Below are 119470 nucleotides of genomic sequence, written 5' to 3'. Positions count from 1 at the left end.
AGTCTATTTTGTTATTTAACAAACTAAAGAGTTTAATCGGTAACTTTTACAAAACACAAGTCCAAAATGATATTTACCCTATAATAGTAATGTCGTACTCTGTTACACCTAACAGAAGCTTAATAGAATTATTGTTTTATTAATTTTAAGTATTTTTTTTTCCACTAAAAAAATTACTTGGTAACTGCTGATTTCAAAAATAAAATATTTACTAATTAATGTTTGTTTGTAACTTGATCATCACCACCATTGCAGTGATGTCTTCTAGCATAAATGAACACTTAGCAAAGGAAGCATTGGACAAAGGGGCAAGCCTTTTCTTAATGAAGCCACTTTCAATGGCAGTATTAAAGCAACTATGGCAAAGTGTTTGTTGGAAGAACACAAAATTAATTGTAGAAAATAAAAATAACAACAATATTAATGGAAAGAAACTTCATTTATCATCATCATCATCATCATCTCAAGTTAATAATAATAATAATAATAAGCAAAAAAGACCTACTACTAGTCTTAATAGTGACAACAATGATATTGAGCAACAAGAAGAAGGGTCAAAATCAAAGAGATCTTGTCTTGTGTGGACTCCTCAACTCCATAACAAGTTTACAAAAGCCCTCAGCTTGTTGGGAGATGAAAGTAAATACAATACACCTTTCTTTGATGTATTTTCATTTGATGTCTTATTTTGTTGAGTTAGTTACTAATGTATTTCTCTTTTGTATGCAGAAGCTCAACCGAAAATGATTCGAGAAGAGATGGGAGTTCCACATTTAACAAGACACCAAATCGCTAGCCATCTGCAGGTTCATTCCTTTTTTTTCTTTCTTGCAGTTAACAATTGCTTAAAGTACAACAATTTGACTAAGTGTAAAAATTGGCTAGTACAGTTGTTAGTTGTTTCATCTTTGTACTTTGGTTCGCCGAGAGAAGTTGAAGAATACCTTTTTTTTTATACATTGATTAAATTTATCTCTAAATAAAATTTAACTCAAATATACTTTTTTTATGAGTATTACTCAAATTATCCTCACACACTCACATAATTAAGACGTAATTTTAAACATAATAGATTTGTATTCTTTGATGAAAATGTAGATTTGTGGGAAATTTGGAACAAAATTCTAATTAGAGAATAATGAAAATTATTGTGAAGTAATAAAAGTAAAATTGGTAGAATGATTAAAAAAAAGGGTAACCGTAATAGATTTTAATAGAGAGTAAAAATTAAAAATATCAAATTAAAAGAGGTATATAATGTAATTTTCTCACTTATTTTTTAACTTTTGGAAATGCTCTTAGATGATGTATTGTTACTCCTCTATGATCTTTTCATCTAAGATCTTTTATCCTTTTCTTTTTAGAAATATAAAGCCGGAGTGAAGCGATTACAAGACAACGACACAAGTCTACTCTTGGGCAAATCAAGTTCTCATTCTACTACTTCTACACTAGAGAGGATGCAGAGTTCAATGACTTACAAGCTTCCAACAGAAGACTCAAACATGCGACCACGTTCACCGACTCATCCAAATTTAGATTTTAGCTTCAACTCCAATCATAAGAATAAGCCATTATCAGAGTATTTTGATCATGATATACTGAAAATTCTTGAAGAAGAAGATGTTGAGGAGCCTAAAAATTATGGTTTTGGACCAAATATTGAAGATGTTAATAGATATTGTGAATGGTTAAAAAAGTCTATATAGATAAAGAGAGTTAAATCTCACTATACAACCTTATTGTACATACAAGCTGTATAGAGTGTCCAAATGAAAATATAATAAGCAAAATTTACACGAACATATGATATGTAAGACAAAAGTTGGTGAATATATAAAAGAAAAAGACAATTCAAAATCTTTGATTTGATTAATAATTATAAATAAGTATATATATGTATGTAAGATGTAATTTACTGATCCATAGAATTGTTTATATCTTTTTTTTTGGTTCTCAATTTTCTTTTAGATTTTTTTTTTTTATTTTAATTAGTTTTAAATAGATATTTAATTTAGTATTTTTATATTAGTTTTGATTAATTTTTGTAATGTTTTACTTAACAAATTAAATTAGTCAATTCATTTCAACAAAAAGAATATATTTAATTCAAATTTTAAAGGAAAATATTTAAATTGTGAAATGCACATGTTTAAAATATATTTATGTATATTCTATACATGTGTATTGTAAATAGGGATGCACACGGGGTAGAAAATTAGCGGGGAGTGCTTCCCTGTCTCCATAAAATTTTTAAAATACAAAAATATTAAACTACATAAAAATTAAAATATTATACATTACTTATTATTCAATAAACTAATTATTATCTAAAACACAACTTAAAAATCATAGAAAAAAATACTAATATACTAAAAAATGCAAACATAAATTATAAATTATAAAATATTACTAAAAATATAAGATAAAATAATAAACGGATTCCTATCGAGGCGGAGAGTGTGATCCCCGTCCCTATCCCGTTTAACATTCGAGGACAAAAAATAATCACTGTCACCGCCTCGTTCCTCATTTAGACGGGAAATCCCCAGTCCATTAGGGGCGGGTCCCCACGGGACCCATCCCCGTGGGAGAAATATGCATCCCTAATTGTAAAAGAAAAACAAACTAAAAGAATTGATAAAAAGAAAGTACTAATAAAATAAAAATAATTAGTATTTTTGTCTCTTAAGTCTCAACTTATGAAACTACCAAATAATATTTACTTGCGACTTGTTAAAAATACACCTAAATATAATACATGTGTAGAAATTTACCTATTTTGTTAAGTGTTGTTACATTTAATTATTTAATTAGTGATTTGACATTTCAAGAAAAGATAATGAAGTAATTGACTCTAATTTAAGAAAAAAAATTGAATGATATTGAAATATATTTCCTTATATATATAATAAAGAGATTAATAAAAAAATTATTTTAGAAAATAAATAAATAAATAATTATTTATATTTATTTATAAAGACATTAATATAATGAATGAAAATTTGCATGGAGATTTGCATCAACTTGATGTTAATAATGCATGGAGATTTGCATGAAGAGATTTATATGACTACCTCCAGAGTATAGTCCTAAGGGGGAGACACCATTACCACAAAATACAATATGCAAAAACTCAAGAAATTACTATATAGGTTGAAACAAGCATCCAGGTAGTGGTTTGAAAATTTTTCTACTGCTCTGCTGGAAGAAGGGTTCTCTTATTCAGCAACAGATCCACTCTATGTTCATAAGACACTCTTCAACCAGTTTTATCATCCTATTAATTTATGTTGATGATATTATACTTGCAAGTAATAACATCACTGAGCTAAATGCTTTGAAAATTAGGCTGCATAACAAGTTCAAACTTAAAGATCTTAGGGATCTCAAGTACTTTCTTGGTTTGGAAGTGGAAAGGTCTAACAAAGGGATTTTTGTATCTCAAAGAGCTTATGCTCTTCAATTACTTGAGGACCTTGGTTACCTTGGAAGCAAACCAGTTAGTACACCTATATATGGAGCCAAATTTGAAATTGTCACAGATTGAGAATGACAAACTTGCTGACAAGCCAGTGGATCCTACATTGTAGAGGAAAATAATTGGGAAGCTTCAATATCTTACAATTACAAGGGCCTGACTTGGTTTACTCAGTTAATAAACTGAGTCGGTTTCTAGCCATGCCTAAAGCTAAATCTTACGAAACAGAGAAAAGAAGAAAAGAGCTTTATTGATTCAAATGAATTGAATGAATGAATACAGAGAATGTGCAAGAGCACATATTTATACTGGAGCTTACAACCGACTTAACCAAAAACAGAGAGATACAAAACAACTAATTAAGTACCAACTTATCTAACTACTAACTGATTTAACGGTAATAGACAAAAGCTAAATAAGTGGAAAATCAGTTAATTCTATTATCCCCCCTCAAGATGGGTTGTATATGTCATGTACAGACATCTTGTGGACATGTGTGGAAAGAGTCGTAGATGGAAGTGGTTTGGTAAAAGCGTCTGCCAGTTGAAGAGTAGTATTGACAGGTATGAGTCGAATAGTAGAGGCTTTGATTTTCTCTCTGATGAAGTGACAATCCAATTCAATATGTTTTGTGCGTTCGTGGAAAGTTGGATTGTTTGCAATATGTATGGCTGATTGGTTGTCACAATAGATAAAGGCTGGAGTGTCTTGTGAAATTTGGAAATCATGCAATAAGTATTGAATCCAGGTGATCTCGCTACTAGTGGCAGCAAGTGCCCTGTATTCTGCTTCTGCAGAACTGCGAGATATGGTGGTCTGTTTCTTGGTTTTCCAGGAAATTAGGCAATCTCCGAGGAAGATACAAAAACTCGAGGTGGATCGTCGTGTGGTAGGACATGAGGCCCAGTCAGAATCGGAGAATCCACGAAGGTGTAAGGAGGATACAGAGCTGTACAATAGTCCTTGGCCTGGACTTCCTTTGAGGTATCGAAGGAGATGGCTGATTGCTTGCATATGTGGAGTACGAGGGGACGACATAAATTGACTTAAAGTGTTCACGGCATAGGTGATATCAGGTCGAGAAAGTGTAAGGTATAGTAGGCGCCCAACCAGTTGTCTGTAGGAGGAAGGATCTTCGAGAGGAGTACCTTGAGTATCATCTAGTTTAGTCCTGGGGTCCATGGGGGTTTTAGCAGGCTTGCAGCCTGTAAAACCAGTATCTGTCAACAATTGGAGTGTGTATTTTCTTTGAGAAAGAAAAACACCTTCAGAGGAGCGAGCAATTTCAAAGCCTAGAAAATATTTCAATGGTCCAAGAGCCTTTAGCTGAAATTGATTATGTAAAGAAGTTTGCAATGAGTGTAGAAGGTGAATGTTGGGGCCGGTGATGATGATATCGTCGACATAGACTAATAGAGCAATGAAACTGTTGCCTGTTCCTTTGGTAAACAATGTGTAATCGGCTTGAGATTGTTTAAAGCCTTCCATGATGAGAGCATCCGAAAGCTTTTTGTACCATTGTCGAGAGGATTGTTTTAATCCATAAATGGATTTTTGTAACTTGCAGACGAGGGCAGAGTCGTTGGCATGTGTGCTTGGGAGAGATAGGCCTGGTGGAATGACCATATAAACTTCCTCATTAAGGTCTCCATTAAGGAACGCGTTGTTGATGTCGAGCTGAAGTGTAGGCCACTGTTTTATTGCAGAGACAGCAAGGAGAAGCTTGAATGTTACCATTTTTGCTACGGGAGAGAAAGTGTCGAAAAAATCTAATCCTTCTTGTTGGGAGAAACCTTGAGCGACCAGCCTTGCTTTGCATCTTTCAACAGAACCATCGCTGTTATACTTTATTTTATAAACCCAGCGACATCCTATAGCCTTTTTGTTTGGAGGGAGCTTTACATAGGTCCAAGTCTTGTTCTTTAAAAGGGCATATAGTTCACTATTCATGGCTTGATTCCACACCTTGTATTGGCTTGCTTGTTTGTAATTGCGAGGTTCAAATAAAGCTGTGACAGCAAGAATAAAAGTTTTATGAGAATCTGAAAGTTTATCATAAGAAAGAAATTTACCAAGTGGATGAGGTGTGGAGGATTGGTCTTGCAATATGGAATTGCATTCGTAGTCTCTTAAGTAAGCTGGGGTTTTGATCTGTCTTGATGTCCTTCGAAGAGGAACATTAGTGGCTACTGGTGGAACATTAGTGGCTGCTGGTGCCGTGACATCAGTATCTGGTGTGTTATCTGGTGTGTTAGACACTGGAGTTTGTATTCTTGTTGGTTGTTCCTGGTCAATTGGGGCAGTAGGAGTGACCTGTAATGTGGGCTGCTGTGTAGATGCATCTGTAGGGAAATCACTTACAGGTGTATTAGAAATATTAGTAGAAGGAAAAACCATATGAGAGAAAGGATCAATGTAATCCTTATTTGTATTTAAGTTGTGAAATGGATATATGTTTTCATGAAATATAACATTTCTAGATATGAAGATTTGTTTATTGTTGATGTCATAAAGTTTATACCCTTTAACACCTTGAGGGTAGCCTAGGAAGACACAAGGCTTGGCTCTAGGTTCAAATTTAGTGCGATGAGCCATAAGAGTAGAGGCAAACACAAGACAGCCAAAGTTTCTCAGATTGGAGTAATCTGGAGGTGTGTCAAATAATAGCTCATAAGGAGTTTTGTTTTTGAGCAAAGGAGTGGGGGTTCGGTTTATAAGAAAAGTTGCGGTCATAATGCATTCGGACCAGAATTTAATAGGCACATTAGCTTGAAAAAATAAAGCACGAGCAACATTTAAAAGGTGTTGATGCTTTCTTTCGGCTATGGCGTTTTGTTCTGGTGTTTCAATGCAGGTGAAGTCATGTAATATGCCAAGACGAGCAAAGAGATCTCTGAACACCAATTCTGGTGCATTGTCAGATCGAAACCGTTTGATTGTGCAATGGAATTGAGTTTGCACATAAGAAATAAATTGTGGCACAATGTGAGCAACATCAGACTTGTGTTGTAATAGATAAACCCAAGTGAATCTAGTATGGTCATCAACTAAAGTAAGAAAATATTTGTAATTTGAATGAGATGGAATATGGTAAGGTCCCCAAGTATCACAATGAATGAGATCGAATTTGTTTTTAGCAAAAGAAGTTTTATTAGGAAAAGGCAATTTCTTTTGTTTTGCCAAAGGACAAACATAGCAAGGAGAGTTTTTATGTAAAGTATCAACAGTACAATGCAATTTTTCACTTAAAAGAGCAAGTCTTTTATGGGAAAGATGTCCCAATCTTGAATGCCATAATTCTGCAGTAACAGAGAGAACACTTTCAGATTGAGGAGCATCCAAAATGTAGAGACCATTGTTGGTTTTACCTCTGCCAATCTCCCTCTTGTGGAGCTTGTCCTGTATATAAAAACTGTTAGAGAAAAATCTGACCTTAACAGTATCATGACAAGTTAGGCTGCTGACAGAAATTATATTATATTTGAAATGTGGAACATAAAGAACATCAGTGAGAATGAGGTCTTTATTGATAAAAACGGTACCACTTTGTTGAACATGGAGAAATTCATTATTGGGTAAAATCAATCTGACCTTTGGAATTGGACAAACGAATTGGAACATCTTAATATTATTGCATATGTGTCTTGTGGCTCCTGAATCTATTATCCAAGACTCATTATTAGGAGAGACACAATGACTAGATAAGATGATACCTGTTGTACCCGATGAAGAAGAAGGATATGTGGTTGTTATACCATTTTGTTGACTAGCAAGAAGGTTCAATAACTGTTGGTATTGAGTGGCATTGAGCTGTGGCAGCAGGGTGTGAGCCTCTTCTTTGTTGCAATTCGGTTCAGTGCTGGTTTGAACTTGGTTGGCTGCTGCATCCCTTTGTTTGTTGCTCTTAAATCCTGGTGGATATCCATGGATTTTGTAGCATTTCTCGATGGTGTGGCCATGTATATTACAATGTGTGCAAAAGGGTCTATTCCTTTTTGAAGGGTGATTCTTGGTTCCTTGAGAATCAGATCTTGCAGAAGTGTTCTTGTCTGATTGGAAAGCAAAGGCTAAGTTAGTATTAGAATTATTTCCAACATTCAAATTACCTTTTTGATTCTCTTCTTGTGTCACCAAGTGGAAAACGCGATTTGCTTCGGGTAAGGGATCCATCAATAGAATGCTGCTGCGAATTTGAGTAAAATTATCAGAGAGCCCCATCAAGAAGGACATGATGTATTCCATGTGATGATGTTCTTGCAGCTTCTTTACTCCTCCACAGGTGCATCCGTTGCAGCTGCAATTCGGCCTATAGTTGGATAATTCCTCCCATATAGTTTTGAGTTTAGTATAGTACATACTAATGGTTTGGTTCTCTTGTCGAAGGTTCATTAAACCTTTCCTGAGGTTGTATATGTGTGGCCCGTTCCTTTGATGAAAACGTATCTTAAGATCTGTCCAAATAGCTGCTGCAGACTCATCATATAACAGGCTTGAAGATATTTCTTTAGAGACAGAATTAAGTATCCAGGATATCACAATATTATTATTCCTAATCCATGCATTGTAAAGATTGAAATTAGTAGAAGGAGGTTTAGGAATAGAACCGTCTAAGAACCCAATCTTGTTTTTGACAGAAATGGCGAGCTGCATCGCACGGCTCCAAGAGATGTAGTTGTCCTGTCCTGTGAGTGGTTGAGAGACAAGAATGTTCCCAGGATTGTCTCCATGATGGAGATAATAAGGGTCAGATGGATCTTCAAGAGGATTTCTTGAACTTAAGGCCTGAATACTTTGATTGTTGTTATCTGTGATGTGCTGTGAACTAGGGGATGCGATTGGAGTGGAGATTTCAGTTTCCATTCTGGTTTCTTGATCATTGTTCGCCATTAAAGTGCATTGAAAGAATCAAGATGAGTCCTTTGGAGAAAAGAGACACGAAGAAGAGAAAGATGAGAAAACATGACAGTTTTCAATAGTTTTGGATAAGCGCCACCATTGCCGGAGAAGAAAACACAGCAAGGCAGGGAAAGCGGAAGCAGTCGAGATCAGATGTAGGAAAGCATACTTTCCTGCTATGATACCATCTTACGAAACAGAGAAAAGAAGAAAAGAGCTTTATTGATTCAAATGAATTGAATGAATGAATACAGAGAATGTGCAAGAGCACATATTTATACTGGAGCTTACAACCGACTTAACCAAAAACAGAGAGATACAAAACAACTAATTAAGTACCAACTTATCTAACTACTAACTGATTTAACGGTAATAGACAAAAGCTAAATAAGTGGAAAATCAGTTAATTCTATTAACTGATTGAGAATGACAAACTTGCTGACAAGCCAGTGGATCCTACATTGTAGAGGAAAATAATTGGGAAGCTTCAATATCTTACAATTACAAGGGCCTGACTTGGTTTACTCAGTTAATAAACTGAGTCGGTTTCTAGCCATGCCTAAAGCTAAACACCTTCAAGTTACTCAAAGGATTTTGCAGTATGTTAAGTCTACTTCTGGACAAGGCATATTCCTTTTTGCTGCATTAGAATACAACTAAGAGCCTACACTGATGCAGATTGGGCTACCTGTGTTAATACAAGGAGATCTACTAGTGGTTTCTGTATTTTCCTTGGCAGCTCAATCATATCTTGGAAGAGTAAAAAGCAACAAATAGTTTTTAGATCTTCAACTGAAGCTGAATACAAGACAATGGCCAACACTACAAGTGAACTGGTTTGGTTGTTATCTTTGCTCAAAGAATTGAACACAAGGGACCAGCTATCATGTACTGTGACAACAAAGCTGCACGACATATTGCAGCTATAATCCGGTTTTCCATGAGAGGACAAAACATATTGAAATAGATTGTCATTTGGTAAGAGAAAAAGTTTAGCAAGGAATTGTCAAAACAGATCATGTTTCATCGAGAGAACAACTTGCAGACATTCTAACTAAAGCTTTGTTTCCTAACCAATTCAAGGCACTTAAAGACAAGATGGGATTGGTAAATATATACCATCCATCTTGAGGGGGGGTATCAAGAAGTTAGTTGCTTAGCTGTCTTGAGTTAATTAGTACAAGTTAATAGAAGTTGTTAGAGTTAGTTAGATTCTGTTAATTTTGTTAGTCTCTCCATTGAGCATTGTAACTATAAAAGGTATTGTACTCTATTTTTCCTCGATTGATGAATACACAAAGATTTTCTTCTCTCTTTCTTTTTCTGTCTTTGCTAATAGATAGTGGGTAGATACTAATGCATGAATGGACTATTGTAATTGGGCTAGTGATTACATGTATGAAAGTTCAAGGAGTTATTTCGCTTATAGAGGCGTCTCTGCCAAGAATGCCAAAACATCGATCAAACGCCAAATTAGAGACAATGCTCTCTCTATTAGAGTATAGATACTTCTTATTCTGTTTTGGTGGTTGAGATTGTTGTTTTTTGATTTGGATTTGTTTGATTGATTCGAGATGTTCAGAGAGAGGAGAAGGGTGTAGAGAAAGCCATTAGAGAAGCTATCAAGAGAAATGACATGGGCTCAGCCAAGATATTGCTTATGAAAACTTCTAATTCCATGTTTTTTTAATTATATAACAATGCAATATTATGACTTACTGAAATGCTAATACATGGTTGAACTTTTGGATTAAGATTTGGGCTATCATAGTTTCAGTTATGATTGGGATCAGTAATTCAGTGTATCACTTTTGTTTACTTTAGGGTTTTGGTTCTTTTGCTTGTTAAAGTAGTGTTTAAATGTACATTCTTCAGCAACATTTCTCCATTGTAGAATTTCTTGAAGAGTAGTTGATTAATTTTCTGTGCTGTAAGGATATTATATGATTTTCTTTTTAATTTTTAACTATTTATTTAATATGCAATTTACATCTCCCATACAATTAATAATAGGATTTTCAAGTTGTAGAATATGAATGTATATTTTTTTTTTCATTTAAAGAGAGACATTATATATGCTCTGTCCTGTAGTTTACATTATACCAATAATTTATTGATTTTAGTAAGTTTATTATAATTGTAGTTTGAACATTATGCAACATTAATTTAGTTGCCTATAATATAATAATTTAAATATTTTAGTTTTTTTTCTATGAGTTTTAATTTAATATTTTAATGTAAATTAATTATTTTTAAAAATAAAAAATAAAAAATGTTAGAGGCGATATATATTGCCGGCGACAAATTGTCTTTAAAAGGTATAGGTTGACCATAATAGTACTACTTTAATGGTGAATTTGGGGTGTTTAGTTATTATTTATTCGCCCCCAAAACTCTCATTTCTTGAAGTACATTATTTAGTTATTCTCAGTTCAAATATATGATAAGTTTAGTAATAAGTAGTTTTATAAGTCATTAATTTGCTACTATTTTAGTATGTAATCTATATGGGAGTATTGACACTAACTATATATATTCATGTAACTAATTATACTACAACCATAACATTTTGTATTTATTTAAGATATAGTATTATAGTAAGAACGTGGCTCTTATTGTGAACTCAAATTTCAAATAAATGTGTTTTCATACTAAGCTTTTAGAGGTATTGCTTATGATACCCTCACAAATTAATTCTGGAAAATTGAAGAGCAATTAAATTAAAGAGTACACTGCACAAAGTGATCAAAAGGTTTCTTTCCTATCAAAGATCTTTCCAAAGAGAATAGAGTTTTGAGCTTTTTGTTATTATTTCATTGCAGCTTTTGTATCCTGAGATTGTTATTTGTTCATAATATAAGCAAAAGAAACCATGAGATTTTCCAAATGCTTTGCTGAATTTCATGTTCAACTTTTTTTTTTTTTTTTTTTTTTTTTTTTTTGAAAGAACAGAAGTTCATTAATAATTGAGAAAATTGGGGATCACAGGGGGATCACCCTCCCCTTGAACCAAACCTGCAGACTGTCTAGAAATCCTAGCAGATTTTGCTAAACTGTCAGCTAAAAGATTAACATCACGACTAATATAATGAAACTTACAAAGGATAAATCTATTACTAATATTCAAAATAGATAGAGACTTGTTGAGGGATCTCCAATCCTTGGGGCATTGATTAACAGCAAAAGCTTGGATTGCGGTTTGACAATCCGAAAATAACTGAATTTGTTGCTTTTTCTCTTCAATAGCCCACTTTAGCGCCATAAGAATAGCACTAAGTTCTGCATCAAAAGCAGAGATAGCTTTGGTAAAAACTGATTTTGAACTCCAACGTCCTGTAAGTCTGCTTACCATTACTGCTGCAATCCCTGCCTCCCCTCTGAGCCAGGACGCATCCGTAAACACCATCCAATCAACATCCATTGAGACCATTTGACAATCGAGAGATCTATTAACAAAGCATGGAGTTATCTCTGAATCATCACCATTTGAGTACCTTGAATATTCCTCGAATGCCTTCCCAACTCTTCTGCTTATCTCGTCAATCTTCACCACTTCTCCAAGACGACAAACATTGTTTCTTGTCATCCAAATTTGATCCATCACACAGCCAAGATAAGTTAAGATTTCCTTCCTTCCCACACCAGCAGCCTTTACTTCAAGAACCAAATTCTTAACAAAATCCACCATGTTGATCCCTGGAATATGTTCCACTCTCAGAGGAAAATTGCCTAAAAACCAGATAGATTTTGTGAAGCTGCAGTCCCTGAAGAGGTGTAAACAACTCTCTTGGTACCTACTACACAGAACGCACTCCTTGTCTTCAAGAAAAGGAAGACGATCCTTAACCGGGATAGCATTGCTAAGAACTCGCCAAAGTAAAATTGCAATTCTAGGATGAAGATCCGAATGCCACACCCAATTCCAAACTGGCTGCTGATCTTGAAACCTGAGGTTTTGATCCACCAAGTATGCTCCTTTAACTGAGAAACTGCCATCATGTTTCCCTTTCCAAATTAATCGATCCTTGTTAGGAAGAGGGAGTCTAGGAATTTCTAAGATCTTTTCTCCAACTTCCTTTCCAAAAAATTGTAGCACAATTTCCTCATTCCAATCATTACCCATCGAAACATCTGCTACAGTTCTCGCAGTAAAACCCCGAGCTCTAAGACTTCCCATCAAACTTTTAAAATCATTGAACTCCAACCAAGGAATCCACGGTTGGTTCCAGATGTCAATGGACTCCCCCCCAGCCGGTATAGCCAACGATCCCTTCAAAATAATGTTTCGAACTTCAAGAATACATTTCCATAAATATGAATCGCTATTCTTCTTTTTCACGGTCCAGAAGTTTTCATTCTTGCAATATTTGCCCAACAAACATACTATCCACGGCTTGTTGCTTCCCTCAGCAATACTCCAAGTCAGTTTTGCCATTAAGGCTCTATTTGCATCCTCAAAACGTCTAATCCCTAGACCACCTGAAGATTTCGGTTGACAAATTGAATCCCACGCCTTTAGAGCCATGAACCTTCCCTGAGTAACTTGCCCTTGCCACCAATACCTTCTTAACAAGGCATCCAATTCCCTACAAATTGAGATTGGAACTCTATTTGTAGACATCGCATATATTGGCATAGCAGACGCAACTGACTTGATTAAAGTCAATCTCCCAGCATAAGACAACAATCTCATTCTCCAACCTTCAAGCTTCTGTAGCATACTCTCTCTCAACTTCAAAAAGCTTTCCCTCTTCCTTCTCTTGAACACAAAGGGGTTACCTAAATGTCTCTCTTCACCATCCGATTGCTTGATTGTGAGTTTCTGCAAAATGTCCTTCCTCTTGTCTGAAGCCAGATTATTTGAGAAAAGCACACTGGATTTAGCTCTACTACAAACTTGACCAGACCATTTCTCATAAAGATTAAGACATCCCATTAAATTTGTTGCCTCTTCTGAATTTGCTCTCGCGAAAAGAATTGTATCATCTGCGAACATAAGGTGTGAAATTGGAATAGCATTTCTTGCTATTTTAATACCATGAATCTTCCCTCTGTTTTGTTGGCTGAGAATAATTTTTGAAAGGACTTCCTGGCAAAGAAGAAAGATATATGGGGACAAAGGATCTCCTTGACGGAGACCCCTTTGAGGCTTGAATTTCTTTAAAGGCGTACCATTCATCAAGACTGAATATGAGACTTCTGATATACACGACATCAAAAGCTTTACAGCATTCTCGTCAAAACCATTTGCCTGTAGTACCTTCCTTACAAATTCCCACTCCATTCTATCATATGCCTTGTGCATATCCAGTTTGATTGCCATTAATCCTCCCACACCCCTTTTCTTCCTGATAGTATGAACTAACTCCTGAGTTAGAATCGACGATTCAGCGATCCATCGGCCCGGAATAAATGCTGATTGAAGAGGGGATATCAAACTTTCCATATACGGTCTCAACCTATTAGCTAGAATCTTTGCAATGATCTTATAAGGAAAATTACAGAGACTGATTGGTCTGAATTGATCCATTCTTGAAGGATTATCAACTTTCGGAATAAGACAGATAAAGGTGAAGTTTAATCCTTGATGAACAATTCCTGACCTGAACACTTCTTGAACAGCCGCACTCACACTGTCTCCAACCAGATCCCAATACTTCCGGAAGAAACATCCCGGGAGACCATCCGGACCTGGAGACTTTAAAGGATGAATGCTGAAAACTGTATCCCGAATTTCTTCGATAGAAGGAATTTTGGTCAGCCCCTCATTGAGAGTCTCATCTATTTTCCTATCGAACAGATTCTCCAATTCCACAGGAATTTCAGGATTATCAGAAGCAAATAACTCCTTGAAGTAATCATTAATAATACCTGAAACTTCTCTGATGTTATCCTTCATATTCCCATACTTATCTTGGAGATGCCAAATTTGGTTTCTCCTCCTTCTGATCGAAGCCGCTGAATGAAAGAACTTTGTACTTCTATCCCCGAGTTTTAACCATAGTTCACGGGATTTTTGACGCCACATGGACTCCTTCTTTCTCCAAGTTTCTTGAAGTTGTTCTTGAATTAGAGATTCCTCCTTGCAAAAATCTTCAGTAATTTGTTGCCTTTGAATCCAATGCAGCCTACTTTCCAAGGCACTGATACGATGATCCATGTCTCCCATCTTCTCTTTTCTCCACTTCTGAAGCGCCCTTCTGATGTTATCAAAATTCTTCAAAAGACTTTTTATTCCTCCTCGAGGCACCTTCTGCCAAGCCTTGCAAATTTCATCTCGACAAGTATCTTCCCTTGACCACGCATCATAAAATCGAAAAGGAATGAAGCCCTTACTTTTAAGCATGAGAGTATCGAACAAAATAGGGGCGTGATCTGAAATCATGATTGGAAAGTTTAATATTCCTGCAGAAGGAAAAGTCGAGCTCCAATCATAAGACCCAATACATCTGTCCAATCTTTCTCTAATTAGACCTCCATTAAACCTCTTATTTTGCCAAGTGAATTGGCATCCTTTGAATCTCAAATCTACTCCTCCTGTATCTTGAAGAAAAGCTTCTAGCCATCGAGTATCTGAAGTTGTCACTTTTTTCCCTCCCATCTTTTCTTCCTTGTTGAGAATACAATTAAGATCCCCCATAACTACCCAAGGCCCGTCGCAAGCATTTACTTTGTGGGTCAACATCTCCCAAAAAATGGTTTTATCCCTCTCATAGGGAGGTCCATAGACCGCAAAGAGTCTCCAAGCAGGAAGTCCCTGAGACTCGTTAATTGCTACTTCAAACACATTGTTATCTTGCTCCAAAATTGTAAACTGTAATTCATGCTTCCAAAAGAGACAGAAACCACCTGCCAATCCTATGGCTGGGATAATTGCAGTCCTTTCATACCTCAAACTTCTTGCCATCCATTCCATCTTTCCTTTATCCACCTTAGTCTCCATGAGAAACACACACTCCGGCTTATGCTTTCTCACCCAAGCTCTTAAGGCTTGGCTTGTCGGGTCCCTCGCAAGGCCCCGACAATTCCATGAAAGGAACCTCATTTGGAGATTGGGGGCTTGATAAGGGCCGCCTCCTCGCCCGTAGCTAAGCTTTGATCACTTTCCACTGGAACTTCAATTAAATTCAGGGTATCCTCCAAGTTTTTAACTATATCACCGTTATGATTACTCTCCTTTTTGGCTTGTCTCCTTGTTCTTGGAGTAGACTTTGATCCTGCACCACGCCTTCTCTTTGTTACTCCACGAGATGTTGATGAAGTAGATGCTCCCGAACCCATTTTGAAAGGAGTTTCGATCGCTCCAGGTGCAAACTCAGGCATTTCAGGAAGTTCCTGAGAGAATTCTCTTGTATTGTATTCTGTACGTTGTACATACGGTACCAATGTCAGACCTGCTTTCCTCTTCCTCAGTTGTGTGCATTCGTGGACCAAGTTTGAAACATCAACAGGGTCATGGAACAGAGTTGGGGCCGGTTCAAATTTGTCTATTGGGGCAGGGCCCATAAGTTCTTCAGCAAGCCCAATTTCTTCAGCATATATGGGCCATGGGAAGTGAGTGGGCTCAGGATGCTTGTGTGGATTTCTGGACTTACACAGCTCTTTATGTTTTTTATCTATCATTTGTTCATAAGTAGGCCCCATATGGCCCATTATTGTAGTTATTACTCTCTCATCACGCTGAGTAGGAGGGGGTCTCGATGAATATTTCTTCAGGATCTCATTATCAGTTTCTTCAGCTGTTAACTTCCCTTTGTTGTGTATCCTCAAGGCCCTAGGCGAAACTGACCTTGTCCTCCTTCCTTGATTTAGCTCTTCAGGTATACCTTTATCTTTTGTCAATTCATGTATCTTGATACCTGCTGGTTTTTTGAGGATATTGTCGACAACTTTCAAATTCTTTCCAAAACCAGCCCCTGGAGATTTTGCCTGGACTCTGATTACCTTCCTTTTGAGTCTTCCATTCTCATTGGTTTGCTGTACTTGCCTTGGGATATCCTCCTTGAGCAGTCCCTTTCCTTTGTCCTTTCCCTTAACTTCCTTGGCCGGAGTTAGAGATCTGTTCACCGGCGGTTGAGTATGTCTCGCATCCTCTCGGAAAAAATTGAGTTGATTCCTTGTGTTAAAGCAACTTATGACTGACGACTCCGCCCTTATCCACGGTCCGAAGGCCGGAACTGCCGCACCCTCCGGAGGAAAAGCAAACACAGTTTCTCTAAAACAAGCATTCTTGTCATGACCTATATGCCCACAATTGTAGCAGAATTTTGGTAATCGGAAGTATTGAAACTGTATCCACTCTTTCCTTCCCCTGTAAATATCAAGGAAGAACCCAGGTGACACTTGATGCTTAGTTGATAATTCCACTTGGAATTTTAGAAAGCCTCTCCTTGCTAGAGCTCTTTGATCCACGATATCGCATCCTTTGTACTCCCCTGCCTTTGCAGCAATTCTCGGCGATCATGGCATTTAAGTATGGGGTTGGGAGTCCCGTAGCTTTAACCCAGAAAACCGCTTTGTTCATGTCCACATTTGACCAATCACCCTGTTCAGGCCATTCATGGATTATTAGGAGTTTCCCGTTTATCAGCCATGGCCGCTTCTCCAAGATAGACACACAGTCTTCCTCCTTCTCAAAGAAGATCCCCCATATTCCTGGTTGTAACGTTTTGAACCTCCAATGTCCATTAAGCCTCCATTTCTGCTCCAAAATTCCTTTCAGTCGAGATCTTGACACCCCTTTACCTTCGAAAAAACTTGCCAAAATCCCAGTTCTGGCAATCTCAGCATTTATTTCAAAATCTGGTTCTAACTCCAGTGTCATAGACTCAAGAAAATCCTGTCTTAAATGTTCTACCTCTTCATTCCTTAGTGCCTCAGAAGGTACTGCATTAACTTCAGGATTTGAGACTACATTTAATGCAACTCCCTCCTCAGGTACTTGGGAATGTTGTTGGTCACCCTGTACTGTAGGCTCATTCAATGTAGGGTCTTGGGGCAGTTGTTGGCCACCTTGTTGGATATTTTCCACCATATCTTCATTCATTGTGTCATTATTCGTTCCATCTTGTCTTACTCCTTGGCCCCCCGAGTTCTCCATCGCACTTTCAGAAAAAGAATCAAAAGAGAAAAACAAAAGTAACAAGGGAACTCCCACCTTAAAAACAACGTTAAAAAAACTCGAACAAAGAACTGACTGAAACACTCAACTAGAACAAAACTCTAGCTAGCCAAAGTCTTGTCAATTGGAAGCTCCAATCTTCTCATGAGAGAATCTCCTTAGTCTATTGATTGATTTACTTTTAGGGATTGATCAAATAAAGTTACAACGAGAAAATTACAACTAAATAGAAGAAAAACAACTCCATACTTGAAAATACAAATGAAAGATGAACATAAATATATAAATAACAAGAATAAAGAGAAAAGATGAAAAACCAAGCTCTACACAAAAACAAATTATACCTTCCTTGTCCAAATTTGCTACTTTTATTTGTATTTAGGTTAACATTAATTTGCTACTTGATTATTGTATGTTCAAACTATTAAGTTATAAAGTTACAATAATATAATTGACGTATCCTACCTATCTTTTTTTTTTTTTTTCTCTGTGTCACACATCTCTAATTAATTTTACGATATTTGTTATCTCAACCTTATAAATTCTTGTTACTTTATATCTAATTATATCATGTGGGTTGAAATAAGAGAAAACATACTAAGTAATATGATTTTTATAGATTTAGCATGAATTTTGAAATTGTAAGATACAATAAGTATAAAAATTTAAGTTTTGGATACTCAACACGCTCCGTTTGTGATTGAAAATAAAGTCTGAAACTTCAAGCCAATTTTGAACTATGATTCGTTCACTTCCAGGAAAAGCTTTTGAATGAAAGTTCTAGATCTTTCTAATAGTTTTTCAAAACATCTTTAATTGTCTAATTTTGAGCTATATCGATATAGTTATAACCAAAATACCATCGGTCGTCACGATAGGAAATCAAAAAAAACGAGAGAATTGCGACTCTCTATATATCCAATGTCGCAGCTCTTGCGAAAAAATAGAAAACTTTTCAAATTTTGTCTACAAAACGAGTTGGAGCTAGGTCTTGGGAATAATTTGAATTTCGAGAGCAATTTTGAGCATAGAAGGACGACTGAGAGCAGAATACACTATTGGAGGACTCCAAATAGTATTCTTTCTCATATCTATTTTTATCTTTTATGTTTTTAATTGAATCTTTATTGTTTAGAATGACTTTTATGAGCTAATTTACATTTTAGGGTTGTTATGTGAACCACCTAATTTATCTTTTATGTTTTTAATTGAATCTTTGTTGTTTAGAATGACTTTTATGATCGCTAATTTACATTTTAGGATTGTTATGTGAACCACTTAATTTTTTTTTTTTTTGGATTAATGTAGTTATTCAATTTTTTCTTCTTTTTCTTTTAATTCCATGCAATCTGATTTAATTTTGCAATCACTGATTGATCACCTATAATTGTTATTTATGAATTCAAATCAAAATTCTGAAAAGTCAGATTTGAATATGTTTTGATTGTTATGGATGCAAATTGATTTAGGACAAAAGTATCTAGATTATTTGCATAATTTTATGATTTTATTTGTTTAATGTTTTTTTTTTTTTTTTTTTGTGATTAAACTTTACTATAGGAATATATGGAATTTTCACATAGATTGGGTTTGTAAGTCTTTTTTTTTTTTTTTGTGATTAAACTTTACCATAGATTAAATAGAGTTTTCACATAGATTGGGTTTGTAAGTCCGAACCAGACTATGATAAGTGAAAACTCCCCTTACTTAATTCAACTTGTCAATTGAATAAAAATAAGAAAAATTGGTAATTACATTAAGAAGTAAAACAAAGGATAGTTGGGGTTCATAATAATCCTTGTTTTTCTTATTGTTTATTTCTCTAATTTTTTAATTATTTGCTTTGCTTTATTTATTTTTCTAAAAAAATTTAATTAATCAAATAGAAACAAAAAAGTTAATTGATTGGTAATTGATAATCAGTCTTCGTTTGGGACGAGTACTCTACTTTATCACTATATTACTTGATTCAATTACGTATACCTGCGTACTAAATTTATCGAACAAGTTTTTGGCGTTATTATCGATGATTAAAATTATTAATTATTTTATTTCTAATTTGATTATCATTTTATTTTGCTAATATTTTAATTGTATGAGTTTATTTTGCAAGGTACATAAAAAAAATGCTACATCAAGATTACCTTGTGAATTTTTTTCAACAACACAATGAGTCATTCTTCGTTGCTTGGGGGAGGTTTGATAAATTGGTAAAGAGATGTCATCACAACTTTTCAAGAGGTTGTCTCACTTTATTTATTCACAATGGAATGAATGATGAAACAAATATTTGGGTGAATTATGGAGCAGAGGTAACTGGAGAGCAGGGTCGGCCCTGAAACAAAGTGGGCCATAGGGAAAAAAAAAATTTGGGCCCTTATGTTAGAAAAAATATGGTATTTTTCAAAATCGGTAAAAAAAAATGTATAATTTTAAAAGAGGAAAAAAAATTTTGGGCCCCTGGGCTGGGTGGGCCCTAGGCACAGGCCTAGCCCGCCTATGCCCAGGGCCGGGCCTGCTGGAGAGTCATTGTTAAGAAGAAGTAGTCCTAATGACATAATGCATTTGTTGAATGATATGTCTGATTTTGATCACCACTGGCATTAGGATCCTTCACTTTAAGGTTGGAGTCACCAATACCCTCCATATTTCCCAAACTCATTCCAACCATTTGAGGAGGAATATCATACACCATCACTTGTAGAAAAAATAACTCAATTGGAGTGTATGGTAAGATCTCTATTTGAGAATTTAATTGTGCATAATATGGAGTGTTTTAAGGAAAAAGACTCAAATGACCAAGGTTATGAGTGTTGTTTGAATAAAGTAGAAGCATCATTAGTTGGGTCAATAGAAGAGATTGAACTTGTAATTGAATATCAAGACCCCTTTAAAGTGGTACTAGCTAAAAATTTGGCTAAATTAGATTTTTGTTTGGCAAATAATGAATATAGTATGGTGAATGAAATTAATTTTATTCATGATCATGAAATTATTGAATATCAAATCACAAACACGGTTATGGATAGTCAATTAGAGAGTGAGCAACAAAAAGAAGAGTTATTTGATGAAGGTGAAAAAAATGTGACATTGAAGGATGAGAAAGCTTCTGGTATCATTGATTTGAATTCATCAATGACATTTATTTATACACCACCAATGGATTCATATTTTCTATCAATACTACCCTCATCATGTTACATCCTTTATGAGCTACCAAAGATTTCTCTCCAAGCTCATCCTTTGAAATCTTGTGTTGTTGGTGCTAAACATGGTACAAACTCGTATCAAGCCAAACTTGAGGGCATTCATGATGACAACTTCCAAGTGGTATAGTATGACGCTTATTATAGGCGTCAACCCCTCATCGATGTAACATGTATTTGAGGTAAGTTCTCTCTCTTTGATTTTATTGTCACATTTGGGACAATATGCATCTTTAGTTTGGGGGAGGACTTATTAAAATTTTTACTTTTATTTGTTTTTTTTTTTCAATTTTTGCTGTCTTGTTTTTCTTAAAGTATTTGGTTAGTGTAAACTGTTAAGTCATGATTTTTGTATGTTGTTGCCTTGTCTTTGCTTGTGAAAAAGAAATTGTACTTAACTGTGTGCTTGGTTTAACCATTTTAGAATTTAATTGCAATATTTGTGGAAAATTTATAATATATTTTGTACATGCAATATTTTTGGATTCTATTTTTATATGCTTGACTATGGTTGGAGATTTGCTATTTTAAATTGGATAAAACTTGCATTATTTCGCCTTTGAGGCAAAATCCTTGATGACATGTGTTATTGAAAATAATGATCAATATCATTGAAAACCAAATAGTGTCGTACAAGCTAAAAGACTATACAATCCACAAGAAAAAAAATCATCTAGTCAAACAAGTTGTCTATTCATCCGAAGAACATGCATATCTAATCCATGTGTAGCTGTATTGACCGCCCGTCATACATGGATTAGGAACATTCTTGAAAATTTAAAAAATTAGCTTGCAATATCCTTTAACAGTTAATGAACCAAAGTCATTAAAGTAAGAATATCTATTATTATTATTAAATACCAGATACAACCATTAAGCAATCAGATTCAACAACGTTAGATTTCAAATCCTGAAGAGACAATGCAATCCACAACCACAACAATTGTGTTACATTCTGCTTCTATAACTGTAAAACTTCCAAACATAGGCTTTGAAAGCATGCTATAACATCTCCATTAGAGTTCCTAAGTATGGCTCCAATTCCAACAAATTACATAAATTTTCTATAAAAGAAAAAAGTTAAGAGCTCTATAAAACATCACAATTGGGATGAAAAATCTGCACGCATTAATCACATGTCTTTGAAATTAAAGTTTAGTACACAAAAAAGTTTATCGAAAAACATGCACACATTTATCAAATGATAGAAAGTGTATCTTTGCAAAGTTTATTATTACACATAAAAGTTTATTAAAAGACTGATTTAAATACACCAACTTCTCTTGGGTATGCAACCAAAGTTCCACATTGGCTAGAAATAAAAATGATCGTTTCACGATCCAACAATTTCATTATCTGAGACATCTCAGCAGAAGAATTTTACACCTGTGTTGTGCCAAAGGGAAGATGTGCACAATGCTATATGTAACAAAGAGATGGAGTATATTAGAGTATAATTGCAAACCCACAACTAATATTTACTCAATCAATAGTAAAATTACTTTGCAAGTATTAATAAATTTATAAATTAAAACTAGAAATATACTTACATCTTCCTTTTCTTGTCATCATGATCATAAATCCTAACCAATAGAAAGGTTGGGAACATGAGCAATCTTATGCCAATCTGGTCCTACTTCTCGTTTGCATCTTTCCTTCAATGCATTACAATCTTCAATAACCAAATGTGTGAGGGAGGTGAGGCCTTCCATCCCATCTGGAAGCGACAACAAATTTCGACAACAAATAATCTCAAGCTTCTCAAGTGAGATGAGTTTTGGCAACCACTCTGGCAATCTCGTTAACTTGGAACAATCTTCAATCCTTAAATTTCGCAAAGTCTTAGCAGCTTGTTCGAGCCATTGGGGAAGATCTGTTGTCTCTGGTAACGAAAAAATCACAAATGTTTGAAGGCTCAATTGAACATTTTTATTACTAAATTCACTTGCCAAATTGAGTTTTGCACAATCACCTATTGCCAGAGTACGTAATGTGGTGCAGTTTATCGAGTCATTCGACAACACTTTCAAGTTATCGCAACTATTAATGTACGAAAAACGAAGAGATTTCAAGCTTCCATAACACAAAAAGCTCTGTTTTGTGGTTAACATAAGAGTCCTTAGGCTTACTAAACTCCCTATGTCGTCGGGTATTTCCTCAAGCTCCACACATCCATCAAGAATCAAAGTTTGCAAACTTTGCAACTTGCAAATTGAATTAGGGAGTCTCTTAATCTTTTCGTTTTCCCTCAAGTTGAGATATCTCAACTGCTTCATGGTGCCAATTGAACTTGGCAACACCTCAACAGATAATTTTGACAAATCAAACACTCGCAAGTGTTTGAATGTTGAAATGCAGGTAGAAAGGAATAACTGCACAACTTCATCTTTCTCATCTTTGTCACTGTTAACATGAATACTCTTTAGTTTCTTTAGCTTGCTCAACTTTGTTAAGTTGATCTCATTGATAACAATTCTTAAATATCTTACTGTATCAGAAATCATTCTGTCATCATTGGAATTTACAATTGAGCACTCGTTTTGGGTGATTGAGCATGCGAGATTGTGAATTAAATCATGTACTCTAAACTCTTGGTTGAGTCCAAAATAATCTTCACCGTGATCAGCTTGAAAGAAAGATCGGTTACACAAATCTACGCAGCATGACTCGCCGATTTCTTCCAACTCCTCTTTGTTCTTAGGTGAAGGAAGGATTCTGAGAGCCATCCAAATTCTAATCAAATCAAATTTCCACATCAAACTATCCTCTTCAAAAGTTGAACAATAAGCAAAACATTGTTTTAAGGACGGAGACATTGCGTTGTAACTTAATCGCAATGCAGGTAAAATGTGACCTTGGTTTCGTTCTAGCTCCCAAATTTTGTTATCTCTCACAGTTTTCCACTTATGAGCTTCAGTTGTCTGTCGAAGCCGACTCCCCAAGGTCTTCAATGCCAAAGGAACCCCTCCACATTTTTTCACAATTTCTTCACCAATTTGTTTGAGCTGTGGATACTCAGCTACTGCTGCTTCACTTCCAAATGCACACTTGAAAAACAAAGACAAAGATTCCTTCTCAGGTAGCCCCTTCAATTCATAGGGTTTCGTTTCGCCCATGATCAAAGCAACTTCGCGATTACGTGTTGTCACAATAATTTTACTCTTCTTAGAACCCACTGATAACAACTCTGCCAAATCCCGCCACTTCGAAAAATCCTCATTCCATACATCATCCAAAACAAGTAAAAATGTTTTATCTTTCAAGGTGTTTGTTAAGGACTTTTGCAATTGGTTTAAATTAGACAAGTTACAATTACCAGTTGTATCTGTAAGAATATCTTTTACTATTTTAGACACATTGAAATCCAAAGACACACAAACCCAAATCTTCAAATCAAACTTTTCACCAATTTTATCATCATTGTATACTGATTTGATAAGTGTAGTTTTTCCTAAACCCCCAATCCCAATTACAGATATAACAAGGATTTGATTATCACTTTCTTGAGCTTGATCCTTTAATACCATATCTAGAATCTCGCCTTTTTCACAGTCTCTACCAATAACATCTAAAAGATTAACAAAGGAGTGAGTTTCTCTAACACTTTGATCCACATTCGGTGCAATTTTGATCAATTGAAACTTCTCCATATTCTTATCAATCTCATCTAACCTCTCCCTTATCTCTCGAATACGATGAGCAACACTAAAACAGTAAACAATTGGATTCGAATGCGAAAAGAAACGGTGTACCTTTCTACCAAAAGATGCATATTGCTTGACAACTTTTCGCCTCAGTAATTCACACTCAAATTCATCCAATACATCCACTGCATCATGGAAGGTGTCTTTAAGCTCGACGACCCAAGTTTTGAGCGTTGGCCTCTCTTCTTGCTTAGTTTCGGCATCTGGGAGCACTTCTTGGAGGGCCAATGTGATTAGCTTAAGCTTGTTGAGGTCATCTTTCATGCCCCATGCTAAGCTAACCTCTTCATAAGCAAGAGAACCCAGTTTGTCCAAGACATTTCCAGCTATGGTGTAAGCTAGATCTGCCATTTTGAATCTTGATGAACTGAGAAAAGTAGTGAAGATTGTTGAGACTTAGAGAGAGTGAGTGAATAATTAAGATAAGAGTAGTTGGCCTCATTATGATCGTTCTCATATATTCAACAACTCTTATAATATAATTAATGGACCCAATATTAATTGAGCAACACACTGTGTTAGGGGCATGTACGTAACTAATGTTATGGTATAATATTATTATAAGCATTATGCATGAACAAAATATATTTCTGTTTCCTGAACATATTCTTTCTATACATGAATAAAAAGTAAAAAAGAAAGAAAAGGAGAGTCTCATCCCTTGATATGTATATAATAATTTTTGTTATGGTGTCGTGTTTATGTTGATACGATTACAGCAAAATATACCATTAAAGTAAACACGCGTTACAAATTTTGTTTTACTTTTAGTCAAAATAAAATTTGTGACTTATAAGTAAAAAAGTTACGACTAATTATAAATTATTATTTTTATGGTGTGATTAAAAAGTATGTAGCTAAATGATTAGTTACAAAAGTCACAATTTATTGTGACTAAATGTGTTTTTAGTCACAATATTTGTTGTGACTAAAATTAAATTAGTGACAACTTGTATCTAAATAGTATGTTTTAGTCACAGGTAATTTTTTGTTGTGACTAAAAGTCAAATTTAGTCACAAAAAAATTGTATTATAACTAAAAGGTTGTCACTAAAAGTAGGATTTTTATGTAGTGATGGTTATGAATATGTTGATTATATAAAAAAAAAAAAATACTAATTATTTAAAAAAAGTATGAAATCTAGTAGTTAATTCGTGTTATTGTATCGATAACACCACATGATTATCAAACGTATTTATTTGTTCAACAAAATAATGTAATTAATCACTAAATATTCTTAAACAACCAAATAGAAGTTACAAATTTTCAAACTATCATATTCTTTGCTTTAATATTATATTAATCAGATTATTTAGGCTTGTGAAGCTTAAACAACTGCTTCATTAATAGCTAGACACACTAATAATAATAACACTACAAGAAATGTCACTTTTACCAGCACAGTTTGCTACTGCACTAGTAAAAGTAACTTTTGCCAGCACATTTCGCATACTGCGCTGGTAAAGAGGTCAAAGTTTTACCAGCGTACATTTGCAGTGACTAAAATCTAACTTTTACCAGCGCATTTACGCGTTGGGAAAAGTCATTTTTGCCAGCACTTTTCATTTTATGCTAGCAAAAGTTCTAATACTAACATTGATTTGCCAACCCATTTTGCCAACACATCACAAGTAAATTCTATTTTACCAGAGCAATATCAACTTTTAGTGCTGGCAAAAGTGACATTTCTTGTAGTGTGGCAAAACTTAATTAATAGTGCTTCAAAAGATACCAGTACTTCGGGGTGTTCATCCAATTTAATCCGCACTATTTTACTCATAGTGTATTCGATCAGCATTAAGTGCGAATTTTTTTTTTTAAATCGAATCCAATCCGCACAATAGCTCAAATTCAATCCAATCTACAAAAGTGTGGAATGGATCGGTTATATTAGATTAGTAACTTTATAATATTAAATTATTTAATATTTTTTAAAAAAATACATAACTAGCAACAAAATAAAACAAATTATTGTTATTTTATGTCACCAACAACAAATTAAAATAAATAAAATAACAAATTCAAAGGAAGAAAAAAATTGTATGTATAAAGAAATATTTAATTTTGTTTTAAATTGCATGTAGAAAAAAAATTATATATAAGAATAGAATATACATTTGATCGATTAAATTTTAAAATATAATTATATTGCGTGTAAAAATTGCCTAATACAATTGTTAGTTACATAAGGTTTCTTTTTTTTTTGAGTAAAAGTGAGAATTTCATTTAAACACTTTCAGCCATTACAATAGACTTAAAACCAGCAGAAACATTATGCTGATTAAAAACACAATCTGACGAAAAACAAGACTCTCTTGCAAGACAATGAGCAGCCCTATTTGCAGATCGTTTAACAAACTTTAAAGAAACATTATTTAAAGACGAGAGTAAGACTCGACAATCATCAACAAGTAAACCAAACTGAGAAGGCATTAAAACTGAACTATGAATAGCTTGAACCACCACCAAAGCATCAGTTTCAATGACTACATTGGGCCATTGCTTTCTTTTAAGCCAACTTAGTGCCTCCTTAATCCCAATGGTCTCAGCAATCTCAGGCTTAACAATCCCAAGTCGAGACTCATAAATTGCTTCAAGGAGAGAACCATTCGAATCACGAGCTACGCAACCATAACCAAACTTGTTTTGTTCTTGAAAAATAGCCCCATCAACATTAATCTTGACCATATTAGCAATTGGTTTCTTCCACCGCTCATCAACATTATTAATATCATGAATTAATAATGCCCCCGTCTTTTGAGATTGAGCAGTACAAAATTGATCAAGCACTATTCTAGCCGAACGGACCACATCAATAGCAGAACAACTTTTTTTATTCCATAAAAGCTCATTGCGGACAGCCCAAATCTTCCAACTAACACACGCAGCTTCCTTGACAATTGCTGCGGACTGGTGCGAAACCAGGTTAGACAACCAGTTGCTGAAGCCGTGACTGACCACACCAGCAGGGACGATCGAGACAGTCCAGCAGCTGCTCGCGAACCTGCATTCCAGGAGGACATGGCTGATAGTTTCCACTGCGTTATTGCAGAAAGGGCAGTACAGATCGACATTGATTTTCTTGGTGCTTAATTGGACTTTTGTTGGTAGACATCCAACTAAGACACGCCACAAAAAATGTTGCACCTTTGGAGGGACTTCAAGCTGCCATATCGCCTTAAAAAGCTTCTGATCTTCCACAGCAACACTCGCTTCAGGTACTTGCTGCAACATACGATAAGCACTCTTCACTGTGTAAAAACCATTTGCTTCTTCGCTCCAACACCATTTATCAGCCGATGCATTTTCACTCAACATAAGGTTTCTTTTAATTTCATCTTTTTACATTGATTCAACTAGAGTATCAACAACGGTAGCACTAAAAAAGAGAGACGAAATGGATTCACCATCATAAAACAACCAATCAAAACTATTTTTTGATAAGAAAAAATAAGTTGCCATTGGTGCTAACTTTTTGCACCTTTGCCATTAATAGAGATAAATTTCTAATGTCACTAACTTCAAAATGGGCACACACTAACACTTGAACTTGAGACCACTTTCACTGACTCATCCAAATTTAGATTTTGGCTTCAACTCCAATTATCAGAATAAGCTATTATCAGAGTATGTTGATTATGATATACTGAGAATTCTTGAAGAAGAAGATGCTGAGGAGCCTAAAAATTCTAGTTTTGGACCAAATATGAAAGATATTGATAGATATTGTGAATGGTTAAGGAAGTCTATATACAGATAAAAAAGAAAAAAGAAAAAAAAAAGAGTTAAATCCCATTATACTGGTGTATATTTTGATTAAATATAATAAAAAGATTAGAACAGTTGTGGTGCTTTACACTTTTGATAATTTCATATTATAAGTATGTGAACTTCGATGTAGTGCAAAATATAATTATTAATTATGTTTTGAATTTTTAATAAACTTATAGAGAGTGTACAAGGTTACCAAGAAATTTAAAATCATTTGTAGATGTGAGTTAAAATTTGATGATATACATATTGTTACTATGCCAAAAAAGTTACCAACAATATTTGTTACAACCATATTAATGAGGCTTAGTTAAATTTATGAAGACTGATTTGCCCTTCATGTATCATTAAATTGAAAAATTACCACTGGCCAAGTGATAATTTTGAGCCTGAGAAAGTTTACCAAAGTAAAAAATTGGACTACTGACTTTCTGGTAATATTATAAGCATTATGCATTGCATGAACTTGAATTCTGAGCAGAACTTTTCTATCACTTGATAGAAGAATAACATAGAATGATAGAGCAAGAAAATATTTAGGCTTGTGAAGCTTAAAGCAACTGCTGGAATCACTAGACAGTAAAATATAACTTCATTCACTACCAAAAATTTCTTCTAAAAAGTATACAAGAACAAGTAGTGAAGAAGGCACCTTAATCCTCATTTTGTTTTCCCTTCTTTGATTTCCCTCGATGGGACCGCTGCGATGATCCCGAATGAGTAACAGCGCTATGACCTCGACTTGAATTTTGAGCAGACTGATCAATAGACATGATGGATTCAGATGCACGACTTCTCTTTGGAGTTTGTGATGGCTCTCCGAGATCTGATAAAGAACTTTTCTGTTTGCTACTTCGACTGGAAGTTCCACGCCCAGTTGAAGTTCCAGTAGTGTTTCTTGGCCGACTACTTTGTGCAGGTGTTCCAACGTGATGGGAAGAATTGGTCATTGAAATGCTAGAAGACTTGTGATACATAGATTTGCTTGAACTAGCTTGTTTCAATTCATGAGGCTCTGGGTAGTGGACGAGTGATACTCGTCGTGAAATCTTCCCAGCTACCATTATAGTACAGAGATCAATTCATTGTTACACATTCATTAAATGATAGATAAATAAATGACAGTGACAAGAGAAAATGCTAGTTCAATACATATCTAGAATTTTAATGCTTACCAATTTTTGTGCCTGTTGAAGAAGATAAAAAAACGGTTGCATTTGATTCTTGAGAAGCAAAACTAACCATATCATATTCTTTGCCTGAGAAATGACAAAAGAACAGATAATGACACCGGAAATCATAAATTGCAAAATAGCTTCACTGAAGTTTAGCCTAGTGTCACTGCAGAAGAAATATAATTACCAGATGAACCCTTGAAGCTAGACAGGTTCCCGTCATGGTCAAGCTTGAGCGTCAGTTCTTGTCCATCAAAATCGGGGTCCTGAAAAACCAACAAAGTAATTTGTCAACTTACTTAATAGCTGGTGAAGGTGGCTTTACCAGAAGGTAATCCAATTCCCACTCCCTAGAAACTAGTTTTTTTATTGCAAAACTTGTAGTTACTAGTTTTCTTTATTATAGGGAAGAAAAAAAAATGAGAAGTTCTCACATTATTCTTAGGCCATTGAATGAGCCAAAGCTCAGTTGAATCGGTCCCACTAAGATCGACAAGTGGATCCTTAACATCTTGCAGAAATTCAGGCGCAGGAACGTAACATTCCTTTAAATCAGCAGATTCAGAAGCCATTCCCTTTGCTCCACAAAAGTCAGAAGCTTAATTATACATGTAAAAGAAAAAAAAACAATTTAGACGTTTTGTCAAACAATTTGAATAACTGAATCCAGCTGATTTGTTCAAAGATGAAAATGTAGATTACTATCAATCAAAACAAGAAAAACTCTGATTACTATATATCAACTAACAACGAAAGAACAAAATCAAATAAACAGAAGACAATGAAACTAGAAGGAGGAAAAGAAAACTTGAAAGAATTGAAGTCTGCATTCATATATAGATAATGATATTTCAACCATTTTCCAACAACAACATTCAAGATTTAGAGGAGTAACATGTTCAAATACTAAGAGCAACACCTGCAATTACATTCCAATGTTTCTATTCAGATAAAGCACAGAGTATCATATTATTTTCTATCTCTCCTCTCAAAATTTATTAGAATTAGAAATTCAAATGTAAAAGAATCCTAAAGCAACTACTAATAATAATAACAAATAGCACAAAAGCCAGATACAACAATCAAAAGAATCCCAAATATAAAACATACCCAAAATTCAAAAAAAGAGCTAAGGCAATAGAAAACAAACACCGAAATTCACTTCGGACTTTATTGGGGAGACTCGCTTATGGCAGCGGACGAAAATTGTGAAAACAAACAACTAACAACATTAAGAAAGCTACAAATTAAAACATAAAACATGAAACCATAGTCTATAATTCCAGTACAGCAAAACAAACACAAAAACACAGGTATTGAATCAGAGTAAGAGGAGGATCTCTCAGTGCTTTTTTCCAAGATATAATACAGTCAAAATATGCATTACAATAACAAAGATGAAAATGAATACATAAGTAAACTATTGCACAAGGAATTGAAGTTAAAAGCAATATGAATTATCCATTAGTACCTTTTTTAAGCTGAAGAATTCAAATATTGGTTGAAGGAAAACGATTTTCAGTCAATTACTATTTGAGATATTTAAATTTGAGATCAAAATAAGCTTTATATACTCAAAAACTTCTTGCAACTATATAACCCAAGAACTAAATAAAAAGCATATTGGATGATATAGACAGTTCTGTTTTCTATATATGAAAATCGAAGATGAGAAGCATGAAAATACTGACCTGCTGGGCTGGGCGTGGTGCTTGTAGCGGACAACCGGAGAAAGGGGAGGGACCGAGGTGCGTGCTGTCGGCGCCGATGCGTGGTGTTGTCGAGAGAGAAGAAGGGGAGACGAGAGAGAGCGCGCGGAATCGGAGAAGCAGCTTAGGGTTTTAGCTTTTATTTTTGAAATATAAATTAAGTATAAAAATGTTAATAAAAATATGTGAGTTTTATTTTTTTTGGGTGTTAAATTTAGGGGTCAGTATAAAATTCAGAAAATCGAAAAAACTGTTCAAACCGACCTACCGAATACTGTTAGAACCGAAACCAACGAAACCGAAAACCGAGAAAACCGCTAACGGTTAAAACCGCCATTAAACGGTCGGTTTTTTTTTTTGGTAATAAACCGACCGAAAAAACCGAAACCGACCATTATACATATATATATATATTAATTTATTTAAGTTTTTTTTCATGTATTATAGTTACTAATAATATAATGAAAATACTATATTATTTTTTTTATTAATATTAAAGTTAAAAGAATAAAATAATTACTTTTTGAACAATTAATTTGTATGTTTGTAGTTATAAAATGTAGAATAATATATTTATAGAATAAATTGGATTATTTAAAAAAAAAACAAAAAAGTTCGGTTTGAGCGATTTAAACCGACCAAACCGAGGTTCAAAACGATCGGTTTTAATATAGGTTCTGGATTGGTCGGTCGGTTTTCGGATTGCACCATTCCAAACCGAAAATCGAATTTTAGATTTTTATATAGAAAAAAACCGACCAAACTGATCGATGCTCACCCCTAGTTAAATCAATGAAACCCGAACTGAGTTTGGTGGGTAACTGGGTGTAACATGAACTCGGCCTATAATTTTTTAAACTCATTTTTTGTGTATTTTTGAGTGTAAATGTGACGTCTTGGTTATTATTTTGGACTCTGTGCTTTGAAAAAATTATTGATTGATCCTTTTGATTTATTAATTGATAAAATAGATCATGTATTTTCTAAAATAGTATAAATAAGTCTCTCAGCTCAATTTTTTAATATAACCAACTTAAAGACAATTCTTAACACGAACAAATACAATAAACGTAGCCAGATTTATTATAACACCTCTAGATCGAGTTATTATTAAATTTTATTTTGATTAAAAAAAAACAGTTCAAGGTACTATTTAGTACTATTTTAGAAAATACATGGTTCAATTTATCATTTACCAAAACAGAGAGTCAAGTTAGAAATTTTTACAAATCACGGGGTCCAAAATAATGTTTGAACCATCCCCAACACACCACTTGGGCTACAAATTACGCCACATGTAACTTTTGTTACAAAGGAAAATTTGATTTCCTATACTTACATATACCTAATATTTTATCCCTAAACTAATACATATCACTATTGAAAATATATGATCACTTTATCTAAAACTCAAAAATACCCCTCTCAAATTTCCCATACTTTTTTTTAGTACAAAAACATAAACAAAAAAATAAAAAAATTGATAGTCCGATGGGGTCCGATGGTGGTCCAATAGTCACCTGATGCTACTTTTGTATGTACATAAACATAAAAAAAAAAAAAAAAAAAAAAATGGTAGCAGATCTGGTCCGATGGTGATCCGATGGTCACCTGTTGCTATTTTTTTTTTATGTATAAAAACATAAAAAAAAAAAGAAAAATAGTAGCAGATATGGTCCGATGGGTGGTCCGATGGGCGGCCCAATGGGTTGTCCGATGGGTGGTTTGATGGGTGTCCGATGTGGGGTCCGATTGTGTAAATGGGGGTGATGTAAATGGGGGGTATTTTAGGGATATCATAAAAGTTATCATATCCTACAAATATTAGTTATTATTTGTTTAGGAAAAAAAAAATAACCAAATATAAGCATAAAAAATCAAATTTCCCTTACCAAATAGCTATTTTACATAATTTGGCACAAATAAGTATTTGAACAAATGGGTAAAGGATATTAGTGGTGTCTAATATTATATGGCTATTAGTGTAATTTAAAATTAAATATTATATATTTTAATTTAATAATAATTAAAAAAAAAATGTTAACTACTTATAAAGTGTCACTCTACTATGTTGGTGCTACTCTAGACAACACTAGTACCTAATAGCAACGATATTATTATTTTTTTATAGAAAAAGAGATTATTATTGTGGTCCTTTCATTATGGAAGTTCATTAACGTTCCTTTAGGAACATCTAATATAAGTTCATTACTAAATTTTTTTATCGAAAGAAAATGTAAAAAAGTTCATTACTAAGTTTAATTAAACTAATTAAAAAAGTAATATAAAGTAATAGTATATGTCTATATGATTTTCAATAGTAAAAAAAAAAAGGCCCTTGATTTGTTATAAACGAATTTGTAATGCCAAAACAATACAAAATTAACAAAAACATCTTCAATAAAATGTCAAATATGTATGAACAAAAATTCTTCTTTGAAGACATCACTATAAAAACATGTATATGCAAATTAACTTGTTCAAACAAAAAACTAATCTCAACACAAAAATATTAACTAAAACCTCAATAACTAAACTATTCTATGTATAACATGTTACATTATTTTGTAAAATTGTAGAGTTATCAAGTAAATCAACATCAAAGTACCATCTTTTATGTTCCCATGTTTTTCACTATCAAATTTTTCACTTTGTGATCCATGAACATGTTAGGATTAATCAAATGACTTGGCTTTTTTGTCCACATCAGTTCCTTTTCATGCCATATATGTTAGATCAGTTCTTCATATTTACAAATCAGGTGAAAAAATTCAACCAAATCTCACCAGTAGTCTCCACATGAGCAGATTCCATCAACAATTCGATGGAATCGAGTTTTATCCCTTAGAGACACTTCTCTTCCATAAACTTTCGAGAAAATCTTCGCAAAATTATGGCAATCAACACAAATTCGAAGATTTTTAATAACACGAATAGACGATCCTTCTGAAGTTGTAATCAAACCAAAAGCCAGTGCAAGTTTTTCACTATGGTTTAGGAGAATCTTCTCCTTTTGCTCCTCATCCACATCAAATAAGACACAGCTTAAGTCTGGAACATAACCAACTTCCTTAAACTTCACAAATAATTCCTTTAGCTTCGTTCTAACCTCTTCTCGTCTTGGATGGGAACGATCACTTGCATGAAACGTATGAAGAATTTGATCGATTTCAATCCAACTTCTTCCCGGTTCCTTTACCACAACCTTTTCTTTCATAAACTCCCTAATGGTTCTTACATCTTCCCATCTCCCAACAGAAGCATATAAATTAGAAAGAATGACATAATTCCCTGCATTTTCAGGCTCGATTTCTAGAAGCCGTTTCCCTGCGAATTCACCAACGTCAACATTGGAATGAACTCTACAAGCACCTAAAAGAGAACCCCATATAGCAGCTGTTGCCTTGAAAGGCATTTTATTTATGAAGTCAAAAGCCTCATCTACTCGGCCAGAACGACCGAGCAAATCAACAACGCAACCATAATGCACCATCTCGGGTTTAGTTCCATATTTTCCTTCTGTCATCTCATTAAAGATTTCAAGCCCTTTATCTTCCATCCCTCCATGGCTGCAACCCGATAAAACAGCCAAAAAAGTGACCGAATTAGGCTTCACCTTGTTTTCTAAGTTCATTAAGTCGAAAAGCTCTACTACTTCTCTTCCCATTCCATGTTTACTATATCCTACAATCATGGCATTCCAAGAGATGACAGTTCTCTCAATCATACTATCGAAAATCCTTCTCGAATAAGTGAGCTTTCCACATTTTGAATACATATCAATCAAAGAATTTTGAAGAACAACATATGAAGGCAGTTTAAACCGAAGGGTACGGTTATGAACTTGCTTACCGAGATCCAGTGCAGCAAGTCCAGATAACGCGGTTAACAGACTAGCATAAGTAACATAGTTGGGAACCATTCCTTCATTTTGTAACCGACGAAATAATTCCAATGCCTCTTCATCAAAACCCAGTTGTGCATAGCCAGAGAGTATTGCAGTACAAGAGACAACATCCCTTTCTGGCAAGCATTCGAAAACTCCTCGAGCTTCATGAATCCTACCAACTTTGGCATACATGTCGAGCAGCGAGCTTCCAACAAATATATGCGACTCGAAATTTCTTTTCAACACAAAAGAATGGATTTGCCTTCCTAAGTAAAATCCCTCAGGACCAATACATGAAGTTAGAACAGTTGCAAAAGTGAACTCATTTGGTTCTGTACCTGCAAAGTTTACATGGAAAAATGCAAAGGCTTAGTCCAAATAAAAACTAGAATGAATAGGATTAATAGACTTTTAACCCCCTGAATTAATTTTTGGTAAAAAAATTCCCCTATAACTAAGACAATAATGGCAAATTTTTCTATTCGGTTGCATTTCGTTCATTTTTGCAAACAATTTTCTAATGTAAGTAAGACTGATATAAGGCTAATTCTAGAATCCAGGCCAAAAATAATTGCATAGATATTACTCTAACAATAAAATATGGAATTGTGTATCTGAAATTTTAGAGTTAAAGTTTCAATGTTTAAGGTTATTGTACTTGGTTCGATAAATAATCTCGAAAATTGCAATTATTTCCATGTAATTCAGATGCAAAACCTACAAGTGTCATAGTTGGGGGAGTAAAAATTCAATTATTCTAATAATTAAATAAGCAAATAAATAAATAAACAATATAAAATAGTAAAAACTATACCTGATCTTAACATCTGAATGAAAAGATTCAATGCTTCAGAGGTATGACCCCTTTGAGAATAAGCAGAAATCATAGCAGTCCAAGACACCACATTTCTAAGAGTCATTTCATCGAGCACTTTCCGTGCATCAGCAAGAAAATCACATTTGGTGTAGAACACAATCAATCGAGTCCACAAGTAGAGTGGAGGATGATAACAAGTTTTGGTGATGTGGGCATGAACCCTTTGGCCTTCTCTAACAGCCCTTTGGCTTACACACTCATTCAATACGGTGTCGTATTCTTGGAACTCAACTTGAAGACCCTGAACCGCCATTTCCAACAGAGCTTCCTTCAGTCGACCGTTGGAGCATAATGTTTTCAAAAATGTTGAGTTTGGCGCCAATGATGATAGAAATGACCGTTGGTGTTGGTTAGTGCTCAACGGAAAATATCTCATGATTTTTCAGCAATATCAATTTTGAAAAATCACAAAGCAAAAACTATTTTACTAAATAACAATGTGGTTTAAGCTTTAATAATAAACTAGTATGTCAAATAAAATGTAGGATAAAATAAAAAAATAATAATAATAATAATGCATAAGTAAATATTATTTAAAAGAGCATGGTACTAATGGTGCTTAACACCTTCTAAACGTGTCATTTTGCGATTGTTTAGCAATACTCTCTAAAAGTTAATATGGAACTCAATACTTAATTACACCAATAGCAATATTAACACGTAAGAAGATGCTAGGCACTACTGGTGCCTTTTAGCATTTCTTTATTTAAGAAGAGAGCATTACTATTAGGCGCCAGTGATGTCTAATACTTCTAGATATTTCATTTTACGATTAGTTAGCAATACTCTTTAAAATTTATTTAATTGGATCAATAACGATATTAACACATAGGAGGGTGCTAAGCGATACTAGTACCTTTTAGCATCTCTTTAAAAAAAATATTACTATTAGACACCAGTATAAACTTGATACTTAATAGCACAAATAATAATATGACCATTTTAAGTGTTAAGCATATCTTTTAGTATTTCTTTAAGAATATCATATTAGTATAAATAAAAGCATTGTTTGTTTCAAGATCAAAAGTTAGTTCACTTTTTTTTTCCAATATTCTATAAGAAATTTTTAACTCATCAAATTTTATATTTTTATTTGTTGTTGAGACATTTCCAAAAGTCAATATTTGGATAGCTCATTTTTTTAGATACTAGAACCAACACTGGTCTTAGGTCTTACACCAATAACACTTTGTTTGTACCTATCATTTCTCTCTCACACTTTTTAGTTAAGAATTTTTTACGAGGCAATTGATTTTTGGGGATCAAGAGAAAAAATTATACTAAGTTGTAGAGTATTGCCATTAGACACCATAATAACCGCAGTGGCAATATAAGACCAAGGCAAAGTCAGAAATAAAATTTATGTGGGACGATTATCTATTTTTATATTTCAATAATCACATAAGGTGTAGACATAATTATATAAACCAAGAGACATTTCATTTTAATTAGTAGTATAACTTAACAGTGGTGAGTAGTAACAAACAATTCATTTCATTTCATATGTATTGTTTTAAATTCTGAAGACATTTTACAGAAAATGGTAGTTCAAGCCAACAAACAATCCAAATTTGATGCTGCAGAATCGAACTCGAAACATATTATCTTACAAAAGAAAAGAATAAAGCTCTATGCAAGTCCAGTTGATGCAAGAGTTGTGAGATGATAAGATCATGAAATATGAGAAAAGAATTCTTCCAACTGATTCTCACCAATAACCACTCCAAGTTTCTCAGTGAAAACAGCACCCACCGAATCAGCTTCAACAGTTTTCAACGCGTCGGAAAGGTGGATTTCCATGTATTCATTAAAATTGTTCACAGTTCCATCTGCACAAGCCAATATAATTTGAATCGAAAGCCATTTAAGTCAGAAAAGCTAACCTAAGAAAGAAGAACACTAATTTAGTATGGTTGTTGAAATCGGTTTTAGTTAACAATTCAATTGGGCATTCCATCCAAATCCATAATAAGAAAAGGTGCCTTCTAATTTCTGATTGAAGAAAGGAACAATTGGGTGGTAGAAGAATGATTCTCTCCAAGTTGAATGATGAAAATATATGTACATACATAGCAAATCAAGAAGATTATATGCTTCATTTTTCATTTTTTATCACATCATAATCAGCAAATATTAGGATTTAGTTTACAGTCTAGCTGAAGTGACTGCAACTATTTGCATTAACATTAATCAAGTGCTAAGGAGTTGCACATTATAATATACAACCAATTGGCATGTGATTAGAAATAAAGCTTTGCTTATGTGAAACATGAAAAAGAACAACTTTTAGCTGTTATGGGATTTACCTTGGGCAACAATGGGATCATAAGTAGGGGGATCAGCAGACCAGTTTCCAGCAGAATCTTTCATATGTCTTCTATCTGATGCAAAGTCACCAAGAAATATTGGAGCATGCACAATCCGGAAAAATCTGATGCAAATGGGACAAGCAATGTCTTGACAAAAGCTTTATCTAGTTTCGAATCAAAATGTACTTTTAAATCAATCTTAGAAGTGAAAGTGATGAAACCCCTCTTTCAACAAAGGAAACGGTGCAAAATTGTAAATAGCTACACAGCCATAAAGCGCGGTAATTTCAATAAACAAGGAGTGAAATAAAATACCTTTGATACTCCGAAAAGAGCGAAAATGATGGCCGAACAGTTTCTGAAACATAGGTTGCTAGAGGAGAAGGAGATGGAAGACTAGAGTCTAAATCCCACACTAAGGGAGCAGAATCACCTCCTTTTTTACTCTACTAAGACAAATGAAATTCCAAGATCTTTTAAGTAAACAATTAACAATGCGAAAATTTCAAATGAGATTTATCATGACAAAGTTACATGACTTCCCCAACTATCTAACAGAGGTAAATTATGATCCAACCTGTACACAGATGACATGATAGTCCCATAAAACAGCTCCATCTGCCCTGTTGCTGGCCTTTTGACCCCATAATGGAACCTAAAAAGAAAAAGAAAAGGAATCAACCAGCTTAATTACTACTACACTGTATCTGTTCTTATCAGTTAAATATCTGATATGTGGGCCAATGGTCCACACGATATTAAATTAATTTTTTAAGGGTGAGAGTCCACCACATTAGCTTGCTAATGGGACTCTCAAGCATCGCCCATTGGCTAGGCGCAACCGACTTAAAAAAAACAATTACTACACTATATCTACTCAGTTCTAGTCAAGTCCTGAAATAACACAAGGAACAATCCCAATTTCCCATCCACTTAATATGCACAAAAATTTACAGCTAGTTCATGTTTAGAGAGTGGAATTGGATTAAAACATATAAGAATAAATAAGTTGATCATTTCCAATAACAAATGAAGCAAAAACAAGTTGAGTGAGAAGTTGTGTAATTCATTGGATAAAAAAACAAAAGTAACCCAAATTTTTTCAAGAGAATTAAGATTTAGGTGGTTGAACTAATCTTTCCAATACTCACTAATTTCATAACAAAATAACATGATAAGCAAATGTCAGGAGAAATCTAAAACAGTTGTAATTGTTCATCACTTCTATGTGCATTTGACTACAAATAAACTCATGGATAATACTTCAATCCTTAAAGCAATGATAAAATCAAGATTCAGACTCAATCTTAACTTAGATAAAAATATGAAGAAGAAAATAAGATTACTTATCAATCAAAAATTAGAAATACATGCCTGTTTCTTCTCATTGGAGATGAAAACAACAAAAAGATCAGAGCCATCTGCCTCTGCTATCCCATCTTTACTCAATTTCTTGCAAAGCAAGTATACATTCTCCTCACTACAAACAAAAAATCAAAAAAACATAAGAAAAAGAACACCAGCCATAAATTGTAACAATAAAACAAATCTGATCAAATCAAACCAAATCCCATGAATTTAATTATTATTATTATTATTATTATTATTATTATTATTATTATTTCCCCCTTGACATATGAGAGAGAGTACATCATAAATGGCATAAAGGTTAATTTAGAGAAATACCCATTATCAGAATTCAGAAATGGCATAAAGGTTGATGGAAGTATGAATTGGTATGCATAAATGTAGAGATTTACAGTTAAAAATTGAAAGATGATGAGAGAGAGAATTAAAAGTACCAGTAAAAGGGTGTGTGTTGGCACTGAGAAATGTCGAAAGAAGCGTTTGATTCCAGAGCTGAAGTCGCCATCTTCTTCTTCTTCTTCTTCTTCTTCTTCTTCGTCAGAAACTTGAAAACCAAAAACCCATATATGTAAAGGCTTCTATTATACTCTGCCTTGTTTACTTAAAATAATGATCTCTTTTCTAATTTAATTTATTTTTATTTTTATTTTTATTTTGAGAAATTATGGTGGCGTTTAGTAACACTTTTTTAATCAGTTTTCTGTTTTTAAAAGTGAAAAAGTGAAAATATTTTTAAAAAATATATTCTATAAAACTGTTTTTACTTTTTAATTTTATAATTAGAAATCAAAATTTTAAAAATAAAAAAAATTACTTTCAATATTTTTTTAAACAGTTTTTTTCTTAATCAATCTTTTGGATTACAACCAGACCCGAACCAAAATCCCCTCCTCACGGCCTTGGCGCTGAACCCGGCTTCTGACCTGAATCCGAATCCAACCCCGGATCTTGACCTGACTTAAATAAAATCAAAAAATAAAAATAAAAATGAACTTTACAGAACATACTTTTGTTTTCTGTTTTTAAAATTGAAAAACAAAAGTAGTTACATAACGTATTTTTGTTTTTTAAAAATAATTTTTTTAAAAACAAAAATTTTACTTTTATTTTGTGATTAAAAAATTAAAAAACAAAAGTGTTACCAAACGGCATCTTTATTTATACCTCATAAATTATAATTTATAAATACACCTTAATTTTTTTTAGAAAAATTTAACTAATTTTTAAAAATCATTTTTAATAATTTTTTTCAATTCTTTTTCACATTATTTTCTCTAAATATCAATAGTTATTCTAATTTTATTTTCATATTTTTTTAAATCTATATATATATATATATTAAATAAAATTTCGTATAATACTTTAAATTAAATTTTTGTCTTAATTTTTATTCCACATTTTTTAATTTGTTTTCATATAATCTTTTTATTCTTAATTTTTCCTAAATTATGTTATAAGTATATTCTCTTTTTTTTTTTTTTTTTAAGAATAATCATTGTTATATAAATTGAAATCATTTACAACAACAGAGAAAATAGGATAGAAAATTTCTCCTATCCAACAAATGTCATCATCCAACCCTAAAGTAAATTTAGCAAGCCCATTACTGCTTGATTAGCAGTTCTTTTAACATGGGATACTAAAACACCAGGGAAAAAGGATAAAAGACAACGAACATCGAAAATAAAGTCTGAAAAACTAGATAAGTCACTTGTAGCAGAATTCAAAGCAGTGGAAACTCTCAATGCATCTGTCTCAATATGCGTTATAGATTGTTGTAATTGAGATGCCCAATTGAGAGCATGAAAAAGTGATTTTGCTTCCATCTCATCCGATCGAAAACTGCCTTGAACCACCTTTGAAAAAGCAGCCACAACCATGCCATCATGGTCTCGAATAATAGCTCCAATGCCTAATTTTTCTGTTCCAAATTTGTAGCTGCGTCAACATTAAGTTTGAAGCCATTCAGTGTAGGAGGAGACCATGGAATTTGATGTTGTTGGGCAGAATTAGTTGTTGATTGGTGAAGAATTATCGGGTCTGCAGCAGTTACTGGTTTGGGGGATGTTTTGGCTCAGCTGAAATCATTGTAGAACCCTGTGGTATAGGTTATTATGGAGGTGCTAAGTCGTGATGTCCCACCATGAAACACATTGTTTCTGTTAGTCCAAATACCCCATAACAAACATATGAAGAGCTCAAAGTCCTCTTGAGTATACACCCCTGCAAGATATAGCAGATAGTCTCCCTTATACATTGATTGAGCTTTGTGAAAGTCGATTACAAACTTAGACTCTTTCCAGACTGCCTTAGCATGTTGACACCCGAAAAGCGCATGTCCTATGGACTCCCAACTCGATGTGCAAAGAGAACAAGCAGCTGCATCAATGATTTTCTTCTTAAAAAGAGCAGCAGCAGTGGGAAGAATGTTTTGGAGAACTTTCCAAGCAAAGAGACTAATTTTTGGTGGCAATTTGAGACTCCAAAAATACTTCCACCAATCACGGTTAGCATCTGAAAGTGGAAGAAACGAGTTGATCTTCCAAGGAAGTGGCCAAGTGGAAACCTGATTTCACATTGTAAATTCCATTTGAGGAATGATGTCATATTAGTCTATCATTGTCAGCAAAGAAACTCAATGGGATTGTTAGAATTTTATCAACATCAATTGGCAGAAAAAACTCATTTAACAGATCCAAGTTCCATTCCCGATTGTCTGTGATGAGAGTCGAAACCAGCATGTTTGGAGGGCCACTAAAACTCACTGGTCTGAAGTTGGTTTGGCTGGGTATCCAAGGATCTAAACCAGAAGCAATATGAGAACCATTACCCACTTTAAAACGCAATCCCTTAATGAGCAATTCACGTCCCCAACATATACTTTGCCAAGTGTAGGAAGGAGAATGACCAATGTTAGCATCCAAAAAAAAGGCTGTAGAAAAATATCTATGCTTAAGCAAACGGCTCAACAATGAATCAGGCATATCAAAAATCCGCCAAGCTTGCTTAGCCAAGAGCGCTTGATTAAAATGTACAAATGAACGGAAACCCATACCTCCTTCATGCATAGACTTGCATAATGAGTTCCACCGTTTCCAATGAATTTTTGTACCATTTTGATTAGTGCCCCACCAAAAATTGGCCATCATACTCTCCAATTAGGTACAAAACTTCTTGGTGAGTTTGAAGCAACTCATAGCATAGGTTGGAATTGATTGTACCACTGCTTTAAGAAGCACTTCTTTCCCTCCAATTAAAAAAAAAAAATCATTCCAAGAGTGAAGGAGTTTCCAAACTTTTTCTTTGATACTACTAAACAACTCCTGTTTATCCCTTCCTGAATAAGAGGGCAACCCCAAATATCTCTCATGACAATCCGTGATGGGCATATGAAGTGTTTGAGCAAAAAAGTTTTGAGTGACAACAGATTTATTGGGAGAGAAAGACATCACCGATTTATCATTATTGAGAACTTGTCCCGAGGCTTTGTGATACACGTCAAGAGCTTGTTTGATGGCTAAAGCATATTGATTTGTGGCTTGACAAAATAAGAGACTATCGTCAGCGAAGAGAAAGTGTGAGACCGATGGAGCACTACGCGTGATACATAGCCCTTTCAAATTCCTTTCAGATTCTTCATTATAAGTATATTCTCTAACGATATGAGAATGAAGAATTAAAAAAAATAGTATAAATTAAAAATATAAATTTTATATAAAATGAAAATTATTAACAATTAAATTTACGAGATGGAAATAAAAGTTTCTTTTTATCAATTCGAAATAAAAAGATAAATATATCCTTAGTAAAAAATAATTTTATTATAATAATTTAATCAATTTGATTTTTTTTCCAATATATAAACAAAATAAAATAATTGTGATTTTTTTAAAATAAAAAAAAATAATATGTTGACTATATATTCTCTCATATTGGCTACTAGGATTGATTGAGTCCTTTTGTATCTCATTTCATATTGTGTAAAAGAGTTTTTTTTTCTTTTTTTTTTTTTTGTTTAGAGGTTAGATTGTTCAGCTATACCTCTGATGTTTTAATCTTTTTGTAATTGTCTTTAATCTTCAAACAATTCTACAAAGGAGGAGAACAAAGTGCAAGCCTACGGGAGAAAATAGTTCAATATTATTTCGGGAGGAAGCAAACACACTTCAAGCAGATCGAAAAAAGTTCATACTCTTGAAGATTCAACAAAGTTCATTTGTCAATGTGAAATACATCGAAGGAGTTTTGCCAAAAAGAAAAAGTCAAGTGTATAACAATTGAAACATACGAGATTTAGCCGCAAATTTTCTCATTATGAACATAATCACAATATCGTTACACTATCAAAACTAATACAATTCAAACTAAATTAACCATACAAAAACAAAACGAACTGTACTAGTCTTACAAAACCAAAATTGACCATACCGGCCACAGACACCAAGACGAAAATATACCATTAGGAACAAACTTCAGATTCTCACCTTGAGGTTAGCATCAAGTCATGCAGACCAAACAAAAAGTGTGAGTGAGTGACTATCTCAGGCAAGATGACTGAGAAGGCCATTTGCAATTATGTTTCTACTTTCATTGCACAGTACTTGTGGATCACTTCCTTCTATGGACTTATGAATAATGACTTTAACAGAGAATTAAAAGTACCAGTAAAAGGGTGTGTGTTGGCACTGAGAAATGTCGAAAGAAGCGTTTGATTCCAGAGTTGAAGTCGCCATCTTCTTCTTCTTCTTCTTCTTCTTCGTCAGAAACTTGAAAACCAAAAACCCATATATGTAATGTAAAGGCTTCTATTATACTCTGCCATGTTTACTTAAAATAATGATCTCTTTTCTAATTTAATTTATTTTTATTTTGAGAAATTTTATTAAAAAATTCTACAATGCACCTCTCTAAAATAATTTTTTAGTAAAATTTTTTCTCATGGTTATAGTTATTTAAGACATCCTGCAAAATTTTAAGAAATTTAGAAAAATTTAACAAGCTGAAAACTATGTTCAAACAGTGTGTTGCACGCGTGACTAATTTATTTTATACGCGTGTAAAATAGACTGTATGAACATTATTTTCTATATTGTAAATTATTCCGAATTTTTCAAAATTTTGTAGGATATCTTAAATAATTATAACGTACATGAATATGAAAAGAAATTAGATTAAAAAATTCTTCCGGATGCCGAAACAAGTTAAGGGTGCATCAGTACATCCCTTTTAAGGGGGTGCATTATAGAATCACCCAATTTTATTTTTACCTTATAAATTATAGGGTGATTCTACAATGCACCTCCTTAAAAGGGATGTATTGATATACCCTTGACTTGTTTCGGCATCCAGAAGAATTTTTTAGTCTAATTTTTTTCATATTCATGTACGTTATAGCTATTTAAGATAACCTACAAAATTTTGAGAAATTTTGAATAATTTACAATATAAAAAACAATGTTCAAACAGTATATTTTACACGCGTATAAAATAAAATAGTCACGCGTGCAACACACTGTTTGAACGTAGTTTTCGGCGTATTAAACTTTTCCAAATTTCTTAAAATTTTGTAGGATGTCTTAAATAACTATAACGTATACAGCCATGAGAAAAAATTTGACTAAAAAATTATTTCGGGTGCTAAAACAAACAAGGGTGCATCAATGTATCCATTTTAAGGGGGTGCATTGTAGAATTTCCCTAAATTATAATTTATAAATACACCTTAATTTTTTTTAGAAAAATTTAACTAATTTTTAAAAATCATTTTTAATAATTTTTTTCAATTCTTTTTCACATTATTTTCTCTAAATATCAATAGTTATTCTAATTTTATTTTCATATTTTTTTAAAATCTATATATATATTTTAAATAAAATTTCGTATAATACTTTAAATTAAATTTGTGTCTTAATTTTTATTCCACATTTTTTAATTTGTTTTCATATAATCTTTTTATTCTTAATTTTTATTAAATTATGTTATAAGTATATTCTCTAACGATATGAGAAGGAAGAATTTGAAAAAAAAAATAGTATAAAATTAAAAATATAAATTTTATATAAAATAAAAATTATTAATAATTAAATTTAGGGGTAAGTTGAAAAATACCCCTTTTATTAATCAATTAATCAAATTAATCTCTAATTTTATATTTATTTGAAACATACCTCTTTTTATATGTATTGTACCCAAAATACCCTAAAAGAGTCACTATCTTGAAATGACAGGAGCAAAATTGGTACAATATTTAAAAAAAGAGGTAAAAATGATAGACTTTAAAAAAGAAAGTAAAAATAAAAGAGAACAATATAAAAAGAGTACAGAGTGTAATTTCCTCTAAAATTTACGAGATGGAAATAAAACTTTTTTTTTTATCAATTCGAAATAAAAAGACAAATATATCCTTTAAAATATAGTAGTAAAAAATAATTTTATTATAATAATTTAATCAATTTGATTTTTTTTTCCATTATATAAACAAAATAAAATAATTGTGATTTTTTTAAAATAAAAAAAAAAATAATATGTTGACTATAAATTCTCATATTGGCTACTAGGATTGATTGAGTCCTTTTGTATCTCATTTCATATTGTGTAAAAGAGTTTTTTTTTTTGTTGTTGTTGTTGTTGTTTAGAGGTTAGATTGTTCAGCTATACCTCTGATGTTTTAATCTTTTTGTAATTGTCTTTAATCTTCAAAGAATTCTACAAAGGAGGAGAACAAAGTGCAAGCCTACGGGAGAAAATAGTTCAAGTATTATTTCGGGAGAAAGCAAACACACTTCAAGCAGATCGAAAAAAGTTCATATTCTTGAAGATTCAACAAAGTTCATTTGTCAATGTGAAATACATCGAAGGGGTTTTGCCAAAAAAAAAAAAAGAGTCAAATGTATAACAATTGAAACATACGAAGTTTAGCCGCAAATTTTCTCATTATGAACATAATCACAATATCGTTACACTATCAAAACTAATACAATTCAAACTAAATTAACCATACAAAAACAAAACGAACTGTACTAGTCTTACAAAACCAAAATTGACCATACCGGCCACAGACACCAAGACGAAAATATACCATTAGGAACTAACTTCAGATTCTCACCTTGAGGTTAGCATCAAGTCATGCAGACCAAACAAAAAGTGTGAGTGAGTGAGTATCTCAGGCAAGATGACTGAGAAGGCCATTTGCAATTATGTTTCTACTTTCATTGCACAGTACTTGTGGATCACTTCCTTCTATGGACTTATGAATAATGACTTTAACAGATCCAGTATTCAAAATACCCTCCATACCCGGAGGCATGAGTTTACCAGTTCCGATAAGGGTAATAGGCACTACTGGCACTTTGGTTTTCGCTGCAATGCTGAATGCGCCTTTCTGCATTTTCAACATAAATGGAAGAAAATAAATTCAGAAAAAATGGCAAGAATCTCTAAACCATTTTATCCTCTTCTATAAAGTTATGTGCAAAGAAGTATATCTTGCTCTGAAAATAATCAGTGACTCATAACAGCTAAATGTATTTCACAGATCATCAAAAGAAGTATATCTTGAATGTTTCTAAATTTCGAACAACCACAACCAGCAGAGATAATCTAACCTTAAAAGCACCTAACTTTCCATCCTTACTCCGTGTTCCCTCGGGGAAGAAAAATACAGAGGCCCCCTTCTTTACAAGATCAATGCAGCGCTTGAAACAGTCCTACATGTAAAAAAGAAAAGCACTCAGTTCGAAGAAACTCTAAATATCGGTTTAAAGAACAAATGATTTTCACACTTTTACTACATCATCAATTAGGATTAAAAGGGAAAGAAATACCAACTGACTTTTGCTGTCCATGCGCTTTAGAGGAATCACACCCAACAAAAACATGGCCCATCCAATAATTGGAAAGAGAAATATGCTAGTCTTGCTGATAAACTTAAAGGTTCTACCAAGAGTGAGAAGAGTATATATGTCTAGAAAGCTCTGATGGTTTGAGACGTAAACAGCTGGAGTATCCGGCGAAGGCAAATTCTCCAATCCCTCAACTTCAATCTTAAAAAATGGACTGACTGTTGAACTTGCCCACATTTTAGCAATAAAATAATGAGCTTTTCTTCGGTATCGATCCAGCAAGAGTACAAAAGGATGCTCCACCAGCATCACCACAAATAGGAAAATTGCGACTACAGAAGTAACAGCATAGAAGCAAATCCCTCGAACTTTGGAGCGCAAACTTATATCTGCATTTTACGAAAATATTAGTAAGAAAACATATGAGAATTGGAACTACAGATTGTAAAAAGGAAATGATAGACACCGTAGTTAGTAGGGAAGGGTATAACTGTCATCGTATTATGAATGTTATTGAGTGGAGAATAGAATGATATGCAAGGTATGAGTAGTCACTCTTTGCATCAAAGGAGCCTAAGTGCTCCCATCAATTGTAACTATCTCATACATTCAATATACAATTCCTAATTTTGCTACTGTTTTATTGGTTCTTGTTATTATTTTGCTACTGCTTGAGAAATTGGCAGCAGGTTCTTATCAGGAAATTGCGCCAAAACAAAGTTATCAGAAAAAAACCTGTTAATGGGGAAGCAGCCTCAGGAATGCCCGTGCCGGTAAGTTCAGATCTCATAATTACATGCCTGGGGATCTTATCTTGTTTTTTCATTGTCACATCAAAAAGTGGTATGTTAGGTTTCTCCTGTTTATCAGAATAACACCATGATACAATGTCATGCTTCCTTGGAATGGAATGATATCTATTGTGAGCGGCTGTATAAGAAATGGAGAATAATAATAGTATTGATAAGTACAAAATTGTTAAGAGGAGCAACACAGATAATTGTATTAAATCAAACTATTTAACTACATTACAGTATTTTCTTAAACTAAGCTTCCTCATATCCCTACAATATTTGAGAAGTAGTAAAAATGTAACAAGAACTTGAACACCAGACCTTGTGAGAGCAAACTACATCCCTAACCACACAGCAATATAGTATAATTTACTACTAAAGGGAAATAAAAAATCACAATGACACTTTGGTATGATTATGCAGTACAGAAGTAACAATATGGTTTCAAGCTATTAGTAAAGAACACATTAGAATTACTTTTTATAGCCTCCTAAGGAAGCCACCAAAAGAACAAAATGGGGGATTTGCTGACGAGTAGCATAAAATGTAACTTTTTTTAGTTGTGTCTGCAACTCAAATAGTATTAATCATTGGTAATTCAACTGATTTGCAGCCAGAGCAATCATCACAGCTATGATGAGAAATGAAACAGGTTGGCACATTAAACATGCTACTATCAAAAGAAACAAACAACCAAGGGTCATTGTTTTCGGCAAATGAAATTATAATTTCACACAATCTTTAATATGCTGTATGTTAATGTTTTGGTTTATAGTAGACAAGCAACTTAAAATTTTATAATAAATTGTGTTCTGAAGTGACAAAAGCAAAAATATCAACAGAACAGAGCAGTAGCACATGGAGCTGAAAAAAAAAAACAATGCTTAAATTGCATAATAAGGATGCCTTCACTTACAGCATTTTGAATAGCTTAAAGTGCACCTTTTATGTGAAGAGCCCCCAACATAGAGTTCCTTACAAGTCAAAACCTGCATGAAATTGGAAGTGGTCAATTCCATCAATGAGAAAATATTTACAGAACTAGTTGGGTAAAAATGAAACACTACTCACAAGTTCCACTTGAGAGTTGTTTTTTTAAAGAAAAAGTCTGAGCCAGGACTAAGACAAAAACTGGGTTGGTTGGTTTGTGAGGGTATGACTTGCACCCCAAATATGCTTTTAGATAAGTTGACCATTCAAGTCTGAATCAGCAAGCTTTTGTGAGTTTACACTTCATAATACCATATTAGAGCTTTCACTCTCCCAGCCAGGCTTTCTACATTTTCCTAGTAATCAAAAAGCAAAAATCATACTTAAATAACTAAAAACATTATAATTCCTGACATTGGTAAGGGTGACAGTATGACAACACTGGTAAAATGTGATCACAGACAAACAAAACCTTTATCTCTTTTGGTTGTTTGTTATGGTATAAAGGTATCATAGGCTTTACAGAATGGAAGGTTTTTTTCAGTTCAAAGCAGGAAAATCATATTCATTAAATCCCATTTCAGTTCATATATATATTTATGCTGAGACATTATCCTTGTTCACTTGGGGCTTCCTAAAGTTTTCTTTGTTTTTTTGGACAAAAGATTAGAGAGAAAGCATACTTTTGAAAAAGAGACAGAGGCCACATGTCCATGAGTGACCTCCTCCCAAGTATATTGAGAGGAGAACCCTCACTTATGGCGGAGGAAAACCGTGGTTACAAACACAAACACAATAATGTACAAGATTCCTCAAAGATAAAATTCTGATCTTCTTTCCTTACATACCTGAAAAGGCTGATGCGAAACAAGACCATGGCAAAGGTCAAACTTCATAGCTTCTGATTTTAGTTTAAAAGACATCTGTCTCGTTAATGTCTTGGAAAGCAAGCATGTCCCTTGACCACACAATATAGACATAGTGCCATTTGTGGGGAAACCACTTTCCATCCCTGAAAACAGAAACACATGCCCAAATGCTGTAAGAGAAAAGGTGGAAAATGGTTCTCACAAACTTTAATTGATGAAAGAGAAAGAAGATTAGATATACAACAGAAGCAAAATAAACACTCAAAAGCTTAAATAACAAGAAGAAATAAATCAAATAGTATTTAACCTATTAAATAAATGTCTATCTAACCTAACCTTCTTGTGTTTTTAACAAATTCTTGTATTTTAACAGAATATACCCAATGAAAAAGTTAAAAAAAAGTTGTCTACATTACTAAACACAATTTTAACAGGTGCATCCATTTCCAATGAATAGGCATCCACAGCACAAGGGTATAAAGAACTACACAGTTTACAACATATTCAAATGGTAGAAATCTGAAATTCAAATTAACCCAAAGTGTCCAATTCATATGAAGTTTCAAGCATAAAACTATGAAGAGTTAGAAGAACAAAAAAAGGTTAGTTTAGTTACTTTTACTTTAATTACACAATATAATAAACTTTAAGAGTATATAACCAAAACCAAAACAAAACAACAGTAACTAAAGGAGTGGAAAAAACACATCTGTATATACCACAAAACATAGCATTATTCTTAATAATAATCTTATCACCCCTTGTGATGTGTAATATCGTTATTGGTGTAACTTAATATCGAGTCTCACTTACTTTATATTATAAATCGATAGTTCATCGCGGTGATAGGCACCATGGGTTGGGTGCCTCATAGCAAAGCTCGATCACAGAACATAAATTACACAGTCTTTGAAATTCAGAATACATCATATTCAAACTAAGTAAGATAAATAGTACCACTCAAAATACAAAGCATATTCCTGATTGAAGCAATATCATATAATAATAACTGGGATAGAACAGTAGATTGATAATTCATTACAATTCAACAAATAAATACAACAAAACAGAATTCGAAGGAGATAAAATAAACCACAAAATTATGAAGAGGGAAAAATAAATCCTCGTTTCAAAATTCATACCTGTGACTGTGAGTAGTGAATTAATAATGATTGTTTATGAGTGAAATTCGACAACACCTTTGCTCACCAACCCCACAACCAAACTGAATTCCTCTTTAGAGATTTGAGTAACTGAGAAAGAAAGAAAGAAAGAGTTGAAATTTAGAAGACGGTAGGAGTATTTTAAGACCATCGGATCAAACTTAATCTAATGGTGGAAAGTGAAACAGCTGTTATTGTCTTACCTTAGCGATTGTTTAATCAAATCTTTCATCATGAATTGATGATGTCTTCACAAGATATTCCTTTGAAGGATCACTGTGGCCCACCGGTGACGGTACCGGCGGTAGGCAACGGGAATGGCAGCAACTGTTGTTGTTGGTGTGACTGTGAGCTAGAACAACTAATTTAGGTTTTTTTTTTATTATTTATTAAATGAATTTCACTTTTGATTCAAATGTGATGTGAAAAAGGGTTGTTTATAGAGGTTTGATGTGGGAGTTGTTTTAGTTACATTTTAAATGGATTTGGTTAGAAGTAATGAAAACATAATAATAGAAATGGAAATGAGAATGAAATGAAATAAAATTTAAAATGTATATAAAAAATTGATAAAATAATTATTAAATTTTTTTTTTCATCATGCATTGGAATGGTCTTTCCTTCCATTTTAAAATGGAATAATTATTCCACTAAAATGGTGAAAAGGACATTTCATTGGAATGATATTCCAACACTTTAATATGCAACCAAATAAAAGAATGGAATGAAGATTGTTTTCTTTCCTTTCCATTCCATTTCATTACCTCCAACCAAACGCCACAGGAAGGGAATCTTTTGAGTTTCATTATTGAGTTTAGAGTGAACGAAAATTTCAATTTTACTGGTACAGTACTTAAGTTTATACTAGTTATAGACTCACAACTTTAGTAACCTTTTAGAAGTTTACATTTTTTTAATAAAAAATTACACTTTATTAATTATTAACTTTAGTAAAGTAAGTAATAAATCTGAAACCACAATCAGAATATAAAATAGAAACTCTAATAAAATTATGAACTATCAAATTAATTGATAGTTTAACAAAAACATCATAAACACTTTGAAAAAGGAAAAGCAAAGCTTTAGGGCTCGTTTGGAACGCCGTATTAGGTCGTATTGTATTGTATTGTATTATATTGAATTGGATTATATATCATATTTTTATATAATACTATGTTAAATTTTAATTTATACTAAAATATTATATATATTTTTTTTGAATGGAAAATATTATATATTTAAGTGTCCATAAAAGTTAATACCACATATAGTTTAACATAAAAATATTGCATAAAATACAATTCAATATAATACAATATAATACAATACAATACGACCTAATACGTCGTTCCAAACGAGCCCTAAAATCTTGTATTACATGAGCAAACAATAAAATCAAGTTTACATTACTTTCCAAACAAATCCTACTAAATATATAAGAAAAAAAATTATTAGTAAAATAATTTCATTTAGTCACACAAATCATGAAATATGTTAGAGAGCTTATATTGAAAGAGTGAGAATTCAATACCATATGTAACCTCATTCATCATGTGATTATTTTACAAATTTTGTACTCTATTTGCCTTGTTTTTTTAAATGGACAAATTTTTTCTTAAAAACTGTAATAAATTTATAGATTTAATTTTCTAAAAAAACTAGGAATATAATACATTTCGTCCATAGATAATAGAACGGAAATTTTCTGTCTAAATAGGAAATATGGTAAGGACAGATATTATTTTTTGTCCCCGAATGTTAAACGAGTCAAGAACGGGAATCACACTCCCCACTCTCGACAGGGACCAATTTAATATTTTATTTTATATTTCTAATAATATTTTATAATTTATGTTTGTATTTTTGTAGTATATTAATATTCTAATTTTTAAGTTGTGTAATAATTAATTTATTGAATAATAATAATTATTATGTAATTTAATATTTTTACATATTTAAATTTTTATTTTATACATTTTATTAAGAGATTTCTCGTTCTGTCCCCATATTTATTATAAGATTCTCCCATCCATGTCCGCCCTCATTAGGAGATATCTCGCCCTATTTTCGATGAGGAATAAGCGGGGATAAAATTAAAACTTTTAATGGAGATAGGAACAAGGGAACACTCCTCGCCAATTCCCAACCCGTATGATTCCCTACTAAAAGATGTTGTTTGGAAACCTAAAAAAAAAAGTGAATTTTAATGTATGGGACATATGAAATCCAAAATTTGGATTGTGGGCAATTGGCTAAAAACCATATAAACTAAAATAAACGACTTTTATAAGACTTTAAGCCTCAAAAAGTTCCTACTTATAAGAGACAACTTCCACCACTCCCACATTCACTCTCTCCACTCCCACAAAATGGAGCAAGAGCAAGACCTCTTTCAAGTCTCACTCTCCACTACCTCCTCCTCCGCCGCTCCACAAACGGGCCGAAGGCCCATATGCGAGAACTGCACAAGGCCCAATCCAGTTTGCATCTGCCACAAACTTCCAGCCCAGCCCATTGAAATAACAACCCAAATCATAATCCTCCACCACCCACACGAGGCCCAACACAAGCTCTCCACCACACCAATCCTCACCAAATGCTTAACCAACACAACAGCCCTCGTCGGCCGCCGTCTCCGCCGCGGCAACTCACCGCTCCTCGACCAATCGCCACCTTCCGCCATCTACCTCTTCCCCTCGACCCAAACCTCGCCCGCCGTCAACTTATCCCAACTGAGGGACAAGGACACCCCTAAGGTCCTGATCGTGTTCGACGCCACGTGGAAGCACGCCAAGGAGATGGTCAGTGCCAGCGAAGGGTATTTGGGTAAATTTGCGAAGAGGGTTTGCTTGGATTTCGATGAGAATGAGATTGGTGGGAGTATTTACGATTCTGATCTGATTCTGAGGAAGGAGCCGTTTGGTGGGTGTGTGAGTACCATGGAAGCTGTGGCCAGGACTCTCAGGGTTCTTGAGCCCAATGGGCCTGAGATTGAAGCTGGGCTTATTGGGGTTTTGAGGGAAATGGTTAGATTACAGGCTAGTTTTCTTAAGCCCATGAAGCCCAGGCCCAAGTTGTTGAAGAAACAAAAGAAGAAAAAAGTAGAGAACGAGTGTGGAAGTTAGTCAATTTTTTTTTTATTTTTCACTCCTTGGATTACTATGTCACTTAAATTATAGTGAGCAACAATAAAATTCATTTTTCAAATAATATTGTTTTTTTGATGACCAAATTTGAGATGTAAAATTTTTCCAATTTACAAATAAATAGTTATATCTATATACACTAATTTGGTATTATATATTTTCAAAAAAAATAAAAATAAAAACAGATTCTCATTTGAGATCGATTCGAGACTAAACTTATTGAGGTTTTGAAGGAAATGGTGAGACTACAGCCTAGTTTTCATAAGCCCATGAAGCCCAGGCCCAAGTTGTTCCAGGGAGAGTGTGGAAGTTAGTCAATTTTGATTTTGGATTATGTAACTTGAACTTTTGCACTGTTGAAATTATTTTGCAAAGGTTTTTGAAAAGGTTTACAGTTTACACTGTTGAAAAGGTTTTTTTTTTTTTTTTTTGAAAAGCTTACAACATAGGTGAAAATAGCATAAGGAATTTCTTCTATCCGACAAATGTTTCATCCAACTCTAAAATATCAGGAAAAAAAATAAAAAACAATAAATATATAGGACTAAATTTGAGAAATAAGATAAGTCCGTTAATATTGAATTCAAAGCATCAAAGACTCTTAGTGCATCTATTTCAATATGTGTAATATGCTAAATGCTCCTGCAGCGCTCAATTGAAGCTATGAAAAAGGGCTTTATCTTCCGTTTTATCTGAACGGAAATATCGTTATACTAGCTTCGAGAGAGCAGCAATCACATGGCCTTGATGATCTCAAACAATAGCATCCACACCTAGATGGTTCTTGAAGCAGAGTCTAATTCAACATCTATATTAAGTTTCATTTTCAAATAATAGTGTTTAGAGTATATATTTTTTAATTCAATGAAATGTGAGATTTATATTTATTAAGTCTTTAATGCAATAATAGGATTTTTGTAAATGAATTAATGTTATATTAAAATCTTTTACAAAAATAATAAATTTCATTTTTCAAATAATAGTGTTTAGAGTATATGTACTTTTTTTTTTAATATTAGTTTAACTCTAAATTTTATTTAATTATAAATAAGATCTTTTATTTGTAAAATAATACCTTAATTCAACAATTTGAAATCTTCTTTTATGAATACAGTCAGAAAATACAAACTAATTTTGGGTATTTTGTTGATCAAATTTGAAATAAGGGTACAAACTTTTACCAATTTACAAATAAATAGTTATGTTTATAATTATTCAAAACTCAAAGTCCGAATTGTTATGTGGAGAAAATAAAGAAATCCAAATTTATATAAACCCTAGTTTTTCTTTCATAAGTTTATTTTTAATAATTATGTCCAAATATTTGTGATTTATTGCATTGAATGTTAATTTTCAACTATTGTTCAAAATAAAAAGGGATAAAAACTAAAGGAATTATCTTATATACTATTATTTTAACTTTATTTTTAAATTTACGGTTTGGGTTTCTAAAGTGGCTGCAGCGCTAGTTGCAATAGAGGTTTCTATACGATTTTTTGTTGCAATATAGGTTGCAGCGCTAGTTGCAATATGGGTTTCTATGCCTAATTTCGTAAAAATGCAAAAACAAACTGTTTTGAAGTGTAAAAAAGAAAAAGGCCCTAAAAACTATTTTGGACCTTGTGTTTTGTAAAAATTACCAATTAGATTATTAGTTTTGTTAAATAAAAAAAAAATAGACCCTATATTTTCTAAAATAGTAAAAATAAGACCCTGATTTAATATAAATAAAATCTTAAATACCGTAAAAATATTTAAAATTTACAACCATATCTTTATTTTTGTTGTTGATTCTTTACATTTTTTAAAAATAATTCCAAAATAAAATCCGGTTATAATTATTCCATATAACAAAAACATAAATGCTATAGGGATAAAAGTAACATTCCTGCTATTTTTCATTGAACTGTTAAGTTAAGGTAGACTAGTACTTTTTTCATTATGATTGAATCTCTTTATGGAAAATGGGCAAAGAAGTCCACTTATATATATATTCTTTCTTCTTCTTCTTCTTCTTTTATAAGGAACTACTTTTACATTACTATTATTACCACTCTGAGCTTGTTCATACTGCAATGACAAACACTTGTAAAGTATATAGGAATTAAATGAAGGAAAAGAAAATACATAATAAAATAGATATAAACTTTTTTATTATTATTATTATTATTTCTAATTGTTCTTTTTGGTCTTTTAAGGGTCAAAAGAGAAAAGAAGTCTTTTGCCACAATACAAAAGTGTGTTACTACTTACTACTATGACTATATATCTAGCTAGTATACCATTCATTGCAGCTAAACAAAGACTAGGTAAAGTGAAATTAATACCCTTTTTGCTCTTGGCTAATATAATTGTAGTGAAAGTGTAGTTTTACTCTTCAATTTATGTGAAGCCACCACTATATTTTAAGTGAAATTTTATTACCCCATAAAATATTGAAAATAATGAACTTAAATTAATTTTAAAAATCACTTTTAATATAATTTTTTTCGCATTTTTTATTTTAATATTTAAAATATATTTTATTTTATTTTTATTTTATAAGTATATTTTGTAAGAATAGACAAGAAGGAAAAAACTTTAAAAAAAAATAGTATAAATTAAAGATATATATTTTATATAAAATAAAAATTTACTACAAAAAAAAAAAATTACGTGACAACCTTTTAGTTACAACATAAATTTTTTGTGAATAAATGTGACTTTTAGTCACAATAAAAATTTACTTGTGACTAAAACATAACTTTTAGATACAAGTTGTCACTAATTTAGTTTTAGTCACAATACTTGTAATTTTTATTCACAACAAATTGTAATTTTTGTGACTAATACTTTTAGCTATACACATTTTAGTCACAAAATAAAAATGAAGATTTATAATTAGTCACACTTTTTTTTACTTTTAGTCATAAGTTTTGCCGTGGCTAAAAGTAAGATTTTTTGTAGTGATTATTAAAATGGAGTGTACTTATAGCTTTATGGGGTGCAAATGAAATCCCCCTATTTTTATGGGTTAATACCATTTTAGATCTTATATTTTAATAAAGTTATTGACTAGACTATTTATTTTGTTAAATAATAATTTAAACCCTGAATTTATAAACTAGTACAAAATAGATGTTGAGTCAATTTTTGTCAAATTAAAACTCAATAATAATCTGATCTGGAGATGTTACAAAAAGACTAGTTATTTTTTATGCACATATTCATGCTAGAAACTGGCTTTAGGTTGGTTATTTAAAAATTAACGAAAATTAAGTTCAGGGTCTATTTTGTACAATTTTAAAAAATACAAGGTCTGAATTTTCATATAATAAAATGAGGAGTTCAAACAGTAATTTTTATAAAATATAAGATCTAAAATAGTATTTACCCTATTTTCATTGAGAAATGCTAAAAGGCACTAGTGGTGCCTCACACCCTCCTATGTGTAATATCTCTATTAGTACAATTAAGTATCGAATCCCATATAATTTAATGTAATAACTTTAAGAGAATATCGCTAACCAATAGCAGAGCCCAACCTTTAGGCGGTGCTAGACATTACTAGTACACAATAACAATGTTCATTGTCATTAGCAAATAGCAATGCAGTCATTTGAAAAAGATGATGAAAAATGCAAGGGTATTATCATTGTTGACAATTATATATAGATGAGGTTGTAATTTGTATTGAACGGAAAATTAAGATCACTTAGGCATGAATAAAGCAGTGAGGAATATATTAAAATTATAGAATCTTTAACTAACGGTTGCTAGTATAATTCACTGATGCCCGTTATTCAGTTAAGCAATCTCGATTCAAATTGCTGATGTAGTATAACATCTAAATAAAGGTGTTGTATATAATAAATATTATATATGACATGTACCGATATGAAATTAAGTTGCCTTTATCAAACATGTTGTTTACTATAAATACATAATTCATGTCATAAAAATTATCAATAGTAGATCAACATGAATCTTGAGTAATCACAAACTCATGTTCATCTTATTAGTTTCTTTAATTCACTAGTTAAAGTTTCTCAGAGAAGATGATTCTTACAACTTATGTTTTGGGAATCTAGTAGTACAGATGATTGGGAACATGATATACAATTATAGAATCTTAATTTTCCTAATGGATCGAATATTTGTTCCCTTTAAATGTTAATTTTGGAACTAAAAAGTTGTGCACAAATTTAGATTAGATCTAAATTATACTTTTACTAGTGAATTAACAGTACTAAAGGATAAAAAAAAAGTAATTAGAAGGGTAAAACAGTAATATGACAAAAATTAATTACGAACTGACACAAGAATGGCTAATCACTAGAATTGATTATATTAATGGACACTGTAGTAAAACTCAGTAAATATAATTCTATAATTACTAAGAGTTCAATTCCATATTTATAGTGGAGTAATCATGGAATTAATAAACATGATTATATGGTTGATGAGATTCAATAAATAATCTAGTTTATTAGAGCTTAGAATTATAGGTCCATAGTCCCTGAATCTCCACCTTAATACATTGTCAAGGGTAAGGATAGAAGTTGTATATTGATGTTCAGAAAAATCTATTTTAATTTGTCAAAATAATAATTATTTATTTTAATAAATTTAGGAAATGACAAAAAATTTATAGATAAAAAACACCACCAATATCTGGTTAAGATAAAGGTGGCGCCACCTACACTGTGTTAAGACACATTAATAGGCTCCCCTAATGTAGGATGTCCCCATTGGATTTGTTTTTGTGTTAAATAATTAATTCAAAAGATAAATATTTATTCAAATTTGAATTTGAAATGTAGTTATAGATATTTAAGTTGGTCGAGATATTCCCTCAAAATTGTTAAAATATTCTCTCAAGTGGTTGAGAGATTCCTTCAATTGGTTATTAGATATTTAATTTAAACCTAAATATCTATAACAGATTCGGTTATAAATATTTATTCAAATAATTAAATATAATTTAATTTATTGTTTGAATTCAAATATTAATTTAAATAAAATCTTTATTGGTTTTATTTTATACATACCAAATAAACCTTAAAATATATACGCAATATTTTAAGGAACTCTAAGGGATTAATCTGATTAAATCTTTTTTCATTATCAACTCTTAGAGTTCTTGCTTGTGTATTGAGAATAACCAAGAACATTACATACAAACTATATCCTAATAGCCTACACTATTCCTTGTGTGTGGTTAAAGATTCTATTAATTACAGTGTGAGTTCTTCGTCATCCAAGGATACAATATACGAAAAGATTCAAGGATATCCTAATAAGCTTCCAGAGGTAAATTTTATTTTTGACTATTTATTTAAGATTTAATACATATACATATGCTGATCATAAGGATGTGGTACAATGATAATCAGAAATTATTATTCTGCTGCATACCTAATTTAGTACCACAAAACCATACACGAAAAGAAAGTGTACTAAATTTACAACATGATAAGAGTTGTGCTAAATTTGGCACAAATATAACATTGTGTCAAATTTACCCTACAATAAGTATCACTTTTTTATTTACTATTATGTCACTAATTATTATGATTCTTTGACTTTCACAAAATTTTACATACTTTATTCACCATATTACCATTATTTAAACAATAATAAAAAAATTGTATATTTTCAATAAAATATTAAATAACTATTTTACTTATTTACATCTTGTGCATTGAAGTACAATTGTAAATAGTTTTAGATCTTGTATTGAAAATGATCTAAAAGTAATAATTTTGTTAGAGCTTGGTGTGGAATAACAATCTATTATAATAATTATTAAATTAAAATATGTTAGATCCGTTATTAAATTACACAAATAACACTAGTTGTGATATCTCATTTAAGATTTGTGTTAGCTCTTTGAATTTTTGTGATTTGTAAAGCCAACCTAGCAAATTAAGAGGGGCGAAATTTGAGAAAAAAAATATAATTGGGCCAAAATAAAAATTTTAACAAAAATACATTTTTTTTTTCTAACTTCTTATCCATGGAGATGGGGAGATGGTTGCCTACTTGGTTTGTGTTAACATTAAATTATTGTATTTAAAAAGTGATTAGTGCTAATTCCAATTTGTCCAATATATAATAAGGCTTTATAAATTTTATGTGTGGAGTTTTATTTGTGTATTATTTATCATTTATTATAATAGTTCTCCAATATAAGTTGTGGTGTTTGTTATCATATTTGTATTGATTGGTTCACTTCTTACTAGCAAACTAAATTCTCTCCATACAAAAAAATGAATAGCCATTAGTGAATGGGATGATGAGAGAGGTTGAGTTTGTTTTAACCTTTTCTACTTTTAATCTTCAAGTAATTAAGTTAGTATTAAATTAAGATTGTGCATAGTACTTCAATTCTAAATTATATACATTTTTTAAAAGAGAAATGCTAAAGGGCACCAGTAGTGCCTAGCACTCTCCTACGTGTTAATATCGTTATTGGTCCAATTAATTATCGGATCTCATATAATTTAATATAATAATTTTTAGAGAGTATCGCTAGCCAATCACAATACGATATATCGAGAAGGTATTAGGCACCACTAGTGTCTAATAGTAATGTTCTTTTTAAAATGTTACTTAGAAATAAATATTAGAACCAAGTTTTTAATAAAGTGAAAGTGTGATTTCTTGTATCCAAAATACATAGTAAAAAGCAAAGTCATAAAAGAAAATAACCCACTAGCAAACTTAATCAAAGTCCAATTTATTAGTATATGTTTAATAATAAAAAAGAAAATCCCCATTCATTTATTTATTTTACAATAAATAAACCAATGCCAAGTTAACCCCCAACAAAAAAAATAATTATTAAAGGATTTTTCTTTCTCAAATAAAATTTTCAAACTCAAAAGGGTGTGTAAAATGAATAACAAAGATAAATTTCCTGATAAAATTTGATCAAAATGGATATCCTATTTATCTAAAGATATAGAGAAAGGCTTCATTATGACCCACCATGATATGAAACATCATTTTCCATAGAATGAAACATCAAATAAGTGATGTAGCTTTCAACTTTTTGGGTTTTTTTATCACTTTATTTATTTTCTTATTTCTCTTATCCTCTTCACAATCTTTTCCATTGTGGCATAGGAAACCAAGGCTTAAATAAATTAACCTTATTAAAAGAGTATTACTTCATGAATGTAATGTTTTACAAATAATTAGTAATTTTTTTTTTTTTTGTAATAATTCTTAAATTAAAATGTAGGTGTACTTTAGCAATTCTTTTATTAAAAAGAAAAATAATAAAGGACAGTTCAGTATTATTATAAGATATCATACTATTATTAATGTACTTAAATATCAGATTTTACAAATTTTAATTTAATTATAAAAAGATTATTATAAAGTGCCACCACCTCTAGATATTGTTGAACACTAATATTCAATAACAATGTCTTATTATAGATATAGGGATATGATTTTGTCCCGTGATTGTACTTTCACGGAATGCATTCCGTGATGTACGGCAGCCGTCAGATGAGGGACTTATTTGATCTGACGGCTGAGATTGATCTAGGGGTAATTAGGGTTAAAAAGTAGAAACGTACCATGATACTCATTTAATGTACCCCGAGACCCATCTAATGTACCACGGAATACATTCCGTGAAAGTACATCACGAGACAAAATCATGTCCCTATAAATATACATGTAGTTAGATAAATAATATATGTGTAACTTTAAAAAATGTATTTGTAATATAATTTTAGTAATTGTTTTAGCATTTAGAAGAATTTTTTAGTCTATTTTTTCATAATAATATACGCTATAGTTATAGTTATACGTTATATTTATTTAAGACATGTTTTAAAATTTTGAAAAATTTAAAATAATCTATAATATAGAATTTAATGTTCAAACTACATGTTTCACATGTATATAAAATAAAATATATATATATCACGCATGCAATAGATTTTTTGAACTCTATTTTTTGGCGTGTTAAATTTTTTTGATTAACTCAAAATTTTGCAGAATATTTTAAATAACTATAATGTACATGATTATAAAAAAAATAAATAAATTAAATGAAGGTTTATTTTAGTGTGATGGGGCCTTTGCCTTTAACAATACCACCGAAAAATGGGTTGGCATGTCATAGGAGATTTACATACCTAAATCACTCAAACCATGCTATAAGCCATAACATAACAAGTTAACAACAAAAGCAAATCTTATATATAAGAAATTGTTATGATGTCGTTTTCAATTTTTATATTTATTTCATTCAATTCTCCACCGTCCAAACCGTCCTTTTCCACCACTTTATCAAAACATTTCTTCAAACATGTTCATTCATTCTATGTTCTTGACGGCTTATTATATAATGCTACATCTATACTAAATATTATAATAATAATTTATTGAAGAAATGAAAAAAAAAATATAAAATAATCAATTGATGACTAGGGCGTTACATTTATACCTGAAAACCTGTTCACTCGAAAAACTCGATCGACTCGAAACAAAAAAAAAAAAATAGGTTTAATAAATTATAGGGTGAGTTTGGATTACACCCAGTTACCCGAGTTGGGTTCAAGTTACACCCAATTACCTATTGGGCTGGGCTTGGGTTGTACCCGATTACCCATTGGGCCTGATTTGGGTTTTGAAATTGTGACACCTGAAAACTCGGGTCAAACCCAAACCCACCTGAAAAGACCCGTTATATATATAATATACAAGAGCCCCCTTTTTAAAGACAAAAAGATGTATGTACTTTTATTAAAAAATGTAAAAAAAAAGTGATATTTTTCAAAACAAAAGGCCTACCCCAACCCGAAATCCAATCTCAATCCACCCAGACTCGTCCCAACCTGCACCCGACCCACTTGAGCCTGACACCCGAAAACTTGGTCCCTAACATGGGCGGGTTCAATACCTATAAAGCACAAACTCAAAACCCGAAAACCTGAACCTGAACCTGAAAACTCAAAACCCGAGAAACCAACCCGATATGTAGTGACACGTGCTCATTCACAAAGCAAAACACAAATCTACCAATATATTTTATATATGAGGATAAATCATGAAGAAAAAAAAAGGATTGAATTTTATTTTTTTGACCAAAAAATGCTAAGTTAGATATTTGTGGACTTTAAGATTTTCTAACCTATGTAATAAGTCCAAAGTCATAGAACGAACAGTAGTTGAGTGTAGTTAACAATCTGTAATTGGGGCCCTTGGAAGGGTGGGCCGTGGGCCGGTTCATTAGTTGTAAATGAGGGCCCATAATATAATCTTATATTAATTAGTAGTCCTTTCTAATTAATATCTTTCTTAATTGTAACCTCTCACATGGATGTGGACCAAAATAATCAACCAAATTATACACAATTACTATTTAGAACTATTACAACAACACATGATATGTTCACTTTAATAACAGTGAATGTTGTCACACGTGGGAAACCTAATATGATTTTTCTTCCTTATTATGATTAATTAAGAAAATTATGGACAACAATAATTTGATTTTGTATATTAGAATAAGTGTTTGTTTATGCATTAAGATATTATTATTACGTCACATGTTTAGAGTTCTTTTTTCCCTTTTTTTTTTTTTATAGAAAATTGTTAAAAGGTAGTGTACCTAGATGATAATGTTATTAGTGTAATTAAGTATGGGGTCCTATATAACTTAAAAAATAATATTTAAGCAATATCGTTAACCAATCGTGAAGCACTACTTATAAAGATACTGGACACTACTGGTACCTAATAGTAATACTCATGAGTGTAAATGTTGAATAAGTTGATATTTCGTGTAAATGTGTTATGTTTATGTATTGATACGTTATAATACTGTAAGATTAAAACAAATTCGAACATAATAAGAATACTAATTAATGTATCAAGAATCTAACACAAATACGATCTATTTAATTAGGAGATTAGATGAATATGAACCAACTCATCTTCATTTATAAATTAAAAGACTTGGAAGTTGGAAATGGAATTATGAAAGAATACTTGTGATTTTGTGCTCTCCCTAATATTTGACTAAAATAGTTTAGTTATGATTTTTTAAATAATTTATTGTAGACATTATAAATTTATGATATTCCATTTGTTCCCTTCTTGACTTAAAAAGTACTGAAATTCATGATCTAATTCACTCTATTGCACTAAATAAAACAAACATTAAATGTTGAGGACTCTAATGAATTGGGTGATTGGAAATGTGAATTGGACAAATGCCAATATCTTGTAATAGGGACATTAACTTTGCTTACTATTACAGAAAAATATATAAATACATATATATATATATATATATGTTTGCCTTCCAAGTACAAATTTCCCACTTTCTTAATGTTTTACAGAAATCAAATTGGTCTTTTGTCACTATTTATTACCATATTTTATACATACCAAATCTTGCTTACAAAATGAGCTTTTTATTATGTAGAAGAGAATAAACATTTACCTATGTATTAATGTATATTCTTTACCAACTTTTTAAATTTCCTAATCATGAACATGAACCATAGTTCACTAAATAAAAAAGTTGATTAGTTCATGAACACATTTGCCTAATAAAGGGTACCTTACTAAATAAACATATACATTTAATGTATATGATTTTATATAAAGTATTTGCTAGTCAATTTCAACACAATGCTTGTCCAAATAAAAAAGCATTATCTAAAATATCAAATGCTTAGAATACTAGACTATATTTGGTCCAAGAAAGTGACATTAATTTTTGTTATTGGTTGGCTTCACCTTTAAATATCATAATGTCTTTCATGAGCTGGCTTCTCATTTTCATTGCTTCTTTTTGGGGGGCATATCTGTCATTTTAGCATCTCCCTTTTTCTCTTCTTCATAGTTACCTCAATTTTTGGGAACTATTTGTTTTTTTAAAAATAAAAATAAATAATAATAATTGCTCTAGTGTATTATATTCAAAGATATGGGTTATGGTTTTTTCTTAATTATTAAGAAAAAAATATTTAGTTTTTTTAGTATTATTATTGGACACCAGTGGTATCCAGTACCTTTTATATGTGACGTCCCATAATCCGTTACTTAGTGATATTCCTTAAAATCTATTTTCTTAAATTATATGGAAGTTAATACTTAATTACACTAATAATAATAGAATACTGAATAGAATACAAGGCACTAATAATATTTTTTTTTAAAAAACAATTCTCTTATTTATAATTATTAATTTAGATATATTATTCGTTGGACATTCTCTTGTTTATAATTATTAAGTTTGTGGTGCCCCACCCTAAACCAATAATACCCTTTTTCCATTTTCCAATATAGACTATAGAGCACTTTCATGCTTGCCATACATGTTTGAAAGACATTGTACTAACAATTTCCAAAGCTTATCAACTAATTAATTACATTGCTAGTTACTTAATTTTGGATGGTAGCCAAGATAAAATAAAGAGCATTGTTATAAAATACTAATGATGTCTAGCATCTTCTTGACATATTACGTTACGATTGGTTAGTGATACTCTTTAAAAATTATTATATTAAATTATATGAGACCCGATACTTAGTTGGACCAATAACGATACTGACACATAAAATGATGCTAGACACCACTAATACTCTTTAGCATTTCTCTAAAACAAACTAGCAATTCATAATATTATTTATTTCTATGTGGGGAATATTATGTTAACATTTTTTATTATTACAAATACGAAACCATCTTATATTTAACACGTAAATTAGTTATAATATAATTTTATAATTATTGTATTTTGTATAAACTATTTTAAAAATAAAAATAATTTATTGTGCTAAAAATATAATTTCCATAAAAAATTTAAATTGTCTTATTGGTACTGTAAATAAATTTAGACTTGTTTTTACAGCAAAAATATATTATCACAAGAGCTCTGTTATAAGATTAAAAAAAAAAGTAATGTCATAACTTATTTACTTGTCTTTACGAGTAAAAAAGGATTAGCTTATCACAAATTCCTTGTATTTATGCACGAGGAGTGGTAATTACAATTTTCTATTACAATCTCTTAGTCAACCTTCACGTCTGAAATCACATACCGAAATATTTTTTTTCATATTTTTTTATAGCAGTATTCGTTCTAGTTACAATATCATCCCTGTAAATTTTTCAAAAATTCCGAATAATTTATAGTACCGAAAACAGAGTTCTCGATATTTCAGTTTACCAAGCGTGTTCAAAAAACCTCAAACATATTTTTGGTACTGTAAATTATTCGAAATTTTTCAAAAATTTACAGAGATGATATTTGTAAGCATAACGAACACCGACATAGAAAAAATTTGAAAAAAAAAAAATTCCAACGTGTGTTTTTGTGCGTGAAGGTTAACTAAGAGGTTGTAACAGAAAGTTGACAGCAGCACATATATGTATTATTACTTTTTAAAAAAAAAATTGAGGCAAATGCATTATTGTCCTCTAATTTATTAGCTGCCTTACAATACTAATTTGTGTGATTATAATTACCTAACATAGTAATTATATGTATAGAAGTGGAGCCTTTAGATAAAAGATATTTAATTGTAATGTGCGCATTAATTTGTGGGCAAAATCTATGAGTTAGGGGGTGTTTAGAAGTCATGTTTGGTAGGTCATATCATTTATTTACTCAGTAATTTGTCCAATAAATATTCAAACTAAAATTCGTCCAATTTCATATTTACACTCACAAAATTTATGTATCCACTCATATTAAAATTAAAAAAAATTAAAACTTAAAGTTACTCTCAATATTTTCTTTTTCTTCTTATAAATGGTTTAATAATTTGAAAGAGTTAACTTGATTAATTTAATTAATTAAAAGATACATATTTTTATATGTAATGAAATATCTACTTGTTTTAATGAAATTTGATCAATTTATTGTTTAATTTATAATTTTTTGATCATTCTGATTTGTTATAGATCTTAATTTTTTTTTTAGTCTTTAACTATATAGTATTAATCACATACTAAAAATATATAATATTTAGTCAAATTGTTATATTGGAGGGTTGGACAACTTGAAAAGTAATAAATTTGGTATTAAATATAATGTATTAATTAATAGGAATAAAAATTAATAATAAAATTTTGTTATTAATATGTATTTATTGTCTTGTTCATTATAACAATGTCAGTGTGAACAATCACTACACTAAAATATGTCTTTAGGCGTCGATTAACAGTATTAATCAACGCATTTGACTAAAATTTCAGTGGAGTGCCTCTTTACAGTTGACACTATTGTGTGCTCAATAACTTCAGTTATAATCCTAATATTAAGACGATTAATAATTGAGATTGAGTATGAAGTTAAATAATGTGTTTTATTACACTCAAATGTGCGAGCTATTAACCGTCTTAATATTAAACATGTTGGTTATGCATCGACACTAAAACCAAGTGTGTTAGCATTAATTTTTTCATATAATCAAAGGAGAGACCAACTCAGATAAAAACATGAGGCAACTAGGTGAAGGGTAATGCTCGTGATGGAATACTCTATTTGTTCCAAGCATGTAAGGACTCATTCAATGGTGAAGTTGAAACTTGTAAGATCAAATTTTGTAAATTACAAAACAAAATATGGCTATAAATAGTTAGTTTTTCATTTGTTGTAAATATTAAAAGCACGCCTATTTACCTATGTGACAATTGGTCAGCCCTTAGTTAATTTGGATCTTAGGAAAAATAATTTTTTGAGCCTTTTTATAACAATAAATGATATTTTTAAAAATTATTAAAAAAATATGTATATTTATTAAAAGTTTTTTTTTTTCATTTTGACTCTTAATAGGAGTGGGCTTTAGGCGTGGGTTTAACCTGCCTTAGTTTAGAACCGATCCTATATATTAATCAAAAGTTGAAAAATAATAAATTATAGTTTATACTAAAATTGTTGTAAATATTACTATTGCTAAATCACTATAAAATCTTTCCTTTATTTGAGTACACATATTTTATTTAAATTCTCCAAGTTTTATTCGAATGCTCGAAGTATTTTATTTTATTAAAAAAAACATCTCCAACAATAATATCATTTGACAATTTAAGAGAATCTCTATTTATCTTATAAAAAAATTAATGAATTATTAAAATGTTAAGTGTAGAAGACATAATAATTTTCTATGGCCAGTGTTGCATGTAAGAATCACATTATAAAACAATGCATTGTTCATTGAGTCTCTAACTAAGGATTATTGCCCCTTTGTTGGTGGAGCATTGCTATTATATTGTGGATAAATAAATAGATTAAACTTTGCATAGAAAACAACAACAAAAAGAGAAAGTAAAGAAGAAAAAAATTATTATTGAAAGCAAAAGACTGTTGTGTTGTTCCAACTTTTGGCAATAAATAAACATATAATTTTGTGTTAGTAAAATTAAAATGTAGAGGAGAACAATGCCCATTCCATTCCTATGCTATAAATTATGAATAAAGATATGTATTGTTTGTGATTAAAACAATAAAATATTTATGTTATGATGTTGTAGTGGGGACATAATTAGTACAATTGCCTACTTATTGTACCTATTTACCAAACACCCTCAACTCAAATCAAAATTATTACTTCAACCATTTCTTTTTAAAAAAATTGTTATATGGTAGATAGTTAATTAATAGTGTTGTAAATAAGGATGAGTTGTGCTTTTTGTCATAGGCACGAGTATGATTTTATAGCATAATATAGTACGATGTTGCAAATTAGATCGACATGATATGACACCAAAATATGACACAATATAACGAGCTCGAAAGTATAGCACGTAAATATAAATAGAAAACACAACAAATTATCAACTATATATTTAATCAAATGATTATGAAACTAAAATATAACACTAAATTATAATTAAAACTAAATATTGATTAGTTTTAGAGTTGTGAGTTAAAATTTGAGTATTTATTAGTAAAGATTTAATTTCTAAAATTATAAACTTTTTGTATATGATTGTGTGAAATATTTTTGAAAAATTATAAGAAAAATAATTAAAATTATAAAAAAAAAATACATAATTTAATTAGCTCATTCATTCTCTTAAAATATATAGATGATTATTCAATTGTTACATTAAAAATGTAACCATGATGATTACATTTCTTATAACCTATTATATTAAGTTACCAATAGATAAAAATTTTATTTTTAAATTTAAATTAATTATAATTAACTATATAATTAAAATAAATTAACTTTTAATTGATATATCTAATAAGATCTTTTTGATAATTAATATTATAAATATTTTTATTTTTTATTTATAAGGAAATAAAATAAAAGTATATTACTATCAGGTTACAAGTAATTTATTAATTATTTTTATTTAATCTAAATTAATCATAATTGCTTAATAATGATCCAACAACTAAAAGTAAATGCAACTATCATGATTACATATTTAATGTAACCATTGAAACCTTCTCTATTACAATATATAAAATCTGAGCCCATATGTGAAAAAATAGAGTACAAATTTGAGCTCATATAAAAAAATAATTAACCTATTTAAGAAAAATGGATCGTAAGGCACGACACAAAAATACTCGATATATAGATTGTGGTGGGTCTACCTTTCAAAAATATTAGGATGGTAAAATACAAAACAATTCATACTTTTTTATAGTATGACACAACATGACTCATTTGAAAAGTCTACAAAAGTATGGGCTGAGCTTGCCCGACACACATGTGTCTCTAATGTAAATAATAATAAAATTATATTATACTACCAACTTGGTTTGGTGACATTCTTTCAAAAAAAAAAAAAAAAACTTGGATTTGTGAAATAAAAAATATTAGTAGTTAATTATTATCAAACTCTATTTTTTTTCTTAATTTTTATTATTTGAAGACTTGAAAAATTATATCTTTTCATCTCTTACATATTTCATTTTCACATTTTCCCTCATATTTTTCCACCAATTAATTCCTTATTGTAAGTCTATATAAGACAACTCATAAGAATAATATCCAAAACCATAAAAAAAATGTTTTGGTTTAGTTATTTATTTCATTATATGTCTTCAAACTTAATATATATCCAAATTCATGTATCATATTCATGTCATTGTCACATAGATCAAACTATTTTAAAATTGATTTTTAAAAAAGTTTCAATTATGACTCCCATGGAAATTTCTAGATACTAATCCCATCATGGTCTTACTTTTTATTTATTTATTTTCTTACCTCCAACTTGTTGATATTTATATTGATATTATAAACTACCTTTGATAACACATCAAGTGCATCTTTTAAAAAAACTACATTAACATTCTTCATTTGGCATAACTTTGATCATATTGTCTTATTTATTGTGCCCAAATTTAGTATACAATAAACACAACATATCGCATGCTAATTTTTAACAGGCCTCAAAAAATTCATTTTATATAAAAAAGAAAAGAAAAAAAAAAAAGATGTATATAGTTCACAAATTATCATTATTGAAACACAATAAATTATAATTAATAATACAAGGGTTTATACGATTAATCCTTATTTCTTGCTCTATTTACTTTTACTTTTTTCAAAATTACTTTTTTTACTCTATATTTTGTTGAAAAGTGTAAATTGGAATCCTAAACTTAATTATTGATCAAAATAATTTTTAATTTAACTAAAATACTTCTCATACTATTAGTCAAGAATCTTTCTACCAAACAAGATCATGAATCAATACCTTCATCTTGCTCGTCTCCCTTCCCATACATTAATTTTCTCCATTTTACTTCCTTTGGCAAGTGTATTACGACTATTAAAGTAAGACGACATAGAGTGCACAAAATAAAAGCCACAAAAAAAAAAAGATTATTTTTTTAGAGAAAACAAAAATATCTATTAATAGGTAAATTGGACAAAGTCTATTACACGATGATAAAACTCATAGAGCAAATCGATAATAATAGACATACCAAGTCGTTAACAATAGTATGGAAGAAAACGCTAACAACAACCTCAACTAAGAGTCAAATAAACCACCAGCAGTCTACCTATCAATGGCTATCAGCCAATTGTCTTTTAATAAATATTAGAAAATATCAACCCCATTATTTAAATAATAAATAAAGAAAATAACACGACCAATCATGTTTTGACGCTCTATTACTAAGGAATAGAGCACGAAACACATGGCCAATAAGTAGATCTGAGCGACAAAGAGAAAAGTTATGATACGACAAAATACTGACTATAGAAAAGAGAACAAACTCCTTAACGGTCTTCATCAATAACAATCTCTACTAATCTAGTAAGGTCGTGCAAGAATACCATTATTAAAATAATAAAATAAACTAGAACAATGAAAACTATTGCAATAAAATTAAAAATACCCAACAACGACAACACATGATAAAATTGGGTACTAAACTATGACCAGACACCCTTTTTTGACAATGACTGATCCCTCTTCTCTGAAACAAGACAACTCGATCCCCCAAAGCATTGCCCCAAATCGTGTGAACCCCAATCAGGAGATAACCCCTAAACATCCATTGAAACCCAGCGGAGCACAAACCTCACCCCAACCCACATACATCGCAATTAAGAGATCAACGCAGATCTCTCGCTGACAAGCCTTTGAAGCACCATAACTGTCCCTGATTTTGACAGACAATCCCTAATTAAAGAGATCCCATCCAACCAAGAAGACTCAAATGATACCGCAAAGGCCCACAAGAACCACCGAGTGATGCCCTGTAAATCTTCCCTAAATCAGAACCACACCAGAATCACGAAGCCACCAAAAACATAAGAAAAAAGAATCAATTGTCAAAGGGAAATCCCAAGAATAATAAGAACTCAACCATAAAATCCTGTCTTAGATCATAAATCACTCCCGATCAATGCCACAAAGGAGTTTAAAGAAGGCTGGATAGTCCTGGTTGGAACAAAAAGATTATTCTTTATCCATTCTATGTATCACTTAATTTGACCCGTTCATTTGTTACTCAGAAAACACGTATAATAATAACTTATAAAAACGACTTAAAATATAAAATTTTAAACAAATCGTATATATGGATATTGGATAGTAGGTATGTACTCAGAGCCTTTAAATTTGGAACTTGTTGTAGCACCTAGGTGGAGGCAAAGTTCAAACTTTTATTTTTGGAAAAATTCCCAAAAGATGATTGGAGTTGTGTCAATTGTCCAATTTTGAAGTGCAGATATCATCTTCAATGCAATAAAACAAAAGATACGATTATATTAAAGACATAATCAACCAATACCATATTATAGTGTTACATTGAATTTTATTTATAGTTGTTTGTTAGCAAGGTTTTTCTTTATTTTTATTTTTAAAAACTTTGAAGAATGGCTATCAATCACATAAGTTGTCCAATTGGTGAGAAGTTATACTAGTAGGTTGCATTAACATGATCCATTTATTAGAAAGGGATAATAATTGGATTGGATATATAGCTACTTCATTTATTTGTTCTTAGAAATGTATTTATAATTTCATACATTATATTTCAGCATACTTTTTTCTAATTATATATTTTGTTAAGGATAATATATTTTTTTTTGGGCAAAGAGTGAAGGATAACATTTATTTAAATGTTTTCACACACACAAAAAAAAAAAGATAAATAAAGGTTATTTATTTATATTAATATATACAATATTAATATTGTATAAAGGCCGTACCAAAAGGGAAAAAAATCAAATATACCCTGTGGTTATATTTCATTTAGTTAAGAAGATAAGAGAAAAAAAAAATGAATTCATCCTATGCTAATAATAATTTATGAAAAAATAATTTAGATTTAAAGTAGGAATTATTACATGAAAAATATAAATTGACACTTTGTTTACAAAAATATCTTTATAATGTGTGGACAATATATATACCTTTTATGTACTTTTAATTACCAAAATACCTCTTACACTATCACTCACACAATCAGATGATGGTTGCTGAGTGGTTGCTGGGTAGTTGGCCGAAGGTTGCATAAGACGAAAGTTGCTGGGTGGTTGGCCGAATGTTGCATCAGACGAAGGTGAAGGTTGTTGGGTGGTTGATTGAAGATTGCATCAGACGAAGGTTGTCGGGTGGTTAACCGAAGGTTGCATTAGACGAAGGTTTTAATCCCAAGAAGCATAGATTGTGGGTTGCTGTTAAAACTGTAATGCAACATTTATATCTGTTGCGAGCCAACTAACGTGCAACTTAATTGCAACTAAGGGTGTTCATAAAATGGCCGATCCAATCCAATCCGCACCCGCATTTTACAGATTGGATTGGAAAATTTAAAACCCGCACTTTTTTTTTATTTGTATATTTTTTTTAGAAATTTTTGCGTCGAAACCCACTTAACATTTATTATTGTTACACATATGACCCCAATAAAAAAAGTGGTAGCAAAAGTATCTTATCTTACGGTTTTGTTGCAGTCGTACATTTTTTTGGTCATCAAGTGTCAACTCAGAAACACGTGGCAACATATTATTAGACCACGTATTAAATAAGCTAAAGAAATATGTCGCCACGTGTTTTTGAGCTAACACTTAATGTACGACTGCAACATAATCGTAAGATAAGTGCCGCTACTTTTTTTTTTATTAGGGTTATATGTGTAACAATTGCAAATGTCAAAAGGGTTACACTGTAAATATCCATATTTTTTATATTATTTTGATGCTATTTTTTTGTTACTTTCATGTAATTTTTTTTGTGTTTTTATAAAATACAGTGAAAAATATATATAAAAAATTGAATGTAAAAATGTAATTTTTTTACAAAAATTAATATTTTATGTAATTATACTTTCTTTTTTTATATATATATATATTTTGAGAATAAACACTATTATTATAAATTAAACTGATAATCACATACAACAACAGAGTAAATAGGTTGAGGGGTGATCCCAGACCAAAAACAAGTTTCTTCTAGCCCTAAAGCAAACTTAGCTAAGTTGTGAGCAGCTGAATTAACTGTACACTTAACATGTGATAAAGTCACTTTAGGAAAAAAAAGAAAAAAAACAAGAGACATCGAGAATTAAATCATCAAAAGAAAAAATTGCAGTAGAAGTGCGTAAAGCATTAACATATTTTTTAAGGTTAAACAAATTCTGTTGTCTACCTTCCTTAGAAAAAAATGTAATATAATATAATTTTCCTAAGGGTAAATTGCGGCATAAATATCTAATATTTCAGATTTTATACACTTAAATACCTAATGTTTATTTTTGGAGGCAAAAATACCTAATGTTATAATTTTCTTACATCGTTACCACCACTTCCGTTATTAACTCATAAATATGGACACGTGGAGGGCCAAAATGCATTACATTTATTTATTTTCTTTTAAAATTTAATTTTTTTAATATCAAAAACTAAATACTACATTTTTTTTTAAAAAAAAATAAGAGAAATGCAATATTAAATTACTATAACTGAGTGAACCAGTGTAGTATATGAAATATGATTATCGAATTGAAGTGCCAATATCATGTGAAAATTGTTATGGGAAAATTGTGATATTAAAAATATTAAGTTTTAAAATAAAATAAAAAATAAATATAATGTATCTGAACCCTCCATGTCTCCATATTTATGAGTTAACGGAAGTGGTAGTAACGGTGTAAGAGAATTGTAACATTAGGTATTTAAGTGTAAAAAATCTAAAACATTAGGTATTTATGCCGCAATTTACCCATTTTTCTAATAATAAAAGATTAATATTTTGTTATTATGGCAAATGACGATTCTCAATAAAAGCGCTTTCTTATTTTTTTTTTGGACAAATATTATTTTGGACACTGTGTTTTGTAAAAGTTATCGATTAGACCTTCTGTTTTGATAAATGATAAAATTGACCATATATTTTTTAAAATAGTAAAAATAGGACCCTAAACTTAATTTTTGACAACTTTTTTTTTTTTTGTATATATAATATAACCAACTTGAAGACAAACACTAATAGATACAAGAAAATATAAACAATTTTGTCATAACACCTTTAAATCGGATTATTATTAAATTTTATTTTAACAAAAATTCAGTTCATGGTTCTATTTGTACCATTTTAGAAAATACAAGTTTATTTTATCATTTAACAAAACAGAATGTCCAATTGATAACTTTTATACAGGATCCAAAATAATATTTACCTTTTTTTTTTCTTTTATTATTATAGCATAAATTATAAACAAACAAAAAAATGTTTAGAATCACCGATTAATGTGTTTACTACTGCATAGGGATTCTTATGAATAATTATAAAAGTATAACATTTTTTATAAAGATTGTTTCTTTTTTGTTCACAATTGTAATTTCCGTTTCTACATTGTCGATAGATCATGCCCTATTTGTGGAATGGAGGAGGCATGGAGCACCTCTTTCTTCTTTGCGACATGGCTTTCCACCTTTGGCGGTCCTCACCTTGGGGTTCTTCCCTGTCTCTGGATCAGGGATCCATATGTGGGACTGGGTTAAATTTTTATGGAACCTAAAGAGCAGAAACATAAATATTGATGAGGTGTTTCTTTATGCCTCTATTGTGACAGACACGATCTGGCGGGTTCGAAATGATAAGGTACATAACAAAAGGATAGATAATGTGAATCAATGTATTGACTCTATTTCTCACTCCTATGCGGACTACAGAGATTCTCTCATCCCACCTCCTGCACCGAACCAACTCGTTGTTGGGAGCCTCCCCCTCAGGACTGGATTAAACTAAATTGTGATGTTAGAGTGGGTGGGGAGCATTGATGTGTAGCAGTCATCGCAAGAGACTATCTGAGTAAGGTGATTTGGGTGTACACGACAAAACTGGACTTTTCAGACGCTCTTTGTGGTGAAGCAGCTGCAGTTTGTTTGGCGCTTGAAGTGGCAAAGGACAAAGGACATAATTTCATCCTAGTTGAAAGCGATTCTAAGGTAGTGATCAATTCACTCAATGGCTTCGACCCTAGATGGGAAATTGAGAACTATTCCTTATTTTGTAATAGAATCGTTTCATCTTTTGTTAGATGTTTACTATGTATTACTGCCAGAACCTGTAATTTTATGGCTCATAATTTGGCTAGATGGACGTTTTTCCATAACCGCTTTGGGTGCTTTGATGTGGCATCTATCCCTATGAATATTTTATGTAATGATCGATGGCTAATTTTATAATTAATGAATGTTAATTTTCAAAAAAAAAAAAAAACTATAAAAAAAATTAATTTTTTCTTACAATTGCACTTATAATAATTCTTATAAATAAAATTATAATATTTCCTATAAAAGAAAAGACAAATATTCTTATTTTAAAATAATACTAACTGATTTTGTGATTCTAACCTAAATAAACAAAAATAAAGTAACTGACGAAAAAAATTGAGAAAAAAATATAATTTCCAATTTTCTAATAATAAAAGATTAATTTCTTATTACTACAACACTTTAGGATTCTCAAGTATAATCTTTCCTACAAAATTGTAATCTCCACTTTTCTAACCATAAAAGATTAATTTCTTATTCGATTGCACTTGTGATGATTCTTAGGATGAAAATGTATATTTCCAAAAAAATTATATATTTTTTATAATAATTTTAATTGATTTTGTGATTCTAACATCAATCATAAACAAATAAGTAAGAATTAACAAAAAAAATTATAATCTCTGATTTTTTAAATATAAAAAAATAATTTATTATTACTACAACACTTAAGAATTCTTATGAATAAAAGTATAATTATTCCTGAAATATTGTTTTTTTTTTTAAAATAAAAATATAATCTCTGTTTCCCTAATCATAAAAGATTAATTTCTTCCTCCAGACAACACTTGTGATGATTCTTGATTTCTTAAGAATAAAATTATAATATTTCCAAAAAAAAAATAGACAAATAATTTTTTTTTGGAGATAATTCTAATTAATTTTGTGATTCTAACATAAATCATAAATTAAAATATAATAACTAACAAATAATATATATAATCTCCTATTTTCTAATTATAAACAAATAATTTCTTGTTACTACAACACTTAAGGATTCTTATGAATGAATGTAAAATCTTTCCTAAAACATTGTATTATTTTTTTTATTTAAATGAAAATGTAATCTCCGTTTCTCTAATTATAAAAGATAAATTTCTTCTTTCGACCTAATATTGATTCTTTAGAATAAAAATGTAATATTTTTTTTTTAAAAAAATGACGAATAATTTTCTTTTTTTCATTTTTTTTTTTGGGAAATAATTCTAAGTGATTTTGTGATTCTAACATAAAATGGATATACTCTGATGTTTTAATTATAAATATTAATTTCTTCCCTACAAGACTTTAAGAATTCTTATGAATAAAAGTATTATCTTTCCTAAAACATTTTTTTTAAAAAAATAAAAATGTAATCTCCGTTTCCCTAATCATAAAAGATAAATTTCTTTTTCGGATCACATTGTGATGATTCTTAGAAATAAAAATGTAATATTTTCAAAAACATTTTTTTTGGAAATAATTCTAATTAATTTTGTGATTCTAATTCCAACATGAATCATAAACAAAAATGTAATAATAACAAAATAATCTCAATTTTCTAATTATAAAAATAATTTCTACAATTTTCTTTATGTAAAAAAAAAATATAATCTTTTCTAAAACATTTTTTTTAAAAAAAAATAAAAATATAATCTCGGTTTCCCTAATCATAAAAGATTAATTTCTTCTTCTAGCGACTTGTAATAATTCTTAAAAAAAAAATCAAAATCTCGATTTCCTTAATTATAAAAGATTAATTTCTTATTACCCAAAAAAAAAAATTAATTTCTTCGGCACTTGTAATAATTCTTAAAAAAAAATAAAAAAATACAATATTTAAAAAAAAATCATAAATTTCCCTATTTATAAAAGATTAATTTCTTTTTCTAACAGCACTTATAATGATCCTTACAAAAAAAAAATATATAAAACTTCAATATTTCCAATAAAAAAAGAATTCATAATCTCAATTTCTCTAATTATAAAGATTAATTTCTTCTTCTAACCGAGTTGCAACAATTGATATAAATAAAAATACAATATTTAAAAAAAAAAAAAAAATTCACAAATAACTTTTTATAGAAATAATTCTAATTAATTTTGTGTTTCTAGCATACATCATAGACAAAAATATAATAACTAAAAAAACATAAGATCCATTTTTTTTTTTACTAAATCCATTATTTTTTTAAAAAAAGAAATAATAAATCCATATAAGTAGCCAACATGGCCGGTGCCCCCGTCACCGGATCTTCATTGGTCTTTTTAGCCTTAAATAACAACTTTCTCTCTCTTCTCTCTCTCTCTCTCATCATCATCATCTTCTTCTTCTCTTTATTTCCCTCTGCAAAAAAACACTTTCTCTCTCCAAATTTACAAATCTCAAAAGCCTAAAAAGCTACACACAGAAAAACCAACACACACTGCAATAATTCACTTTTCTTTCTTCCTTTCTTTATTGCCAGCTCTTTCTCTCTCTCTCTCTTTATCATTATCATCATCTCATATTCATACAGAGATCTATTTCAGGTACGTTTAATTTTCATTTCTCCATTTGATCAATCTGATTCGCGATCAGCTTGATTGAATTTTCCGGTTTTAATTTGTAAGCAGATCTTTTTGTTTTCAATTTGATTGATCTGCTGAGTTGAATATGGAAATTGTTTTCAGGTTTACTTTTGGCTGTTTTTGGTTTTGGATGTCTGATCTGATTTTTTTCTTTTTGTTTCTGTTTTTTAGTGTTTGATCGTGTGTGTTGTTTTTGTCTTCTTTTGATTGTTCTGTGATGATCTTGCTTTTTCGTTTTTACATTATGTTGTACAGTTTTGATTTTATTCAGAGGTTTTGAATAGTTTTGTAAATACTTGCGAGTATGATTGGTTCAGCAATACAATTAAGAAGATCTATTAGAAAAGATATGTAGAATGAGACCTTATCTGGTTTCTCTTTTTTCTGGTATTTTTCTGAAGAGTGCAGAACAACACAAATTTCAAAATATCTGAATACAGGTTCAAATTTTAATTGAGTTAAAATTGTTAATTTTGTGTTATTTTACACTCATTTGGATTGGAGAGGCTGAAAATGTAACAGACTTAAAACATTTTTCACTCTTCTAATTTAGTTTTTGTTGGTGTTTTGATGATCATTCTCCTGTGTTCTTGGTCGCTAAGTTAAAGGTTCACTGTTTGGTTAGATGGGGTATCCTTTTCTCATAGGAGCTGGGAAACTTGGGGATATGATATGATGATGGATTTTTATTGGATATTTGATTTACTAAGTTGGAGAGATTCTAGTTGTAAGGTAATCTGGAGCAGTGAGACATGCATGAACAGAGAGATTCTCGTTTTTACTGCAGAATAAGGATAGAGTTTGACATTGAATGCGATTACTCATGTTTATTCATTGTATGAATTTTGTAATAGAGGGAAGTCTTGCAAAACAAAGCATACAAATTTCTTTGTTTTTTAGTTGGCAAGTTTGTTAGTGGGACGAACAGGTGAGCTTTTTTCGTGGCATGCTTTTATGAGGTAGTATGAATTCTGTCAATAACACAGATACTGAAGGAGACTTCTCTTAAATACTGCTGACTATGCATGTTATTTGAGGGAATCATCTAAGAGGGGACTGTTTAGAATCATCATCATCAAGCTTTAAGCTAAGATGCAGATACATATATAGATTGGTGGATGACCAAGTTCTAACTTTATATTTTTCAAAGAAAAGAGGTGCTTCTTGATTAGATTTACATCCCCCCTGGTATCTAGCTGAGCCTGTATAGAAAGTAAAAGAGATTTCAAAGCAGGAATACTCTCAAGGATAATCAGCTTCATGTAAAGGCTACACTCAAATGCTTGACTGAAATAGTAAGATGGATAAGAAAGAAGATGGATATATTGTAGGATTATCTTGCGAATCTAAAGGGGTAGAGGTAGTTAGAAAAAAATAGGAAATAAGGAGTTGGTTGGGGTTTTTTTGTTGAGATTATTTTTTTCACATATTATATATCATGTGAAAGGAAGTCATCAGGAAAACAGCCACTGAGGTTAAAGAAGTTTTTTTTGGGGGTAAATACTGCTGGGAGGACTCTGTTTTCCATTACCGTGTGGAGTGGATTTTAGGAAAGATGGATTACATCAGAACAAAGTAATAATTTAGACATAGTATTCAATATAAGTATGCCGAAGAAACTTGATACCAAATTGAATAACTTTTAAAAATAGAGTCTCAGTTTAGTCTTCCCTTAGATTGACAGGATTCCAAACACACTGCTTGTAGTATATTTGCATGCATATGCATGAAAACTTTATTTACTTTCTACACAATTCTAGTTTGATCATGTGCTGTTACCAAAAAATATATTTGTGTTTGCTTGTTTTTAATTATAAAAGAAAAAAACATATTTATTGTGAATAATACAATGATTAATACACACGTTATACTAGAAACCCACTTCTAATTTCTGTTATTCTGTAGAAATTCAAAAATTCGAGTTTGCCTGATGAGTAAATATATATATATATATATATATATCAGAAAATAATATTTTAAAGATTTTTGGAACTGTGTAATCTTATTTTTCATTGAAAAAGTTTTTTTTAAGAAACTCCTAGTTTATTTTATTTTATTTTTTCTTGACATTTTGTGGAATGATTTTTGTTTTTTGCAGTTATATATTGAAGAACTTCCACAAAGAAAAACACAGGAAGTTAAAAGTATCTTTCTTTTTTCTTTGCTTACAAAGGATTTCATACAATGTCTAGCTCCACAAAAGCTTTGGATCCTGCATTTCAAGGAGTGGGTCAGAGAGTGTATCCTTTTAACATGAAACATGGCTTAAGAAATAAATACGTGAAAATATTTTCTTTTTCCAAAGAAAGAGAGAATCAAACTTTATGTAGTTGACTTTCATCACTGAAGAAAATAGACGTGTGTTTTGTCTGCTTTCAGTTGACTGCATGTTTTGTTATTATCACTTCATCTTTTTCTTTTTTCCAGGGAAGTTAAGTTGTCTCTTTCAAATTTTGATTTCATTTGTGTTAACCTTAACATCTCCTTAGTGGGACTGAGATTTGGCGGATTGAGAATTTTCAACCCGTTCCTCTACCAAAGTCTGATTATGGAAAATTCTACTCTGGGGATTCTTACATCGTATTGCAGGTATGTAGTTGGTCTATAATGTTGTATACCATACATGTTCTCTTGTGTGGACTAAAATCAGTCTAGATATTTCATTTGACATCACAAGAGAATATACCTAAAACATATATTTGATAAGTGGTTACTAATTAGTGTCGAAACGCATTAAGAATATGTTCTGCATTTCGAGATGCCAATTTTCTTGTGTTATTCTGGGCATAGTTTGAAACAGCTATCGTTTTTTTTTTTGAGGTCTTGTGAGAAGAATAATTAGTTTTGTATTGAAAAAATGTAAGATTATGGTGAACAATGTCTAGTAGTATGGTGGAAAAATTGCAATTATATGACTGCTTTAATTTTTCAGACATCACAAGGCAGAGGCGGTGCTTATGTATACGACATACACTTTTGGATTGGAAAAGATACCAGTCAGGTGTGTTTTACCTCTTGCCTCAAGTTTGTGTTAGTATCACTTTCAAATAAATCCTCAAAAAAGAGTTCATAGAAATGGTTTTACTTAACGTGAACTTCTTATACATGATTATGTTACTTTTATTGTAGGATGAATCTGGAACTGCAGCTATCAAGACTGTGGAACTCGATGCATCCCTTGGTGGACGGGCAGTGCAGCATAGAGAAATTCAAGGACATGAATCTGACAAGTTTTTATCATACTTCAAACCTTGTATCATACCTTTAGAGGGTGGTATTGCGTCTGGATTTACAAAACCTGAGGAGGAGGAATTTGAAACAAGGTTGTACATCTGCAAAGGAAAACGAGTGGTCAGAATGAAACAGGTTTGAATTCTTTCAACAATGAGATCTGTATATTAAGTTGAGAATTTTTAATTATTTATTTATGTGTGTGTATAAAATAAGCCTGCATGAATTCACAAAATACCACTCTACAATTTTGTTTCTTTTTTTTTTGGTGCAGGTTCCTTTTGCGCGTTCTTCACTGAACCATGATGATGTGTTCATCTTGGACACCCAGAACAAGATTTATCAGTTCAATGGTGCAAATTCAAATATCCAGGAAAGGGCCAAGGCTTTAGAAGTGATTCAGTTTTTGAAGGAAAAATATCATGGTGGGACTTCCGATGTTGCCATTGTTGGTGAGTACATATTCCTTGTCTGTATTTATATACACATCATAGTGATAAATAATATATGTGTCATGCATAATGGTTATAATTTGCTTTCTTCTCCTCATTATGATTGCATTTTCTGCTATGACTTTAAGCCTTTTAGTATATTTGTATTTTACAGTTTCTCCTTTTCATACATATACTTTGGTCTTAACACGTGTTCACCTTTCTAGATGATGGGAAGTTGGATACAGAGTCGGATTCAGGCGAGTTCTGGGTCCTCTTTGGTGGATTTGCTCCAATTGGCAAGAAGGTTGTCTCTGAAGATGATATTATTCCAGAGGCTACTCCTGCTAAACTTTATAGGTTCCTCCCCTCTCTCTCTCTGTGCATTTTAGAATTAGGAGCACGAGAGATATTTTGAACTCGTTATGCCATTTCTAATTTTCTTTTGAACATTAACCTGTCTATTATACTTCAATCTCTTATTGACATCTTTCTTCAGAAAGGTTATCCAGTGTGTAGATGTGGGTTGGGTGTATAAATCATGTACTCTAGTCATCTTTCTGTCAAGTGTTTATATGAACTTTGTTAGTATGTCCACTTTTTGCCATGTATTTATGGTAGTCAGACTTTCTGTTTGTGAGTAATTTAACTTGATTCCACATGCTGTCACTACGAATTTTTATTTTAGAGTTTGACAAGCCTTTGCATTTATGGTTTGCATCTGCTTTAGTGTATTCATTTTTCTAATTTGGATTTCATTTTGTGATATAATTTATATATGCCAAGAAACAATTTGTATTTCATGGTAGGGATGTCATATTCTAATATGTGCTTAGGAAAATCATGTCACTGTTAATCTTTATGCTATTGTCTTGTAGTGGGTTAAATAGTCAATGTGATGTCCTAACTTGGTCAACTAATTTTGTAGCATAACTGATGAAGTGAAGATAGTTGAAGGTGAACTATCGAAATCCAGTTTGGAAAACAACAAATGCTATCTGTTGGACTGCGGTGCTGAGATATTCGTCTGGGTTGGACGAGTTACACAGCTAGAGGAGAGAAAGGCTGCTATCCAAACAGCTGAGGTAGTAATATAAAATCTGTTTCTTCCCCTTGAACAAAATATGGGTTTCTGACCCACAATTTTGCCACCAGGAATTTGTTGCTAGTCAAAATAGACCAAAAGCAACACGTATAACCCGGCTTATTCAAGGTTATGAGACACATGCATTCAAATCAAACTTTGAGTCTTGGCCATCGGGATCTGTAGCTCCTGGTGCAGAGGAAGGAAGAGGGAAAGTTGCAGGTATTGAATCATTTTCATCAGCTGTGTGGACCGGATTTGTTCTGCTTAGCTCGATTAATGGTATTTTTTCTCTCTGTTAGCTTTGCTGAAGCAACAAGGTGTTGGTGTGAAGGGCATGACAAAAAGTGCCCCTGTCAGTGAGGAAGTCCCACCTTTGCTTGAAGGAGGTGGAAAGATGGAGGTATGGTTGGCACTTCATTGCCTTGAAAGAAAGTCTCATATCATAACAATAACTATGGCTGTTAATATCAATGTCTTTTGATTATTTTTTTAAAAAAAAAATTGCAAGGTATGGCGCATCAATGGCAGTGCCAAAACTCCATTGCCCAAAGAAGACATTGGTAAATTTTATAGAGGAGATTGCTACATCGTTCTTTATACTTATCACTCAGGTGATAGGAAAGAAGATTACTTTTTGTGCTGTTGGTTTGGAAAGGATAGCGTTGAGGTAAGCAACATACATACTTTCCTATTTTGAGAATTAAATATAAGGAAAGTTCCATTTCGGTATATTATTATACATAATTTCTGTGTACATAGAAACCAAGCTTAAACATTATCAACCCTGGGTTATGGTAATATTTGCTACAAAGCAAAGATCATTCACACAAAAATGGGCAACTAAGAGCTAGTTTTAAAATAACTTTAGGTATCTATGGGAATGTTTCACATTTTGGTATCTTTTAGAATGAGACTCAGGCGGTCAGCTCATTGCATAGCTACAGTTTCTGCAAACAATTCTAAACTATTATTTTCTATGACAATTTGGTTGGTTTGTTTTTATCTGGATTATCTTTTTCCATTGTTACTTGTACTATAACATGATGTTATTTTATTAGTTTTCAGAGCATTTGCTTGTCTTTTATTTTTTTTCTTTTCTTATATTGTTAGTATAAATCAATGTTTAGTTAAATTATGGTGCAGGAGTTTCATTTCATATATGTTTTGTTCGATTTGAATGTTAGATACTTTTGCAAATTTGAAACCGACCATAGCTTTAAATCTGTTAATAGTAATAAGCTTGCTTGAAAAAGTAAAGTTCTTGCCATATTTTTGTTGAAGACCATATGTTCTTGGCCATGTTTGATTGGTCAAAGCTTGTGTGTCTATTTCCACCAATTTAATAAAACAGAATTGTTTACTATTTGCAGGAAGATCGGAAAATGGCTTCTCGTTTGGCAAATACCATGTCCAACTCACTGAAAGGGAGACCTGTTCAGGTATCTATTATCTATTATCAAGTCAGGATTATGAATTTAAGACTTGAAAGTAACAGTATTTGTTGCAGGGTCGGATATTTCAAGATAAAGAGCCACCCCAGTTTATTGCTCTTTTTCAGCCTATGGTGGTGCTGAAGGTATTCTGCTTAAAATTTTACCTCATGTTGCATTTCAATTGTAAATTCCACAATAGGATACAATGCTCTTTTGTTTTTAGCATGAGAAAAAAGAAAAATGAAGTTATATATTTATACACATTTGGTTTTATTTAATTTGGTGATTTATATTTACCAATTATTTGCTTTATTTTGTTTTCAGGGTGGATTGAGCTCTGGTTATAAAAAAAATGTTGCAGAGAAAGGTTTGACAGATGAAACTTACACAGCAGACAGTATCGCTTTGATTAGGATTTCTGGAACTTCCATTCATAAAAATAAAGTGGTCCAAGTTGATGCGGTATGTTTTCTTTCCAGTAGAAGTTTCATGGTGTTGCCTATCCCTGTGATAATCTAGACTATTTTGTCTTTAGGATTTGATGATCCCATATCTATAGAGATTGTTGGCCTCAGGTGGGTTGTGAGAATTAACTTCCCAAAACTGTCATTTAGTTAGAATCCTTACTGAAAGTTTTCAATGACAGAGTACCATAAAATATTTTTCTGGTTTCTCAATAAGATAAGAAACTATAACCTTTATCAGTAGTGTATTGCATCGCAAGAGCCTATCCTTAATTGTACTATTCGGGATATTACATTTGATATGGATCTCTTCTTTCTCTTATCAAAGTGCACACAAATTCACTTCCATCTGCATATTTTCACAAAGTTCAGCTTACAGGAAGTCAAACCGAAAAGCTTAGAGAACAGAAGAGAAATGATACACTTACCTTTCAAAATTTAAGTTTCAGAAGTTCATGAAACCTACTGCTCTTTCATTTTGCAAAATATGTGGATATTTTCATCTATGTCCAGCAAGTAACTATAAATTGTGGTCTCTGCTTAATATATCTGTCATTTTTCTTTAGGTAGCAGCATCACTGAACTCTGCTGAGTGTTTCCTCCTACAATCTGGCTCTTCATTTTTCACTTGGCATGGAAACCAATGCACGTTTGAACAGCAACAGTTGGCCTCGAAAGTTGCAGAGTTTATGAAGGTATACTTCTAGGCAAATGTTAATGACATGAATTAAATAATTTAGCAGATATCTATTTGATTGGAGTCATACAATTGTAGGTCCTCTTAAAGCTTGAGCATTACTGAAACATAAGTTTCTAGAGTTTCTTCATATATTGATGATATATCAATTTAATTATTTGTTTATTCCTACTTATTCAGCCAGGAGTTACTTTAAAACATGCTAAAGAAGGAACTGAAAGCTCAGCTTTCTGGTTTGCGCTTGGAGGAAAACAAAGCTACACCAGTAAAAAAGTTTCTACAGAGACAGTCAGAGATCCACACTTATTCACATTCTCATTCAATAAAGGTAGTGATTCCCGTTCAATCCTGTCAAATCGTTAGCAGTGTTCTTCTTTCTTAAGATAATGAATTGATATCTTGGTTTACTAGTTTACCAGCTGAGTACTTTCTAACTTTCTTTTTTTCCATCACTTTCCTTGCCACATGGATCACCCAGGAAAGTTTCAGGTGAGTTTGAACATAAAAAACAACTCAAACTTCATTGTATTTTGATTCAAAGTGCTTGTGGTTATAATTAATTTTGTATGTAATTGGCAGGTGGAGGAAGTATACAACTTCTCACAAGATGATCTGTTAACAGAAGACATCTTGATACTTGACACACATGCTGAAGTGTTTATCTGGGTTGGTCAGTGTGTAGATTCTAAAGAAAAGCAAAGTGTTTTTGAAATTGGCGAGGTAATATGTAATCAATTGGCGTTTTCTCATATTTTCCCTATTACGAACTGCTTCATAAATGGTTAATACATTTGCAGAAATACATAGAGATGGCTGCATCTCTGGAGGGATTGTCTCCTAATGTGCCTCTGTACAAAGTTACTGAAGGAAATGAACCTTGCTTCTTCACTACCTACTTTTCATGGGATCTTGCAAAAGCCAGCGTATGTGCAAAATCTACAAAGTCAATTCTTGGTTTATGCTTTTTTGTTTTTGTTTTTATGGCTGCTAACTTGATGTCTATAATTAAGGGGAACAGAATACCTGAAATGGCTTCCCTACTTAATAGGGGAACACCATGCTATTTATATATATAAAAAAAAATAGTTTTCAAATTTCACAGGCATTATTACTTGTTGATGCAAGATGCCATAAAAAAGCACTGTTCTTTTTGTTCATTAAGCTTTTCTAAACTCATGTCACTTCTTCCACCTTATCTTAATTTAGTTGCACTTAATATTCAGTTAATTTTTATAAAATTTTGAATTCCTTGACTAGATCATGTGTGAACTATATCTCCAAGTTACATTGAAATCCTACAAGCAATTCCTTAAATTAAGTGGTTTTATATGTAAACTTAGAGCATCTGTAATCTTGAATGTCCCATAATATGTTGGTCAAATGATCACAAGGGTTCTTGTTCTTGAATTATCTTTTGCAAGTAACGAATGTAGCCAAATTTCTCTCTTTCATGTTTGTTGCATGTTCTAGGCTCTTTAAACACCATCTCTTATGCATGGTTTTTATGAAATGCAGATTCAGGGCAACTCATTCCAAAAGAAGGTGTCTATCTTCTTTGGGTTTGGTAGTACTGTGGAGGTGAGCAATACAAAATTTGCTTAATCTATTTGCAGAAGCATCTATTATTCAGGACATGTACCCATTGCAAAATCAGTTTTTCCCACTATAAATGTAACTGATTCTCTCTTTTTACGCTTAACCAGGAAAAGTCCAATGGGAATCAAGGAGGACCAACACAAAGGGCTTCAGCTTTAGCTGCTTTATCTTCTGCATTTAGTCCATCCTCTGGAAAATCACCCCCGGTAACTAAATATCCCCATTCTGGTTATGATGTTATCATGTCTTGATCTAATAAGTTTCAAATCGTTTTTTGCTCAGTGTTTTGTCTCATTAACTTGTTGTTAACTGCAACATCTTTGTCGTGCATGGCCTGATGACTTCCCTTAAATATTTCCTCATGAAAAACAATAACTTGTCCTATCAAGTTATTCCGGCGTGGCTCATTTGCCTTTTGTTTTTCGTTTTTCATGTTTGCATATGATGGTAGAGGATTTTGTATCTATTAATATTATTAATTTAATGCATGTGCTATAATCAGGGCCAGGATAAATCCAATGGTTCTGGTCAAGGACCAAGGCAAAGAGCTGAAGCTTTAGCTGCTTTATCATCTGCGTTCGGTTCATCATCAGGAAACAAATCTTCTGCTCCTAGGCCTGCTGGCCCCAGTCAAGGCTCACAAAGAGCAGCAGCAGTTGCTGCTCTTTCGCAAGTTCTTACAGCCGAAAAGAAAAAGAAGTCACCTGATGACTCTCCTACCCAAAGTCCTCCCTCAGAAACCAGTGCCCCTGGTAAGAGCCATTCACTTCTGAATTAAAAAAACCTATGTTTACTCTTGTAACTGAAATTATAGATCTCGACACATTTCAATTCTTCCAGCTGAAGCCAAAAGTGAAACTACCTATTCCGAAACAGAGGGCTCTCAGGATGGTGGGGAAGTCAAAGAAGCAGAGGAAGTAGCAGCTGTATCTGAAAACAGCAGTGAGTCACCAAAGAAAGAAACAGTGCAGTTTGAAAACGATGGTGAAAGTAACCTTAGTACATTCAGTTATGATCAACTGAAAGCCAAATCTGAAAATCCAGTTACTGGAATTGATTTCAAGCGAAGAGAGGTCAGTCTCATTCCCATTGCAAATGTTTCATTTCATTTCGGTACTTCAATTTAATGACATTTTCTATGTTTTTTCCCTTCAGGCCTATCTTTCAGATGAAGAGTTCCAAACTATATTTGGGAACACAAAGGCAGCCTTCTATAAACTGCCGAAATGGAAGCAAGACATGCAGAAGAAGAAGTTCGATCTCTTTTGAGACTGAATTTACTAAAATCGAGTGCGTTTTCTGCTCCTTTTGCATCCTAACTTAGGGGTGCTTCATTCATTTTGATAAAATAATATTTCTTTGTTGGGTAGTTGTGGTTTTTTTTTAATTGGTACGCAATGCCTTGCCTTGATTTCCATATTAGCTTCTTCTTTTATAATTTTCCTTTGATGAACATGGTACTTACCTGGTTAGATTGATTCGGTATTGATTGTGATGCCGCCGAGAGTGATTTTGTTTTCATTCTAGTATTTTTTTTTCCCCCTTGTAACTGCTGCTGCCTCTTGTAATGGTCAAAATATGGTAGAGTTCTAAAGGCAGTAATAGGCAGAGGTATAATTCTTTCATTTGGTCATTGTGTATTACATATATATATATATTGTGGTTATTTGACTATTATTACTTATCTCTTTATTTTTTGGTCCTGTGAAAAATGGTGTATATGTATCGCTTTTGAACTTTGTTTAAGAATTAAGATACAGGAAATGAGAAACTGTTTGTGTTTTTTCATATTGTACTATGAGGCAGGCCTATTTATGATTCTTGTTTTATTTTTAATTCGAATTAATTATTGGAATAAAATGGACAAATAATAATTGTCAGTAAATAGTTGAATAACTCGAGATGTTATTACACTTAACTTATTTATGTTTTATGAATTTTGGACCATCTTACATTAGTACTTTTGCTCAATATTCTTAGAAGGAAAATTGTGATTCTTTTGTAGTGTAGTCCATTGCTTTTTGTTTTTAAGAAAGAATCAATTGATTCTATGTTTTTCTTTTCTTTTCTTAGTTCATTTCCTTTAATATTGCTATACTTGCTCTCATCTTTTGAAAAGCTTTCATTTTTCTTTAAACCCTTAATATTACTTCTCACTTAATATTGTCACTTTCTAATTACGTATCCCAGAAAATTAGAATTGGACTTAAACTACGTGGCTTGAATGGTATGAAAAACATTAAAAAAAAAGAAAAAAAAATCAAACCAGTCACAATAAATACGAGTCGTGTTAGTCTAGCTCATTTTTTTGGGCTTTTCAAACTTTGGGTTACTTTGTTGGTCATAAGAAAATATGGTTCTTGTGAACTTACAAATCTGGTAATTTTGTGTTGTACTTTATTCGAGGCAATTTGTTTTTCTTAAATATATTAATTTTTTTATATAATGATTAAAATTCATGCTCTTTATTTTTATATTTTTTTATTACAATTGATTAATTAAATACTAAAATATATATGTATTTTATACTTTTATTTTTTTTTTCAATAATTGTTACACAATCAAATAATAATAATTATAATTATTATAATTTGAATATTATTATCATTTTAATTGATAAATAAATATTTATTATTGTTATTATTATTATTAAATTATTGAGTTTTGTAATGTGATATGTTTTCGAGCTAATATTCGTATTAACGTGTCATGCTTTTGAGCTTGTTGTGTCGTGTCGTGTCGTGCTTAAGTTCTTTTTTGTGTCGCGTTGTGTCTAAATCTATAATTTTTGAAGCTTTTACACCACATACTAAAATTTCCCACTTTATTTTACTATAGGGCGAATTGTTTTTCAAAAATACTGTGTATTGTGTTAAGTTTTTATTGTTGTTCCACGGTTGTTTTTTAATTGTTCCACTGTTGTTTTTAATTGTTCTATATTGTAATTTTACGATTGTTTTATAAAGAGAGTATTTTTGTAAAAAAAATTGCGTGTAGCAGTAAAATTATAAACTTTTACTCAAAATTCAATATTTTTGTAAAACTCCCATAATTTTTTGTGTCGGGTCGTGTCGTGTCTAAGTACACATATATTTGTACCGAGTCATGTTCATACTTCTCGGTCTCGTATCGTGTCGAAAAGCCCGACCCATATTTGTAACACTAATCGTAGTACAACTATCTTATCCTTAGTTAAAAAAAAAAGTTACATTATCAAATAAGCTAGTAACACTTTCACTTTTTGTTTTTTCAATACAAAAGCAAAAGTATTTCTTTTGCTCATCCAAGATTTCCACTATGCATGTAAATGTAATCCATTAATCAGAAAATTATTTTTGCTTATCCTAACATTATTTATTATGGATAGAATATTTCATTTTCAAAAAACAAAAACCCTAATATTTCAATTAATAATAAAGCCAAAATTAAATATTCTGTGTCAACCTAGAGGTAGGCCCAAACCAGGGATGGAATCTTTGAAGAACTAAGAAGATTAGTCTTATCTTTGGAATTGACTAGAGGTTGAAGCTCTTGCACAAGTGCAATTTTATATTGAAGTATAGAACACCCAAATTAAAGTCAATAATCTACATTTTTAAATAGATAAAATTTAAATATATATGAACTTCATGAAATGCTTCTTTGTGCTAATATGCTATGCTAATTAGGCAAATCTTTCTTAACTCAAAAGAAACACCTTTTCTTTGTAATATATTTATTTCTTTAATTATAGTAAGTTTCATAAAATAATAAAAAGAACAAATTCACCTTTCCAGCTAGAAATTTGATAAATTCGACTGACCCCATTTCATAAAGTGATATAAAAAATCTTTTGACCATAATAAAATATAGCATATAGGAAACCCTTATCATTATTTTTATCAATATCTTGTGAAAGTTTCTCACATAAGTCATAGTATTTAATTATTTATAGTTTTATTTTATACAAATGGGATAATCGAGTTTAATGGTAATGTAATCGATTTCACAAAAAGCTTATTTACTTTTTTTCTTTTTGGTTTCATTAAGGTTACTCTAATAAAATAAATAAAATATTTTTTGTTTAACAAATTTATTTATATATATAATAGTTGTATACGAAATTATTTGTAATACAATTGAAAACAAATCTTTTATTATTTTCTACCTTTTCTCTCTCTATTAACAATTATTTTAAAGAGATAATTACATAATACATTTTTTTTTGAAAAATTTATATTTTTATAATTTTTTATAAATATAACACCAAAATAATAAGCAAAGTACATAAAAAATAATAGGAAAATAACATTCATAACATACGATTAATAAAAATCAACAACAAATTAAAAAAAAATAAAAATACATTAAAAGATCATATTTTCTGTAAATATATTTAAAATTTCGTAAAACTTAATTTTTGTAATTATTTTACTGTTATTGTGTATTTATGAAATAATACCTATTTTAAATGTATTATTTTCAAATTAATTTTTTACTGCATATTCAATTTAAGGCAAGAGCATACTATATAATATTATGAAATTAACATTTAACAAAGAAAAAAAATCATACACACCAATTTATATATATAAAGTATACAGTATCAGTATCCACTATCAATATGAGGATTAAGTTGAAAATTACAAGCATATCATATTGTAAACTTTTAATTATCTATTCTTTTCTTCTAAGTTTTATCTTAGTATCAACATTAATCATGTTTATTGACCTTTAATCTTTTTTATGGGATTTTTATTTGTTATAATTTAATTAGTTTATGTAATTATAAAACTCCCATATGAATGAAAACATAAGCAAAAATTTCTCCACATCAAGTCTTATTTGAACATCAATAGGTTTTAACTTTTTATAAGTAGGAGATATTGTATTTCTCTTAAGCTTTCATTATTTTATTTATGTCTTGTCTATGCATGTAATAAACTATATCTTTATTATCATTAAATATAATTTCTACTCACCTTTTTTTCATTTTCTCTTTAAAATACATTTATAGGTCTATATATATACCAATCATAGTCTTACCTTTGGAAAAATGACCAAAACCATGTGATATGATAATGTTATTAACCCCTTTTCTTTTCATATGATTTTCATTGCTAATTCATATCCATGTAGTGGAGACAAAACCTTATCATTTCACATAAAGTGATATTTACAAATTAATTAGGGTCCATAGATATCTCCATATTAATTAATACTAATTTTTTTTGTTTTGTTTAAATAATAATAATAATTCCTTGGTCAGCAAGTAATAATGAACATTTGAACCCACATAAAAAACCATCCCTAACCATAAAACTAACAACACTTATCCTAAAGCACCTTCCACTTATATATATAATAATCATCATTAATTAGGTGCCCTTTGTCATTATACAGTTTGGATAATCATATCCCACTTTTCAATTAATATAATTGAGGATTTTTGTCCAAGCTTTTACATATAAATATATATATATATGGCTTATTGATATTTCATATTCATTTAGGGGCCACAACTTTGGACTCTACATTAATTCTTAACATGACTGATTTCTATATTTTTCTTCTAAAAAGATTTTTTTTTTTTTTTTTGTGAATATAAAAAGGATTATAATTAATTTGATTATATGAGGTAGAAACTTGAGTAAGAAGTAAACTATATGAAAATTAATTGGTAATTTAAAAATTCTAGATTTTAATTCTCAAGGTTACCTAGCTAGCCCGATTCGAAGGTTTTTATAATAAGTTCACACACTACTTTTGCGTGTTGTTGGCTTTATAGTTTAAGTGGCTTTTCTCTATAGCTTGCTTATTTATTCAAGGGTTACTCTTATTAACCATTAAATACTCAAGATCTAACAACTTTTTTTTTAAAAAAAAAACTTTATTTATTAAAACTTATAGAAAATTTACAAAAATACTGAAATTTAAGCTAACTATTACAAAGATATTGTCACACGTAAATATTTTCAAAAATATTGTGTTTTTATAAAACACCAGTAAAACACAAAGCAGAACAACTCAAAACAATAGTAAAACAACTAAAAAACACCAGTAGAACACCAGTGAAACTTAACACAGTATACTGGAGTATGAAACTTATAAAAAAATACAGTAAAAAAGTAAAAAATACCGTCTGGCAATATTTTTGTAAAAAAATATCAAAAGTTAATATATTATGTAAATTTCCCAAACCTATTGAGTAAATTTAATGGGAGAAATCTCAAAAAGAAAGATAATATCATTAATCAATAGGCCACCAACAAATTAAATGATTATCCTAACAAAATATTTAACATGATTAGTAGAGGAACGATGTCAACAAAAATTATTATATTTTGTAAATATTAGATATTAACACCGTTATTTTTTTTGCAAGTGTACAACTACAACAATAAATAAAAATATAAATATAAATATTAATTAAGTATTTAATTAAAATATCATCAATTATCTTATGATTTTATAAAAAGGAAATAACTAGTAAACAACACATGTCAAATAATAATTATATATAAATATATAAATATTAATTGAACAATATACAATCATCATATCAAATAATTTCAAATATAATTTTATATTTTTAGGTTTACTTTTAAAAATATTATTAAAATAATGATAAATATATATAAAAATAATTTAAAAGAATAAAAATAATTAAAAAAATCATAATACAATTCCTTATATAGAATAGAAAGCACGTAGAAAAAATATCTTTAAAATAACTGCTATTACCGTAGTTCACTTATAGTTACTAGCTACTAGATTTAAAATTGATGTTATTAGCGTATCTCATTTATAGTCATCATTAATTATTAGGGTTTATATCCTGAAAAATCTATAAAGACAGTTCTGAATATTAAATAAAGAGTTGAATATTTATTAAATACTTGAATGTTAAATTATTAATATTTATTATTGAATAAATTATATTAAATATCAAAAAAATTCTTATTCATATATGAGGTTGTGGCTTGTAGTTATACAAAGACCTATGATCACTTAGCTGTGAATAAAACAGTAAGCAATATATTAAAGTTTGGAATCTTTAATCAATAGTTGCTAGTACGGTTCACTGATACTCGTTTTTCGGTGCAAAGTGAGACATAAAAGTGAAGGTATTGTTGTGACAGTCAGTAGTCCCGTGATTCGTAAGGGGAAATACCGTGTAAGTTGTGCAATCCCACATCGCTTGGGGAAGGTCAAGTGGGATGATTCTGAGTCTGTGTAGGTATGAGACTACACAGTTGAAGAGAGCTTAAATGGATTGATTGGTACTACCTATATCAACAAGGTGCGTCTTATTTTTTGGTAGCCCATCACGAAAGAATTCCATAGTTAAGCGTGCTTGACCTGGGGTAATTTCAGGATGGGTGACCTCCTGAGAAGTTTTTCCAGGAAGCGTGCGAGTGAGGACAAAGCATGCTGGAAACACTCGTGTTGGTCTGTAGGGTCAGTCATCATTCCATGAAGCAGCCAGGGTGACATACTCGTGTATAGGAGTCATTATTCTGTGGGTGTAAGGGCCCAATGGAGGCTTGAAGCGGGGACATTAAAACTGTATATAATAAAGATTATATATGAGAAGGATCGATATGAATGATGTGTTTATTAACTTGTCGTTTATTATAAAGACCTAATTCATATCATAACGATGATCAATAGTAGATCGGCTTAAATCATGAGTTATCATGAACTCATATATTCATGTTAGTTTCTTTGATTCACTCGTTAAAGTTTCTCAGAGAAGATGATTCTTACAACTTTTATTTTGGAAAATCTAATAATATGGATGACTGAGAACATGATCTACAATTATGGAATCCTAACTTTTCTAACGGATCGAATGTTGGTTCCCTTTATGTGTTAATTCTGGTACTGAAAAGTTGCACGCAAATTCAGATGGGATCTTGAATTATACTTCTACTAGTGAATTGATGGAACTAAAGGATAAAGAAATAATTAGAAGAGTAAAATAGTATTTTGACCAAAACTAATTACGAACCAACACATGGAGAGCTAATTACTGGAATTGATTATACCAATGCACACTGCATTTAAACTCAGTAAATATGACTCAATAATTATTAAGAGTGCAATTCTATATCTATTGTAGAGTAATCATATAATTAACAAACACGGGACTATTTACTTAATGAGACTCAATAAATAATCTAGTTTATTGAAACTTAGAATTATAGGTCCATGGTCCCCGAATCGCCACGATAAAGAGTTGTATAAAGATGTTCAGAAAATTTTATTTTAAGTTGGAAAAATAGTAATTATTTATTTTTTAAAATTAGTCAAACAGAGAAAAATACAAAATTTGTTAAGACAAAATTTGTCAAGACAAGATTTGTCAAGACAAAGTTGTGAAGACAAAAGACAAAGTTGGATAGTTTTTTATTGTGAATGTATGAGAAGTGATAAATTGTTAATTATATGGTATAATTGGGTGTAGAATTTATTGTTATTATTTTATAGAAAATAATGTAAGCCAATATGGAGCATAGGAATTCTTTATGTAATTTATTTATTTTTTGAAATTAAATTTTACTTAAAAATTATTTGTTGTAATGTTCATAGCAGGGGCGAATTCATATAGTGGCGAGGAGGGGCAGTCGACTCCTGAGAAAAAAATTGAAAAAAAAATGTATATATATTTTAGTTAGTTACAGCATATATTTATAAATAAAAGTGATATTTGTAAACATAATACAAGCTTTGATATAATAGTAAAGCTATTTTATGATATAGTAGAGGTCATGTATTCTAATCTCAATAAAACTATAAAAGTAAGTTTACTTTAGTATCTAAATTTTACTTTTTTAACTTTTACTAATAAGACTTGTATTTAGTGTCTTAACTATTAAACCCAACATTTTTATTGTTACTTCTTTTTTTTACTTTATACTATATTTAATACTAAAATACAAATTTGCATTAATTTTTTATATGTTATACAATGTGGGCCCATTTGGTACGCAGGATTGGACGGGCCTGTTTGGTACGCAGCACTGGATTGGATTAGACAAGCTAATTTGTCCAATCCAGTGTTTGGGCATGTTAGAAGTCTGGATAACTAATCCAGCTAACCTCATCTGTCTCGGATTATTTATCCCATCCAGCAGGGTGGGATAATCCAGGTGAGATTTTTTTTTATCGTTTTTTTAATTTAAATTTTATTAATATATTTTAAATTTAATTAGAATTTAAAGGAAATAATTATCACACATTTATTTATACATTTTTTTTATCAAAAACTTATTCAATAAAATTAGTGAAAATGTATAATTTTGAATTATTATACATAAGTTTTTAAATTTTAGAATATTATTAATTAAATAATAGTTACTTAAATTGATTCTAAGAAAAAAAAAATATGACAATAAAATCATATATTATTTTTAAATTACTAAAAACTTTATATAAATATTTTAAAAAATTAATATTTATATTAAATTAGTGTTTAAGATAAATAATTTTATATTATTCAAGTATTTTTGTTTTACTATTTTAATTATTTATTAAATAAAAAATATGACAAATATTTGATTATATATTTATGATATATTCTTAATTATATATGATATATTATTTTTTTTTTGTTACGAATTATTTATTTATATTTATTTATTATTATATATTTTAATTTTAATTTATTATTATATGTTTTTATTTAATTTAAGTTTTTTTTTTCTAAAAGGAAATAAATAAAATAGTCCAGTCTATTCTTAAACCAAACACAAGATTACTTTCAGCATAATCCAATCTTGTCCTTTTCAGTCCAATCCTTTTCAGTCCAATCCAGTCCAATCCTGCGTACCAAACGGAGGATTGGATTGGACTGAACAAGATTAGATTATGCTGAAAATAATCCTGTGTTTGGTTTAATAATAGACTGGACTATTTTATTTATTTCCTTGTAGAAAAAAAAATATAAATTAAAATTAAAATATATAATAATAAATTGAAATTAAAATATATAATAATAATAATAAATAAAAATAAATAATTTGTAGCATAAAAAAATAAAAATAATTAAATTATAAAATAAAATAATATATCTTATATAATCAAGTATATATCATAAATATATAATAAAATTGTTTATCGTATTTTTTATTTAATAAATAATTAAAATAATAAAATAAAAATATTTAAATAATATAAAATTGTTTATGTTAAACATTAATTTAATATAAAAATTAATTTTTTAAAATATTTATATAAATTTTTTAGTAATTTTTTTTAAAAAAAAAATTATTGTCATATTGTTTCTCTTAGAATCAATTTATGTAACTATTGTTTAATTAATAATATAAATTTTGAAAACTAATGTACAATAATTCAAAATTATACATTTTCACTAATTTTAATAAATAAGTTTTTGATAAAACATTTATAAATAAATGTGTGATAATTCTTTTATTTAAATTCTTATTAAATTTAAAATATATTAATAAAATCAAAATTAAAAAAACGATAAAAAAATATCACCTGCATGGGATTATTTATCCCACCATATCACCTGCATGGGATTATTTATCTCACCCTGCTGGATGGGATAAATAATCCCAGATAGATGAGATTAGCTGGATTAATTATCCAGACTTCTAACATGCCCAAACACTGAATTGGACAAATTAGTCTATCTAATCTAATCGAGTCATGCATACTAAACGGGCTCTGTAGGGAAAAAAAAAAGATGTTCCCTCACTTACAAAAAAAGTGTCGCTTCCCCTCAACTTAAATCTTAGGACCACCACTTATTCATAGCATGTGAGCTCAGTTTCTAATCATAAAACCCGACCATACACATCAAAAATATCACAAACATGTGAGCTCGAGTTCATGGAGGAAGGTCGTCCATGCAAGGCTTTGGATACTGTCCCCCTCTACCCAGTCGACGTAGGCCGATCGCACTAAGGGACTAAAATCCATGCGATCAACATCGATCATGACTGCATGGTGGTCCGACCACCAAATAAAAAAACTAAAATTTTCACTTTTCTTATACTTAAAAACTTTTCTTCTTATTGCTGTATAAGTACCAAAATATTAATATAGATTTTTCTTTCATATTTACATCAAAGATTTAAGTTTGAATTTTGATCAATTTGGTACTTTAACTCAGAAAAAATAAATTTCGGTATTTAGTTGAAAGCAATTCCAAAGTATAGGTTAATGTGTTTCAAAAAATATTAGTAATAATATGATAATTCAATAATATATATTATAAAAAGAAAATTATTTATTTTAATGACAAAATTGACATAAATTTGGTATTACATTTTGACAGAAATTATAGCATACCATCCCATAAGCTAAAATAGGATATAAATTTGAATCTTTTTTGTTAAGCTAAAATAGAATGAAAACAAAAAGTTGGGTAAATAGTGGAATAAATAAAATTAAAAAGCAAAGAGAGATGAGAGATATTATGAATTGGAAAGAAGAAGTGATGTGTGGTTAAGAACAACCAAAAAATGAGTGGTACAAGTAATTGAGCTCAATAAAAATGTGAGTTTGGAATAAATAATTATTACCGGTAAAAAAAAGTACAAAATACAACAGTAACAATATCTTGTATTATATGAGATGTTATGGACCCAAAAACTTCCTCCAACCAAAATGTTACTATTCAATACACTAATTTTTTTTTTTTAATTTTGAAAAATACTATCATGAGTAGTATAATTAAGTATCGATCAGATCTTATATAATTAAATATAATAATCTTTATAAAATATCGTTAATTATTTGAAAAGCGTCATCTTATAATAATGTTAATGACTATTAGTATCTAATAGCAATGCCCTTTTTATTTATTTCGAATTTCAATAGATTCTTATGTTTTAACTTGATTTCACACTAAATATAAGTAATAGGGGATTTGATGGTGCATTGCTAGAACCCATTTGGCTCTTTCAATGGACATAGAACATGTTTGGTGGTCGGGTTTTTCGAGCTCCATTATTTGTTTGGTTATGTCTGATTTAGCTAATTGATGAAAATTTAAATTTTTTCAACGATGTATGTTATAGTAATTTTGATGTTTCGCAATTTTTTTCTTTTTTAAAAATTAAATTTATAATATTAAAAATAAGATTTAAAAGCCTAGCTTAAATGCGTATTGAATTTTGATACGCGTACAATAGATTGTTCGAACCATATTTTTTGAATAATTAGCAATTTTATCCCTTTAACTTTCGACACATGTGATCATACCTTCTAAAATATACGGCTTGTTAAAAATTCATTCTAAACTTTTATATTTAGTCTTTTTGTTAGGTTATGTCATATTATTCTGTGTAAATACTAACGTGTCTTTGTAAATTCGCAACTTTGACAACTATCAAATCGTACCCCTCTAAATAAAAATAAAAAAAGATTCAATATATTTTTTTTAAAATCTTAAAATTAATTTAAATCTTCAAAAAATATATGTATTTTGAATGATCAATAAAATTACAACTCTAAATAAAAATGAAAAAGATTCAATATTTTTTTTTTTGAATCTTAAAAAATTAATTTAAATCTTCAAAACATATATGTATTTTGAATGATTAATAAAATTACAAAAAAGAAATCAAAATTTTAAAACTAATTAATTGATCTAAAAATTAATTATTCTTTATTAAAAAGTTCATTTAGATATAAAAAAGTTCATTAACAAAAATTAAATTGTACGAGAACAGGTTTAAGTCTATTTTTTACTCAAAAAATTTAGATTTGTTTAAGTAAATATAACATGTTTTAGTTTAATTTCTATTTTTGAATAATTTATATTTTTATTGAATTTATAATTATTTTTATTTAATTTTTAAGATATGTGTTTGTAAATATAAACAAATTTAATTTTCTCTTTACAAACCCTTAGTTTGTTTAATTTATTTATTGAATTTTTAATAATTTCAATTTAATCTTTTAAGATATGTGTTTATTAATAAAATAATGGAAATATTTTTTTAAGAAAAAATTAAGTTTGTTAAGTAAATTTAATATATTTTTTTTATTATTAACTCAACACTTTTACTAAGGTTTTTAATGATTTTTTAAAAAAAAATTAATAAAAAAATAATAATTTTAAAATTTTTTTTTTTAATAAATGGGGGCAAAGTTTAGTATCAGTCAAAATTTATAGGATAAAAATATTAATTTTTAATGGTATAAAAAAATAGAACTTAACAGAAAGTGTATGATTATGTAATTGTTATATTTTAAAGAAATTTTTTAACAAATCGTATATTGTAAGGGACATGATCATATATAGTGTATGTGACAGTCAGTAGTCCCATGATCCGTAAGGAGAAACATCGGGTAAGCTGTGCAATCCCACATCGCCTGGGGAATGTCAAGTGGGATGATTCTTAGATTGTGTAGGTATGGGACTACACAGTTGAAAAGGGCTTAAATGGATTGATTGGTACTACCTATATCAACAAGGTGCATCTTGTTTTTCGGTAGCCCATCTCAAAAGAACTCCACAGTTAAGCGTGCTTGACCTGGGGCAATTTCAGGATGGGTGACCTAAACACTCGTGTTGGTCTGTACTCTGTAGGGTCAGTCATCAATCCAGAAAGCAGTTAGAGTGGCGTACTCGTGTATAAGAGCCATTGTTCCGTAAGTGTAAGGGTCCAATGGAGGCTTAAAGCAGGGACGTTACAGTGTAAAAGATTTAAAATGCAAAAACACTAATTATTTTATTTAAAACACAAAAAATTCATAAGTCCAAATTTTAAAATATATATTTTGTTATGAATTGAAAAGAGAAAATAGTGAAATTGAAATTGCACGTTTTTATTGTAATATTGGTATTTTTAGGAATAAATATTAAAACGAAACTCCACACGTTTTTCACCTTAATTAATGTCGGCCCACTAACATATTGGCCCACTTGCGAATTGTGACAGGTGGCACATCATGGAAGTGTCGGTGGTTTGGCTTTTTATTTACCATTGTGTGGATATGAGAAATAATATTTTTTTAAAAAAATTATCATTATTATTATTATTATTATTATTTATTTGTTTGTAATTTGATAAAGACTTGTGTTGAGTGTACAAAAGCATAATATCTTATATAGTAGTACTATATGATATCTTCTAATTTGGCTTTCCATTTGTATTTCTCACACCAAATTTAAAAAAAAAAAAAAAAAAAAAAAAAAAAAAATTCATGCTCTTAGGTTTGATTTATTTTAATAATTATCGTCTCGGATGATTGAGCATCTTTGAGGTAACGAGGCATTATATTATCCTTATTAGGGTTTTATAAACTATATTTCGTTAAAAAAATGTATTTTATTTGTTTTATAAATTAATAATTGAATTGATGGGATAATTGATCATTTTACTCTTTTATTAAAAAAAATGATAAAACTAATCTAAAGCTTAAAAAAATATTATCATTTAATCTTCAAATGGCAACGATCCAATTATTATTCGAGCTAAAATATAATTTAACTTTAGGATAATCTATTTTTCATTTAAATAAACAAGAAGAGGATAATATAGTACACACATACATAACTCGATCTATATACAAAATATTATTATGACATTAAGATTTTATCAATTATAAGCATCATACACTAAATCAATGTCACTTCGACTTATTTATAATTCCACCACAAGGGTTGGTTCTAGTAAATTCATATGAGGAATATAATTTGAAAGAAATTTTTTAATTTAATCTTCTTGGTAACCCATTTGTCACCATAAATAGAAGATATTATATATTTATTATGAGTTATATGACTTAGGTTTAGAAAGTACATTCTACCTAAGCAAACCTTTCTTATTATTAGTACATTTTCTTCTCAAGTATCATACTTCATCTTTCCTTTCATGTTTGTTTAATTATTTTGTGTATATTTCATATTATGGACAAACATAAAAGTTTATCTTTCTCCATTATTTAATAATTGTGTCACCCTATGCAGTTTTTACATATAATTATATATGATTAATAATATTAGGGAAATTTAATTTTTTATACTTAGAAAATAAAAAAATTTGATTTCTAAACCAATAATTTAAACCCTAAAAAAACTATACCTTTTTTTTCAAAACCCCAAAAATATCCCCAAACTAAAACTATCTCTCTTTCTCTCTCTATCTAGCCGGTCCCAAGAATCCCACACCCCAGGTCCGATGGTCGGACCATGGGGTCCGATGGGGTACGACCAATCGGACCCATCGGACCCCAAGGTCCGACCATCGGACCTCTCTCTTCCCCTCTCTCTCAAATCGCAGGAAAAAAAAAAAATTAAAAGCCGGTCGGACCTTCGGGTCCGATGGGTCCGACCCATCGGACCCGAAGGTCCGACCATCGGACCTCTTTCTTCCTCTCTCTCCAAAATCGCAGAAAAAAAAAAAAAAAATATTTAAAAGACGGTCAGACCTTGGGGGTCCGATGGGTTCGACCATCGGACCCATCGGACCCCCAAGGTCCGACCATCGGACCTCTGTCTTCTTCCCTCTCTCAAATCGCAGGAAAAAAAAAAAGTTTCAGAGACTGGGGTTGCTCTTTCGGGTTGGGGTTGGGGTCGGAGGGGTTGGGGTCGTGGTCGACGGGGGTGAGGGTGGTGATCGGCGTTGGGGTTGACGTGGGTGGGTGAGGGTGGGCGGTTGGGGTGAGATAGAGGGAGAGAGAGATGATGCAGAGAGAGAGAATATTGTGAGGGGGGTATTTTTGGGGTTTTGAAAAAAAAGGAATAGTTTTTTTAGGTTTTAAATTTTTGGTTTAGGGAAAAAAATTTTTGATTTTCTAAGTATAGAAAATCAAATTTCCCTAATATTATCTATGGTTAAAATTAAAAGAATGTTAAAGAAGGATATTAATAGTGTTAAGCACATACTATAAAGTGTATCATAATATTATTAGTGTAATTAAGTATTTGAATCTAATAAATTTTAATTTAGTATTTTTGGTAACCAATTTGTCACCAAAACTAGAAGATTAATTATATTTATTATGAGATATATGACTTATGGTTTAGAAAGTGCATTATGCCTAAGCAATCCTTTGTTATTAGTACATTTGTGTATTATACTTCATCTTTTTTTACATGATTATTTCATTATTTTATGTGTTTTCTATTATTGATAAACATTAGGATATGTAGAGGTTATCTCTCTCCATTCAATAATTGTGTCACACTTGTGCACACATTTTTTGCCTTATGTGATTAGTCTCATTCATACAGAAGAAAGTCTCATTCATACACAAGAAAGTGTACGATACCACATTTAAAATTAGAAAATGCTAAAAGGTAGGGCTGAACATTTTGAACGGGTTTGACCCGAACCCGAGCAACCCGCCCGAACCCGAATTGGTGAACCCGCAAAAAAAAAATTTAAAAAGTTTCGGGCGGGTTGGGTTCAACCCGGTACCCTTCGGGTGGGTTGGCGGGTTGAGATTTTAGGGGTACCGGGTTTCGGGTTGAACCCGCGAACCCGCCCGCCAACCCGGTTTATAAATATATTATATATATATTTCTTTTATTACTCTTTTTATATATATAATATGGACTTTAGATTTTTATGGACTATGGATATTGGATATGGATGTATTTTGAAATATTTTAGTTTTCACTTTTATCATGATTCATGAACATGAATATGAAGTTTGATTTGAATCTTTGATAAATAGGTTGTTTGTTTGTTGGTTGGATTGATTAATGTATTTTTTCTTCAATAGTAGATACTATGAACAAATTGTTATATTATATATGCTTAATTTAATAAATAAAAAAATAAAAAAAAATAATTATTTGAATAAAAAATTAATTTTTTTTAAAGAGTTGACCGAGTTGACTGAGTTGACCGGGTCAACCCGCCAACCCGCTAAACCCGACCAACCGAAACCCGCCAACCCGTGACCCGCTAACCCGCCAACCCGCCAACCCATGCCTTATTCGGGTCCGGGTTCGGTTTCAATTTTTTGAACCCGAAACCCGTGAACCCAAAACCCGCCAACCCAAAACCCGGTAAACCCGCCCGATGTTCAGCCCTACTAAAAGGTACTAGTAGTGTCTAATATATTCTTATGTGTTAATATTAATATTGATTTAATTAAGTATCAGGTCTCAATATAATAATTTTTATGGAGTATCGCTAGCTAATTGTAAGACAATACATTTAGAAAATGTTAAACACCACTAGTATTTAATAACAATGTTCTTTAAAATTATTTATGGTTAAAATTAAAGAATACTCAAAGATATTTATAGTGTTCAATAATATTTTAGGGTAATTAATTATTTAAGTCTAATAAATTTTAATTTAATAATTCTTATAAAAAAAATAATAATTATTGACAAAGTGTCATACCGTGATTGCATTAAGCACCATAATATAACAATATTTAGATAATTGCTAAAGGTACTATTGGCATTTAGTATCTTTCTCAGTATCATACCACTATTATTATAATTATAATTAAATATCGGATCTCATATAATTTAATAAAATAATTTTTAAAAAATATCACTAATTAACTAACTAATCATGAAACACCACTTTTATAAAGTGTTAAATACCACTAATACTCAATAAGAATGGTCCAATATTTACTATGTTAATCTCAACTCATTAGTTTACACAAGTCTCTAGAAAACAATGAATATACATCTTTCACATACCAATCTCAATAAATTCACATTAAGATATTTTTGGTCAAAACCTAGCTAGTCTAGCTTAGACTTCCCAAGCTCAAATTTTAACCCTAAAACTCTATGTTTCCCATTGTGTTAGCTTGTAGGGCAACCTAATTTTTCATTTGAATTCATACAAGAATATTCATTGGGTAAAACATCTTTTTCATATATACTATTTAATCAAATTCACATTCATGCACACACCAAAAGAAGAAAATACATAATACTATATGACAATTCTCACTCTTACAATAATTTAGCAAAATATGTCCCCAAAAAATTAACATATAGTTTAATATAAATAATGTTTTAAATATTAACAACCAAATAAGAAAATTAAAACGTACAAAATATATATAGCCGACTTTGGAAGGTTTGAAGCACATTTATTTATAATTAATTTAACTTTATTTTTATTTTATGTCACCAGAAAAAGCAAGACCCTTACATGTGTTTTTAATAAATGAAACCCATACGTTTCTAAGCATAGACACTAGGCAGCCTTGAAAAATTAAAAATAAATGACTCAGCAGCCTCAAAAGAAAAATATTGCCTAATTTTTCTTTTATTTCTTTTATAGAAGAAATTAAAAAAAAAAAGAAAAAAGTCAACCAAAGTGTATTTATTATATATAATTTGTAGTCATCTTTTTTGTGAAAAATAAAGAAAATCAGCATTGGGAGGAGTGGCAAAACAACAAACTCTTTTCTTCATTCCTAAGTTCCTTAAATAAAAGCATATATTTATACCACAAAATAAATTATGAAAGCAAAAGGAAAAAACTTTATTTTCTCTAAAACAAGAAAATATATATATTTATTTATAATAATATGTGTTTTTATAGAAATAATAATTAATGTTTTCAATAATATTTGTTTAATATTATATAATTTAAAATTGTATATATTTAGTATTCTAAATTTATTAATATGAAAAATTTGCATGTTTTCACTTAAAAGTAATTAAATTTAAAACTCATATAATTCATGGTTGCTAGTTTAGTTTTTTCGTTTCCAAATGTAGCGTAGTGGTATTATTAATTTATTAATAATTTAAGATTTCGGATTCGAACTTATGCTCTTTTTTTTTTCACCCCTCTCTCGCCACTAAGTTAGTTAGACTCGGTCAATCAGTGACTTTAATAGCTAGTTTAGTAATAAGTATTATTGAAAACATAATACAACTAATTGTAACTTGATAAAACACATAGTATCAAATACACTAAAACTTTTATAATGTCAAGATTCAATAAAAATATAATTATCGAAATTATTAATTAATCGAGTGTTAATTTTCACATTTTATTTTAAAGTGGAGTTAAATAAAAGTATAACTTAATTATTAATTAATGAATAGTAGAGAAAGAGATGTTTGTTTGTTATTATATTTTTGTTTAATAATATGACAAAATTGACTATTTAGACAAAAATCAGTTCATGGTTTTTGGACATGGTATTCTTTTGACTATAATGTGAGTGCAACAATTTTGTGTGTGATTGATTAATAAAATTTTACCAAGAAGTAATCATAAATATAGTTTTCAACTAAAAGATACTACATATTATAATAATAATAATAATAATAATAATAATAATAATAATAATTAAAAATTACTATTTTTTAAGAGAAATAACTTCAGAAAATACCGTCTTCAAAAAATTCATTGGCCAAAATATGATGCGAAATACAAAATGGGAAAGTAGTAGCATTCAAAACATATTTTGTTAAATGTGATTTAAAAATTACTATTAAAACATGGATTTCCAATAATAATAAACATTTACAAATTACAATCCAATTTACTTATTTGTTGATGTCAATAATTTAATAATTTTACACTTTTTCTCCTAAAGAGAATATCTAAGTTCTAATTTTCTTTTCTCAAATGTCTATAAAAAATTAAGTTCTTACAAATGAGAGATGAATCTCTTGTAAAGGTTTCATTACCATAACATTGTGGATTTTTCCTTTGAGTATAATGAGGTTTAGTATATAAGGTACATTAGAAAATGTAATAGAAATTTGAAGTAGTTTTTTTTAAAAAAAATAATGAACAAAATTTTCATTTAAAAATAATAAGTGTAAAATACATCAAGAAAAAATGATAGAGAATCATCTAAAATAGTTTACTATCAATTCTTAGTGCATGCATAAGTAAATTCATGACTATAAATAAAAATTAAAGACTCCTTAAGAAATCTAAAAAATAAACTAACACTATCCTATAAAAAAATCCTAATTCAGTACAAATAAAATTCTCATAGCAAAAGCAAAGAAAATCTGTTAATCTCAAGAAAATGAAAGTTGAAATTCAAAGAAACTAATCCACAGGATCATCATAGCTATCTTGAATATTTGTGAGCTTTTTTATAAAATAAATAAAATTAAATTAGCATATTAAATATTACATATATTAAAAAATATATATATAAAAAAAAAAAAAAAACTTATGTGATGCAATGTAGAAATTTGAAATAGTTATTTCGAACTTTACCCTTTAATATGAGAACAACTAATGAATATAAACTCGTATCATATACATGTAACCTCAATTAATTTTATTTTTTTAAAAAAAAAAAAAAGAAGAAGAAAATCTAATATATATGCAAAATAAAGAAATTCCACTAGTGCGAGTGGGAGAACTTTTATCTTTCAAATGTTCATGTAGAGTAGAATAAGAATTAGTTCTCCAACCACATGGCATCCAATTATTGGCCTGTGAACTTTAGAATAAAACAATAATAACAGTGACAAATGCTTTTTTTTTTTTTTTTGAATTAAACGTTTATATATTACAATGCATAACTTGGGACTCGAATCCAAGACCTCCAACACACGCACACCCTAACTCAAGTGGTTATAACAGTGACAAATGCTAGTAAAAGGTGTTACTAGTGCTACCTTATCCAGTATTATAGTAGTGTAATTAAGTCTCAAGTTTCATATAACTTAAGAGAATAATTTTTAGAAAATATATTGTTAACCAATCGTAAGGTACCACTTATAGAAGGTGTTGTGAACCAGTGGTGTCTAATAGTAATACTTATTTTAATTCAATAAAAATTATAGAGAATCACTAACTAATTATAGAACGTCGTCTCATAGTAGTACTAGGTACTTTGGTGCCCTATAATTTAAAGTAGTAGCTTTTATGAAAGAGTATCGATATGGGACACAAATATGCCTAACACTACTATGATCCTTATAATTAATTAACAGTTTTTTATAATATTTATTAAACAAAAATATATGAGACCCAATACTAAATTGCACTAATAACAATATTATAGACACTATGAATACCTTGTTAACATTTTTCTTCATGAAATATCGTTAACCAATCATAAAGTATCATCTTTAAGTGGTGGCTTATACCAATGCTATGATAATAAGGTAAAGTTTTTCTTTTAATTAATTCTTATGGAAGAATAAGGTTAATTAATAGTTGATTATGTTGGGAGAAGAGAAGTGGGTGTAAAAGTGAAAAGAGAAAAGAAAAGGAACGTAATTAACACGTTTTGTAAGGGCTTTTAAGCTTTAAAAGCATCTCTAAATTAAACCCAAAATATATACATAAAATATATATATATATATATAAACGCGTAGAGAAAGAAAGAAAGAAAGATCACAATCACATGGCTTTCATCAATGCATTTCCACAGCTTCCTAAGCTTAGTTGCCTCACATTCTATCCATGACTACTCACTCACTCTCTCTCTTTCCTCTACTCTAATTTCCCTTTTTTTCTTTCTATTATTATTATGAAGAAAAAGCACTCAATATAATATTAAAAAAAGAAACCCAATAAAAATTGATTTAATATGTAATTATTTTAACCATTTCTTTTCATATTGGTTGGTCTAAAAGCCAAAACTTTATATGTGCATGCCAAAGGAGAAAGAGATATAGAGAGAGAATATGACCCCAAAATTGATGAATAAAGATTAAATAGTACCCAACAAAAGTCAATAATACTAACCTTTCAATAATCATTGTTAATTAGACAAAAACAGCTTACATCAAATTATCAACTATCAACATTACTTTGTAATAATTAATGTTTTTTATTTTATATTCTTTAGTATACAATATACAAATATTAATTTAATAATTATAGTGAACGATTTTAGTAAAGTATAAATAAATTCAATAGGGTAAATTTAATAATTAATTATTAAATCCAATTAATAATTTAAAGGAGCAAAATTTAAACCAATAATTATGTTTAGTACTTTAAAACATTAATTTTTGTCTTAATCGCCGTTTTTATAGTAGTTTTTATCATATAATTCTTCTCACAATTTTAATAATTCCACTCATCTCATGATAAATAAATGATAAACAATTTAAAATTAAATAAAAAAAATATAAAAAAATCAAATTTACATTCCTTATTAATATTATTATATACATTTAAGAACAAATCTTAAATATTCTTAACACTAAAATATAATTTAACCCAAAATAAAAAAAAAAAGTACAAAATAATAAATTAATGAAAAAAATAAATTCTAAAATATTATTAAAAATTTCTATTTGCTCTTTACTTTTCACCTTATTCTAAATTTTCTTTTAGGCTAACAATCACTATAAACAGAAGAATCTAATTGAGAAGAACAAATTTGTTTCATAATAATAGAATTAATAACTTCACGATCATTATTACTATTACCACGTTGCACCAAAGAGACCGAGTTATGACCGAGTTGAGCGAGTGAACTCATCTCAGGTACCGAGTCAACCGATTTAATCAACTTCACATTCACATTATTAAGTAAAAACTCGTTCCCAACGAGTTGGTTAAGAATCGCCGACTCAGTGAGTGAACTCTTCTTCTTCTTGTGTTCTTGACTCGTCGTCACCGCCCTAACAATCTCCGTCAACATTGCATTCGATAACCGCCGAATTCCCCTTGCGCCGCCGACCAAGACGGCGGAGTTAACGGAATTTTTGATCTTGTTGTGTTTGGAAAAATCCGATTTCGAGAACAGAAATACTGACTCGGGGCTCCGGTTCTTAACCAGGCCGAGTGTATCTCCGAGCAAGATCAAAATATTCTCATCCACTAACATTATGTGCTTGAAATGGCGACGAACTCGTCCCAATAACATCGGATAACATGCCCATCTTCTCATATTTATCGGAACGTGGTCTAAGAAACCGGCGAGCGAGTTTTCCGGGTCGAGTTCAGAAGCTTCGAAACCCAGTACCGATCCGTAACTCAACTGAGTCGACTCGTTCGAGTTACTGTTGTTAATGTTACGGTTTTTCTTACCCCAAAAAGTCTCCGCAGTTTCTTTCTTTCCGGGTTTGAACTGAGTCAAGTCGAAACTCGAACTGAGTCGGCGACTCGTTTTGTTCAAGTGTTTGTGGTTTTGAACGAATTTTAAAAACGAGTCGTTTTCTTCTTGAATCACTGAGTCGAACTTAGACGAGTTGGATTCGAATAACAAAACGACGTCGCTTCGTGCTGTGAGTCCTGACCTGTGAAGAGTTCTGAGAAATAAGCGAAGCTCGCTCAGTTTTAAATCGTCGGAGATATGGCCGACGGTGAGATCTGCCATTGCTCTGGTTCCTCTTCGATAAAGAGTTCCTAATCCTTGAAGAGCTGACGGGAATCGATGATTCTTCGAGCTCAATTTGGGTTTCTGCTTCCACATTTTGCCCAACCATGGAGACGATGAGAAGAGAAAATCGCGGTCGCCGCCGCCGCCGCCACCGACATTTCTTGGTTTACTGTGTTTGGGGAAAATTTCAGGGTTTTGAGAAAGGAATCTTCTTGGTTGTTGTTGGTGAGTTCGGTTACTGTTTGGTTCGAAAGTTGAGAGTGTGAAAAGGAGAAGAGTGATGAAGACGAGTAGAGCACAGATTGAAATGGTGGATTGGGCTTTTGTAAGAAGACGATTGGAATTGCTTCTTCTAATTACTGAAGCGGAAATTGAAGAGTTTGGTGAAGAAGAGGAAGAAGAGTTAAAAAGCATGTTTTTTTCAACAATGGCGGAATTATCTTCTGGAAAAAAAACCAGAAGAAGACCCATACCCCAACTCTCTTTAGAGCTTTTCGTCTTAGAAGAAGAAAAAGAAGAAAGAGTAAATCCCATTCGAAATCGATTTGGGTTTTCTCTGAAACTTTCTCAATCTCTCTTATCTAAATATTAAGCCTCCATTAATGGCCACACTAAGCTCCAACAGTGGGAGCCAGTCTCTTTCCTTTATGTACTCGGTTTGGTTTGTCCTCTTATGACGAAATTACCCTTTTCAGTTAATTTCACACGTAGGGGTAAAATTGGAAACTACTTAATCTTTTCCTATTTTAACATTAATAATTCGACAATAATATTCTCGAATTTTGGATTTTTGTGTCTTTGATTTTAATTTTCATTGTAAATAATGATGATCATTTATTAAAATAAATAAATAAATTATGGTAAATTAGTAGAAAAGGAAGATTTGGCAAAGAATTTAAGTAATAAATATTAATAAAGATTATTAGGTTGACTTGACTATGCTATATACTATAGATCTAATGAGTATATGGCTTAATTGTTCTTGATCAATTCAATACACCTCTTTTTTAGTAACTCAAGATATAGATATAGGATAGATATAAATGTATAGCAATTATGTGCATTCAATCAAATTTATAGTTCTTTCAAAAAAAAAAAAATTATAGTAAAAACAAATTATAATTATTTAATTCAATTTATAGTAATTAATTAGGTATAATATTACAGTTTTTTTTATTTTTTTATTTTAATTTAATTTTTTAAATAATTTATAGTATAAATACTTAATTTAATTTCTAGTTGTAAATAAATATTTAAAATAATTTTGAACAGTTATAATACTTAATTTATATTTTTGTTACACTGTAGGTATTAATGGTACATTTATTTTTTTAAAAAAAAAAATATTAATGACTTGGACCAATTAAATATTATCAAGTGGTAATTTACTTAACACTTAACAACCAAATACTTATAGAAGTTCTATTTTTATAACTTAAGTATTATTACCGTTAAAAATTAAATTTATGTATTTATTTGCAACCGAGAGTTAAACTTAGGTTTTTTTGCCGCAAATTACTCTTTTTATTTATTTATTTTTACAAAAATTCACATAGCAACCAACGGAACCTAAATCACAACTAAAATCAACATAGCAACCCACATATAAACTACCGAAGCAACTTAAATTGCAACCAAAATCTACATAACAACCCACATAAAAATCACTGAACAACCCAAATCATAAATTAAAAAAAAAATAAAAATGGTATATAGAGTAATAAAATTACGTGAAATAATAAACCAAAAATTTCAAAAAAAATAATAAAAATATATTAATATGGAGAAACTTTTATTTTTCAGTTTGAGTTTTTTTATTTATAAAAAAAATGAACTTCAATAAACTATTTGATATTTTTTATTGGTGTTTTCATAGTTTATTTATAGTTGATTTTTTGTTATTTCATAATTATTGTGAGATTGATTTCTCGTTATTTTTTAGTTGTTTTCTTACTTTTTGTTAAGAAATTTGTATTTTTTTGAAACATTAAAATCGTATTTTTATAAATAAAAACTTTAGACTATAAATAAAACCTAGAAAAAGAATGTTTTTGAAAAAACCCCTAAAGAAATAGTAACAATATAAGCTTACAATATTTCTTTCTTTTTTCTTTTGAAAGGATAAGCTTACAATATTCAAAATAGTACTCAGCTCTCCATATTATATTTTTGAAAAATTATTGTTTTTTAATAAAAATAAAAAATAATTAATATCTATTTTTAGTGGAATTTTAGACAAATTTATTTTACTATGAGATTCTTTTTTTTTTTTAATGCTATAAGATTGATAAAATAAAATTTTACAAAAAAAAAAAATGTAAGAAAAAGTGACGGATTTTAAAACTATATATTATAAATATTGTGTTATCATCTCATAATTTATTTTGCTTTTTTTTTAGTAATTATTTTGTCATTTTTAAAAATAATTATTTTGTTATCTTTAATAGTTGTATTCTTTATTTTTTTTTACCTTTTTTACAGACAAAATTAAATACCTTTTTCTTTTATTTATTTATTTATTTTTTGAGAATAAGGACCTTTTTCTTTTACAATAAAGCGTTTTTATTGCTTCTAACATTTTGATTAATTATAATTATTTTTTATATGGTAACATAGACATTATATAATTTCGCTAAATTTTATGAAATTAATTATAGTTACGAAATCAAAACTCAATCAATTCATTTACCATTTATATAATTTATTCCCATATCAAAAATATATACATACAACTAGGATAAGAAAAAAATAATAGCATATTTAAAATAATATTAAATATGTAAATAAATTATATTTTTTCATTTTGAAAAATAATATAATCTAAATATACATACATGGCCCGTACTTTAGTAGAGAAGATATTTTTTTTTCATTGTAATTTCACGTGACATGATAATTATAAATTTCACAAAATAATATAACAAAAACAGCAAATAATAATATTACAAATAAAAATCTATCATAATATAATAATTGATAAATTTATATATATATTTATATAAATAATCGTTGAAAAAGTACATAGTAACACAGTCTGCCTCTAGAAAAGGTTTCGAAAAAATCACCAAAAGCAAAAAATATAGATAGTTATGTTTAACTTCAGAGATGTAGACAATGCTCGTGAAATAATAACTTAATATTATTATTGTAATAAAGAAAAACAAATTAATAGACGTCATTATTCAAATATAAAAAATATTTATTTCTTCTATCATGTATTGATGGATTCTTAGTAATTACAAATTGAATTTAGGTTAATTTGTTTAGAATGGTAAGCCTAAGTATGTACAATTTTAAGGTTTTTTTTTAATTTTTTTTTTATATTTTTACGAAAAATTTATATAACAATCCAGTAACCAACGGAGAAACTTAAATCGTAACAAAAATTTACATAACAACTTACATAGAAACGACTGGAATAACCATTAGAGCAACCCAAACCGTAAATATTTTTTAAAAAATGACATATAAGATAATTCTCATAATTTTAAGGGGTTTTTTCATTTTTATACTTCAAAATAGTTTTTTTTATATATATTTTTACGAAATTCTAAATAAAAATCACTATTACAACTAGCGGAACAACTTAAATCACAACCAAAAATCGTATAACAACCCACATAGAAACCACCAGAAAAACTATTTTAGAAACTCAAACCGTAAATCTAAAAAAATAGTATATCGAATTATTTCTTATTTTTAATTAATATATAGAGAAAAATTTAGAGTTACATTATTTTTGCTCTAACATTGGGACATATAGAGACATTGATCTCCTATTTTCGGTACTTGGAAGTTGGAATTATATATTGTTAATTTTATAATAGTATTTTGGATCATATAGTTTATAAAAGTTATTGATTAGATTTTTTATTTTGTTAAATTGCGGTTTTGATTCTAATATCTTTTTCAAAATGGTCTAAAATAAACTATAGACTTAATTTTTATCAAATTAAAACTTAATAATAATCTAACATATGACAAAATTAGTTATATTTTTTTCTATATATTCGTGCTAGAATTTAACTTCAGTTTGGTTATTAAAAAAATATTAAAGAAAATTGAGGTAAGAGTCTAATTTGTACTATTTAAAAGTCTAAATTTTTATTTAATAACAAAAATAAATATCTAATAAATAATTTTTACAAATCACAATATCAAAAATAATATATTTACCTTTGGAGTTTATAGTTATTATTCTATTAATTTTTTAGAAAGTTTTCAAATAATTTGTAGTATTCAAATGTTTAAAAATAATTAATTAGTTGTTTCAAAAAAACAATTAATTAGTTGCATTTTTTTAGGGATATGCCTATTTTTTTTTAAACTAGGTAAATTGCGGCATAAATACTTAATGTTTCAGATTTTATACTTAAATACATAATGTTTATTTTTGGAGGCAAAAATACCTAATGTTACAATTATCTTACACCGTTACTACCACTTTCGTTAACTTATCATAAATATAGACACGTGGAGTACTCAAATGCATTACATTTATTTATTTTATTTTAAAATTTAATATTCTTAATATCAAAAATTAAATAATACTTGTTTTTTTTTTTAAAAAAAAAAAAAATATAGAGAGAGAGAGAGAGATACAATACTAAATTACCATAGCTGAGTGAACCAGTGCAGTATATGGAACATGATTATCGAATTGAAGTGTCAATATCATGTGAAAATTGTTATGAGAACTGGTTTTTTTTTGGAACAAGTAGCATTTAGTTTCCGATATTAAGAATATTAAGTTTTAAAATAAAATAAAAATAAATGTAATGCATCTGAACTCTCCACGTGTCTATATTTATGAGTTAACGGAAATAGTAGTAATGGTGTAAGAGAATTGTAACCTTATGTATTTTTGTCTTTAAAAATAAATATTAGGTATTTAAGTGTACAAAATCTAAAACATTAGGTATTTATGTCACAATTTATCTTTTTTTTAAATGTATGCAATGAATTATTTTAATTTTATATTTCACATTATAAATTACTAGAAATTTTTGAAAAAACTTAGGTATAATTTATAGAATATTATTATTGTGTTGTTCTTATTATACGAAACCAAATTTACTCACCATTATTAATTATTAAAAAAATTACATTTCATTATTAACTTTTATTTTTGTTTTATTATTGGTATATATATTTCTGTAGCAATAAAAAGTTTTCATGTTGGGCCAGCCAATAATTATAATAAAAAAAATCAACGTTGTTGCATGTAACGTAAAACCTTGTTCAAACTCACGTTCTGTCCTATACACAACTGTTATCACATTATTATTTGTGTTATATATTGTTATGAAATGTCATCAAAGATAATTATATATAAAAATATTAAATAATGCTAGATTACATTACACACCTAAATTGTATGCATTTATTACACACAATCATGTTTATAATATTATTCATTTACGTGGTATTGTATTGTATTATTTTTAATATGGTATATTATATAGTGTTGTATATTGTATTAAGAGTAAATATTATTTTGAATTCTGTGTTTTGCAAAAGTTATTAATTAGATCCTCTGTTTTATTAAGACCCTGAGCTTAATTTTCAATAATTTTATTTTTTAATATAACCAACTTCAAAATAATTTCTAACACGAATAGATACAAAAAATATAACCAGTTTTGTCATAACATCTTTAGATTAGATTATAATTAAATTTTATTTTGACAAAAAATCAGTTCAGAGTTCTATTTGTACAATTTTAGAAAATACAGGATCTATTTTGTCATTTAACAGAACAGAGAGTCCAATAAATAACTTTTGCAAAACACATACACAGGGTCTAAAATGGTATTTACCCTTGTATTAATATTATTTAATACAATACTATATAGTTTGGTGCTTGTATTAATAGCTTATGTAAAATTATATTATATTTACCATAAAGTACTTGACCCCAACTCCGAATCCTATATGGGTCCAGGGCCAAGAGCCTGTTAGAGATTTTATTACAATGGAAGAAAAATCAAGATACATTACAACTCTATTGTAAAATAATACAAACATTAGAATAAGAGATTGATTAAATATATGTTACAATACATATATATACACTATATATATTATATATATATGAAAGGTAAAAAAGAAGATTAATAGAATACACAATATTATATAACATATATATAATATGAAGAAATATATATATACTCACTCACAACTTTGAGTGTAGATTAGTGGGGATCACCAGGACTTGAACAATGTATTACACCTTTGTCCAAAAGCTTATTTCCCCTATCTCTAAGCACTAAAGGAACTCTCTAGGAAATAGCTTGGGAATTATCAAGCCTTTTAGGGTTTTCTAGCAATGTGCTTTCTTGATAGAAAACTTGACATCTCTTCCTACCAAATGAGCACCATAGACCTCATTTATATAGTGTTTAGGATATCACCATTTGAAATTCAAAATTCATAAGTCATAACCTCCATGGATGTTATGGACTCAATAAAGAGATGTAACTCATGCACACCATAACTCCTATAGAGATGTAACTCATGCACACCATAACTCCTATACCATTAAGAATTTCAAATAAAGATGTGTAACACCTTTTACACTCTTGAAGTTGGTGATAATGGTGGAAGTTACTCATAGTAACAACTCCTCCAAATATTACAAAATGATGACACATAATATATAATGTCATATGTTACATGTATTTAATCTACACATTATATTATTGATAAATAATATAACAGAGCCAGGTCTGAATTTAGGTCCGAGTCGAGATCCGGACCTGAGGCTGAATTGGGATTCAGGTTTAAGTCTGGGTCTAGGTTGGGATTCTAGTTCAAGTTCGGAGCCAGATTTGGCTCTGAAGTTTGGGACTGGGGTCGGGTTCCTAACCTTGAACTCATTGTAAATATTTTGTTATGTATTAGAATTTACGGTCATAATAATTTATACAATACAATGTTTTATCTAAATGTAATATTACTTATTATTTAATATAATACGATTCTTGTACGGCTACTAAATTAGCCCTTATCACATCACTTTTAGTTATATATTTAAGAATAATTACAGATTATATTATATAAGTAAAAATTGAGTATAATTTGAGGGTGTCATGTCAATCATCACTCTTAAAATACATGTATAATTATATTAATATACAGCACATAGATCTATATGTAGTTATATTTATAATTAAGTAGACAATAATTAATGCCAAAAAATACTATTGCTTGTATGAATGTGATTACTATTTATAATTAAGTGCTTTTTTTTTAAAGAATATAATTAAGTGCTTGCTTACTATTTTTACTATAATTAGTGCATGATAGTTTGCGTGTAATAATATCATCTGCATAAATATATATTATGACAATACTACTAATCCTAATATTTATTATATATGGAAAAAAAATCACCTAATTATGTATATTGTCATTGTTCAATTAATAATATTTATTTTTAGTAAGTTTAATTCAGAGGGTACTATAATTGTGTAATATATTAAAAATGCATCCACACATATTTAATAATAGATGGGATATTGTTTCAAAAAAATAATAATAAATGGGATATTTAACAATTATTTTTCTATAAACATTTATAATAATTACAAAGAATTATTGGAGCGGTGAGGGATTAATTATACTAATAACAGTATAGTATTTAAAAAAAGTATTAAATACTAATGGTACCTTTTAGTAATTTTTTTTTTTTGAAGAAATCTTAAATTTATTATTAATTATTGTTATTGTTAGAATTGTATAATTTATGGGGTTTATATGGGCTTAAGACCACAGATGCCTAGAGTCGGCCTTAAGTAGCTCACAGATCTTATTTTTTCATCTACTTTTTGGATGAGGCTCTTTTGACTTTGGTTCTACTTTGTGGATTGGTTTTTATGAATTTGGTGGGTCTTTTTTTGGGCTATACATTTTTTTTGTTGATTTTTTTAATCGGATACTTGTTGGAGTTTGGTTTAACTCTCTGTAACGTTCCCGCTTCAAGCCTCCATTAGGCCCTTACACCTACGGAATAATATACACGAGTACGTTACTCTGGCTGTTTCATGGACTGACGACTGACCCTACAAACCAATACAAGTGTTTCTAGCGTATTTTGTCCTCACTCGCACGCTTCTTGGAAAAACTTCCTAGGAGGTCACCCATCCTAAAATTACTCCAGGTCAAGCACGCTTAACCGTGGAGTTCTTTCGTAATGGGCTACCGAAAAACAAGATACACCTTGTTGATATAGGTAGTACCAATCAATTTATTTAAGCCCTCTTCAACTGTGTAGTCTCATACCTACACAGTCTCAAAATCATCACACTTAACCTTCCCCAGATAATATGGAATTGTACAACTTACACGATATATTTCCCCTTACAGATCACGGGACTACTGACTGTTACAATCACCCCCTTACGGGGTCTGACGTCCTCGTCGACCACACTTCCGCCTGGGTCAAGGCTCTGATACTATTTGTAACGTCCCCGCTTCAAGCCTCCATTACGCCCTCACACCC

At 30.3% G+C, this 119470-nt stretch overlaps 9 protein-coding genes and 1 pseudogene across 10 annotated transcripts; 4 read left to right on the top strand and 6 right to left on the bottom strand.

Moving 5' to 3' along the window:
• The first annotated feature begins 506 nt into the window (after positions 1-506).
• Positions 507-3550, top strand: LOC115709125 (uncharacterized). The gene is made up of 4 exons (XM_030637161.2): positions 507-639; positions 730-806; positions 1365-1690; positions 3352-3550. The coding sequence occupies exons 2-4, from the start codon at positions 744-746 to the stop codon at positions 3548-3550; spliced, it is 588 nt and encodes a 195-aa protein (XP_030493021.2). The 5' UTR covers positions 507-639; positions 730-743.
• An 18356-nt stretch (positions 3551-21906) lies between these two features.
• Positions 21907-24949, bottom strand: LOC115709892 (disease resistance protein RGA2). The gene is made up of 2 exons (XM_030638140.2): positions 22255-24949; positions 21907-22123 (listed from the first exon to the last, which is right to left on the bottom strand). The coding sequence occupies exon 1, from the start codon at positions 24757-24759 to the stop codon at positions 22288-22290; it is 2472 nt and encodes an 823-aa protein (XP_030494000.2). The 5' UTR covers positions 24760-24949; the 3' UTR covers positions 21907-22123; positions 22255-22287.
• A 3659-nt stretch (positions 24950-28608) lies between these two features.
• Positions 28609-31224, bottom strand: LOC115709896 (mediator-associated protein 2-like). Its single transcript, XM_030638144.2, has 5 exons — positions 31047-31224; positions 29790-29953; positions 29543-29621; positions 29356-29439; positions 28609-29237 (listed from the first exon to the last, which is right to left on the bottom strand). The coding sequence occupies exons 2-5, from the start codon at positions 29925-29927 to the stop codon at positions 28834-28836; spliced, it is 705 nt and encodes a 234-aa protein (XP_030494004.2). The 5' UTR covers positions 29928-29953; positions 31047-31224; the 3' UTR covers positions 28609-28833.
• A 2222-nt stretch (positions 31225-33446) lies between these two features.
• On the bottom strand, positions 33447-36285 carry LOC115709890 (putative pentatricopeptide repeat-containing protein At3g13770, mitochondrial). Its single transcript, XM_030638136.2, has 2 exons — positions 35768-36285; positions 33447-35291 (listed from the first exon to the last, which is right to left on the bottom strand). The coding sequence occupies exons 1-2, from the start codon at positions 36204-36206 to the stop codon at positions 33847-33849; spliced, it is 1884 nt and encodes a 627-aa protein (XP_030493996.2). The 5' UTR covers positions 36207-36285; the 3' UTR covers positions 33447-33846.
• Positions 36286-37301: 1016 nt separating this feature from the next.
• Positions 37302-44362, bottom strand: LOC115709894 (protein N-terminal glutamine amidohydrolase-like). 2 transcript variants are annotated; one of them, XM_061111580.1, is made up of 6 exons: positions 44170-44362; positions 39514-39619; positions 38717-38794; positions 38455-38585; positions 38137-38261; positions 37302-37659 (listed from the first exon to the last, which is right to left on the bottom strand). In XM_061111580.1, exons 1-6 carry the CDS (start codon positions 44238-44240, stop codon positions 37502-37504), a joined length of 669 nt encoding a protein of 222 aa, XP_060967563.1. In that variant the 5' UTR covers positions 44241-44362; the 3' UTR covers positions 37302-37501. The 2 variants fall into 2 exon arrangements, with proteins under 2 accessions (XP_060967563.1, XP_030494002.2); XM_030638142.2 differs by lacking the exon at positions 44170-44362 and adding an exon at positions 39942-40135.
• On the top strand, positions 38829-38985 carry LOC115711858 (U2 spliceosomal RNA; annotated as a pseudogene).
• Positions 44363-46420: 2058 nt separating the features above from the next.
• On the bottom strand, positions 46421-51577 carry LOC115711604 (1-acyl-sn-glycerol-3-phosphate acyltransferase BAT2, chloroplastic). Its single transcript, XM_030639972.2, has 8 exons — positions 51308-51577; positions 51084-51194; positions 49921-50084; positions 49059-49131; positions 48084-48278; positions 47331-47737; positions 47112-47213; positions 46421-46888 (listed from the first exon to the last, which is right to left on the bottom strand). Exons 3-8 carry the CDS (start codon positions 50080-50082, stop codon positions 46670-46672), a joined length of 1158 nt encoding a protein of 385 aa, XP_030495832.2. The 5' UTR covers positions 50083-50084; positions 51084-51194; positions 51308-51577; the 3' UTR covers positions 46421-46669.
• A 1810-nt stretch (positions 51578-53387) lies between these two features.
• LOC115709012 (tRNA-uridine aminocarboxypropyltransferase A) lies at positions 53388-54393 on the top strand. The gene has a single exon (XM_030637032.2). It carries the CDS (start codon positions 53474-53476, stop codon positions 54227-54229), a length of 756 nt encoding a protein of 251 aa, XP_030492892.2. The 5' UTR covers positions 53388-53473; the 3' UTR covers positions 54230-54393.
• A 24091-nt stretch (positions 54394-78484) lies between these two features.
• On the top strand, positions 78485-89535 carry LOC115709883 (villin-3). The gene is made up of 24 exons (XM_030638127.2): positions 78485-78769; positions 80907-81048; positions 81298-81397; positions 81741-81809; positions 81938-82174; positions 82314-82491; positions 82698-82830; positions 83399-83555; positions 83626-83776; positions 83857-83957; positions 84066-84224; positions 84928-84996; positions 85065-85133; positions 85315-85452; positions 86021-86149; positions 86332-86479; positions 86630-86640; positions 86731-86871; positions 86949-87074; positions 87667-87729; positions 87855-87953; positions 88250-88499; positions 88588-88820; positions 88903-89535. Exons 2-24 carry the CDS (start codon positions 80993-80995, stop codon positions 89014-89016), a joined length of 2931 nt encoding a protein of 976 aa, XP_030493987.2. The 5' UTR covers positions 78485-78769; positions 80907-80992; the 3' UTR covers positions 89017-89535.
• Positions 89536-109769: 20234 nt separating this feature from the next.
• Positions 109770-111843, bottom strand: LOC115709806 (uncharacterized). The gene has a single exon (XM_030638030.2). It carries the CDS (start codon positions 111499-111501, stop codon positions 109978-109980), a length of 1524 nt encoding a protein of 507 aa, XP_030493890.2. The 5' UTR covers positions 111502-111843; the 3' UTR covers positions 109770-109977.
• Between the last annotated feature and the right edge of the window lie 7627 nt (positions 111844-119470).

This window comes from Cannabis sativa, chromosome 3 (genome assembly GCF_029168945.1).
Source record: "Cannabis sativa cultivar Pink pepper isolate KNU-18-1 chromosome 3, ASM2916894v1, whole genome shotgun sequence".
In the NCBI taxonomy this organism is placed as follows: domain Eukaryota; kingdom Viridiplantae; phylum Streptophyta; class Magnoliopsida; order Rosales; family Cannabaceae; genus Cannabis; species Cannabis sativa.
The sequence above is the reverse complement of the archived record's forward strand: the minus strand, read 5'-3'. Positions and strand labels throughout refer to the sequence as shown.

Bases quoted from the DNA above. Each gene is read 5' to 3' on its own strand.
- LOC115709125 (XM_030637161.2), top strand. From the start codon at position 744: ATGATTCGAGAAGAGATGGGAGTTCCACATTTAACAAGACACCAAATC. The intron at 807-1,364 runs GTTCATTCCTTT...TTTTCTTTTTAG, and splicing joins AAATCGCTAGCCATCTGCAG to AAATATAAAGCCGGAGTGAA. The intron at 1,691-3,351 runs GTTAAAAAAGTC...TTTGAAAATTAG, and splicing joins GTTAATAGATATTGTGAATG to GCTGCATAACAAGTTCAAAC.
- LOC115709892 (XM_030638140.2), bottom strand. From the start codon at position 24,759: ATGGCAGATCTAGCTTACACCATAGCTGGAAATGTCTTGGACAAACTG.
- LOC115709896 (XM_030638144.2), bottom strand. From the start codon at position 29,927: ATGGCTTCTGAATCTGCTGATTTAAAGGAATGTTACGTTCCTGCGCCT. The intron at 29,622-29,789 runs GTGAGAACTTCT...TTGGTTTTTCAG, and splicing joins TTCAATGGCCTAAGAATAAT to GACCCCGATTTTGATGGACA. The intron at 29,238-29,355 runs GTAAGCATTAAA...CTATAATGGTAG, and splicing joins TTCAACAGGCACAAAAATTG to CTGGGAAGATTTCACGACGA.
- LOC115709890 (XM_030638136.2), bottom strand. From the start codon at position 36,206: ATGAGATATTTTCCGTTGAGCACTAACCAACACCAACGGTCATTTCTA. The intron at 35,292-35,767 runs GTATAGTTTTTA...TAAACTTTGCAG, and splicing joins CATTCAGATGTTAAGATCAG to GTACAGAACCAAATGAGTTC.
- LOC115709894 (XM_061111580.1), bottom strand. From the start codon at position 44,240: ATGGCGACTTCAACTCTGGAATCAAACGCTTCTTTCGACATTTCTCAG. The intron at 38,586-38,716 runs GTTGGATCATAA...TTGTCTTAGTAG, and splicing joins ATCATGTCATCTGTGTACAG to AGTAAAAAAGGAGGTGATTC. The intron at 38,262-38,454 runs GTATTTTATTTC...CATTTGCATCAG, and splicing joins CTCTTTTCGGAGTATCAAAG to ATTTTTCCGGATTGTGCATG.
- LOC115711604 (XM_030639972.2), bottom strand. From the start codon at position 50,082: ATGGAAAGTGGTTTCCCCACAAATGGCACTATGTCTATATTGTGTGGT. The intron at 47,738-48,083 runs GTTTTTTTCTGA...CGTAAAATGCAG, and splicing joins GGCTGCTTCCCCATTAACAG to ATATAAGTTTGCGCTCCAAA. The intron at 46,889-47,111 runs GTTAGATTATCT...TTGAAAATGCAG, and splicing joins GAAAGTTAGGTGCTTTTAAG to AAAGGCGCATTCAGCATTGC.
- LOC115709012 (XM_030637032.2), top strand. From the start codon at position 53,474: ATGGAGCAAGAGCAAGACCTCTTTCAAGTCTCACTCTCCACTACCTCC.
- LOC115709883 (XM_030638127.2), top strand. From the start codon at position 80,993: ATGTCTAGCTCCACAAAAGCTTTGGATCCTGCATTTCAAGGAGTGGGT. The intron at 81,398-81,740 runs GTATGTAGTTGG...TTAATTTTTCAG, and splicing joins ATTCTTACATCGTATTGCAG to ACATCACAAGGCAGAGGCGG. The intron at 88,500-88,587 runs GTAAGAGCCATT...CAATTCTTCCAG, and splicing joins CTCAGAAACCAGTGCCCCTG to CTGAAGCCAAAAGTGAAACT.
- LOC115709806 (XM_030638030.2), bottom strand. From the start codon at position 111,501: ATGGGATTTACTCTTTCTTCTTTTTCTTCTTCTAAGACGAAAAGCTCT.